This window comes from Microtus oregoni, unplaced genomic scaffold (assembly GCF_018167655.1).
Source record: "Microtus oregoni isolate MIOR12 unplaced genomic scaffold, Mior012 000008F_ref0000371, whole genome shotgun sequence".
Lineage (NCBI taxonomy): Eukaryota > Metazoa > Chordata > Mammalia > Rodentia > Cricetidae > Microtus > Microtus oregoni.
The window spans coordinates 26793368-26920674 of NW_024543067.1; the positions used below are offsets into that span (position 1 = coordinate 26793368).

General features: G+C 39.6%; 1 protein-coding gene across 1 annotated transcript; it reads left to right on the forward strand.

Annotated features, from left to right (window-relative positions):
- Positions 1 to 53504: 53504 nt before the first annotated feature.
- Positions 53505 to 115203, forward strand: Pgr (progesterone receptor). Its single transcript, XM_041657645.1, has 8 exons — positions 53505 to 55577; positions 57771 to 57922; positions 76098 to 76214; positions 90122 to 90427; positions 100808 to 100952; positions 103614 to 103744; positions 108091 to 108248; positions 111338 to 115203. The coding sequence occupies exons 1-8, from the start codon at positions 53953 to 53955 to the stop codon at positions 111491 to 111493; spliced, it is 2790 nt and encodes a 929-aa protein (XP_041513579.1). The 5' UTR covers positions 53505 to 53952; the 3' UTR covers positions 111494 to 115203.
- The last annotated feature ends 12104 nt before the right edge of the window (positions 115204 to 127307 follow it).

A 127307-nucleotide genomic window follows, 5' to 3' on the forward strand; every position in this document is an offset into this window, starting at 1 on the left:
ATGCAAGGAGAGGCAAGAACATCCGAGTTTCTCATGATTAAAGGAAATTTTTAAGAGAACAAATAAGGTAAAGGAAGCACATTCAGCTGTTCTGTTGTGAAGCATGAGACAGAAGCGTTCTCTGCAGAACTTTGAGAAACTCTTATTACACCTTTCTTGGTCAGTGGTCCATAGACGTTTGCTTTCTGAAGGAACACTGTGGAGTCCTGAGTAGCCCTTCTAGCAAGGCTATGGTGGAGCAGGGCTGGAGGTCGCTTCCTGGAGGACAGCCAGGTGGGCTACTGTACCACTAACAGGAAGAGCCCCATGCTGAACTCCATAAATATCAGCAATTGTGTTACTGTAGCCAGCCACCCTCCAAGTCCACAGGGAGCATGGCCGGAAGGAGTGGCTGTGAAACAATGTATGGTCGTTCAACTCCTCACCATAGCAACAAAATCTATTTAAAGCCACATGAATAAGTGAGGGTAGATAAATGAGGGTAGACCCAATGTGCTCTAGTTCATCATTAAATTTTACTTTCCTCTAGACATTCTGACAAGGTGTACCGTATTTTCCTTTAGAATTAACCTTATAAAATATTCTTCTCGGGGCTGGAGAGGTGGCTCAGAGGTTAAGAGCATTGCCAGCTCTTCCAGAGGTCCTGAGTTCAATTCCCAGCAACCACATGGTGGCTCACAACCATCTGTAATGGGGTCTGGTGCCCTCTTCTGGTCTGCAGGCATACACAGAGACAGAATATTGTATACATAATAAATAAATAAATATTAAAAAAAACAGATCTGAGAAAGACCTGTGACATTATTAAAAAAAAAAAACATTCTTCTCTCTCATTATAGTTACTCAGACCTCAACTGTGTGCATCTTCATCTTCCTTACACCTACCTTCAGTAGTTCACTCTTTTTTTTTTGCCATGGTCAGTATAAAATATGTTTTGAATACTTCAGTTCTTCAGAAGCCCAGCTGCCGCCAGCTACATGTCTCCCTTAATATACATAGGACCTCTTCTCAGATGCTGTCCTGACCCATCAGGACAGGGGGCAGGGTCCCTTTCAGTGAATTTTACTTCAGTGGTTTCTGCAGGCTGGAATGGCAAAGTCTAAGGAATTTCCCCCAGCCAAGGAAATGGAAGCCCAATAATCCTCAAGCCCCAAGAATCTCCCGAGCTGATTTATCTACTTGCTTTTTTAGGCTATTATATGAAGTTTTGGGAAGGTCTCAGGCAAATGACAAGGTTCAGATTTCAAAATCTACTTATGTCACATTTGGGACCGTGCAGTATAACAATGTGACTTTTTAGGTGACATAGATAGGGAGATGGGGGAAGGCAGAACTGACCCCAGCAGCCACACAGGATGTTTGATGTCCTGGCTGCAGTTAACTTACAGAAATCACTAAATTGATAGAAACTTGGTCAGCACAACTATTGCTAAAAAATATATCAATGAAAAGCTAAATAAATAACATCAAGAAACAGCAAAAAAGAAAAAAGAAAACCATGCAGTTGTATTAGCTGAAAAATAAAGAAGTAAATAAACAGGCAAAACTCAGAAAAGCCTAAACTTTTATGCATTTTACCTAAATATAAATTTTAATTATTATCTACCTCATGTCAGAATTTATGCTTACCAATATTCCTGATTTAAAAAAAGTATCTCAGGCTGAATGTAGTGGCTGGTTCAAAAGCATCTTACAAGAAGACAACTATTGAAACAATGCATCTTTCTATTGTGCCTACCACTCATAAGTGAAGCGAGACAGCTTTCGGCTTTCATGAACACTGCAATTTGAGGGACTGAACATATAGAATGTGATGAAGGCGCCTGAGCATCCTATAATGTGAAGGGTAGTCCTATACACAGAGTACTAACCTCTATAGATGCTGTAGGCCCTTACTGGGAGACTTGTCTGTGTTCAAACAACAATGGTGATAGAGGCTCCCAGGCCTGTGTGAAGAGACTTCCTGCATGTAGAACTGCTAGAATAAATCTGCTACCGAGTCATTTGGCATGTTTTCTACTCTATTACAGCTACTCACGTCATCATAGCTCACAGTACTGATTGACTCTCTAGAGCAACCAAATGCAGCAAGACACACATTACCAACAAACTCCTCCCACACCAGGCACTGCACACTGCTCTTAAAGCATCGGCTTTGTTTCTATTTTCTGCCATTAAAGCACTTAATACAGGGTAAAGGGAATAATCATTTTATGGTAAATCAGTAAAGATAGGGAAAATATTTTGGATTTCTTATTGAGTAAGAGTACTCATTGTAAATATATTTGACAATAATCCTTCTTAAAAGCTCTTTTTGAGTAAGACTACAAATTAATGATATTCATTTTGATATTTTCATCTGTATGTTATCACACTACTTTCTTTTTTATGCACCCTGACAAAAATTCTTGGATGATATCATAGGTGAAAGTCAAACAAGTCTGTCATAAATTATCAATGGCCCTCTAGATGTAAGAGGAATTCTCACACCACAGATCTGCTATTGGCTACATTTTCAAGGTATCTAAATTTCTCACAGGCATATAGAAACAGAAACTTTATGGTATTCAATAAACATGACCTCTGGAATACTATCAGATTTGATTGTGGTTTTGCTGGTACAGGATGAATCCATTGTTAGAAAAAATTTAATTGCTTATTAAACACGTGCCTTGATGATTAAAATAAAACTGGAAGGGAGTAAGGAGGGTCTATAGAAAGAAAACAAGAAGGAAAGAAAGCAATTGATGTATTTAATCCATGTAATTACAATGGCTTGGGCAACACAATGCCCAAGAAACAAAGAGTATTCTTCTTATTCTATGACCCATTACTGCTCTTACACTGAAACACAAACCAGACTTCATCCATCGTCCACATTTTCACTGATTCTTATCCTCTCCCTATTGTAGCTGAAGTTATTTTTTTAAAGCTGCTCTTGTGGTTTTATTTTTAACTTTATTTTCAAATGCAGGATAAGTTTGAGATTTACAAAAGATTGAATTCTTTCTTGATTTCCAGAAACTAAGAAAGCAGATATTTCTGATATATCCAGAAACATTTTTCAGATTATTTAGAACCTGCAGTTGTGCTAATTTTTCTCATAACTCAAAAAAAAAACCCATCTGACCAAAGTAGAGAGCTTGATAATAAATGCCCAACAGTTTCTCAGTGATCCACTGAGACCTGGGTACTAACCCAGGGAATTCAAAGCTGTAGAGATTGTATGGGAGTGGGAAATATACAAAAGAGCTACTTCACAATACATGGGAGGAGATGCACCGATAAGTATAAAGTGTTTTCAAGTCAACCATTTGGGATCTAGAAATGTTAGGTAATTAAAATAAGAAGAATGAATATTCTGAAATGAAGATCAATACATTTGCTATTTCCAAAGTTGGCGTTGTGGTTAGCTTTATCATAGTTTAAGATGTAAAAGTGATTGTCAGTCATTGTGAGCCTAGAGAACTAACGATCAGCCAGCCTGCTGGCGAGGACATACTCTGTCTCGCACTAGAGCAGTGACACACGTCTTCTACACTCTGCACCACTCTCTCTTTGCCTCACTTAGAGTTCATATGTTGCTGCGGCCAATTCAACTTGATTTATCAAAGATGAAGTCATTAGTCCTTCAAACCACTAAAATTATATTTTGTTAATACATTTTGATTAATAAATTTTACTATATATCATAGCATAAATAATAAGTCAAAGTCCCACTAAGAATACCTGTTAGGATGACTAATTTTAGAAAAAGAAGCATATAAAAATACCTTTTCCTTTTATTGGATCTAGATTAATTTTTTATACAGTATATACCGATCACGGCTTATGTCCCTCTACTCTTCTGTTCCTCCCTCCTCCCATTCCATCGGGATCCACTCCCTTTCTGTCCCTCATTAGAAGACAAGCAGGGAAAATAAGAGTTTTCTAAGGGAAAATAATAATTTTTTAAAGAGCCATGAAGGATATCTTAGGAATTCTTTTACAGTAGTAGGAGAAAATTAAGGTTTCTGGAGACTCTTTAATTAAAAATCATAAAAGTCCAAACATCATGTTGGAAGTGAACTTTTAACTGAAAGCATACTTTAAATGAAATTTGAAAAAGTGTAGACATGAACCGAATCCCAGATGCTGTACCAATTTCTGAACATTGAGGTAAACTTTTATAAATTGATTTGTCAGTTTATCAGAATGAGGACTGTCTCTACTTATTATAAGTGGTTTCTCAAACTATCAATCAGACTCCTTACCAGAAGTGCTGTGAAATTTCTGGTTTATGGGTCATTTGTTTGTTTGTTTTGTTTTCTAAGCTTTGAAGGTGTGTGCTGTCTCCATACACCAAGACTCTTACACAGGTCCCTCTCTTTCCTTGGCCACTTTAATCCCTTTTCTTCACTGGAAAACTTAAAAAAAAATCTAGTGAAATATGTCTCTGTAAAACCTGTCTAAAATTAAAACATAAAATAGTATAGGCCATGTAAGGGTTAATTTTAAACTGTAAATCTGAATATTTGGTTGCTGTGATTATAATTTGTAATATGTCCCAAGGCTTGGGAGTTTTAAGACTTGGTCTCAAGTAGGGGGCTCTGTCTGGGAAGATTACACAATCTTTTAACGCATAGTCTCAAGTAGGAGACACTGTTTGGGAAGATTACACAGCCTTCAGGAGGTGGGGTCTTGCTGAAGAAGAGCATCACTTGGGATGGGCTTTGAGGCTTTACATCTTTGCCTGACTTCCTATTCTTTCTCTGCTTCATTAGAGTAAATGCAGTGTGATCAGACAAGTTCCTGCCTCCCCTGACTGTTCTCCTCCCTTCCCTGACTGTCCTCCTCCCTTCCTTGATGGTTCTCCTTCCTTCCCTGACTGTCCTCCCTCCATCCCTGACTGTCCTCTTCCCTTCCCTGACTGTTCTCCTCCCTTCCTTGACTGTCCTCCTCCTTTCCCTGACTGTTCTCCTCCCTTCCCTGACTGTCCTCCCTTCCCTGACTTCCTCCCTTCCCTAACTGTCCTCCTCCCTTCTCTGACTGTCCTCCCGCCATTCCTGACTGTCCTCCTCCCTTCCCTGACCTCCTCCCTTCCCTGACTGTCCTCCTCCCTTCCCTAACTGTCCTCCTCCCTTCTCTGACTGTCCTCCCGCCATTCCTGACTGTCCTCCCACCATCCCTGACCGTCCTCCCGCCATCCCTGACCTCCTCCCTTCTCTGACTGTCCTTCTCCCTTCCCTGACTGTTCTCCTCCCTTCCTTGACTGTCCTCCTTCTTTCCCTGACTGTTCTCCTCCCTTCCCTAACTGTCCTCCCTTCCCTGACTGTCCTCCTCCCTTCCCTAACTGTCCTCCTCCCTTCTCTGACTGTCCTCCCGCCATCCCTGACCTCCTCCCTTCCCTGACTGTCCTTCTCCCTTCCCTGACTGTCCTCTTTCTTTCCTGGCTGTCCTCCTGTCTTTTCTGGCTGTTGTCCTGCCTTTCCTGGCTGTCCTCCTGTCTTTTCTGACTGTTGTCCTGCCTTTCCTGATGGTGTTCTGGCCTTCTCTGACTGTTGTCCTCCCTTCCTGCCATGAGGGACTCTCCTCTGAAATTGTAAGCCCAAATAGGCACTTCTGTCCATAACATCTTTAGTCCTGGTATATTATCACAGTAATGGAGAAATCTTGAAAACATTGATCTATGCTATACCACATAAAACATAGCAAAAATTGTCCCATGGAAGATGTTGTGTGCTGCCTGGAAGCACCCTGTGGTGCTATAAACATCTATAGTTTTCCAAAATGACAGGCAATTGCTCCAATTCCAATTTTCTGCTCCAAATACAATGTTAGTAACTTTCCCATCAAAAAAAGAAACCACTTAGGTAGAATATAGAATGATGATTGAGTGGGATGTAGATGTCTCTATTGTCAAGGAGAACTATGTGGAATATGCAGGAGAAGGCCATTTCTAGCTGACTAATGCCACACAGGAGGGTAGGGCAAACTGATCAAAGCGAACTGCCTACTACTAATAAAATACAGCCTGAACACACTCTGAGTTGATGCAGAAGCTAGAACGAGAGGGCTAGAAGCAAGTGAGTTTACAACAAACACGGCATGACCATCACAAAATATGCAGCTGAGAGTTTTAGTCTGGCTTTGCTTTCTTCAGTGGGAAAGACAGTGAGAAAGTTCTGGGAATAAGCAGCCCAGGGTAGAAAAGGGTCGGTGGAATTTGAACAAAAGAGTAAAATAAAAATATAGACAAAAGAATGCAACAAAATAAGAGGACTTGAGAACACAAAAAAGCTTAGTGGAGAGGAAGGGAATGAGGAAGGGGAACTGGAGGAGAAAATGACTAAAATTTATTGTATACATGTACGAAGTCAAAGAACTTAAAAATGGGGAAAATAAAACTATTGTATGTGCACGCCACTGCTGCAGAGAAGAGGCACTCCTATTGCTCATGAACTTGGGTAGACTCGTATTGTTCATGTGGGCTACTAGGTGTGCGTGGATGCTACTGAGAATTTGAATATGTTAGGATATAAATTGAGAAGTATCCTAAATATAGGATATCTGCCAGACAGATTGAAAACTATAGTTAGTAAAAGTTTACACACACACACACACACACACACACACACACACACCAGAGAGGGAGAGAGAGAGAGAGAGAGAGAGAGAGAGAGAGAGAGAGAGAGAGAAATCAAATCTTAAAAACAATAAGGTATATTATTTAGGCTTATTAATTTACTATATTCTTTTATTTTTTTCATGCATTTCATACATTTTACCCAAATTTCCAGGTTCTTTAGGTAAATAATCTTTAGCATTAGTCTGAAGCTTGAAACATAGGCTGTATATTGTGACTAAATACTGAAAAGTTCCTGCTAAAATCTGGGTCTGAAAAGAGGAAAGTAAACACTTTGGATCTCTGCTTTAGTACCCATACCAACTCAACAGAACAGCATGACCTGGGGCATAGAAGGACAGAAATATCTTAGGCAATTTATATTTTTAAAAAATCACCAGACAAGTTTGAAACCACTGATTCTCTACCACGACTTCACAGAAGTAAGTAACAGGGAAAATGAAGCTTGTAAAATCTATTAGGAAGGTTGGGAGAATGCTTATTTGGATATCATGAGCCAAAATCACAGGGATCTTAACTAATAGTTAAAAATGTTGCATTTACCACACATCCCAGGATGAACGACTCTTTCCTGATTTCTCTTCAATTTCAGTTCTCCGAGTCTTTGACCAGCTGAACTGCTTGTTCCAGGTCATCAAACCCCCTAGTGACTGAAACTCTTGATGTCAGACTGAGAAAGGACACGGCTGGGGCCAGGATGTGACAGCATTGGTGGAGTACTTACACTGGGTTTCATCCCCAGCACTAGAATAAATAACCCAGGCATGGTGCGAACACCTGTGCTCCCAGCACTTAGGAGGAGGAGGCAGGATGTCTGACATTCAAGACCATCTTTGTATTCACAGCACATTTTATGCCAGCCTGAGATGCATGAGACACTGTTTCAGAAAACTAAAATAAAAAACCGATACAGCTGGCTTCATATTTCTTTCAGTTTACATGGCAGGAAAAGAGAGTTATGTCCACACCCACACACCCACAATTTCTTAAAAAGCATGCAACAATCTTTTTGTCATGTTAGGGATAGATGCCACACACTGTGGACATGGGATGTGGAGGAATAGAGCTGGACAGAGCTGGAAGTCTCCAATCTGAGGACTAGATATTGTTTCCAAAGATGTGCTGCAGGCTTCTAAGGTAGAAAAGCACTCCACAGTCCTACTTGGCTGTGGCCTATGAACCAAGACCAACAGCTGACACTGATATCCTGGGGTGAGCAACAGAAATATAATTGAGCTTAAGGTTCCTGAAATAGGATGCGATTCATGCCTCATACTGTAAGCTTTTCATAGCTGCTGAGGTCACAGACCCTAATAGAAAATATACTACTGCCTCCTTCCCAAACCAATATAATTTATATCTATATTCTAAATGTTTTCCCTTGTAAGCAACACTCACACTCTCATAAAGAGTTTTTCTTTCAGCAGGCAGAGACAAAATAACCACAGCTGTTGAAACGCTGAGAAGCAGACTCTAGTTGGTAGTAAGGCAGTTCAATGCTTACATGTCAATAATAGTACATAGATTCGTATCTCATACAATACACCCTGACCACAGTTTCTCCACCCTCCACTCCTCCCAGCTCCCCCACACCTACTCTCTCCTTGAGATCCACTCACAGTCCGTTTTCTCTTCAGAAAAGAGCAGCTGTCCAAGAGATGACAGCCAAACAGGAAAAAACAAGATACAATAAGACAAGGCAGAAGCCCTCATATTAAAGCCGGACAAGAGAACCCAATAGGAGGAGGAGTCCCAAGAGCAGGCAAAAGAGTCAGAGATGCATCCTTTTCCACTGTTAGGAGTTCACAACAGTTTAACATACACACAGAGAACCTGGTGCAGAGCCATGCAGGCCCTGTGCTTGCTGCTTCAGTCTCTGTGAGACCATGTGAGACCTGCACAATTGATTTGATGAACTATGTTTTCCTGGTGTCCTTTCTCTTCGTTGACTCCTACAATCTTTCTGCTCCCTCTCCCGTGGGGTTCCCCAATCTGTAAGAAGAGAAACTAGATGGGGAGCTCTAATTTAGACTATCTCTCAACATAATGTCTGGCTGTGGGTCTCAGGACCCACTCTCATCTGCTGCCAAGGGAAGGTTCTCTGATGACTGACTGGACAAGGCACTAATATATGAGTATAGCAGGATATCATTAGGAATCATTTAAGTATTTTTTTTTTGCCAGTCATATTTGTTTCTACCCTAGGTCTCTGGACTATCCAGTCTCTGGTTCCTGGCCATTCAGGCAGCACAGGGTGTGGGTTTCCTCTCATGTCATGGCCTCTCCCACAAATTCTGCACCACTGTTGTCCCAGCCACAACTTGCAGGCAGGACATATTGTAGGTCTAGGGTTTCATGGCTGGGTTGGTGTCCAGGTTTCTCTTCCCGTATACTGTAGAATAGCTTCTTGTGCCAATGGGACTGGAACCTAGGGGTGAAGGTTCCACGCCCACACCATTTCCACCTCTCTGTGTTCAATGAGCTGTGTGGAAGTTGTTATAAACAATGGGTCAACTGTCAGTTTTTAGAAAGTGACTGCTTGTCCTGGCATCAACCTGGGTTGTTTAGGGATCTAAACCTAAACCTCCTCGGCCAACAACTCTACTGAATGTAACCCAGTTCCACCACTGGAAGCCTGGCCTGGCTATAAAACATAGCCAGATTAGATTCCATATCTTCCATTACTAGGAGTCTTCATGGGATCCCCCTCACAGATTCCAGGAAGTTTCCACTGCACTGAGTTTCCACACCCCCAAATACCCCCAATTCCAGCCGTCTCTCCCTGCACTCTCTCTCTCTCCATTCCCACATCTGACCCTCCCTGCTCCCATCCCCACCTGATACCAGTTTACCCACAAAATTTATTCTATTTCCTCTTTCCAGGGAGATCCATGCATAGCCCCTAGAGATCTTCTCTTTACCTAATATCTTTGTATCTGTGGATTATAACTTGATTACCACTTTCTTTTTTTTTTTTTTTTGATTTTTCGAGACAGGGTTTCTCCGTAGCTTTTGGTTCCTGTCCTGGAACTAGCTCTTGTAGACCAGGCTGGCCTCGAACTCACAGAGATCCGCCTGCCTCTGCCTCCCGAGTGCTGGGATTAAAGGCGTGCGCCACCACCGCCCAGCTGATTACCACTTTCTTAACAGATAATGTCCACTTATAAGTGTATATATGTAGTATTTGTCTTTCTATTTGTCTGAGTAACCTCACTCAGGATAATTAAATTTTTTGGGAGCTGCATTCATTTGCCTGAAAGTTTCACAATGTCCTTTTTTTAACAGCTGAGTGATACTCCATTGTGTAAATGTGCCACATTTTCTTTATTTATTCTTTGGTTGATGGGCATCTAGAATGTTTTCGGCTTCTGCTATTATGAATAAAGCCACTATGAACAAAGTTGAGTAGATGTCCTTGATGTAGGATGGAGTGTACTTTGGGTAGATGCCCAAGAGTGATATGCTGGGTCTTGAGGTAGATCTATTCCCACTTTTCTAAAAAACTACCATATCAATTTTTGTGGTGGCTGTATACGTTTGCACTCACTCCCTCCAGAAGTGAGTGCTCCCCTGCTCCAGATCCTTTCCATGCTGTCGCTTCTGACTGGGGTAAGACAGAATCTCAGAGCTATTTTGATTTGCATCTCCCTGATGGCTAAAGTGTTGAATGTTTCTTTAAGTGTCTTTCACTTGTTTGCAATTCCTCTGCTGAGAATTCTCTGTTTAGATCTGTACCCCATTTTTACATTGGATTATGTGGTTCTTAATGTGTAACTTCCTGAGTTCTTTATTTTGGATATTAGTCCTCTATTGGATGTCAAGTTGGTGGCAATCTTTTCCCACTCTATAAGCTGCTGTTTGATCTTGTTGATGGTGTCCTTTGCCATGTAGAAGCACAGTCCTATTTCACTTTCAAATTTCAAATTCTTTACAGCCTTCCTCATGTATGTCACATTTTTATGGCTCTCTGAGTTTCTGTGTGACACAATGCCCTACATTTCTATTGTGTGTAGAGCACCTTGGGGAAAGGACGACTGTTGTGAGGAGCGGCGAGCTACGTTCCTGGCACCCGGCCGCCCGCATGGCTAGCTTTATACCCAAAATAATTACACAGAAATTGTATTCTTTTAAACCCTGCTTGGCCCATTAGTTCCAGCCTCTTATTGGCTAGCTCTTACATAGTGATCTAACCCATTTCTAATATTCTGCGTAACACCACAAGCTGGCTTACCAGGAAAGATCTTAACCTGCATCTGTCTGGAGTGGGAGAATCATGGTGACTGCCTGACTCGGCTTCTTTCTCCCAACATTCTGTCTGTCTACTCCGCCTACCTAATTTTCTGTCCTATCAGGCCAAGCAGTTTTCTTTATTAATTAACCAATGAAAGCAACAGATAAGATATAAAACTCACCTCCATCCGATGCCCGATGGGTACTGTTAAAGGACGATGGGATGGACTCTGCCTATCCAGTGATGGACCACATCAAAAATATGGTTTTCATGCCAAGTCAGATTATTTCACATACTAATTATGGTCTAAAATGCTTAGAGTCACACTAAAGAGACTAGAGTGTATATCCCAGAGGCCAGAAAGTTGACTGGAGGTATTACCAGGGCAAGGAAGGAAGGGTCCAGCCACTGGGACAGTGATAGAATGTCTATCCCACAGTTCTGTCTTCAGGATGTTTCTGTTTTTAGCTTTGCTCTGTTAGCAGAATTTGCTCTCTGCTGGCCTGCTTTAGCTTTGATTCATATTGTCCAGTGATGCATTTTTTTTAGTTCTACTGAGACTTTGTGTAAATTAAAAGGCCTAAGTCAAACTGTGATTTAGAGTATAGTCTAGTCTAGTCTAGTCTAGTCTAGTATTACAGGCCTCACTAAATTGACCCTGAGTTTTATGTTTTATTCCAGACCTATTTGTGTTAAGGATTAAGTTATGTATCTTGAGTCCAGCATAAACCATGCCTGGTGCTAAGATCTAGGAATGCTCTTGTTTGGGGGCTGCTAATTGAGTGTGTCCATCAGTGTTAACTCCACTCTTGGAAGCACTCACTGATGCCCTGTGAGATAGAATGCCCCATTGGGCAGTCACTGGTGTGGAAGAGCAGTTACTATGTGGCATGCAGAAATCACACTCCTAAATGTAGATGACTCATTATGATCTTACAAAATGGCACTAATGATCCTGAGTCTATGACTCGGCCACAGAAACCAGTCCAGACCCTCTAGAATGTGTGGGAAATACCTGGAGAACACCTGCAATAGCCAAAGGTTTGCACATTCACTACCATGAGAAAGGCTAGGGCTCTGGATGCTTCCCATTTGATGATTCTTTGAATAAGAGAATCACAAGATCAGGGTGGAGACAGCTTTAGGGCACCAAAGTAATCCAGCAAACATTTGGAAAAAGTAAGATATGGAGGGAGGAGAAAAGGGAGGGGGGGGGAGAATAGAAAGAAAGAGAAAAAGGAAAGGAAAGAAAACATGTGATACAATAAAACTAGTCAACAACACAAACTCAAACAAGAGCCACAGGCCTAAAAACAGGTCTACATTTGGAAGCAGTTAAAAATCCGGTGTTTCTAAAATGATGGACTCCAAGAAAATGGCCAGATGCTTATCAGTTCTTGAGCCTCTTCAAAATAAGCCCCAAATGAACTTTAATACTCGATGAAATGCATAAACTGATAAAACCCCATGGTCTTTATCCACAACACAGTTTACATCGCCATCCTGTCTGGAGATCTCATTAAATGCAGACACAGTACACTGTCCTCTTAGGGAGTAATAAAACACAATATAGAGGATACTCCAACCTGAGTTGTTGGAATAGTTGCCGTACCAAAATTTCTCATAGGAAGTCCACTGCATTGTAAGTGTAGACCTTTTAATTCTAAACGAAGCAAATTAAAACTAAAATGTTAGCATCTACAGTGTGAATATTAAATAGGACCTATGGAACATCCTTCCTTAGTTATGAACTGAAAAGTTTAACTAGAATCTGTTAGAGCTAATTAAAAAAGGAGTGATGACCCTCACTACTTCTGGCTTGTTTATAAAGTTGGAAAAATTAACATTGCCTTATAGACTTTCAACAGTATATTAGCCATCTGTTAATGTACTTATGCCCAAAATGTTTGAGTTTTTGGCTTCATTCAGTTGGCAACTTAGAAGTGTTTTGGTATTCTATGTGTTTATCTGTTGCTGTGTGTGATGTATGTGTTTGAGCACATGCTCATGGACATGCATTTATGTGAATCTGTGTGCGTGTTCAGGTGACAGGACAACACCTGCTGTCAGTTCTGGACTTCCACCTTTTTTGAGACAGGATATCCTTTTTCCTGTTGTGATGGCCTGACTCGTGATCTTTCAAGGAGTCCCAAGGCTCCCTCTCCCTTCCCCTTAGAATAGCTCAGGGATTACAGATGCTCACACTAAAAGGTCCAACTTTTATCTAGTCAGATCTTCAAACTCAGGCAAACACTTCTCTCCACAGCCATCTTTCAAGCCTGTATTCTGATATTTAAACTTGGGTGATGTTTGAGTCTATTTCAACAATCTTTCATTAACATTATCTTCATCTTTAAGATAGCGTAACACATTTGTAAAGAGTCAGGGTTTGTAACCCAACATTCATACAATGAAATCCTGTTACCGGTACCCAGAATGCAACTAAATTTTCAGAGAAAGTCTTTAAAGAGGTAAATGAGATCAACTGAAGACTTATGCATGACATGACATAACTAGTATCTACCTGATGAAGATTTGGGGACACAGACAATACAGGGAGAGAGACTACATGAAGACCCATGAGAATGCAGCCCTCAGCACATGAAAGAGGAAAACTTTGGAATAAATGAAGCCTTCCAATTCCTCGTGTTGGCCTTTCACCTCGGAGTCACCCAGAGTGTGACCCACTACAAGGAATATGCTCTCTGCTTCAATACCTTAGAAGGGGGATTTATAACCACACGAAGAAACTCTCAGGCTAGTCTACCTGTAGCCATCATAAAACCCCAAGTAAGTTTCTGTTTTTGGTACTCTTAGGCCATCTGTAGAAGGTCTGAGAGCTCCTCTGCTTTTCTTGGGAAGTCTAATTCATTATTACAATATTTTTGTATCTCATGTGTTTCTCTCTCTCTCTCTCTCTCTCTCTCTCTCTCTCTCTCTGTGTGTGTGTGTGTGTGTGTGTGTGTGTGTGTGTGTGTGTGTGCGGGAGAGACAGAGACAGACAGATATACAGAGAAAGACAGAGAAAGAGAAAGAAGGAAATGAGAGAGACATAGAAGAAGGGGATAGAGACACTGTGACTGCCATCCATATTGACATATGAACTACATTTGATTGAGGTTTGTTCAGCTTTTTCAATCTTCATTTTATTCCTTGAAGATTTCAAAGAATTTATGGATACAAAGAAATATGACCATATTCACTCCCATTTCTCCCCCAACTTTTCCTAGATCCACCGTAATACATTCTTTCTCAACTTTATGGTTTTTTAAAATAAAATTATTTGCTAATTTAATTAGTGCTGTTCATATGTGCATGGGTGAGGGCCATTCACTGGAGCATCGACAACCTCCCATGGCCAAACCCCAAAGAATATGCAGCTATCCCAAGTTTTCAAAGTAAACATGCTACCCACTAAATGAGAATTCTCTCATTTAAAACTATCTCCAAGTAAATTTGCATTAGATACTACTTAAAAATACTTCAAATCAGCCTCCTCTCAGGTAACATGGATGTTTTGGTTTTACCCCTTACTCTATAAATCAGACAGTGCTCACTTTTTATTCCACAGTGGCAGTTTACTTGAACTCTTGCCATCATAGCCTGACATCCTTCAATTGCATAACCTTCTGTCTGTGATCATCTGTCTTTCCTTCATTGATCTTTTACTACCTGGCTTATAATGTCATCTTTGGGGATGATCCACCCAGCCTCCCACTGCTTGCAAAAGCTTCTCTGCTTTTATGTTGTTTCATGTCTAAATGGAAAGTGTAGAATTTTCTCTTCTCACTGATGCTTCTTGTAGGTAGACTTTTCCTGTCCCACAGCAACTCTCCAATAAACACACTAAGGCTTATATTAATTATAAATGCTTGGCAAATAACTCAGGCTTATTACTAACTCTTTCATTTTCAGCTAACCCATGTTATGCTCTTATAACATAAATGCTCCTTATTTATGCTCTGCCACAAGGTAGTACCTTTATTAACATGACACATTCACTTCTTACTCCCTCAGCATTTAACTAGCAACTCCAGACCCCACCCTTCTTCTCAGCATTCTCAGTTTGGCCTTCCCACCTAACTCTATTCAGTTCAACTATTGGCCAGTCAGCCTGTTTATTAAACCAATCATAGTGACACATTGTCACAGTGTACAAAGGGGTTATTCCACAGCCTGCTTGGTGTTTTCCTAGGTTCCCTTTGTGTGGATTCATATTTAATTATTTATCAGCTGTTACCTTTCTTCCACGACATTTCTGCTGATTTTCTAACACTTTCTTCAGCTCCTATTGGGTCTGTGTTGCACTTCATCTCAACAATAAAAGAAAAGTATGGAAAATTACAGACAAGTGCTTTATTTAATATCCAGTTGATTTGAACTAGATGGGACAGGCTTTAAGTCAGTTGTTTGGGGTAGAGGAAGAGCCTCTGAGCTCACACTCCAGAGGTTTCCTCAGCCTGTGTCTTATAATGGTCAGTTCTTCAACATATTGAGACAGAAGCACAAAGCTCGTGGTCATACAGCTTTCCAGATTCTAATCTTTGCATTCTCAGTAATTAACAAACTGTGAACAGACCTTTCAGGCAAAATGTGCCCATTGACACAGCAGTGGCATGACTGTTATCAGGGTAACAAACCAGTCTTTCATTGGAATGATATTGTTCTTATTTATGTGATAGAATATATTATCTCTTTTGTTCACTTTATATTGCTTTTTGTATTGCTTTTAGTGCATTTACTACCTTTTTTCAGAATGTCTCAGTGTACTAGTTAAATTACCAAAACAGATACTCTTTCAAAACCATTTGTCTTTTCATCCTGAGAAACAGAGCACAGTTTCAGCTCAGCCTAGTTTTAGTTGGAGCTATGGTGTGCACTTTAAGGAAGGTGAGGTCAGACTCACTGCTAAGTAATTGTTGTATTTCATTCAGCACTGTGTCTTTCTGGAATAAAATTTCTAATTATGTAACTATTGCACTAAATGTGATACTCATGACTGTATATCACTGTGGTTATTTACTAAGCTCCAAGTTAAAAGAGCAAACTGAGAAAATTCTCTCAGTAGCCATGATTGAAAGAGCCTACTCTGATGATACAGCTAATCACCTGGGGTGGCATGAACTGTAGAAGACTGGAAGCACATTTATTGACTGATGTGGGACTCCTCTATGTATGCTGTGATATGCTTTCTTATCATTGGTTAATAAAAAAGCTGCTTTGGCCTGTGGCAGGGCATAGGAGAGCTAGGTGAGAAAACTAAACTGAATGCTGGGATAGACTAGGTAGAGTCAGAGAGAGGCCATGTAACCGCAGGAGAAGACAGATGCTGATGCCAGATGGAACCTTAATGGTAAGCCACAACAATGTGGCGATACAAAGATTAATAGAAATTGGTTAATTTAATATATAAGAGCTAGTCAATATGAAGCATGAGCTAATAGGCCAAGCAGTGTTGTGTAATACAGTTTCTGTGTGATTATTTCAGGTCTGGGCAACCAGTAATCAAAGGACAAACCTCCGCCTACATTTGACATCTTCTAAAAAGAGTCACATTGTACCTGTGGTTTTCTTGGTTTGTCATGTTCTAGCAATGGAGATAAAAGGTTACAATGTGGAGTACTACTTGAAATAATCCAGAAATATTAAACAGGAAATGCCAAGGTGACCACTTCATGTTAGTAATCTTTCAAAACCCATCTCCCAAGAAGGACAAATACATTGCTATATTAGAAATAGAAAAATGAAGAAAACCAATTTATGTGATTAATAGAAGTAATGCCCTGGTCAGACAATTTCTACCCCACTCAAAAGCTCAAAAGCTGGAAGACAGAAACACCTGGAAATTTATATTCATTCAGTGCTAGTGGTTGAAGCCACAAAGACTCAAACTGCTGAGGGCTGGGACAACCTGAGACCCGTTAGTGGTGTCTGTGCAGTTGCAAATAAGAACATAGTGAATGATAAAATAGAATTTATTAGTAGGTTTTTGTTTGGTTTTTCAAGACAGGGTTTCTCTGTGTGTCTCTGACTTTCCTAGACCAGGCTGGCCTCAAAGTCACAGAGATCCACTTGCCTCTGTCTCCCTGAGTGCTGGGATTAAAGGTGTGCACCACCACCTGGTTTTATTAGTAGCTTTAATTGTCAACTTGGCACAATTTAGAATCACTTGGGTCTGGAGAGATGCCTCAGTAATTCAAAGTACATTCTGTTCTAGAAGGCATGAGTAGATCCTAGGCCCATGTAACCCAAGGTCTAAGAAAAAACACCCTCCTCTAGTCTCTGGGACACCTAAACATTGGTGGCTATACTCATACATAGAGACATATACATAAGCAAAACATTTTTTTTTTAAAAATCAACCTGGGAAGAGAGTCTCAGTGGGAGTGTCTAGATCGTGTTAACTGATGTAGGTTTGTCCTGACTGTGCTGATGCAGAGAAACCCAGGTCCTTTGAGTTTGGGGACACTGAGCTCTGCACTGCCACCCATGCAACCTGCTATTCTTTTCTAAGGAGGTAATGTGATTATATCACTATCTTCACAGTTCCTGCTGTCTTGGCTTCTCCACAGTGACGGGCTGTCTCCTGAAACTCTGAAAGAAAACCTCAGCTTCTCCACAGTGGCAGACTGTCTCCTGGAACTCTGAAAGAATGCCTCAGTTTCTCCACAGTGACAGATTGTCTCCTGGAAATCTGAATGAAAATAGAGCTACAGTTGCAAGGAGGAGGCCACTTGTTTTGCTCCCTGCCACCCAGACTCCCAAAAATAACCACATAGAAACTGAGTTAATTAAATCATTGCTTGACCCATTAGCTCTAGCTTCTTAGTGGCTAACTCTTACATCTTATTTTAATCCATTTTCATTAATCTGTGCATCACCATGAGGTCATGGCCTACTAGCAAATTTCAGTGTGTCTGTCTTTCACAGAGTCTCCATGGCTTCTTTCTGACTCCACCTCCTTCTCCAAGCATTCAGCTTAGTTTTCCCCACCTACCTTAATTCCCCTCGTAGGCCCAAGACAGTTTCTTTATTAACCAATGGTATTCACAGTATACAGAGGGGAATCCCACATCACCTCCACTTTTCTGTTTAAATAAAAAGGAAAGTTTTAACTTTAACATAGTAAATTACATATAACAAAATAGGTATCAAGCAAGAATTACAGTTACTCTATTTATATCTACTTTATCTTTTATCATAACTAAGGAAAACTATAATGATAACTATAAATTCTTTAACTCCATCAAAAACTCCAGAAGGATTTGATATTACCTAAGTAAACAGGAAGTACATTGTAAGCAACTTCCAAAACTCTAGAAATGACAAAGACATCTTGCTGCCTAGACAGTCACCCACAGTTCTTTTGCAATGTTGAGGCATCCATCTTCAGCTTATAGGGCCATAGTATCTGGCAGACTTTTCTATAAAGCAGGAAGTTTCAAAGACAGCTCCACCTATATTGGCAGTTTGTCAGTCACTTTCTTCTTTTTAGCAGACTCTTTTTATTCTTTCATGAAGCAGGAACCCCGAAGGATCATCTTATCTTTAGGCAAGTTCAACAGTCATTTCTCTATGGGTCCTGCATATCTGGTTAATCAAACAGTCCAGGCAGAGCATTTTCTTGCCCAAATTGCTAGCAAAATCCATAAGGAGCTTCTTTGATACCCATCTTCCTCTTGAAGTATATTAGTGCTGCCAGGAGCAGATGTGTCTCATTTTCATGAAAAGTTCTAAATTATTAAAACATTTAAATGCCATATTCTGAAGGTCTCAGAAAGATTTGAAGAATACCTATCCAACTTAAATACATCTCTGTACATAAAGAAAACCTAAGTAACATGACTACAAGCTTAACTATTATAGATGACTATCTATTAACCTTTATTTTTAAATTATACATTACACTTTTAAATGAGCTGTACAAACATAATACCTCAATCAAGAACAGAAATACATATACACAATATAGGAAAATTGACCTAAATTTGTGTCAATAAACCAATATACATACCAATGCAAAGTATCCATACCTATAGCATATCCTCCTTTAAGTATAAACAAACATTTATAAACAATATTTGAGAATATGGGCATAGTTCTCTTAACTACTTCCTATTGATTGGGGGTACTGTTAATCAGGTCTTTCATGGTGTATCCTGTGTGCTAGGTTTATCTCAGTCAGCAGTTGGGAAAAGTAACTTGGGGGTGTCACAGCATCCTTTCAGGGGATCTTACCATATTAGTAATCAAACCATATTAGTATGGAAGGAATCCACAAGTTCTCATCCTCTGTGGAAACAAAAGAATAACCTCTTTTCCAAAGTAACATATCCTTAGATTCAAATTCTGAAGTCAAGATACTTTTAAGGTATATATATGTTGGTTTCTTAACTCCTTCACAGTCAAAAATTCGAAGAAAACACAATAATATACATAATCTAGACTGTGAATTTTTCATCTTTATGAACTATTTGTTTTTATTGTATTTGAGGTTTTTTCTCATAAAGCTGTATTAATATGCATGTTACAGGGTGTGTATGAACTGCTTCTATAGCATATACATATGTGGGCACACATGTATATGCATATGCCTGTATATACATGGCTCTTTCTATTTTCTTGTTAGTCTATCTAAAGAAATAGATTGTCCTCTACTTCTTTTCCTTCTCTTACTCTCTCCACACACACATACAGGTCATTCTGCAAGATAAGCAATTAACTTGATAGTACTTTGAGAAACATCTATTTAAACACTTTTTTGAGGCCTGCAGAGTCAATGGTCAAGAACACTGGCTGCTCTTCCAGAGAAACCTGTTTCTTCTCTCAGCACCCATATGGGCAGTTCACAATCATTTGTAGCTCTAGTTCAAGGGTATCCTACTCCTCCTCTGACTTACAGGTGTACATGCAGGCCAAAAGCCCATATACACGAGTTAATAGAATTTTTAAAAATGAAGAAAACAATTCTTCTATAATGAATGGATACAAGGTACTTTGGATTCACATTCTGATGATAAGGAAACTGATACCTCTAGCTCTGCAGTGTTAGAGTGTCTCTTGAATTCCTTTTAAACTTGATTCTTAGAATGAATTTAAGTTTTCACTTGATAACACATTTTAAATGAGCAAATATATACACAACTCTATAAGCTCCTGCTGAGATACAAGTCTGGCATGCAGTATGTGTCAGCAGAGAGCCCTTCCCTGTGTTCTAAGAGTCCAGAAAACCCAAAAATTCATAATCCAATGTGTGCAATTGGGAACAAACTCAGTTCTATTGTAGAGCAGTACTATTGCTTGCTGTTCAATGCTCTACCTAATTCCAGCCATCAGGGTTCAAGTCAGAGAGCAGGTTTTTCTTCTTAGTGTTGTATTTTTAAGGGGAGTAAATTGAAGGGAGATTGCACAGTGATTTTGTTGTTGATGTTTCAATGTTGCCCAAATGTCCCTGTGCTTACAGATTTAAGTAGATGCTAACAGAAGTCTACTTCTCAATACTAACAAGAATGTTTAGAAGTGACAAAACTGACAGATCTATGTTTTCTTTGCTTGTTAAACATATATAATAAATATATAGTCCTTATAATTACATATGCTACATATTACATTTTTAAAAAAAAAAACTTTTCATTAATTATTTTGTGAATTTCTCAAAATGCACCCCAATCACATTCATCTCCCCATCCCTTCATATCTGTTCTCAGTCCTTGCAATCTCCCCGCAAAGGAAAGCAAACAGACTAAAACCAAACCAAAACAACAACTAAAAAGCTCTTGCAGTAGAAGCTGCAGTGTGTCATCACATAGCTTTACTTGTGGGTGTTCATTTCAATGAGTCACTGAACTGGTTTGAGGTCTCTGTCTTCTTCTGTGCTATCAGTACTGTACCCTCCCCAGCACTCCTCTCAGAGTCCTGTTGTCCTGTGTCCTAGAGACCCTGCAGCTTTGCTTCTGCAGGCCTGGTCCCTTCACATGCTCCAGCAGTTCTTGGATAGAGTAGATATTGGGGTCAACCAACTCAAAGCCCTCTATCTGAGCCTGGATGGTACCTGAATTAGTTAGGAACAACTGCTCTCCCACACTGCTCAGGTGAAGGGAAGGGCCATCTCTCCATCACCCACATCTCAGCAAGCAGGTAAGGGCTAGGGCCAGCTTTCCCACAGGCCAAGATCTATTGTGTTGGCTGCCCAGGTGATGTACTGTCTTTCTCTTCCAAGTGCTGAAGTCAGCAAGCAGCGGGGGCATTTCATCTCCTCTCACACATTCCTGAACAATGTTCCTATACAGTCCAGGTAAAAGGAAGTTCCAGCTCTTCTATCTGTGGCTGCCATCAAGGGGCAGGGCCAACTCTCTCTTGGGCATCCTCCTGGCCTCAGATGGTAGCCCAGACCACAGACATCCAAATGGCCCTCATTGGCAACATGGTTACAGTGAAGGTCCTCAGCACAGATCCCAGTCAGAGTAGGGTCACGAACTCAGACATAACCCTGGGTAGCAGCAGAGGATTGGGTGTCAGAGAATGGTACAGGCCACTCAGGTCAGCATGGACGCCAAACGCAACATGGTCCTCAAACATCAACATGGGTTCAGGTGGCAGCACAGACCACTCAGATGAATATGGCCCTGGGCAGCAGCATGCCCCCAGACGTCAGCATGTCTTCAGGTGGCAGCACACTCATCATACGGGCCTGTTTCTCACAGCATTGCATCTCCAGTTCCACTTCTCTCCACAGTGCAGGGACCACTCTGCTTCTCTTTCCCTTCTCTCCACAATGTACTTTATCTCTCCTATTTCTCAGGGTGGGTGCTTGGGCATCCTGTATTATTTTTTTGATAATTTATCCATAATGCTCCTTTCTGATACCTTAATAGAACATGAAAATCAAAATGTAGTTTGGAACCCATCCAGTAAAATGGATTGCTAGAAGTGGGATAAATATTCCAGCATGGTTATCTACAAAGCTACCAGCCCAGGCAATGACTTGAATCCCTAGCCAATGTACTTGCCTGCAGCTTCAGTTAGCAGGTTAGGGTCTTTGGATTGCAGCTGTTAGCTTCTATTAGTCATGTTGCACTTAAATGGGCTTTCAACTTCATAATGCCTAAGTCTGAAAAGAAAAAAGATCAAACTTTTGTTATTTAAAATGCACAGTATAAGGGAGACAAGTACTGAAGGAAAAAGGACGTAGTTTTGTGGATCTGGGGATGTGGGTCGGTCGGTGGGGAGCTTCTTTCAGATATGCAAACCTTGCTCTCACGCCCAGTCCCACGTAAACCAGGTATAGGGAAGCAGGGCTGTAATCCACATGTCTGAAGTGAGGTTTTGGTATTTTGTTGTTGTTATTGTTTTTTTAAGAATAACTCACTTTAGCTGGGCGGTGGTGGCACACGCCTTTAATCCCAGCACTCGGGAGGCAGAGGCAGGCGGATCTCTGTGAGTTCTAGGCCAGCCTGGTCTACAAGAGCTAGTGCCAGGACAGGCTCCCAAGCTACAGAGAAACCCTGTCTCGAAAAACTAAAAAAAAAAAAAAAAAAAGAATAACTCACTTTATGTCTAAGAGCCACTAATGAGTAAGTACATATGATATTTGTCTTTCTGGGTCTGGGTTACCTCACTCAATATGATGTTTTCTAGATCCATCCATTTGCCTGAAATTTTCACAAAGCAAATAAAACCACACTACAATTCACAATCCCAGAGAACCTAGACAACAATGAGGACCCTAAGAGAGACATACATGAATCTAATATACATGGGAAGTAGAAAAAGACAAGATCTTTTGAGTAAATTGGGGAACATGGAGACCATGAGAGAGGGTTGAAGGGGGGGAGGGGAGATTCAGGGAGGGGAGCCTAGAAAAATGTAGAGCTCAATAAAATCAATTTAAAAAAGAATAACTCACTTAAACGTTTCTATTAAAAAATCTAAAAATTAAGAACACCTATTTAAATGCAATAATTAAGCCCTGGTCTAGTTTCCTTTTTGATTTATCTTTTAGTTCCTTTCAAAGTGTATTCAACTGTGGTTGACATTTTTCCAGTTCAAACAAGTCAATATATAGTGTGATGATATATATGTGTGTCCAAATAACTAGGGCCTTTGTGGGTGGCACGTGATGTACGTCATCCCGCTTAATGTAAGGTCTGAAGCATAGGTTTTCTGAAATGAACCTTCCAACTGCCTACATCTCAGAAGGGACTGTTCTGAGGGCAGGGACAGTGGTGAACTCAGTCTGTCTTGGTGGCTGTTCGGACCTCCTGTATTCCTACCTGCCTCCCCACAAAGTCGTCCTGGTTTTCCAGTTCTCCCCTGACACTCAGAACTGACTCCAATAGGAGAAGGAGCTGAACTGTATCACAGTCTGGGAGAACTGCTAGTTTCCTCAGTCTTTTCAAGTTAATTCATTTATTTTATACTCACACCGGGATGGCTTTGGCTCTTTGAGAGACGTTTTCATTTTCATTTGTATGGTTCATGTTAAGTCCCACTAACATAATACATAGTTCTTGCTTGGAGTCCTTTTTTGAGTATCTGATCAGTGCTGTGTAGCTGGATCATAGCTGTGATTTGAGATTCTTCAGCCTCTCAAGTCTCGGTATCCGTGATGCAATTTCTAGCTTCCTCCTGGAAAACAGAACAATAAAACTCCTCAGGAACAGAGTGTAACAGAATGTGGTTAAATCTGCGCCATAAATTTTCTCCTAATTTCAGTGTAATTTGTTTATGTTATCTCTACTTAATCCACCCTTAAGGTCATTAAAATATAAAAGATGATTCAGATGTTTGTTTTGCTGCAATTCATTATTCATTTGTGTTTCTAAAGACTAAGACAGTTATGTTATCTCCAAACAAAATTAGCACGTTCAACAAAGAATGTAATAATCAAGATCTTAGGTTAGCCGTTATGGCAAGGCCAAATGTGCTGGCGTGTCTTAAAGCTATTGATTCATACTTATGACCCAAACGAGGCTCCTGCCTATGCACAGAGACAGTTAACTCAAGGTTAGACTAGGAGACACCTCAAGCTTCAGATGGACACCAAGATATTCTGAAAACTCTGTATCAAAGCAGATTTTTATTATATATACAAGCTTTGTTAAGTATTAACACACTAAGTCTTTGCTCCTACTACTGAGAATAACTTTCTGCAACATATGTGTTGATAATATGTTCAATAATATTTACCCATGACATACTGACTCATTTACTAAAATCAATATTTCTTCAACTCTACACTTAAGCCACATTTTCAAAAAAATTAAAAGTGGCATAGGAAAGCTTCCAAATTTTCCTTTTAAAAGTATTCAGCCTTCAATTCTCGTTACAAGTATATTCTTATTAGTGTTCTCATATCTTAAAATATTTAACTCACCACATAATGATTAATGTGGTTATTATTTGTACTAAGAAAGAAGTTATTATTAGTTAATAAGTAATCATATATTTTTATTTTGGGAAAAATAGGCTCTTCATTATGTATGTGAAGTTGTAATGAATTATAAAATAAGAAATATAGGGAATTTTGGAAATTATGCCATACTAAACTGGAACGTTTATGTTATCTGACATTTACTGTGTATTTGATAAGAGTTAAATTTCTTAAGTCTTGCCTATTATTTGTGAGACATAAATACCGTTTACACAAAGGGGTTTGATGTTTAGTAAATAAAAGTAGCTGTTCTTCTTGGATCTGTGTTTTGTGCTGCCACAAGATAAGGATACTGGATGAGCTAATCTAATTACACTCGCACTGACCTTGTTTGTAAAAGAGAACAAAACAACCATGAAGCACACAGCACTTGAGGAACAGTTCCCGTATTGTGTGGAAGCCCAGGCTTGTCTGATGTGTCTCAGATGTGCAGCGGCTGCTTATCTTGGCATCAGCTTTACGTGGAAAACTGTTACACACACTCTAACATTATCAGGATGATGCTCCGTGCTGACTCAAACTCCAGATTTTGGACTGCTAAGGAGAAGATTCTTCAAGTATTCTGTATCATTCAACACTCTGTACCCCCAGGAAACTCTCCCACCTCCATGCCAGTGATCTTCGAGTCCACATAACCTTGGTGAGCTCAAAACTGCTTGGATCATGTCCACTGCCAAAATTTACACTTAGTAGAAACATAAAAGACTACATTTGTAATATTCTCGTGATCCTCAATGTACTAATTTCAAGTAGGCTCAACATTATTCTTATAACCTTCTTTATTCAAAACTAGTACCATACTGTGTCCTCAAGGCTGAAGCCGGAAGAGTTGAGAGTAAGAACAAGCCTTTCAAAGCAAACAAATAAACCAAAATTATGCTGCCTGTGTTTCTAAACATCCACGTGGTGGTTTGGGCAATGCAAAGTTTCCTCTGACATATACTACTCCCCTGTCTTCACCCCACTTCTTCGGGTCCTTACAAACTCATGTGTAGTCATAAACGTTAGGTCCCATGAGCAATTCCAAGCATTGCTTTAAAATCCTGCATCCTACTCTGGTTTTAAGTCTTCATTTTTAAAAATTCATGTACATGGTAAATGTTCCTTGGAAATCATGGCTAATTTTAATAAAAGGTTATAAAAAACATGCAAATAAACCCAAATCACTGCTTCCAAAGGCATTAGTAGTTTATTTTCCCAACATTTTTTGTACTAAAATATTAAATAGTCAAACACCTTGGGGAGGGAGGTTTGAATTTAATTGGTTAATTGGTTGGTTAGTTAGTTATTGGTAGTTATACAAAGTGAACCTACAATCTCACACGCTAGTATTCTACCACTGTGTTATAAACCCAGCCGTGATATAAGCGTTTCCAATTCTTTTTAGAAAATACAGTGGAAGTGAGAGAAACCACAAAGGAATCTGGGGTAACCAGCTTCTGGAGATAGTAGCTACATCAAGCACATTATTAGAATACAGTCAATATCCAATGTTGCAAGTTTTGTTTTTGAAATTTACAACCCCCTGGGCCTACCCTTTATCCTGATGCATGGAACTTCAAGCACAGGACAACTCAGGTAACATGTTTAAACCTGGGAGAGTAGGGCATGAAATGAGGTGGACTAAAGGCTTATGCAAGAGCCAACTTTATTTAGGGCATCAGGCCATTTCTATTCTGAGGGCATTAGGAGAGCTAGGCAAGGACATGTGAGCAAAGTTCAAGTTCTATTCAGTCACAAGGATAAGGTCACATGAGTTTAAGATGTATGTGGCAACAGGTAACAAAGGCAACCATGCTTGGGAACACCATCTAAACACTAGTGGGTAAGATGATGGCTAATCTGAAGTAAACCCTCTCCTACTATTGCACCATGGAGAGGCACAAAAGCACATTCCAAGAACCACCCATGCTTTGAGAAACAGAGGCTATAAGACTTTTGTCTCATTTCTTCAGAGTTTTCTCACAAGTTCTCAAAAATTCTCCTTACACGGCTTCATTCAAGACCATACTTTGACAACGTGCCCAAACTATGGAAAGAGTACAGAATGACTAAATTTCCCTGGTACCTCCCAGAAACCATGACCTAACAAAGGAAATCTGTCAAATGTTTATGCACATATTTTACTATTTTATAGGAAACACGTGAGCTGATGAGATGGCACAGCAGGAAAAGTCACTTGCTGCCAACTCTGTGTTCTGATTTTGTTTATGTTGCTGTGATAAAGTATCCTGGTAAAAACAACTTCTTGGGGGAAAGGTTTATTTGCCTTACAATTTCTAGTTATAGTTCATCATTGTGGAAATACCAGATTAGGAGCTACCTGGTCACATGACATCCGCAGTCAAGAGCAGAGAGGAATAGGTGCCTTCATGCTTACCCCTTGCTTGTTTGACTCAGGTTGGTTTCTCTACTCATATAGTTCAGAAGTTCTTGCCCAGAGAATGGCGCTGCCCTCAATGGGTTGAGTCTTCCCAGATCAACTAACTTCATAAGATAATTTCCCTACAGAATTGATTCACAGGCCAAACAAATGTAGGCCACCTTTCATTGAGGTTTGCTTCCCAGATGACTGTAAGTTGCATTAAGTTGACAATCAAAGACAACCATCAAAACTGAGGATTTTAATTAATTTAAATATTGGTTAGCATCCATGTGCTTAGTGCTGTGCTCAGTAGTATGCAATGGTGAGTTTGCATTTTAACCTTAACCCCAAGGGATGCACAGTGTAGTAGAAAAGAGAAAGGTTGAGTTAGGTAAAAGTGATGCCTTTAAGGATGTCTGGGTCTCTGGTGTAGTTCACAGAACACATAGCAAAATTGTTAGCAGAGGTACAAAATGAATAAACCAACCAGAAGACAAGATAAGAATTTGAGATTTTTTCTTTCAAAATAATGCAAAACCTGAGCCAGATCAAAATAAATATGGTTCTTACTGATCTGGAGGTTGGAAACTCAAGATCTTGTGTCACATTGGTCCTGGGGATCAAACTCATCATCAGGCAAGGCATCAAATGCCCTTACCCACTGATTCATCCTACCACTGGCCCAAACAATGCCTCCTTTCATATTTAAACTGAAGCAGAATTTCTCAGTCTATATTTCAGAGCACATTACTGATAGGCTGCCACTCAAACCATCCTGTCCCACTAACTGCTCTGAATGAGTTCCACATCAATGGATCTGATGTCTTTGGGTCATACTCTCAGCATCTTCTCATTGTGCAGAAGAAGCAAGACACTCTCCATCACTTTCTTGAGAAGGTTCCTTCCCCCATCACTGGGGATTCTACACTCATTGTATAATCACATCTGACGCCCCACCACTTACTATTACAGAGGTTTCAATGCTTGAATTTCAGGGAACACTAATAGTCACATCACAGCTCCTGGTAACACCTAAACAATATGTAATAAAATGGCAACAATAAAATTAATTTCTTGAAGTGAATGTTTAAGATAAAGTGTCCTTTAAGGCTAATTTTTATTACAATGCAATTCTTATTCACAGGTGGAAATTCAGACAGAAGCTTCAAATTCATTGAGAAAAGCCCTTTAAAGATGTCAGTTTTTCAACAGCATCTCTGATTTTTCAGAGGGTAGTTTCTGTTGGGGACATTTCAAATTCTGAGTTCCCTGGAGTGAATTTAAAGTATAATCTTCCTTGTTAATTTTTGAGAGACACAAATATCTGTATAAATTTAGCTCTGCTCGAACAAGTGCTAAGTGCAGTTGTTGATGAGTAGCCTGGGGAATGATTAAAATAGAAAGTCCTGGAAGGACTAAGCTATGGAAAGAGAACAAAGTTCAAAATTGAAAGGACAAATGGACTGGTTGAGAACCAAGAAGTCAAGTAGATCCATAAGAAATGATGAAACAGGATGACTTGGGGCAGATTAAGTGCTCTAAGATATAGACTGGAAAATTTTATCCAATATGAAAGGAGATGTATCTTGGGCTGCAAGATGACTCAGTAGGTAAAGGCGCTTCTTACCAAGATTGACTACATGAGTTCAATCTCTGTGACTCCAAAGATGATTTATCTTCTTACTTTGATGTACAGGCCATCACACATCACACACACATGCACACACACACGCACACACACACACACACACACACACACACACGCACTCACCACACAGTGTAAAGATAGTATTTAAACAAGGCATTTCTATGCAGTTGATAAAGGAGTGGCCTAAATAACATGTGTGAAGATGCTGTCATGACATTTGTGCAGAGAAGGAAATCTGTAGGGATAAGATAGGCGAGGATGCTGATGCTAGGATACAGGCTCTGGGAATCATGATCAGGCAGTAAGCAGGGAGAAGGGGAGAGCCTGAGGTAGGACTGAAGTAAAGCATTCCACAAGGCAGTGTTCATTTATAGAGCTCCCATAGGACTAGGGGGAAGGTGCCACTCTTGAGAACTTCTTATCCACACAGACTGTACAGCAAAGGGTCAGGATGCTGAAATCGTTATGAACTCTCAGATCCGAGCTCTGTGAAGCAGCACACTGACAGAAGGAAAAGTGATAAAACTCAGTTCTTAACATTCTGTAAGCATATGAAAGGCTCTGTAAGGTCAGGGTAAATGTTACCATATTAGCTAAAGTGTAGTGGAGTCATCAGAATGCTATGACTGCATGATCAATACAGAACCATTTATTACATCAAGAAACTAGGTTTTCCAGATTACTAACAGAGGAAATGGGAATTTAAAAAACAAACACAAAACATGACCTAGAAATGATAACATTGTTTCATGGTCAAATGTCAAGTCTCTGACGCTTGTGAGATCATGTTAAGCCAAGGTTCTCATTTAATCACATTATGCTGGTTGAGGGGGATGTGGGGATCTGACAGATCACATTTTAGAAAAGTGTTTACTTTTAACTTAAATATAATTGTGGCGATTGGTGTTAGAACTTTCTAGTTATATAATGCCTTCCTTTATATAAATATCAACATCATAAGTAGTCATCCTTAACAAATACACACACAAGCATTACTAAAAAGAAGCAATACGGTGCATTTGAGTGTGTGTGTGTGTGTGTGTGTGTGTGTGTGTGTGTGTATGCGTGTGTGTAACACTAATTAAAGAGGCATGAACTTGACAGGGAGAGTTGCAGGGGGAGAGGGAAGGTGGAAATGATATACTCACATTTGAAATTCTCAAACAAAAGTTTACAAACTTAAAAAACTGTCACTTTCTTTAATAGCACAGAAACAATGTAAACAAAGTACAGTGAGTGCTTTTGGAACAAGAGCAAAACACAGAAAAGGCAGAAATGACACAGTTCTGTTAACCTCAACAAAGATGGTTTCTGTGCCAGCCAAGTTTATAGTGTGTATAACAGATGGGAAGAAAAATCATTTAAAAATAATATCTGAAATAGTTAATATGATCATATAAATTATGTGTCTTGTCAAAAAAATATTTGCCTGGTGTGGACAATTTTAGAGATCCCACTAAGTTTTCAGAGTACAATATGGATACTTTCTTCAGATGATCTATGTAACTAAAATTGAAGACGTGAGATGGACAAGTATTTTGCAGTGGCTACAGACAGCACATAGAATGACGATGTTGGGTTTCTGCGGTTACATCCGAAAATCATCATCAAGAAATTCCTGCATGAAAATATTAATCCCTTGTCAAGTGTCATAATTGGTACACATCTTTTCCCATTTTGTTAGTTGCCTCTTGACACTGTTTGGTTTCTTCTTAAATTATACAGCAACTTCATGGGCTGATATAGTACCATGTATTTTGTACATAGCATCTATACTTTATGAATCTTTTCTAAAAATTATTTTCCATTGATCTTAAAGCACATGATTCTTCCAGTAACTTTATTATTTCCTATCTTATATGTAGGCCTTTGCCCCATTTTAAGTGATTTCTGCGTATGGTGAGAGAGGAGAGAGAAAGGTTTATGTCATCTCTGCAGTCAATCTACACTTTTGATTAGGACATTCTGTTTACATTTAAGGTTATTTTTGATATCCTATAATCGGTTAATTTCTGTGTGTGCTATTTATGTGCTCTTCATTCTTCTCTTGCTTATCTCAGTGGTTTAGTGGCATTATGGGCTAATGTTTGCTTCCTTTTTTTCTTCTACATCTCCATTTCTGGGGCATTGTGTACATTAGTGCCAGGTAATGTCTTCTTGTTTCTGAATACAGGGCTCCCTCAAACATCATGAGTCTGGTCCAACAGGAATGAATTCCTCAATCTGCTCATCTTGAGAACACTGTACATCTGTTTCATTTCTGAAGGAGTGCTTTACCAAAATCAATTCCCTTGGTTGCCAAGATATTCCCCCTTCTTGCTTTTCAGGGCTCTGACCATCCCATCCTTTTCTCTTCAGAAAATTATGCTTTGGCTTCAGCGGAGATTTTTATAAGCGTTACAGCATTTTTCCTTTGCTTAGAACTCGTTCTGTCTTAAACTTTGGACAGTTTGAAGCACCTTTCGGCCTACACAGGCTCTATTTGTAATCTATGTCAAATCTCCTGAGCTCCTGAGCTTGGTAGATCTGGAGGTCCATATCTTCCTTATAAGATGGGAAATTTGGGTATATTTCATTAACTAAGATGTTTATGTCCTTCCCCCGTTCTGGACTACCCAGCATCAATATTTGCTTAATTCATCGCCTAGGATTGGAAGCTTTCTTCATTGTTACTTTTTTGTATGTGCTGCTGACTATTATAAGAGATTGCTTTCATGTTCAAGACTTCTCTCTTCTACTTCTGCTCTGCATTTAAGATCCAGGGTTTTGTTTTTGAATCTTATTATCAATTGAGGTCTTTCATTCCAGGACTTCTGTTTGGCTGTTTTCCATGCTCTCTATCTCACAGCCAAGTTTCTTATTTGTATTGTGAATTACCTCTATGATATATTTGAAATGGCCATCTTCTCAATACAGCTCATTGGGCTTCCTCAGAAACATTGTTTTGATTTTTATTGCATAGTCCCTCCACTTTCCTCCACTTTGGATCTGAGCAATGGTGCTCCTTGGAGTGATCAACTTTCCTTGTTTTTTTTTTTTGTTTTGTTTTCATACTTCTTGCAATCCTTTGGGAATATCTACACATCAAGATCAGTGTTTCCACCAACTTTGTAGCATGGCTTTTGTAGTAAAGACTACTACATGCCTTAGAAAGACAATTTGGTGGGAGCTGGAGACATAACATAGTGGTTAAGAGCACTGGTTCCTCTTCCATGGGACCTGGTTTCAACTGACTGTTAAAGCAGGTCACCACTGTCTGTAACTCAGGTCTCAGGGGATCTGACTCCCACACACAGACACACATGCAAACAAAAACACCAATGCACATAAAAAATAAAAATACAGTAATTTAGCTCTGTTGATATATTACTCTGAGCTGATAATAACAATCACTTCCTTGACCACTTAAATAGGTGATCATCATATAATTTTTGAAACATTAAACAACATTTCTTAAATATAGATGTATATTTATTTATGTTACAATCACATAATTGGCACATCATCAAAATTTTACCATTTTAAGTATGAAAAAACGAGGGGAGAATTGGGGCTAATGGGGACTAAGGTACTGATTAATTAGTGATTTTATGCAATAGTTGAATAAAATTTCCTGATAATTTAGCTGTGAAATGTCACCATACATTGAATTTTTGTAGCACAAAATAACATCTTGTCTACTTTTATGAAGTTTATACTCAGCTTATTTTTCTGCATGACATCTGATCAAATAAATCTAGATCAAATAGGTATAATAAAATCAAGCTATTAGATAACATCCTTTGCATTATTGGAAAAGTGGTTTTAGTATTAGAATGTTTTTGTTCATGTAGAAATCATCAATTCAAATATGTTTAAAAGATAGATGGTTATTTTCAAGTATCAATAATAAATTTATGGTATTCCTACACTCAAGCATTTTACAGTATTCAAAAGAAATCTATGTAACTTAGTGAGCATCATTTTGGCATTACTGTATGTATCAACATCATAATAAATATCAAATTATCATGTTAAAAAATAAAAAATAAAAATAAATAAACAAACAAATAATTTTTTTAAAAAAGAAGAAAAAATACACTTTGGTACAATGTGCTGATTTAGCTGCAGTTGGGCACAGTGATGCTGTCTCTATAAACCTTCCTCATGCCATAGTCAGTGGCTTTGGGTGTGGTGAGCGGGCAATAGCTCTCTGAGAAAGTGCAGCTCTTCACATCAGCATTTTATGTAAATGCATCATGGCCCATAGAGGCATGAGAGGGCACCAGACCTCCCCTCGACCCCAGTTCTGTGGGTTTGGAGGTTAATGAGGTTCATGGAAGCTTAGGGAACTGAAACTTTCTATGGTCATAATTCATGTCTTCACATCATATATGTCATATTCTTTCGTATCAATCTTTGACGTGCCTTCTTCCAAATGCAGGCCAAGGTGACGTTCTACTTCTGAATCCATGACCTCTGACAAGCCTCTTCTAGCAACCACAATCTCTTCATGCTAAAAAGCTGGGAGTCAACTGCTGAAAGTCATCTTAGTCTTCTATCATTTTGTCAGAGAACCAGCACGCTGCAGGAACTTGGCAAGAGTTGTTGCATTGTAATGCCCTTGTAATTCCTCTTTTCTTTTTACAGATGCTTGGTATGCAGAAAGGGCTTCTTTTTCCCTTCTACAATTTACAATCTAGTTGATCACTGCCACACACCTAGGAAAGTGTTTCACCACCCCCTTCAGTGATGGGGTGACTTCACGTTCAGATATCAAGTGATCTCACTCCAAACCCATCTTTCCAGAAATCTGCCTTCACAGACCACAGTTGTGGGTGGTGGGACTCTCTGAGAATTAGACTCTGAGGTGTTTTATAGAGAGTGCCATTTAAGGGTACTTTGTACCTTGGGAGGGTTGGGGAGAAGAAAGTTTGTCTATGGTGCACATTCAGCAGCAAAGGCCACAGGGAACACAGCAACATGACGTTAGATAGACTTCAGATAAGAAATACTCACCCATGCTTCACATTTGTCCACCATACTGGTGTGGACATAGCATGTAGTGTGTGCTCAATAAGTATCTGTTGATTTAACACACTGCTAAATTCAAAGAAACCATTTCTAAAAGAAGAAAAGGAAAGGAAAGTGTAGTGGGCATTGACAAGATGTCCACCAAACTTACAACCTAATATTCTCGGAGAGTTAACTAGACCACTTGTCCCAGCCTGCACTAAAATTTGGTATGGCCAAGAAGCTAAACCCTGAAAGATATAAGGTGAGAGTAAAGGATAAGCTTGATCTACATAAAAGTGCCAATTTTTCTCATCCAGAGGACTTGGGCTCTGGAGGATGGGGTGAGTCCCAAGGTATAAGGAGACCCTGTATAGAAAGCCCATGAGGAATACTGTCCATCATTAACAGAGTTCTAGTGAGAGTCAAGTTTAATTGAGAACCCCTAGAATTTGGTGACTTCTTTGTAGCAAAAGCATTTTCCTGATGGCATGGAGATCACATGTATAATTGAGGACAAATTAGGAAAAAGACAAGTAAAGCATCTCTCTAATGCAAGAATGAGTCATGTTTAAGTTAGTTTGAAATAGTCAGGTGAAGAGTTTTTAAGTAAAATGAATCCATTGAAACTGATTGAAGGTGAGTGAAGTTGCCTATTGAAATGCATTAAGCAGAGACAATAGTGAACAATTTGACAAAATCTATTTTTAGGGGGACATTTTTCCGAGATGAGGACCAAGAGTGACAATGAGGATGCTAGTACTGAAGTCCTGTGTAGACTGTACTGTCTACATTTCATCTAACTCTGGGTCACAACCACTTTCAAATGGGTGCCTAGTCAGGTATTACCAGGTTTTTCTGCACTGGGCAGAATTTTTTTTTGTAAAACCTGCCTCTACTATTTTTCCATGCACATAAATGTACATGTGCTTCCCATTACCTGAGTGAAGGCAAAAAAAATGTGCTCATATCAGTGGCAAATAAGGTATAGATGGATAACCACAGTGTTACAGTTTAGACTGACTGTGCATTCTTTCAACCTCAATGCAAAATCCATTATTTACAAAGATATTTTGAATTTATTATTTACTAGTTTTATTGTGAAAATTAGCTAACTTTTAAAAATGGAAATCTGTTTTGGAATCCATCATTATTGCCTCCCAATACCCATAATTATAAAAATCTGATTTAGCTAAAGCAGTGAGCCTTACAGATAGAAAGAATTACAATAAAGTAAGCCCTATTCACAGGCTTGATGCATGGAAACGTGCCCATTTTCCTATGCTCATGTTATCACATTTCTCATTACAAATGGCTCTCTACAGATGCTAACTTCTATTAGCAGAAGTAAGTCACAGAAGAAAAGGCTCAAACCCCGTGAAGGCACACTTGCTTCAGAATCCACAGACATCCATCCACTTCTCCTATCTTGCTTCTGCCTACTGCTTCTTGGAGGGGTCCGCATTTTCTGGCTGCAAGTCTTCTACTCTGTCAGTCATGCAATGGATAGTTTGCCTTCTAACTCTGAACATATTTCTCATTTTCATCTTAAAATCTTTAGATTCTTTGGTTGAAAAAGAAATTGGATTATTGGAGAAATGGAAGAAATAAAAGAAAAACCAGATCATCATGAACTGTGATTAATAAAGGAGATATGACATCAGTAAGGAAAAGATATCTTCTTTTTATATTAAAATCTTTAATTAGTTCTGAATTTAGTTCTCAACATAAACCAGACTTCCTCTCTTATATGTATTTTGCATAAAGTTAAAACTGTTGTAAAGATTTTGGTGTCTTTTTTTTTTTTAAATTTAAAGTGGAAATACATAAAGGCCTCTGGAGGCCAGATCAATTAATCCATTGGAAAATCAGCCATCAAGTTGGAATACAGTATTTGTTAGGGATCTGAATCAGTGCCTCCATACTTATGTAGTGTGCACAGGCTCTGAAGTCAGTCAGCAACAAGGAACACATACATGTATATATATGTACTTACTTACTTTATAAAAGTAAAAGAGGTGTGGTTTTAAAAGAGTCACATTGCAACTTGTCCCAAATCCTGATGTGCTATGAAAGTAAAAGCTGGGGGAAAGTTAAGCACAGCACTAGACACTTGCAGCATTCATCGCACAGTGGTGTGAATATGGTGTGTGAACTGTCCTGACCTTGCTGCTCTGGTCTCTGGTTGTGCAGCAGAACCTCCTTTCTCTCCTCACTGTTACAAAGATGGGTTTCATGGATGAGAAGAGATTTTTCCTCTCCTAAGTCTGCTTCTGTTGAGGCTTTGTTAATTTCAGAGGCTCTCAAAGATCATTCAAAGGGAACAGAAAACACTAACAATAGAATATCTTTGGTTACATTTTTATTTATTTATTTATTTATTTATTTATTTATTTATTTCTCTCTGCGTGTTCATGTGTGTGCTCTTGTGTGTTACCATGAAGCATGAGTGGAGGTCACAGGAAAGCTTAAGTGAATCATTTCTCTTTGTCCACTGAGTGGGTCCCAAGGACTGAACTTACACTGTAGGCATGGTAGCAGGCACCTTTACCTGATGAGTCATCCCCAGAATATCTTATGTATCATTTAAATGATTAGCTCACTTTTTTGGTACTAAAGTCATCAGCATTCACTGGATCACTGATATTTCCATCCAGATGAAAGTGCCTCTGCACAAATAGGAAGCAGTTCAGTTGAACACACAGGTTGCCTGAGAGATGAGATTAGCACCACATTATTCTTACTTTGCTCTGGCAATTATTTAGTTTTATTTTGAAATTTAAAGGAGAAGAAAAGAGATGCCTAGTGAGATTTCACTTGATACAGGAGAGAATAAGCTAATACATATTGCTAGGATGGTACCCATAGATGAACTCAACAGTAAACAATGAGTATTAAGGCATTTGACTATAAAGCTGAAGCTTGGGTAGGATAAGCAATTTTCAAAAGTGTGAGGAGACATCAAAATGCCAAATATTTTAATTGTGGTAGAATAGGACATCTGAGAAGAGATTACAGACAAGGGATTCCTAGAAATATATCTCCTCTGGGAATGGCAAGAATAGAAGATCTCAGTCTTCTGAATTATGTAGAAGATGTGGTGAAGGCTGACATTTTACCAATGAATGTAGATCACCAAAAGACAGACGGGGTCACCTGTTAACATTGGGAAAGTCCTTGGGAGGCTTCTGGCAGGCCCCCAGATCAAACATGGTCCAGTCATTCCCTGTCACTGTGGAAGACATGTTTCACCAGGAAAAATAAAATATTCAGTGTCTTCTGTAAAAAACCATGCTGTTTTGGATGATGAAATAAACATAGAGGATGAATCAAAAATTACAATAGAAAATATGAAACATATTTTGGCCGACTTCTATAAATGATCAAAGACCAAAGCTAAGAGTACTGATAAATAACTTTAAAATTGAAGGATTACTGGACATGGATGTGAATGTAACTATGATTACTCCAGAATCTTGGCATCTGAATTGAGCTCTTCAAGAGGCAAGTATTCAATTCCTAGGAATTGAAACCCTATCTCAAGTGAAACTAAGCACAAGATGGGTTGAATACATAGGGCTAGAAGGACAGAAAGGAAGGCTGAGACCAGATGTGACTAATATTGCAGTGAATTTATGGGGTTTTGACCTGTTGCAGCAATGGAATACACAGATTTATATTCTTGAAGTCCTGAAACTCATATTTCTGGGAAGGGTATTATAAGGTACTATTTAAAAAAAAGGTCACCAGCCATTCAGGTTACACAAGAACACAAAATAATTAGCAAACCTTCAGAGGTACTAATGGCCTTATCTGTAAAATGGTTAACTGAGGAAATAATATTGGTGAAACAATGGCCTTTAACAGAAGAGAAACTGCAGTCTTTAAAACAGCTGGTACAGGAGCAACTAGATGCTTAACATATTGAATAATCAACCAACCCTTGGAATTCTCCTGTATTTATTGTTAAAAAGAAATCTGGAAAATGGAGAATGGTAACAGATTTAAAAGTTGTCACTAGAACAATTCACCCTATGGGCCCTCTACCATTTGGAATTCATTTGCCTTCCCTATTATCAAAATGATGGCCTCTTATATTTATTGATTTAAAAGACTGTTTCTTCACTATATGTTTACAAAAAAGGACAGAGAAAAAAATTGCCTTCGTGGTGCCTACTTATAATAATTCTCAGCCTACTAGGAGATATCAATGGACCATCCTCCCACAGGGAATGCTCAATAGCCCCACCCTGTGCCAATATTTTGTAAGTCAGCCATTGGAATAATATGAAAACGATTTCTTAAATCTATAATGTACCATTACATGGATGACATTTTCCTATCTGATTCAAATGTAGATAATTTAGAAAGAATGTTTGAAGAAGTAAAGAAAGTTTTGCCAAATTGGAGGTACAAGTTGCTCCTGAAAAAATCAAAGAGGAGATTCTATCAATTACCTATGTTATCAAATAGGTTTAAAGAAATTAGAATACAAAAGGCACAAATTAGGAGAGACAGATTGCAAACTCTTAAGGACCTTGAAAGATTGCTAGGGGACATTTCCAATCTGTGACCCATTGTTGGTATAACACCTGATCTAACAATTCATTTAAACAAAACCATAAATGATGACAAAGGCTTAAGTAGTCCCAGGGAATTAGCGACTGAAACTGAGAAAGAATTTACTTTGATTGAAGAGATATTACAGAAGGCACATGTAGATCAGGTGAATCCACATCTTAACTGCATTCTAGTCATATTGTCCTCTAGAATTTCCCCTACAGGAATATCAATGCAGAAAAAAAGATATTATCTTAGAATGGATCTTTTTATCACATAAACTGAGTACAAAATTAAAAACTTATGTGGAAAAAGTCTCTGAATTATAAAAGAAAGTTGAGACTTAGTCAAATAGTAGGAACAGACCCAGCAGAGATTATAGTATCTTTTATGACTGATGAAATTAAAAATTATGGGAAGATAAAAGGCTGATTCAATAATCATGCTTTTATTAGAAGTGATGGCCATCATGGTTATACTTTCACAAATAAAAAAAGATAATGGTCCAGCATATGTCTCTAAAAGTGTGAAACAGTGAACCCTGGCAAACAAGTTGTGCTATTTTTGGAGGAGAAATTAATAGCAAGTATCCCAACAGTAAACGAATTAACCACATAAAGAAAACTACTTGGATCCTTCCCCACACTATATGTGACACAATAATAACTGGATCCTGTATATCCTATACTGATGCAAATAATTGAGGAAAGGTAGGTTACAAATTAGAAGATTTAAGTAAAGTGGAACAAAGCTCTTGTAATTCTGTCCAAAACGCAAAATTATATGCTACTTTTATGGTATTATGGAATTTTAAAGAACTTCTCAGTATAGGTACTGATTCACAATATGCAGAAAGAGTTGTTTTGCTTATTGAAACCACTGAATTTATCCAATTTATGATACTGAATTGATTTCATTATTCATACAGGTTAAAGAAATAATCAGGAATAGGCTTTTCCCCATATACATAACACACACCTGATCCCATAGGGGTCTGCCAAGTCCTCAAGCACCAGGTAATGCAGAAATTGATCAATTACTGGTTGGAAATATGCTGAAGGCCTCAGAATTTCATTAAAATGTCATGTCAATAACAAAGGTTTAACGGAAGAGTTTCCTATTAGATGGCAACAAGGTAAGGATATTATAAAGATGTCCTACTTGTTTTTTTTTTCTATAAACAAACACTAATACCTGCAGGGAGTAACCCAAAGGGTACTCAAATGAATGAAATCTGGCAGATGGATGTGTTCCACTTTGTAGAATTTGGAAAATTGAAATATGTACTACATACTATTGACACTTATTCAGATTTTCAATGGGTAACTGCATTGAGCTCAGAAAAGGCTGATTCATTAATCATGCTTTTATTAGAAGTTATGGCCATCATGGTTATACTTTCACAAATAAAAAAGATAATGGTCCAGCATATGTCTCTAAAAGAGTGAAACAGTTTTTTGTTTATTATAATATAAAGCATATTAAAGGCATACCAAACAATCCTACAGCTCAGGCAGTTATAGATAGATCAAATCAAAGTATAAAGGATATGTTAAACAAACAGAAAGAGATGGAAAATAACCCCAGAAATAGATTGCATAATGCTTTATTAGCCATGAATTTTCTTAATGCTAATGAGAAAGGAACAATGGCAGCAGAGAAACATGGGATAATAGAAAAAAAATTCTGAATTAAATCAGCCAATATATTCCAAGGATATGTTGACCTTAGAATGGAAACCAGGAGATGTGCTATATTGTGAAAGGGGTTTCACTCTTGTTTCCATGGGAGAAGAAAAGCTATGAATACCATCAAAATTAACAAAGATTCAGTTTGCAAAGGACTAAGCTCCTGAGAAAGATAAATGACAGCTCATTCACAAAGGTGACAATTATACAGGTCATAAGGAAACCTCATAAGGGTTTTGGCAGGGTTCTTTTCTTGTCTTTGCAGGAAAATACTCATCTTCAAAAAAAATGAGAGACTTTGGACATCTAGATGCCTAAAGTAGAAAAGATAACTATCCAGAAAGGATCACCAAGCAAAGAGAAATCTGACTTATGATGATATATCACCTTCAGGATAAAATTTCATTGCCTGAACATGTATACATCTCTACTTAAAAATTAAAGTTGGCTTTGGAGCTGGACAGTGGCCATCCTCTTCTAAATCAAATCGTGTTGTTAAAAGAAAAATTCAGAGTCCCTGTCCCATATGTTATATCAGGAGCCAGGATTTATGGGGTGCACAGGATTTCTGACCATAGCAATTAGCTACAAATGCTTAATAACCATACCTGTGATGAGCTGTTTCATTCCTGTAAGAAAACAGATATTTGTAAATCAATTCAATACAAGGATGTAAGAGTGTAGTTGAAGAGGAGGCTTAAATTTTCTATTCTGGAAACTCCCAATCAACTCAAAATGAAGCCCTCTACTTCTCTTTCAGGATGACATATACTTCTTGGATCATTGTCAATTTCATTATTATTAGCAGATAATAATCAAGAGTGAGCACTGTGTGGGTTATTTTGACAAAATACCTTTGACCAGATGATTTACTCACAAGTCTGATGTCTCTCACAGGTTTTAAAGGATAAATGGCCAGATTCATGGTGCTAGGCCAGGATTTTTAGGAGGTTTCACTTTCTGGATTGCATATAGCAACCTTTTTAGTGTGTACTTCTCAGTTCTCTTTCCCTCCCCCCTCTTTTCTGCTCCTCTCTCTATCCTTCGCTTCTCCTTCCCTCACTCCCTCTCTTCTTTGCTATCCATATCTGTGTGTGGTGTGTGTGTGTGTGTGTGTGTGTGTGTGTGTGTGTGAGAGAGAGAGAGAGAGAGAGAGAGAGAGAGAGAGAGAGATTGTGACGGGTACAATAAGGAAAAAAAGCTATACATGATGTTATAACTCCCATCAAGATATTGGTTTCATATTAGCTATGAAATATGCCACTAATTCAAAAGATTATTTGGGAGAAAATTAAGGATGAAATAACAATGAAAATTAATTTTCAAGATATGCAGGTGACAGAGAAACAACCTCCAAGATACAAAGTTTGCACAAATGTTGGAAGCAAAACTGGTAGCAAAGTCTTGCAGAAAACCTGGTATGTTAGGAGTTCATATCAAACAACGAGTCATGGAATGACCTCAAGTCACAAGACACATAAAAATTCCTACAAGAAGACCCAACTCTAAAAGATAGTGCTTGTCCTAGTCAGCTTCTCTGTTGCTGTCATGAAACACTGACCCAAAGCAACTCTGTGGAGTAAAGGGCTTGTTACTCCATCATTGAGGCTAACCAAGGCTGGAACTGAATCAGAAATCACAGATTACTGCTGCTTGTTGACTTGAGCTGGGCTTGTGCTCAGCTACATTTCTTACACAGGCCAGGCTCACCTGCCTAAGTATAGTACTTCCTAGAGTGGGCTGGGTCCTCCTACAACAATTAGAAATCAAAAAAAAAAATGCCCAATAGACACTATTACAAGAACTTAAAGATGAACATGTTTGGAGGAAGTATTTCCTGAATTCATGCACATCAAAGAACTATATTAGCAAGTGTTTTTAATAATACATTATTTGTCATTTGACAAGTTTACACATTTATACAATATACTTGATCATATCCATACACATCCCAGGTTTCCTTTCAACTTCCTTTTTCTCTCTGGCTACCTCCAACAAACTCCCCTCCAAAATTCATGTTTTCTTTTTTTGTCTTGTATACAGTGAGTCTATGCATGAATTACATGGAGAGCATAAACAGACCTCAGAAAAGATAAACAAATCTAACCATTTCATTTGTAAACATTTATACAAGAAAAATTAAAGCATATTTATACAAAGATATGTATACATATTTGATTGTAAATTTCTAGCAAAACTTATAAATCATACAACTGTTTATCAGTAGGTGTATATGCAAAGATACCATAGTATTCATTGGATTTCTACCCAGCAACAGAGAGGAAACTATTGATATATGCTATAATAGAGTTGAAATTCAACATATTATACAAAAATAATATAAGGAGAAATAAAATCTAATGTAGAGCACATTATAGAAAGTGGAATAGAAATCTTTGTTTAGCCTTTGTTTACGAGCTTCCCAAGCAGCACGGAGTTCCGATCTGGGCACCAGGAAAGGCATCATTGGGGTGAGTGACTGCGGCAGCAGCCGGGAACAGGGAACTCAGACATTCCTCAACACTCCTACACTTCCTGGTCATCCTGCAGGGGCTAAACTGCCCGATACCTCCTCTCTCTTCCTATCCCACCCAGCTTACATCCAGAACTCTCCCCTCCCTCTTTGGCCGCATAACATCTCCCAGCTCAGCCTGCTCGGGTGCTGGGACTGAATCCAAATTGGGAGGGCAAAAGGGAGGGCGGTAGTTTTTTTGTCTCAATAGCCTGCCTGCAGCAAGCAAGGGAGGCCCTTTGTTTACGAGCTTCCCAAGCAGCACGGAGTTCTGATCTGGGCAGCAGGAGAGCCATGACTGGGGAGTGACATCACTGGGAAGCTACATCAGTGGGCAAGAAGACCTGATCCTGTAAAAGAAGATCCATAGGGGAGCATTCGGGAAAGAGATGGGCAGGCGCCAATGCAAGAATTCACCCAATAATCTGAAAAACAACATGAAACCACCAGAACGCAGCAACCTCACAACAGGAGGACATGAACACCTTAATCAAGAAGAAGTAGAAAAAACTGACTTTATGAAAGTGATAGAGGCCCTTAAACAGCATGTAAAAAAATGCCCTTATAGAAATGGATGAGAAGTATAACAGAAAGTTTGAAGAACTGAGTAAATCAGTGAATGATACCCTAGGAAACCAAGGAAAAACAATCAAGCAGATAATGGAAACAGTTCAAGACTTGAAAACTGAAATGGAGGCAAAGAAGAAAACACAAACAGAGGGCCAGCTGGACATGGAAAATCTAGGTAAACGAATAGAGACTACAGAAACCAGCATAACCAGCAGAATACAAGAGATAGAAGAAAGAATCTCAGATTCTGAAGATAACACAGAGAAAATAAACGCACTGATCAAAGAAAACAGCAAGTCCAACAAACTCTCATCACAAAACATTCAGGAAATATGGGACACAATAAAAAGACCAAACATAAGTATAATAGAAATAGAAGAAGGAGAAGAAGTGCAGCTCAACGGTCCAGAAAATATACTTAATAAAATTATAGAAGAAAACTTTCCCAACCTAAAGAAAGATGTACCTATGAAGGTTCAAGAAGCATACAGAACACCGAATAGGCTGGATCAAAAAAAAAACAAAAACAAAAACAAAAAAACATCCCCTCGCCATGTAATAATCAAAACACAAAGCATACAGAATAAAGAAAGAATATTAAGAGCCGCAAAGGAAAAAGGCCAAGTTACTTATAAAGGTAAACCTATCAAACTTACACCTGACTTCTCTATGGAAACCATGAAAGCCAGAAGGTCCTGGATAGATGTACTGCAAAAACTAAGAGACCATGAATGCAAGCCCAGACTACTATACCCAGCCAAGGTTTCGTTCACTATAAATGGAGAAAACAAAATTTTCCAGGACAAAAACAAATTTAAACAATACGTAGCCACAAATCCAGCCTTACAGAAAATAATAGAAGGAAAATCACTAACCAAGGAGTCCAACAATGACCACAATAACTCAGACATCTAGAGACCCTTCACCAGCACAACTCAAAGAACGGAAACACACAAACTCTAAAACTAAAAAAGTGACCGGAGTTAACAACCACTGGTCATTAATATCACTTAATATCAATGGGCTCAACTCACCTATAAAAAGGCACAGGCTAAGAGATTGGATACGAAAACAGGATCCAACATTCTTCTGTTTACAAGAAACACACCTAAACCACAAAGACAGGCACCTACTCAGAGTAAAGGGCTGGGAAAAGGTTTATCAAGCAAATGGACCTAAGAAACAAGAAGGTGTAGCCATACTAATTTCTAACAAAGTTGACTTCAAACTTAAATCAATCAGAAGAGATGGAGAGGGGCATTTTATACTCATAACAGGAAGAATTCATCAGGATGAAGTCTCAATCCTGTATATCTATGCCTCTAATATAAAAGCACCCACGTACATAAAAGAAACATTACTAAAACTCAAGGCAGCCATCAAACCGCACACACTAATATTAGGAGACTTCAACACTCCTCTCTCACCAATGGACAGGTCAACCAGACAGAAACCTAACAGAGAAATAAGAGAATTAATGGAGGTAATGAATCAATTGGACTTAACAGACATCTATAGAATATTCCACCCAAAGAGGAAAGAATATACCTTCTTTTCTGCAGCTCATGGAACCTTCTCGAAAATTGACCACATACTTGGTAGCAAAGCTAAATTACACAGTTACAAAAAAATATTAGTAACCACCTGTGTCTTATCAGATCACCATGGATTAAAGTTAGAATTCAACAACAATGCTACCCCCAGAAAGCCTACAAACTCATGGAAACTGAACTGTCAACTACTGAACCATACCTGGATTAAGGAAGAGAGAAAGAAAGAAATTAAAGTCTTCCTTGAATTAAATGAAAATAAAGAAACAACATACTTGAAATTATGAAAGCAGTGCTAAGAGGAAAGTTCATCGCACTAAGTGTCCACTTAAAGAAAACAGAGAAAGCACATATTGGAGACTTAACAGCCCACCTGAAAGCTCTAGAAAAAAAAGAAGCAGACTCACCTAGGAGGAGTAGAAGACTGGAAATAATCAAACTGAGGGCTGAAATCAACAAAATAGAAACACAGAAAACAATCCAAAGAATCAATGAAAGAAAAAGCCGGTTCCTGGAGAAAATCAACAAGATTGATAAATCCCTATCCAAACTAATCAATCGGCAGAGAGAGAATATGCAAATTAATAAGATCAGAAATGAAAAGGGAGACATAACCACAGACACAGAAGAAATTCAGAGAATCATTAGATCTTACTACAAAAGCCTGTATGCCACAAAAGTAGAAAATGCAAAAGAAATGGACATTTTTTTAGATAAGTACCATATACCAAAGCTAAACCAGGACCAGGTGAACAATCTAAATAGACCTGTTAGTCACGAAGAATTAGAAGCTGTTATCAAAAACCTCCCTACCAAAAAAAGCCCAGGACCAGATGGTTTCAATGCAGAATTCTACCAGAACTTCCAAGAAGAGCTAATACCTATACTCCTTAATGTATTTCACAATATAGAAACAGAAGAGTCATTACCAAATTCCTTTTATGAAACTACAGTTACTCTGATACCAAAACCACACAAAGACTCAACCAGGAAAGAGAATTACAGGCCAATCTCACTCATGAACATAGACGCAAAAATCCTCAACAAAATACTGGCAAATCAAATCCAAGAACACATTAAAAAATTATCCATTATGATCAAGTAGGTTTCATCCCAGAGATGGAGGGCTGGTTCAATATATGAAAATCTATCAATGTAATCCATCATATAAATAAACTGAAAGAAAAAAAACATATAATCATTTCATTAGATGCTGAAAAAGCATTTGACAAAATTCAACATCCCTTTATGATAAAAGTAATGGAGAGATTAGGGATACAAGGGTCATACCTAAATATAATAAAAGCTATATACAGCAAGCTGACAGCTAACATCAAATAAGATGGAGAGAAACTCAAAGCCATCCTACTAAACTCAGGAACACGACAAGGCTGTCCACTCTCTCCATACCTCTTCAATATAGTGCTTGAAGTTCTAGCAATAGCAATAATACAACATAATGGGATCAAGGGGATTCGAATTGGAAAGGAAGAAGTTAAACTTTCGTTATTTGCAGATGATATGATAGTGTACATAAGCGACCCCCAAAACTCCAACAAAGAACTTTTACAGCTGATAAACACCTTTAGTAATGGGGCAGGATGCAAGATCAACTCCAAAAAAATCAGCCGCCCTCTTATACACAAAGGATATAGAGGCAGAGAGGAAAATCAGAGAAGCTTCACCTTTCACGATAGACACAAACAGCATAAAATATCTTGGGGTACCTCTAACCAAGGAAGTGAATGATCTATTTGACAAGAACTTTAAGGCATTGAAGAAAGAAATTGAAGAGGATACCAGAAAATGGAAGGACCTCCCTTGCTCTTGGATTGGGAGGATCAACATAGTAAAAATGGCAATTCAACCAAAGGCAATTTATAGATTCAATGCAATCCCCATCAAGATACCATCAAAATTCTTCACAGATCTTGAGAGGACAATAATCAACTCTATATGGGAAAACAAAAAACCCAGGATAGCCAAAAAAAAAAACCTATACAATAAAGGACCTTCTGGAGGCATTACCATCCCTGACTTCAAACTCTATTACAGAGCTACAGTAATAAAAACAGTGTGGTATTGGCATAAAAACAGAGAAGTCAACCAATGGAATCCTATAGAAAACCTGAATTTTAACCCACAAACCTATGATCACCTGATTTTTGATAAAGGAGCTAAAAGTATACAATGGAAGAAAGAAAGCATCTTCAACAAATGGTGCTGGCATAACTGGATGTCAACCTGTAGAAGAATGAAAATAGACCCATATCTATCACCATGCACAAAACTCAAATCCAAATGGATTAAAGACCTCAATATCAGCCTGAACACACTGAGCCTGATAGAAGAGAAAATGGGAAGTACCCTACAACAGATGGGCACAGGAGATCGCTTCCTATGTATAACCCTAGCAGCACAGACATTAAGGGCAACATTGAATAAATGGGACCTACTAAAACTGAGAAGCTTCTGTAAAGCAAAGGACACTGTCACTAAGACAAAAAGGCAACGTACTGACTAGGAGAAGATCTTCAGCAACCCCACAACAGACAAAGGTCTGATCTCCAAAATATATAGAGAACTCAAGAAACTCAACTTTAAAATACTAATTAACCCAATTAAAAAATGGGGCACTGAACTGAACAGAGAATTCTCAACAGAAGAAGTTCAAATGGCCAAAAGACACTTAAGGTCATGCTCAACCTCCTTAGCAATCAGGGAAATGCAAATCAAAACAACTTTGAGATATCATCTTACACCTGTCAGAATGGCTAATGTCAAAAACACCAATTATAGCCTTTGCTGGAGAGGTTGTGGAGGAAGGGGTACCCTCATCCATTGCTGGTGGGAATGCAATCTTGTGCAACCACTTTGGAAATCAGTGTTTCAGTTTCTCAGGAAATTCGGTATCAACCTACCCCTGGACCCTGCAGCACCACTCTTGGGTATATACCCAAGAGATGCCCTATCATATGACAAGAACATTTGTTCAACTATGTTCATAGCAGTATTATTTGTAATAGCCAGAACCTGGAAACAACCTAGATGCCCTTCAATGGAAGAATGGATGAAGAAAGTGTGGAATATATACACATTAGAGTACTATGCTGCGGTAAAAAATAATGACTTCTCGAATTTTGCATGCAAATGGATGGAAATAGAAAACACTATCCTGAGTGACGTAAGGCAGACCCAAAAAGGTGAACATGGGATGTACTCACTCATAATTGGTTTCTAGCCATAAATAAGGGTCACGGAGACTACAATTGGTGAACCTAACGAAGCAAAATAAGAAGATGAACCCAAGGAAAAACATAAAGTTATCCTCTTGGCTAAGGGAAGTAGACAAAATTGCCGGGGAGAAAATTGGGATCTTGAGGGTGGGGTGGGATATGGGTAAGGGATGATGGGGAGAGAAAAGTGAGAAGGGGAGGATGGGGGGATCTTGGGGAAACAGGAGGATTGGGATAAAGGAAGGTTGGATACAGGAGCACAGAAGCACAATTCTTAGTTAAGGGAGGCACCTTAGGGTTGGAAAGAGACTTGAACCTGGAATGGCTCCCAGGAGCCCAAGGTGAGGTCCCCAGTTAGTCCCTTGGGCAGCTGAGGATAGGAAACCTGAAATGACCCTATCCTATAGCAATACTGACGAATATCTTGCATATCATCATAGAACCTTCATCTGGTGATGGATGGAGATAGAGACAGAGACCCACACTGGAGCACTGGACTGAGCTCCCAAGGTCCCAATGAGGAGCAGAAGGAGGGAGAAGATGAGCAAGGAATCAGGACCACGAGGGGTGCAGCCACCCACTGAGACAGTGGGGCTGATCTATTGGGAGCTCACCAAGGCCAGCTGGACTGTGACTGAAAAAGCATGGGATAAAACCGGACTCTCTGAACATGGCGAACAATGAGGGCTGCTGAGAAGCCAAGGACAATGGCACGGGGTTTTGATCCTACTTCATGTTCTGGCTTTGTGGGAGCCTAGCCAGTTTGGATGTTCACCTTCCTAGACATGGACGGAGGGGGGCAGACCTTGAACTTTCCACAGGGCAGGGAACCCTGACTGCTCTTTAGACTGGAGAGGGAGGGGGAGAGGAGTGGGAGGAGGGGGAGAAGGGTTGGAGGAGGGGGAGAGAAATGGGAGGCTGGGAGGAGGCGGATATTTTTTTTCCTTTTCTCAATAAAAAAGAAAAGAAAAAAAAAAGAAATCTTTGTTTATAATACCTTTTTTTCAGATAATGGAGCTAACTTCCATTGAAATTATTTTAGGAGGGTACAGGTAGTATGCCAAACGTATCTGAAGAAGCTTGTAATACCAGAAAGCTGAAAAAGTGCTCAAAGTTCAGTTGTCCTTTGTATTAGTTGAAATATTTCACTCCACACCCACCCATCTTGACTACACAGCATAGTGAAATATGCCAACTGACACAAAGGACAACTGAAGGATCTCCCAAACTCAAAGCTGAAAAAACTCGAGGAACAAAATGTATCCATAGTGATACATAGAAAGATGGGATAAAATAGTAATAAGGTGTGCTCCCATGCAGAATTATAAACAAAGCTTCCAGTTAGTTACTCCATCTTAATGGAAAGAGAACACAACTTTCCACATCCATACATTTCCACAAATGGCTCATAGTGACCTCCTTCCAAAGTGTATGAGGAACTCTGAGACCCACTGCTTCACACAGTTACTCTAGGCCAACATCCTACCATAAGTCCTGTTCACAGTGAACTTTTAATCCAAAATAGTGAAAATAATGCTTGTCAATATTGACTTTCTTTCCCAAATCCATGAGCCTTGCCTACTTAGAGAATGCCATCCTACAAGAGTTCTCAGGACTACCAAACTGATGGAAAACAAGAGAAACCATTGTAGCCTAGAGGAGCCTGGCAAGCCATTACAATAATGAAACAAGGTGTCCTTGGTAAGTCCTTGTGAAAGAAAATGGAGATTAAAGGAAAACTGTATGTGCTCTAGACACTAGCTAAAAGCCACACACACAGCAAGCAGCCTGTGTTCTCTAATGGTGGGCTGCAGTCTGTATCATGTGCAGGAAGCAGACACTCACTTATTCTTTATTCTCCGCTAGATTTTGCTCTGAATCTACAAATATTTTGAAAAGCAAGGCCTATTAGTAAAATCTTAGAAACATTTATATCGAATGCATTGTTGGAGGAGGGCTGTTTGTTTGTTTCCCAACTGCTCAGCCCCAAAATAATCACACAGAAACCATGTTATTTAAATTACTTTCTGGATCATTAGCCTTAGCTTCTTATTGGCTGACTCTTACATATTAATTTAATCCATTTCCAGTAATCTGTGTATCACCATGAGACTGTGATTTACAGGGTAAAGTTCCCAGTGTCTGTCTCCATCAGGGATACATGGCTTCTCTCTAACTCCTCCTTCTTTCTCCCAGCATTCTGTTTAGTTTTCCCCACCTAGCTCTATTATGAAATATATCTGCTATAGGCCCAAAACAGTTCCTTTATTAATCAATTGTATTCACAGCACACAGAGAGGAATCCCACATCATCTCCCTTTTTCTGCTTAAATAAAAAGGTTTTTTACTTTAACAGTAAAATTACATATAACAAAAAGTATCAAGCAAGAATTCTAGATACTATATTTATACACTTAAAATATATCTCTGTACATCTAGAAAATCTAACTAACATGACTACAAGCTTGACTATTATAGATGATTATCTATTAACCTGCATTTTTAATTATATATTATATTTCTAAATGAGCTGCACAAACACGATACCTTAATCAAGATCAGAAATACATATACACAGTATAATGAAATTGACTTTAAATTTCTATCAATAAGCCAAGATCCATGCCAATGCAAATTTCTATAGCATATCCCCCTTTAAAGGTAAACAAACATTTATAAACAATATTTGGGAATTTGGGAGATGTTTTCTAGACTACTTCCTGCTGTTTGGAGGTGCTGTTAATCAGGTCTTTCATGGTGTATCCTGTGTGCTAGGTTCATCAGTCAGCAGTTGGGCAAAGTAATTTTTTGGAGGGTTGTTCACAGCGACTTTTTAGAGGATACTTGGGTGCATCAAACCCATATTAGTTTGGAAGGACTCCACAGGTTCTCATCCTCTGTGGAAACAAAAGAAGAGCCTTGCTTCTGAAGCAACATATGCTTAAACTCAAATTTTGAAGACAAAATACCTTTAAAGTATATATGTTGGTTACTTAGCTCCTTCATAGTCAAAAAATTCAGAGACAACACAATAATTACATAATCCAGATTCTCTTTGTATATTCCATCTTTATGTGTCTTATTGTTTTTATTCTATTACTTTTTAATATTTTATTATCTTTACTCCTTTAATCTATGACTGTCTGTACTCTGTCTCTTTAAAGACTTTGTTTTATTTTATTTTTCTGTAAACCACTTACTAAACTTTTTATATTCTTTTTCTTCTCTCTCCCAAGCCTACACACATTTATCCAACACTGTGACTCATTTAGAAGTCTTTTATGTCTGAATGTGTCCTATTGTCTATCTGTAATTCTTTACTGTCCAGGAGCACCTTTTAAAATGCTAAGCACTTCTTAAAACTTAAGCCACACCATTACTAGGGGAAATACAGCAGTGCCTGCTTGCCCTGCCCATTCTGACAAGGCAGAGCTGTTCACTGCCTCTGAGAGCCAGGCACAATGCCCCATCTCTAGCCACACAGCTGGTCCATGTTGCCACCAAGCAAGCCATAGCACATTGCTCACAAACTCCATTCAAATGCTTGGTTTCCTGAAAGAGCCAGAGGTCGCACTGGCAGCAGGGACCAGAGAGCCAGTATTTCAAAACAGCAGCTTTTATTTTCTACTATTACTATTGAATCACAAAACCTCTCTTAAAGGGGCCATGCCTCTGCTTGCTTCTAGCAAACAGAGGCCACCCAAGAAAATGCTGGTACCGAACCATGCTTAACTCTGTTCTTTTGTGTCTAGGATTCCTTTTTAAACTTTATCAGGTTTTATGTGGATTTAGTTAGCTAGGTGGGTGTCAATTTGTTGGAAGAGGGCTGCTTGTTTGTTCCCTGACTGCTCAGCCCCAAAATAATCACATAGAAACCACGTTATTTAAATCACTGTTTGGTTCATTAGCCCTAGCTTCTTAATGACTAACTCTTACATATTAATTTAACTCATTTCTAGTAATCTGTGTATCACCACATGGCTGTGGCTTACAAGGTAAGGTTCCCAGCATCTGTCTCCATTGCGGCTACATGGTTTCTCTCTAACTCTTCCTTCTTTCTCCCAGCATTCCACCTAGTTTTCCTTGCCTAGCTCTGTTCCCATATACATCTGCTATAGGCCCAAAGCAGTTCCTTTATACACCAATAGTTTTCACAGCATACAGAGGAGAATCCTACATCAATGCATAGCGAATAATTTAGTATAACACTTAGTGAACCAGGCAGGACTCTAGAGCCCTAATATACAATGACAGAGGCAGATCACTGGCGACTGGAGTGGGCAGTGAAATTGCAAGGAAGCAATGAGAAAGGATAGTAAAAAGGGATTTTAAAGAGCATGAGTGCACTTTTGAAGACAAAAAGTTGACATCTCACTTAGTCTGTGGTCAATGTTCTTCATATACATTATACATACACATATACATACATACATACATGCACACATACATATATACATACATGCATGCATAGGAAGATGTGTTTAGGAGGCCACTGCTAGCCTCAATTCTTTCCTTCCCACACTCACTCTCTGCTCTGTCCCTCCTTGCTGTTCCCACATTCCATTTTACCACTTGATGCCTTAAGGACATAAAATAACTGCTTCCTTTAATTCTCTTCTACCTCCCCAATTCTCTTACATCTAAATTAGTCAGCAATAACTCATTGCTTGGATAGTCAACGCCCAAACCCAGTGGTCCAATGCAACAGAAATTTACTTCTCATATGTAGAACCTCCCTGGTGACTCAGGCATTCAGGGTCCCTGCCTCTAGCAGCCCCACCTGCCCTGGAGTGTTGGAGCCTTGAATGTTTCTTCTAGACCTGGGTGAGAATAACTGCAAGGCATTCGCATAAATAGACCTGGACACACTCAAAAGAATTTTTCTAAATGGCTAGCTCAGTTTTGAATAAGGCATATTTAAGACAGTGTCATGATACCCACCGTTCTTGGGGGAAGCATGGAAACAATTATGTGTGTATATGATTTATCGCTGTGTATGAAATATTTCAATTACTCATGTCACTCCACAGTGTTCTCATTAATTTAATGGTGATTTATTGTTATAGGTCAATGAGAATTATTCTAAGAGTAGAGAAACATTGAGAGGAGAAATCACTGCTTAGCCTCCCCCCTGGAGCTCTTCAGATGGGACACAGGGTATTTACTTAGGACTGAAGGGAACCTTATGAATATATAGAGATACATTAGGACAAGCCAAATATGACACTCAGCATTCGAACTTCCCATACAGGTAGAGATGTTACCAGCTGCCTTCCACTCCTAAACTGCTAAGTCACATCGGTGGCCCTCAAAAAGAATGTGACCCCCTTGTAACAAGAATAGTTTGAATGTGCCTCCTCCATTTAGGAACGGGTTAGACAGGCAGCCAGTAATACACACACACACACACACACACACACACACACACACACACACTTGCTGTTCTTTCAGAGGGCTCCAGTCAGCCCTCACAACCAGCTGTAACTCCACCTCTAATGGCCCCCACCCTCTCTTCTGGCCTCTGAGCACAATGTGGCATGCTCTTACAGAGACATACACATGTAATAAAAATTAAAATATTTGAGACCATTTTCTATATATTTATTTTAAGAGATAATGTCATTAAATGCCATTCTTTATGTAGAATATTTACAAATTTAAAATCCATACAGTTTAGCTTTTGATAGGATATATTTTTCTCCCTTCTGTGCCAGGTATACTTAATTGATAGTATAAAATCTGATATGCGTAGGAGGTTTCTTCCCAGAGCACTTGATATTCCAAGTGGAACTCAGTCTAGTGGGTGGCAGGAATGCCAGCTCCAAAGTTTTGGATCTAGCCCGTGATTGGCTAAGGAGGGGCTTTGGGCGGGCCTTCCTAGAGTGTAAGGTTTGTTAGAAAGCTATGGAGTCAGTCTAGACTGTCACTATCAGTTATGCTTTGTAGTATTTGCGAGTGTGATGATTCTGCAAGCCCAAAGAGAACTTGCTTCCCTTGGGGTTTCCCTGAGGAACCTGAAACCAGAGACTGCTGAGACTGGAAAGAACCCAGGGAGCTTTAGAAGCTGTCGCCGCAGTAGGATGACTAAGAATGGATTGCCCCAGGATTTTAGCTTGGACTGTGGTGCAGACTTCCTAGATGTCCGGGTTTCTACCAAGGGAACAAGTCCGCAAATAGCAGAAGCCCTTTTCGCATCACCTATCACTTCAGCGCGGGACGCTTGAGCACCCAGACAGACACAGAAAAAGTCTTTTGAAGAACTCTTCCAGTTCAGAGATCAGCTTGCTCTATCTACCTCTTCCTGCCCTCACCCCACCGCTGGGACAGCGCGACTGCCACCCTTCCTCTGCCTCTGGGTGGAGGGTAAGGACAGGAGCTGACCAGCACCGCCCCTCCCTGCCAGGAGGTGGAGATCCCAAGGGCCCTGCGCTTCAACACCCACTTCCCCCTCCCTCTGCCCCTATATCACCGGCACCCCCTCCTCCTTCTCTTTTCCCTCCTCCCTGGAGACAGGGGAGGAGAAAAGGGGAGCTCGGGTCGTCATGACTGAGTTGCCGGCAAAAAATCCGCGGGCACCCCACGCGTCGACAGCCGCGCCCTCCCCCACCCACGTCGGGTCCCCCTCGCTTGGACGCTTGGACCCCTGCATCTTTCAGAGGAGCCAGCCGTCGGACACAGCGTCTGTAGTCTCGCCTATACCCATTTCCCTGGACGAGAGGCTGTACTTCCCTCGGTCCTGCCAGGGTCCGGAGTTCCCAGGCGGAAAAGCACAGAAAGAGCGGTCGTTGTCCGAAGTGAAAGGAGCGCTCTCTGGAGTCGGCGCCTCTTGTGGGGCAGGAGGGAGCAGTCCCAGAGCCCCGGAGAAGGACAGCAGACTCTTAGACAGTGTCTTAGACACGCTACTGGCGCCCTCGGGGACTGAGCAGAGCCACACCAGTCCTCCAGCCTGCGAGGACATCACATCTTGGTGTCTCTTTGGATCGGAGCTTCCAGAAGAACCCCGCAGTGTCCCCGCTACCAAGGAGTTGTCCCCGCTCATGAGCCAGGCAGAGAGCAAGGCTGGGGACAGCTCCGGGACAGGAGCGGGGCAGAAGGTGCTGCCCAAGGGGCTGTCACCACCCCGGCAGCTGCTGCTCCCGACCTCAGGGAGTGCTCATTGGCCCGGGGCAGGAGTGAAGCCTTCTGCGAAGCCATCTGCAGTGGAGGAGGAAGAGGAGGAGGAGGACTGTGGTCTAGAGACTGAGGGCTCCGCGGGTCCGCTTCTAAAGAGCAAACCTCTAGCACTGGAAGGCACGAACAGCGGAGGAGGAGTTGTAGCCAGCGCGCCCGCAGCGGCCCCAGGAGGCGTCACCCTGGTTCCCAAGGAAGATTCCCGATTTTCTGCTCCCAGGGTCTCCTTGGAGCAAGACGCTCCCCTGACGCCCGGGCGCTCCCCACTGGCCACCACACTGGTGGATTTCATCCACGTGCCCATTCTGCCTCTCAACCACGCGCTCCTGGCAGCCCGCACCCGGCAGCTGCTGGAGGGGGACAGCAACGACGGCGGGGCCTCAGCCCAGGGCTCCATTGCCCCTCTTCGAGGCTCGCCCTCCGCGCCATCACCGCCGGTGCCCTGCGGCGACTTCCCAGACTGCACCTTCCCGCAGGACGGTGACCCCAAAGAGGACGCGTTCCCTCTCTATGGCGATTTCCAGCCGCCAAGCCTGAAGATCAAGGAGGAGGAGGAGGGAGCCGAGGCATCTGCGCGCTCACCGCGCCCCTACCTGGTGGCTGGAGCCAGCGCTGCCACCTTTCCAGATTTCCCGCTGGCGCCGGCGCCGCCTCGAGCTCCCTCCTCCAGGCCCGGAGAGGCAGCGGTGGCCAGCGGCCCCGGCAGTTCTGCGGTGTCGCCCGCGTCCTCTTCGGGATCCGCGCTGGAGTGCATCCTGTACAAAGCTGAGGGCGCGCCGCCCACGCAGGGCTCGTTCCCGCCGCTGCCCTGCAAGCCCCCGACCACCGGCTCTTGCCTGCTCCCGAGGGACAGCTTGCCCGCCACTCCGGCTGCCTCGGCAGCCCCGGCCATCTACCCGCCGCTAGGTCTCAACGGGCTCCCGCAGCTGGGCTACCAGGCCGCCGTGCTCAAGGACAGCCTGCCCCAGGTCTACACGCCTTATCTCAACTACTTGAGGTGAGCAACTGCCCCGGGCCGCTCTGCCCCACCCTCCAGCAGCTCAAGGTAGCAGGGTCTCCACGGGAGGCCTAGGCCTTGGAGACCCGACACCCTCTTGCCTGTGCCTCCCTTCGTTTTACGTTTTCTGGGGGCTTAAAAGAGGTGCAGACAGTTTTGTTGCACCCTCCCCCAAACACTGAAAACTTTCAGAAGCGGAACTACCCTGTTTCAAAACCTGCAGAGATTGTCCTGAGAACCGGGGTCTTGGAATGCCTTCTAGTGGGTTGAGTGCTTCCTTAGATTCATTAAATACTTCCTGAGAAGGACAAGGACCCTCTGTGTGTGTGTGTCTGTGTGTGTGTGTGTGTGTGTGTGTGCGCGCGCGCGCGTGTGTGTGTGTGTGTGTGTGTGTGTGTGTGTGTTGGAGAGACTGAGGCACTAAGGCGCAGGTCCTCTGGGAGGGGTGGGGCCAAAATGTGGGTTCAGAACTGAAAGCAGAAACTCCTCAGGTCTCTGGCCTAGTTTTTCCTAGGAATCTCAAGAGTGAAGTAAACTGCAGAAGGGAAGAATTTGGAAGGTGGGTTTATACTCAAGTACAGTGCAGCCAGAAAAAAAAAAAAAAAAAAAAAAAAAAAAACGCTCGGATCTGTAGTCTTCTCTGTTGTGACCAGGCGAACTAAAGTCAGTGTGTTAACGATACCTTAAAATAACACCTACATTTATGTGTTAGAGCAATCAGTCATTACAGGGTGGTGTTTTCAAAACGGAACCACTGCTAAGTTCACTTAAACTCCCAAAAGTCAGCCGTGTTTGCTGTGATCTGGCAATCAGGAAGGATGTCACATTTCATCCTCCAAAGACAAAATCCCTTCTGTATAAAGGTCTCTTTTTATTTATTTAAATATTAAAAATATTTCTGCCTCTTCCCTGCCTCCCATTTCTTTCCCCCTTTCCCCACTCCTCCCCCCCCACTCCTCCCCCCTCCCCACTCCTTCCCCCCTCCCCCACTCCTTTCCCCTCCCTCTCTAGTCCAAAGAGCAGTCAGGGTTCACTGCCCTGTGGGAAGTCCAAGGTCCTTCCCCCTCCATCCAGGTCTAGGAAGGTGAGCATCCAAACAGACTAGGCTCCCACAAAGCCAGTTCATGCAGTAGGATCAAAGCCCAGTGCCATTGTCCTTGGCTTCTCCGCCATGTTCAGAGAGTCCGATTTTATCCCAGTCCAGCTGGCCTTGGTGAGCTCCCAATAGATCAGCCCCACCGTCTCAGTGGGTAGGTGCCCCCTTGCGGTCCTGACTTCCTGAGCTTGGGGGAATGGGATGGTTGGGATAAAGGATGGGTGGATATGGGACCAGGGAAATAGATATCCTAATTAAGGGAGCCATCTTAGGGTGGCAAGAGACTTGACTCTAGAGGGGCTCCCAGGTGTCCAGGGAGATGTCCCCAGTTAGTTCCTTGGGCAGCTGAGGAGAGGGAACCTGAAATGGCCCTATCCTATAGCCATACTGATGAATATCATGCATATCACCATAGAACCTTCATCAGGCGATGAATGGAGATGGAGACAGAGACCCACAATGGAGCACCGGGCTGAGCTCCCAAGGTCCAAATGAGGAGCAGAAGGAGGGAGAACATGAGTAAAGATCTGTTTTTAACCGGGAGATTCTAGCTTTGTGAACGTGAAAGGATGTTCTGGCCCACCTTTTATGATTTTTAAAGAATGGCTAATAAATAACAGGTTCAATGAATCCATTATAGGCAGTTTATGAAGTAGCAAGTTCAGTTCACCTGACTTTGAAATGTGTGTGTGTGTGTGTGTGTGTGTGTGTGTGTGTGTGTGTGTGGTCCTGGGAGCTGGGGATGTGACTCAGTTCCTAGAAAGGTTGCTGCTTGCCCATCATACACTAAGCCCAGATTTCTGTCCCCAGCACCTCATAAACTGGGTATGGGGGAAAATCCTCTATTCCTAGCACTTGGAGGCTGGAGACTGAAAGTTCATGAGTTCAAGGCCTGTGTCTGGTATGTAGGAAGTTTAAAGCCAACCTGGCTTTATGAGACCTTTAGTAAAAAACTAAATCACAAACCAAAAATATGACTAAATAATATGTTTCTGTGTAAAAAAAGGCTTTGGTGTCATCAATGCCAGTTTAAGAAAACTTTCTTTATCAGCCAGCAGTGAACCTAAAACTAAGTGGAGCCTATTTTGCGTTTCAAGGCCAGACTCGGAAACCAGCCAGAACCCACAGTATGGCTTTGATTCCTTACCTCAGAAGATCTGTTTAATCTGTGGGGACGAAGCATCTGGCTGTCACTATGGCGTGCTCACCTGTGGGAGCTGCAAGGTCTTCTTTAAACGGGCAATGGAAGGTAGGCAGACTCGTCGTCAGCCTTCATCTCCATTTCTGCGTCATGGAGATAAGCGAATACTTTTACATTTCAATTATCCCTTGTTTCTAAGAAATGGTGACAACTCTTTATACCTTAAACTGTGATGCTATTTTAACAGTGTGTGTGGCCTACAATGCCCGAGAGTCGCTGTGGTTGGCTATTATAACTTAGTGATGTGTGACACACTTTCAATAGTCCATTTTAGTTCTGACACTGGGGACTGTGCTGCTGTTCAGTGATTCTCCTCCTCTCAATATGCAGTTTTATTCTAGTGCCACACAGACATTTGTAGCTACTGCATAAATCAAACACTGGGTTTTATGGCAAAAGAAAAATTATGTAATTAAAGTTTTTTTTTACATGTTCAGAGTGTGGTTATAAATACATGGCATATTTATACACATTGGAGAACATCTGATAAAATTGCAAATTCTGTTTGTATTTTCTATAAATACATAGGGATATATATTATATATAATTCTAAACAAAAGTCTAGGTTTTTGTTTAACATAATCTTATGTGTACAAGAGGACAGGAGCAATTGCTTATAATAACTGGACAACCTGGATATCACAGTAACACAATTTCCCTAGGACTATCTTGCTTTAAGTAAAACATGAACTTTTTTTTCTCTTTGGTTTTTAGAGACAAGGTTTCTCTGTAGCTTTGGTGCCTGTCCTGGTGTAGTTCTCATAGACCAGGCTGGCCCTGAACTCGCAGAGATCTACCTGCCTCTGCCTCCCAAGTGCTGGGATTAAAAGCGTGCGCCACCACCGCCTGGCTAAAACATGCACATTTTAAAAGAACATTTTAGTTACCTTCCACAGAAACATTTTAAAATTTCTTCCATCTCAGTAAACTCCAAGTCAAGCATGTTTACCTTTGAAGATAAGAATACAGCTAAAGATCGTGTCACAATTTGATGCAGGAAATAGATGTATTTTCTAACAAGCTGACACAAAATGCTGAGGTCACACGTGGGCCAAGGCTGAGATGCCATGACCACACATGTCAGCTGTCTGGTCTCCTCTTTCCCAGGGGTCTGAGTTTTAACAGGCCCTGCCCACTTCTAAGTGGCTGTGGAGAAGCTGGCGCCTTAATACTTTAAGGGCTTCCAGTGGGGCTCTGCATAGAAATATGTGTCTTTTGTTCACGGTTAGAAGGTATTTCCTCAAAATGATTGAAGTGATATTGAATGCACTCCGCTTCAAGGGTCCCCAAGTTCAATAAGGCACCCTTCAGCAGCAAGTCTGGGGCAAGCAGGAACACCTTAACTCTTCAGACTTGTTACTGGAGTCTTGAGTACTCCTTCCATGTTAGGGTTCCCTATAATCTATAACATCCCTAGACTAGCATACATTTATAATTGAGCATCTTCTTTTAGATCCTCCCAAGGTCAATTATTCTAGCCTATTTCTGTTTTACAGATAAGCCAGTCTCAAAGACACAAATCTGGGTAATTTTTAGCTGATTCTCAGTGGATGTATATTAATGCTTTTAACTGTAATGCTTTGAGTTAAATGTGCTTTTGCTTTGCAGAAGTTACTCCACCAAACACATGCACAAAATGGGGATCATCTAACTCATTGCCATTGCAGTAGCATCTCGATTTACTCTCAAAGACATTGTAATGCACTGTTTTAAAACAGAGCAGAATTAAAGCACTTTTTTCAGCGATACTTACAAGAAACAACTAAAAATAGATATTTAGAAATACTTTTATAAATCCTTCGTGAAGTTAGAGCAAGGTTGTAATACTCCATGGGTATGTGTGTAGCAATTATTATGTGCTTCCTATATGTAGATTCATGCTAAACGTTCTCTTGTATGACTTCATTTCCCTCTGTCTTGAACACAAAATGAGGGTAATATAAATGAAGAGTTACCATATACAAAAATAAAACTTTTCAATAAAGATTCTCTTTAAGCACCCAGATAAATACTCATAAAGCTTAGGAGATTATATGGTTTCCTGTGGGAGCAGAGGGGAGGGCTTGAGGGCTTTCTTTTTCAAATGTGTGTGTGTGTGTGTGTGCATGCATGTGTCTGTGTGTGCGCGTGTGTGTGCATGTGTGCATGCGTGCATACGTGTGTGCGTGTGTGTGTGCATGTGTGCATGCGTGCATACGTGTGTGTGTGTGTGTGTGTGTGTGTGTGTCAGAGGACCACTTGTGGAATCAGTTCTCTGCTTCCACTTTTGCATAGATTCTCAAGAGCAATTCCCACTGTCAGGCTTGCACATCAAGCTCTTTAACTACTTACTGAGCTGTCTTTCTGGCCTGTGAGCTGGGATTTGTAGGTTCTAGAATAATAAGGGGAACTTCGGGGAACATATATGCCCATCAATTGGCTAAAGGGCAAAGAGGTTTCTAAGCATGGAGGAGAGCTGTGAAGTATACACACTCAGGGAAGACAGAGAGTTGGGGTTTGGGTGAATTGGGAATCAATGAGCAAATGCAAGTGAGGGGATAGAAGCTAGAAGTTTCTAGAAATTAGAGATAACAAGAAGAACTTCTGTGGTTTGGTGAAATTACAATAGAGCTGGACTGTGAGTTAATTAAAGGCAGAGGTTTGTGTACAAGCCAACAGGGCCAGAAGGAGAACAGCAAGACAGTTAACTGAGCTTATGTGAATGGCGGCTCTGGCATCACAAAGTACCTCCTCCTTCCCACTCGCTAAGTATTGTAGCTTCTGCTGGACTCACCTCATCCCCACACAGAGGCAAACTGTTCCTCCCTCCTGAATCAAGCTGCCTGTGCAACAGTTAGGAAGTGGTCAAGTCAGGTTCCAAATCCAGATGGTGTGCTCCAGGTCTCAACCCTCAACCACATACTTCCTTTCAGACATGTTTGTGAAGTGAGGAAACATCTAGAATGCTAAACAAGAATATTAAGATGATGTAAAGCTGGGGCACTTAGAAATGTGTGGTAGAAAGATGTGCACCATGCTCACATTTGGTGAGGAGTCCAGAAGAAAAGGCATCCCCAGTGTGGGGAGGGTGAAACGAGGAAATGGGCAGGAATCACACAAGGTCTAGCAAAGAGATGAAAAAGAAGAACACCTGCCAGTAACTGGTTTTATGGGAGAAGCAAGCATTTCTTACTGGCTTTCTCTGTGTACACAACGACAAGAAAAATACTAGGCATTCAGTAAACAAATATTTTCCGTATGAACTGGTCATCATAAGTAATTATTGCTGCATTCTCATTATTTGAATGTTTGACTATGTGACAAGATTGCTAGTATAGATATTCAGTGTGATATGATTGAGCAAATACCATAACATTATTAAAATGTATTCTTTATAAGACTGAAGTCTACATAGCATGGATGTATTTGCAATTGTTTTGTTATATTATAACATTTTATTTTAGGTATTAATTATTCATGAATTAATTACCCATTGTAAATTAGTTCCTTACTGAGTACCTGTCATGCCAAGGCCCTTTGATAGGTACTGGTGTGAGATTAATAAAGCAATGTACATATAACTGAGCACTGCTTGAGCAGTGATATTCAGAATACGACATTCCATCAATACCTGCTCATAACTAATTCCATATGTAGTGGTTTATTTATGTGGTGGTTGACTCCCTGAAACACTGGCACCTTATCAGAAACAAGGGCATTTAGAAATTGCTGAATTAGCGAAGAACTATCATGGGTAGGCCACAGTGAAAACAGGACATAGGTGTATTGTGTTTATTAAGAAAATGCTTCAACTGGTGAAAAGAATTGATGTTTTAAAATACGACTGACTTAGCATCAATTTCCTCCTCGGTACAGTTTAACCAAGAGGACTGGTAGAAGTGTGTCCACACCACCTGCACGAGCTGCATTTCCTCGGCCTTTAAGTTCGGTACACTTTATCTTCTGTACTCCACAAAACTATCCAACAATCTCCTCCACTGTAATACCATAAACCAGCTCTTGGGCTCTTGAGAAGATAATTCACCAGTTGTATTTGCTTTAATGTGCTCTCAGAAAGAGGTCACCCTTTGGCAGTTTTCCCATTACCCTAAAAATAAATGTGTAGTAATTCACTGGACTTCATTTCCAAACCCACTGCCAACTTCCCAAGTGGAGGTCATTCTGTCAGGCCTGATGATGAATAAACATGGTGAGAGCTATGACACAGTAAAGTAAGGAGGAGATGGAAATATAGCCTTGAGTGTTTTATCTTTGACCATTCTTAATGACCCTTTGGCACCTGTATCTCACTGACAGCAATGTACAGAGGGCATCCATACTAACCATGGCAGCTATGCTCCTGCTGGAACTTCTGAGTCCTGAATTTTCTTCTCACTGCCCAAGGAACATGACAGTGCATTGTACTTTAAAAAATTAAAACAATATTGAGAAAGTTTAAGTCTTCATGGTCAACACTGTTAATTTTCTCCCATCGCTATGATTCTTCTGTGTCTCTAACTCAGTGTATAATATTTTAAAGCGTTAAAACATAAATAGTACCACACTTTTTCATATAATGATGTGTGTATATGAATTTTCATGTGTATTTACATGTATGTTAGTGGATATATGTATATTATATATATGCAAGCTTCTGTATAAATGTGTGTGCATGTGTATGCCTGTATGGGAGCAGATATTCATGTGTATATACATATATGTGTATGCCCTTGTGTTTCTGCGTGTGAATGTGTGCATGTGTATCTTAGTCTTGTTCTATTGCTGTAAAGAGACACAATGAACATGGCAACTCTTATAGAGGAAAGCATTTAATTTGGTCTTGCTTGTAGTCTATCATCCTCATCATGGGGAGCATGGTGGTAAACAGGCAGACATGATAGCTGAGATTTCCATATTTGAATGCAAAGGCAGCAGGAAGAGGAGGCAATGGGTCTGGCTTGAGCATTTGTAACTCCAAAGCCCACTCCCAATGACACACTTATTCCAAGAAAGCCACACCTACTCCAACAAGCTCACACTCCTAATCCCTCTCAAGTAGTGGCACTCACTGATAGCTAAAGCATTCATACATATGAGCCTATTTGGAGCCATTCTTAGTCAAGCCCCTTTGCCTCCGTAAGTGCATGCATGTGTGCTTTTATTCATATATTCATGGGATTTGTGTACACATGGTTACATAAGTGGGTACTTGTGTGTTCATATATGTGAATGGATGATGCATGCTGGTGTGTGTTCCTGTGTGCATTCATACATGTGTATGGGTTGAAGTGTATGTATATGTGCATACACATGCATATGTGTTTATGCTTAGGTGTGCTGTATGTATGTGTGCATGAATGTAGGGGTGTAAGTGTGAGCATATGCATATAGTTCTAAATTTATCTTTTAAATTCTCTATAATGCTTTGAAGAATGAAATTCCTTCTCTCCAAGCGTTGCTGAAGTAAGCATTTCTTGTACTTTGTAAATTTCTCTTCCAAATTCTCCAGTATTTAAATTATTTTAGCGAAACCTCTAATACACTAAATCCCACTGCCAACACTATTTCGTTCACTCATTTATTCATTTCAAAGTTATCTTCTTTTGCTACATTTAAAGATGGATTGGGCTGGGACTACAGAGATGAATACATATGCAATCCTTGCCTTCAACCACCACAAATGTAAGAAGGGGAAACTCAAATGCAGCAACCAAATCTAGTTTCCCAAGTGTGCACACACATGCCATGCATGCATGAGTGAATGCACACAAGCATACATACACATGCATAAACACAAGCACATACCCATATATGCATGTGCACATGAACCTGCACTTCTGCACAGACACACCCATGTACACACATATTTACACAGAAGCATGCACATACGTCCACATATGCAGCATATGCACACACATTCGTGCACCCACATACATGTGCACACATTGCACACACGCGCATGTGCACAGGCATGCGTGTACACACACATTATTATATGGAAGGAATGTGAAAATGTTCTGGAATGTAATATCCTGGAGTTGTCGGAGACAGCACCACATTGCAGGAGTCCAGGGAATGCAGGATATCCCACTGCATCATTCGATGTTACACGAGGGTTCACTCTTCTAACAGACCCAGCCTGGGCACCAGTCGAACATATATAACTTCTTTATGAACCCAGTGAAGTTTGAAGTACTATTTTATATCTGTTTTTTTTTTCAAGAAATACACAAAGAATTGCCATTTTCCATTAAGTCTCATTCTAATGTCTGTCTCTGTCTTTACACTCCAGTTCTTTGCCTATTTTGCATTTGAACAAATACTAATTACATTTCAGAAGTAAACGTGCTCTTCCCCAGGAGACTGGGTTAGGAGCTGTGTTCCTTAACTCAGTGCTAATCCGTTTTCTGCTCAGAGCAGTTCTGCATTGTGCTGTTTATTTGATTTATGCTTCTATTCCAAACTTTATTTAAACAAATGATTCTAAGCCAACACACACACACACACACACACACACACACACACACACACACACTTCTGTAACAGGAAATCCTAAAGTCCTTAGTCAAGTGTTTAATGCTGCCAGAGCAAATCCTGGGCAGGTCCTTACTTTGTGAGGACATCTTTGACATTTGTGAACAGATAAGAGGACACTGTTTGGTCAAGATTTAGCATGAGAACTCTCCCATAGTCTAGTTGAACATGAACACACACACACAGACACCTGAAAACCATTTCTGAGACAGATACCTGTCTCTTGTTAGCAAAATAGTGTCTCCATTGATCTTAATTAAGACAGACTTTAAAATGGACACATGGGTCACTTCTCTTGATTTTTAAAACTTGTCATCATTTAAAGCATTTGAAAGTCACATAGGAAGGTGGTGGTGTATCTCTGCAATCCCAGCCTTAGGGAGACTAAAGCAGAAAATCTATGTGTTTAAAGTCATCCTAATCTACAAAACAAGACCATATTTTCTAAAAGAAGTAAGTCATATATTCCGTACTTGTTCAATATCTACCTAACAACTTACAGAAGGGAATAAATACAATATTTACTGTTGCTGCATGAGTTCACACAATTAAACATTGGATGCATGCTCCACTTAATTTCTCTTTGGGAAGTTTGTTTTTTTCAATGAACTATGCTATGTTATTTTATAATATGATGATTCTTATAAACCCCATCTTCTTTCTTTCTTTCTTTTTAATTTCTATATACTAAAGAAGAAAAATTTCATGCTCACAAACTTTATCTATTATTAGGTCAGTTTTAAATTCATTTCATCTTAATTGCTGCTACATCTGCTCTTTTCTTGACTTTTTTTTCCTTACTAACCATTTTTTGGAGGCACATTATACAATATAATCATATCGTCTTTAGGAACACATGCATAGACTTTCCATTTTTGTTATTGTTCCATGATCAAGGAACAACATACAAGATTATGTAGATAGCATAAACAAAATTATAGAATGGTTATAACTAATTTTTAAATGAAGGGACTCTCCTGAGCTCATTTGATTCACTAACGCATGGTTAGCCACTATAGTAGACTGTGAGGCAGACTCTCTTTTTCTCCATATATCTATAGCTTTAAGGAACAGCAGAGCTGATTCCCTCCAGAAGGCCTCACCCTCTGTGTCTGTGGATACTGTCTCTTCAGTAGAAGAAGACAGAGTTCTTGGTGCTGAAGAGATTCAAGTGCATAGGGGAGTGGTCAATTAACAAGTGGTCCTGCAGTTTGGTGGAATGGCTGTCAGTGAAGAGGCCAGAAAGCCCAGATGGCTAATGTTACTGTTTTTATATGGTAGAAACCATGCTAAATACTTTAAATTATGTCTTCTATCCCCCACAATAGTCTTTCAACAGAATTTACCATTCCCACTTCAGAGGGAAGTGGGCCAGGCCTCAGAACTCATGTCAACCAAGTCCCCCAAATAAGACAGAGCAATGGATGAGAGCACTCACTTCATCTCACAGAAGCAAAAGGCGGGCTTTACGGCTTCCTTCCCTGCACGTCCATGTGTCTCTTTATTGAAGCAGAACTTAAGAACCATTAAAGTCATTTTCCAATGCATCTTCTGCTATTGTTAACTCAGAGAAAATATCCTCAATGGGTTGAGCTAGCTCCTATCTCAAAAATGAAGAACAAAGTAAAATTGAGCAGAGAAAAACCAGGGAACCCTAGGTAAATCAATCTACCAATCTTCTCTGCTGAGCAGCAAACAGAGACCAAGTGTTTAGGAGTCAAGGAAAGTCTCCACTGATGTTTAGGCATGGTGTGTGCAGCTGGGACCAGGTGCATTTGGGCTCCTGCTCATTGGACCCACGTTTTCCAACTGTAAGTTGCCTGTTTCAATAAGGAAATCTATGGAAATAGTTGATGAATTAATAACGCTGATCTGCCCGAACAAGGTATAGTTTCAATAGTAATTGCTTCCTGCGCTGTAAGGAATATCTTAGGGAATGACTGCAAAATCAGAAGTGAGATGCTGGTGTGATCCAAAAGAGATTTCAAGTTGAGGTTATAGGTCACATGATATGGAAGTGCACTGACTTCCTCCTTCAGAGAAGTTAGCTGTTGTGGCGGGCAGCTCGGGGCCTTGCAGGAGCCACTGAGGTTGATTTTAAGCAAAAGATGCAGAGAAACAGTAGGATGTTGAGAAGTGTGAGCTACTGAAGACTCTCTCAGCACACAGTCATATCTCCTTTGCACAGTACCTAAAACTGGCTTTTCAGCCTAAAGACAGGACATCTACGATGCTGGCCTTTTCTATGTTGACAACTTTCTCCATAGAATGGCAGATACTGGACAGACCGCAGACACAATATGACTTGCAGACAAACATAATATTTTTTGTTAGGAAAAAGTAAGTATCTCCGCACTGGGAGGCATCTTTGTTGTATAGAGAAGGTTTGGAAAAGCAAAAGTACCTGGGCGTGAGTCCCCTAGACAGAGAAAGTGTAAAGACCAAGTGCCCATGGTTACATGCTTGAACACTTGTAAACAGACATTCTAGATTGTTAATCTGCCTAAGAGTCTCAACAGTTAGTTCACGAGCAAGTTTAACAATAGTGACATTTATTCAATACTTCCTTCATGCCAGGAAGTTTCCCAGGCAAACAGTGTGGAAGTGGCAGAGCTGAGACAGGAGCCAGAACCTTCTCTCCTGTTGTGTCACACGTCATCCATCTGAGAGTGTGAAGTGTTCATCAGCGTTTGTAATGAAAACTCATTGACATCAAGGAAGGTGCAGGTTGGATAACTGAATATTTAGAAGGAAAATCCCCTAAATAGGAGGAGATATTAGTATCTTAACTAAGGATCTTTCCCTGTAAGCAGTCCTTTCGTTCTTCATGTTGTCTGGGAGACTCCCTTCCTTTCCCTCCCCTCTGCTCCCCTCTCTTTTCACACAGAGAAGGCTAACTGATAAACAAAATGGAAAATGCTGGCATGTGTTACCAAGTAGATTTCTGTAAAAGACTTGGCTCCACCCTCCTCAGCAAGTGTCCAAAGCTTCATTTGTTCTAACCACCCAACTGACCACTTTGCTACAATCCCCCATGATTACACTTAGGGTTCATTGTGATGCGACAGCTTCAAATGGTCTCATCTCTATCCTTGCTTCCAGGTCCTGCTCGCATCTTAGATACCAAAGTGATGCTATTGAAACATCATTCCTCTCCACAGCCCCATCCCATGCCCCTGCGCTCTGCTTCTGCCGATAGACAGTGGTCTCCAAGTCCTCAGATAGTCTCATTTTCATTTCTGATGCTGTCCTCACAGGCTTTTTTGAACAATCTTGGGTGTGTCTCCGCTTCTCCACAGTGATCTCACTCTTCCTTCTCTAGTTTCTCTTCCTAGCATTTCCTTCTCACCCAGCACATTCTGGGTACCAGTTCAGATGCAAGAACTGAATGTGTCAAGTGTTGGTGACCTCCAATTTTATTCCGTGTTCCTTTCTGTGCCATACTAGCAGATTGTGTATTTTAACACTCTTTTCAGTCATCAGCACATTAGGTCTTAGAAGAGCATACTTTAAATGCATTAAGTGGAAGAAATAGAAGGAAAATGTGAAGAATAACCTTCAGATTGCTATAAATGAGAACAGCATCTGAGAAACAAGAATTAATGTCAGAAGAAAAGAACTGAATGAGGTTCAAAGATGAACTTAGATGAGAGAAATAAACCAAACAGTAAGGTCCAAACCTCAGTGATGAAATTAAAATCTCTACTGGGGGCCAGAAAGAGCAGAAGATGACCCTAATTTCACAGATCTCATAGTGAGGGTGTTATTTCAAACTGGTGAGAAAAGAGCAAGCCTCTGTAACTTATGCAATAATTTATTGCTAAATGCTACATGTCAGTCATTGTGAAAGTCTCCCTCTCATTTAGCTCCTTTCCTCAATACGGAGGCTATGTATAACATTCATCTTCATTGCTCCATTGCATATGGAAAACAGATCATTTTTATGGGGTGGATACTGATTGAACTGACTTTGGAAATTTATTTGACTGCAATGAATGTGATATTTTCACTTTGTAGTTTGATAACAAGCCTGGTGAACAGAAATTCAATATTTAACTCATTGAATAATAGGTCTCTGAAGAAGATAAAAACCAAATCCAGTAAAAGCATTCATTAGTTATAGAAAACAAACTTCTGGCATATTTTCAAATGGGATTATACAGGCAAATAGTAAATAGTAAATAAATATTTGCTTATTGAACCATCAGAATTACTAATGAACATCTGGACCATGTCTGTTGAGGTGTTGCAAAGTTTATTTGCATCATTGTACATTGAACTACTGTTTTCTAGATAAAAAAAAATGAAAGCATAGGAGATTAAATGAGTTATTCAAGGCCATGGGTATAATAGGTGGGAGAAATTGGAATTTAGATAGCAGAAGTAAGTTTAAGAACTACGTAAAAATCATATTTAAAAGAACAATGGGACTTGGTGTGTCCTAGGAACTTTAAAATTACTGAGACCCTAATATAATTAATAAAATAATAATATAATTATAATAATTATAATTATAATAATAATATAATTAAAATAATAATATAATTACTGAGACCTATATAAGCATTATGCCAAATATTGACCACATTAGAAACTAAAACTGATATTACAGGGGTTGGAGAGATAGCTCAGTGCGTAAAAGTACCTGCTATTCAATCATCGGACAGGAGTTTAGATCCTGGCACCCTCGTGCCTCTGGCAACTCACAAATGTGTGTGTGTGTGTGTGTGTGTGTGTGTGTGTGTGTGTGTGTGTGTGTGACTACTACAATGTAGGCCAGGAGTGTGCAGTGCCTGAGAGGGTCAGAAGAGGGCATTGACTCCCTGAAAGTGAACTTACAGTGTGAACCACTTAGTGTGAGTGCTGGAAAAACCACCCCTAATCCTCCCAAAGAGAAGAAGTCACTCCTAACCACTGAGCCATCCCTCCAGCCCTGTGATGATATATATTTTATAACTTTGATTTCTTCATTAAAAATAATCCTTCAGTTACTAATTTTCTGAGCCAAAAATTTCAGTGATGAGAATAGCAAATAAAATTGTCATCATAGGTGTCTCTGATTATTACTATATTTTTCACGTTTTATGAGTCTCTGACAGGATACATGCACAGCAAATCCCACTTGTTATTTTTAAATGAAATTGACATATACTCATAAACCAAAAGAAGAATGGCATTGTTTTATAAGTTTTTAAGTAGTTTTAAAATTGGCCTTTTGAGGACAGCTGGAGTCTTGTCTGCATCCACATTCAGTCTGCAGTTTGGCTCAAGCCTGTGAAGGGGTGACCACACAAGGACACACAGCTGGAAGATGGATGGTGTTTGGATGGTCTTTTAGGCATCACAAGTGGAAGCTATTTCCGTTGAGACTGAACCCGGATAGTTTTCTACTTTTATTATTTTTTCTGATTTTTATCTCCTACAAAACATCTCATATTTCTTTCTTCCAAAAGGAAATTTTCTATTTTTAAAATACAATTTATAATTGAAATATTGAGCTGGGCAATTTTTTAAATTTAGTTATCAACTTTCAAGGCCTCCAGAGTGTGTGTCCCAGAAACTCCTAGAGCTTTCCAGTGAGTTTTGTGTCTTTCTCTCACTTTTTCCTTTTTACATTATTATGATGTTTATACATCCAGTGTGTTTTAATCCCTTGAATTTGTGTCAGTGTCATAGTTCACTTTCAGTTGCTAACAACATAATACACAGGCGGGATGAGTTACAGAGGAAAGGGATCTATTTCTAGCCCATGGTTCTGGTCCAAGTTGAGGGGATGTTCCCAGTTCCTTCTTGGTTTCTGAGTTCTGAGGTGGTAAAGGGTACATGTTGAGAAAAGGTGCTAACTTGAGGCCCGGAAACTGGGTGTTACAGCAAACCCTCTCCTGAGATAACCCATAAATAAGTTATCTCATTCTCCTAAACCATCAATGACACTCACAGGTTAACTCACTCTTATGAATCACACACCCTGCCTGTTCCCACCTCATTGCTGTCTCTTAATGGTATTAAACATTAGCATGAGTATTTGAAGGCACAAACCACCTCTAGTGCATAGCACCAGTGTGACTTTGGTACACTTTTCTCGGCCTTCCATAAAGTCAAATTCTCTGCTACTAGAGGTCATCCCATTCCCTGTCCACTTTTCTCAAAGGGATACTGGTTATTTTGGATGAAAATATTAGTCTTGAATACTCTGGTTCCTGGTGTCTATTGCAACCAATACTTGGGCAGACTAGAAAATATGTTTTGAAAAAATGAGAGGGCCAAATATGTGTATCATGATTTCACAATGATATCCTCCAGATAGATATTTCAGGACCACATAGTTCTTCATTTTGAGGGATGTTCTGTCCATTGTAGGATGCTTGGTAGGGTGACTGGAGTCTCCTGCATAAGCACCTGTCTAAGTATACCAACTAAAGTTGTGTTCATTCATTGTGGAATGCTTGAAGAGGGTTGAGATAATTGCCTCTAGCTTCTCAGGTTTCTCTTAATATTGCATTACTTTTAAATTCTACAAAATATCCTTTAGCTAAAAAATATTGGTAAATATTTATGTTTTTAGTATCATTAAAATAAACACTGTATTGTTTCTGGTTTGCACATTTGTGAGCAAATAATTGTTGAATGACTTAGGGGGAAAATGGCTTGCGTTGGCTTACAACCTTGGAGGGCTCAACAGATGCAAATTTGGCCCAATTTGGGAACAGAATCATGGAAGCAGGAACACATAGAGGAGTAAGCCCTTCACCTCACAGAAACAAAAGGAAAGGGCTGGGGAAATTAAGCACAACCTTCAGAGATGCACTTTTTGCCTGCTCCCTACAGCTTCACCTCCCATTGTAACCAAGATTCTATATTGTCTTGGTTTCTGTCCTAGACAATTTACCTTCTCATTCAAAGTTTGGACATGTCTGTGAATTCATTGTCTTTGTCCTGGTGCATTTTCTAGACCTATTTTTTGGCTAAAGTAGCAAACCTCTTTTAAAAGAGTTCAGTTTTTGTTACTTCCCTCAAGCCTGCCCAGATCATTCAAGTCTTTTTTTTCCTTTAAAGAATTTACTCATACAATACATAGATAGAGATAGTCGTTGGCCAGATACTTCTACTTGCAAAAGTTCTAGGTCAGTCAGAAAATCCATCTTGAATAAAGAGTGGAAGTTTACAGCATACATGCAGAGGACCTGGTGCGGGCCATGCACACTGCTTCAGTCTCTGTTATTCAGGGGGCCTTGTTCCCCTGGGGTCCTTCTTTCCTTCTGACTTTTACACTCTTACTGCCTCCTCTTGCATGAGCTCTGAGAGTGAGTGGTAATTGATGGAGACATCCCATTTAGAGCTGAGTGTCCAAAGGTCTCTCCTCCGTGTAATGCCTGACTGTCGATGTCTACTTTTGTTTCATCTGCTGCAGGAAGAGGATTCCCTGTGATGGCTAAACAAGCACTCTTCTGTGAGGATAGCAGAATGTCATTAGGAACCATTTTATTACTACATTTAATTTTCCTTTTTCTAGATCAGTAGTATTTGGTTTTCCCCTAAGTTCCTGAGCTATCTACTTTCAGTTCTTGATCAGTGTTGGGTATGGACTACATCTGGTAGAGTAGGCCTTAAGTCAAATAAGTTATTGGTTGGTTACTCCTACAAGATTTGTGCCACCATTGCCTTAGTGTATACATCCTCATACAAAAAGGGTTTATGTTATTCTTTTGATAGAATGTAGAATACCTTCCTGTAACAAAGCAGCTGGGACATATGGGTGGAGCTCTATGTAGGCACCAGCTGGACATCAATACAGGTGTTGTCTTCAGCAATGGGGCCTTGCTGTCAGTTTGTGAAGAACAACCCTATGGTGTTGGCAACAGCTTGGATCGTTTGGAGATTCCCATGGGCCCCTTTTGCCAACAATTTAATTTAATGTAACTCAATCCCAGTATTGGAAGTTTCAGTGGGTGACAAGGATAGCCAATGGGGATTCTGTCTCCCCCATTATTTGTAAATTTTATTTAGATCACTTTTATATATGTATATACTTTAGGAAGTTTATTTTGTATTAGGTGTTTGTACTATCCTTCAAATTCCCTTGATTTTAGTGCCTCTCCCCTATTCCTTCCCACTTGCTACGTGTGCGAAGATTCTCTGTGTCTCTGATTCTAGTGCCTTCTCTTGTGATCTTCTCTTTCTATTGGTTTTAGTGTCTCTCCCCTATTCCCTCCCACTTGCTACGTGTGCGAAGATTCTCTGTGTCTCTGATTCTAGTGCCTTCTCTTGTAATCTTCTCCTTCTGTTGGTTTTAGTGTCTCTCCCCTATTCCCTCCCACTTGCTACGTGTGCGAAGATTCTCTGTGTCTCTGATTCTAGTACTTTATCTTGTGATCTTCTCTTTCTGTTGGTTCGTTCTGTCCAACTTTGGTGTGGTGGCTTTTGTTTTATGTTGTTATATTTTATTTTGTCATATTTTTGAATGAATCGTTACCACTAGGATAACTATTAACAACTGAACTGTCACTTATCCCTGCTGGGAGAGGAGCAATGAGTTTTCTCCAGTAGAATGACAGTATATCAACCACTCCAGGACAGGCTTATGTCTAGTAGTAGCTGACAAAAATATAATGGACACAGTTTTTGTGTATGTGCTTCTATTTTGTTACAGTCTGAATTTTTTTTGTCTTTAGGGTATGTCTTTGTTTCGTTTTCTTAGTTTGGGTGGTTTTGTTGTATCGGATTTATGTTTGTTTTTTGAGAAAGAACTTAAAGTTGGGTGAGTTTGGAGAGGGAGAGGATCTGGAAGGACTTACTTGGGAAAGAAGAAACTGTGATCAAAATATATTTAAATTTAAAAGTTGTTTTAAATAATAAAAAATTTATCATGATAAAAAATGTTTTAGATATCTACTATTCTCTATGTAGATAGAGTTTTTAAGATGTGGAAGAAATAAACACATAATCAATTGTGGGAAAAAGAGTGAAGAGGTACATGAAAACCCAAAGCTGTCTCTCACTTCAACACTCATGTTCCTATCCATCCACCCACTGATGAACACACACACACCACAAAGAGAAGCTTGCTGCCTTATAAATCTAATTCATGATGTAGTACTATAAAAGGCAATGGATTCCTTATAAAAATGTTATATAATAAAAATTCTTGAAGGGGATAAAAATGATTGCTTTTATTTTCTGTATTTATGTATTGCCTGACAATACATAAAACTTTTTAGGTCTTATTGCTGTGTATGACTATATTCAAATGGCTATAAGTGAAAAATAAGCATTAAGATAGACATATTTATCCAACCAATGTTTATCAAATTCTTATTATACAGAAATGTTAAAGTTTTAAAAGGCCAGCTTCTACTGGGAAAAAACAGGCATGCAGACTTTATGAAATGAGCATTTGGTCCACAGAAAAGTATGTAAGGTTTTCTGGAATCAGCCAGGTTAGACCAGTAGGGGAAGAATAAGTAGAGCCTTGAAGGATGAGTCAGAGAAGGGGAGGTGGTCACAGAAGCATAGAGAGTTACTGGTAAGACAGGGACACTTGGCATATGAGACGATGAGACTCTGAACATAAAAGGCCATAAATAATTTGAAAGAAAAGAGGGGACCGGGGATAATTTGGCTGAAAAGTGCTGCTGCATAAGCATGAAGCCTTGGCCATATGGGGTGTGTGCCTCTCATCTCAGTGAGGAGGGCAGAGCTGTGTGGATTCCAGGGGCTCTATGACCAGCCAACATAGCCTACTTGGTAAGCCCAGGTCCAAGTAAGAAATCATTTCTCAAAAATGAGGTGGACAGCTCTTATAGAATAACACTAGAGGTTGACTTCTAGCTTCCACACCTACACAGCTGCACACATATATGCAGACCTGCATAGTCACACCCTGTGCACATCTGTGGGAGCACACAAATGCACACACAAACATACAAAGACACGCACTCACATCCACCCATACACAAAAAAATGCATACAAAGAAAAGGTATTGTTGTAATATGAGCGGCGGCGGGGCTGCGTCCCCAGCACCCCGGCCGCCTGGCTAGCTTATACCCCGAAATAATTACACGGACACTGTATTCTTTTAAGCACTGCTTAGCCCATTTCTATCTAGCCTCGTCTAGGCTAATTCTCGCACTTGGACTAGCCCATTTCTAATAAGGTGTGTAGCATCCCAAGGTGGGCTTACCAGGAAGATTCTAGCCTACGTCCATCCTGGGTAGGAGCTTCATTGTGTGTGTCCCAGAGAGCAGAGCTATCGCATCTGCCCAGGAGAGGGGAGCATGGCGTCTCTGCTCCAGAGAGCAGAGCTGTCGAGTCTGAGCTCACTTCCTCTTCCTCCCAGCATTCTGTTCTGTTTACTCCTCCCACCTATGTTTTAACCTATCAGGGCCAAGCAGTTTCTTTATTGCTTAACCAATGAAATCAACAGATTGATATATGACACTCCCACATCAAGGTATATTATAATATATGTTTCTACTTCCTCCCATCTTATCTCATTCAGAAGTAGATGATAGATTTCCCCAGGAGAAAGAACTATCAGCATGTTGTGTTATTCACTTCTTCCCTAGGTTTCAATGGAGGCAGATACTCTGATCATTAATTGGGAGCTAAACAGTATCTTCTATTGTGACATGCATCCAGTTAATTCCTGTTGCATATATGCAGGCAGAATATTGTATACTAAATAAATAAATATTTAAAAAAAAGAAGAAAACTTGATGTCTGCAAACATGGACTTGCAGAATGACCATGTTATATTGGACTGATGGGAAACAATGCTATACACAGAAGCCATCAAAATAAAGAAGCAAATATGTCTGAGCATGATGCACTCTTAAAAATAAATTATAAGCTGGGAAAGATGTTGGTAGAAAAGTGGAGGCAATAGACATGGTACCGGGCTGCCACCTCAAAGTTCAAGACTGTATAGATTTCCACAATAAAGTTGGTACAAAGCCAGTTCTTTTATTCTTGATTTCTTTTTAAACCTAAACATGTACCTAAAGGAATGGCAGCTGTAATGAAGTCCCTTACATTCTTAATGGCTGGAAGTTCTGAGCAAGCATTGTGCTACAGAAGCAGTGTCCAGACTTCATGCATACATCACTCTAAGAGGACTCTTGAGACTGCATGGTTGCTATGTTTCTTTAGCCAAACAAACTGCATAGAGATTAACCTGTAGCTACCTTCAGTCATGCTGTGTCTGCTTCGTGATTTGGATGGCCCAGCATTTGGTTCCAAAGATTATCATAATTTTGAATGAGTTTCCAGATACTACAAAACCATTCAGACCATTTGTGCATCCATCCCAGTATTCTATGGGTGTCCACTGGAGTGACACAAGACAGGTGATGTGAGTTATGTCAACCCCTTAAAATTGTGACTTTATGCCAGTGTGCTCAACTATCAAAAATGCCCTGTCCCACTTGATTATAAATGCTGGATTACCCAGATCTTTGCCTCTCTTGATATAAATATTAATTTCAATTCGATAATCCCAGCTTCCTTCTTTAGGTGTAAAGAGTTGTTTAAATATTTTTAACACTTACCATCACCTCGTTTAGGACCTGAAGTCACAGGTGAAGTATGTCTCATTTCCAGGATGTAGGGGTGGCCAGCAAGAGGTGGGGGGCATTAACTTCATGTTCAATGTCTACCCTTTGACTTGAAGTCATTAGAACTTGTGAATAACCTGTACTTTTTCATTTTTAGGGCAGCATAACTATTTGTGCGCTGGAAGAAATGACTGCATTGTTGATAAAATCCGCAGAAAAAACTGCCCAGCTTGTCGCCTGAGAAAATGCTGTCAGGCTGGCATGGTCCTTGGAGGTAATGTTGATATTGTCATCAATAGTATAGTAGTTTATATTTCTATTATAACATTGAGTCAGAAGAATCCCAACTTTTCATTCATCTTTATTCTTGTTTTTTTCTCTTTTATTGATGGTGATCATTCATAGTCCAGTTTGATACAATCCTGCTAACTCTGTAGACTTCCAGCATGCTAAATTCTGTTGGGAAAGGAACCCCCATCTATCTATGTTGTATATTGGTAGACTTTATGGTAGTGTCTGGACCTTTCTTTAGGTAGTATGGGTTGGAGTCTAGGCTCTGCAAGTGATTTTAAATAATTCACCAACTTTTGGGGGGTATTAGTCTCCTAAACCGTAGAATAGAAGATCAGAGATCTCTTTAAATTTAGAACTTGATTCTGAAAGTTTATAAGATGCAGATTAAGAAATAACAAACTAAATCAGGTTGCCACCATTGACTAAGAATCCATTTCAAGGACATACAGTAGTCACTCCCTGTCTGTACTTTTGTCATTAGACTGCCTCTGGCTTGTAATAATATAGCAGTAAACACAGTAGAGTAGGACCTGTTAGATGGCAAGTAGCTAAGCCGAATGACTCAAGTTCAAATGCCCATGTGGTGGGAGGGGAAAACCAACTTCCCAAAGTTATAGTCTGTTCTCCATATGGGCAGTATGACATATGTGTGCCTGTGACACACACCACACACACACACACACACACACACAGAGAGAGAGAGAGAGAGAGAGAGAGAGAGAGAGAGAGAGAGAGTTAAAGTCATGAACTAGAGAGACAGTAAAACACTTGTGTTGTAAATTTAAGTACTTGAGTTTAATCTCTAGAACCCACCTTTTTTAAAGACCCAGATGTCACTGAGGCTGGGTGGCTAGCCAGTCCAGCCTACTTGGCAAGTTCCACAACTGTTAGCAGACAGTTTCTTACAAGAAAAGACAGAGGAATGACACCCATGGTTGTCATCTGGCCTCCACAACCACACGCACACGAATGCATGTACACTCTTTCACACACACTTGCTCCCACACACTTACACACAAACATTTTAGTGCCAGTCTTTACAATAATAATGAGCTTATTTTTTGAAAATTTCATGTGCTTTGATCATATCCATCCCTCTATGACACTTCCTAGACTTACCCTCAACTCCTACCCACACAACTTCTACCCCTTTCTCTCTCTAAGAATAAAATCCTGTGGGATCCAGTTTGTGTTGGCTGACTTCTCCTGAGCACAGGGCCTACCGTGGAATGTAGCTGATAAACCCAGTCATTCCACAGGGAGGGGGATAGTCATGCCTTTCACAAGAATGTCTACGAATCAGTTTTGTATATAGCTAAAACCTGTCAAGAGCACAATGAAGCATGTATTACACCTTGAGATTAAAAAGTTTTCTTCTTCCTGGAGCTGCCTAAAGCAAGATTGCTTGTGTTCCCTCAATGTTCCACAGTTCTTCCTTTGGGATATGTTATTTTTAGACCAATATTCTTCAAATTTAAAACCTCACCCAAGTGTTATTTCCTCCCTAAAAATTTTGCCAGTGTTCTTGGGCAAAATTAACACCCATTCAACATACTGGCCACTTTGCTGAGCTGCAATAATTCACTGAGTTGCCGCATTCCTAGTATTTTATGGTTTCGTGATTAGAGGCTATTTTCTCCAGGTCAACGCCCAAGTCTCAAGTGTATCCATACAATGCCTGGCTGGGGAAGTACTTAGAGACCATGACTACATCAGTACACCCACCTTCAGTACTTCTCAAGCCCTGAGCCTCACGTTCTTCCTCTTCCCTTTCCAACTTTTTCCTTACAAGTCTTTGAGACCTCCCACACTTTCTCACAAGTTACTCATCTTGCTACAAAAAGGGCTTGGAGATGCTTTGACCCCTTCCTGGCTCCAGCACTGCTTTTTCTATGGCATGGTTGTCTTAAAGAACAGTAGGATCTCTGATGTAATGATCTTCTTTCATCAGGATTATAACATTTTTATCAATCAATTCTTTGAGAAGTTCATAGTGGATTTTGTTCCTATTTAACTACTACTCCTCCCCCAACAATTCCTAGATCTACCCCTCACCTTACCCAACGTTGTGTTCTCTCTCTCTCCCTCCCTCCCTCTCTCTCTCTCTCTCTCTCTCTCTCTCTCTCTCTCTCTCCTTTAAAATAATTCACTGAGACCAGTTTGCACTGCCCACATACTAATGGGTATAGGGCCATCCACTAGACCCATCTTCAGGAACTTTAACCTGGAATTCTCTCTTAAATGCCTTTGAAATATTCTTGCGTTTGGATTAGAAATGGCATTCTGGGCAGAATCTTCAGAGTATGTGTGATGCTGTGGGGTCTAACCTAGGGAGTCTCATGCTATCTCAATGTTCCAGCCTCTGCCCTGCCAGCCAAGCTTGTATAATCTTTTCGTGTCCTCTCTATACAACCATCTTGTTAGTTTTCCATTATTCAAGCCATACCCTAACAGCTCCATAATAACCACTCTATTTTCACAATTTTATGTTATCACTGTTTTATCTTAGATCCTTCCATCTTCTGGCGTCTTTCTTCCTTCACTCCCCTTTCTCCCTCTTTTGTGATGCCAGGCAAGCCCCCTTGGCACTCTCTCTGGGGCTCGAACAGGCACTGTCTCACAAACTCCAGCCCTCTGGGGCTTGTACTCTGCAGTGGGGTAAGTGACACATACCAGAGGACAAAGATTCTGTGAACAATGTTGAACAGGTGGATAGGTGCATGCATATCAGGAAGACAGCTTGTCCCTGAGCCTCGCTCCAGTCCACATCTTTATCTGACTTAGCTCTTTCTGAAACAATGAGTTTGATGGTGGTAGCTTTCCTAAAGCAGAATGAATACGTTCCTAACAGCTTAAACATACATTCAAGGTACTGCCCTAAACAGCTTCTGTAGCAGAAGTGGTTTTCACTCCTCCGGAGAATCAGACCAATATGGTTTGTGGAGTGTGTTACACACCCTGCTTAGTGTTGTCCTTGCTGATCCTACTTTCAGAACTGTCTAATCTCTACCAAGAAAATGGAATGGAAAAAGTGCAGGTCTGAGTCTGGAGAGCATGGAGCAGAGTCCACCAGAGGAAGATGTAGAGAAGCCAGGAGTATACCACAGCCTTTGTGTGATCTGGTTTCAAGAGATCTTAAAGTGGGGAGTGAGGGGAAGTAAAATTTTCCTGGGCCTTCTGTGAACCACTTGCTAGAGTGCCTGGCATCTTTCAGCGCTCCTCTAGTCAGTGAGGCCAGGTAAATGTGGTCTTCCTCTACAAATGGGTTTCTTTTACATGCTAGGCTTCATGTAGCTTTCTCTACTCCCATTTGCCCTACCTCTACAGGAAGGCAGCATGCTCAACCCCTGTGCCACGCCGTGTTATGCTAAGAAGGATAAGGAGAGGGTGAAGTCTGAAAGATATGGCCCAAGTATTGAAGAAGAGCCCCAGAATGTGAACACTTTATAAGAGAAAAGGGGGGATGGTGTGTATAAAGGAAATAGTGTATATCTGAAAAAGGACAATGCTACACATCTTGGCAAGGATATTTCTAGAACATAAGTCAGTGGAATGGGAAGAAGTGAAGCTTAGGAGCCATCTTGGAGCATCAAGAATCTTTCCATTCAAAAGACAGTATAGAAGTGATCTTCACAAACAAATTATCCCTGGTCTTCCTATGAATAAACCCCCTTTTCACACTCAGTTGAGTCTTTCATCCCTGAAATTCTTTCTTTCTCCTCAGTTGTCTCCACCACCCCTGTGTTCTGGGTCACCTTGTGCTGTCTGCATGTGATTTGCTTCTGCCTGCCTTCTTTCTCTTCACTGCTCATGAACTCTGACTTATATTTTATCTTTAGTTCAGCACGGGGAAAGGAAGGATTCTGTGCCATGGTTGTATACGAAAGTAGCTCCAGACCATAGATAGCAGCAAGGTCAACTTGGAGAAAACCCGTTGCAGTTGCTTCAGATTTCTTTATATATCTTCTGTTTGTGGGTGAAACTTGTTCTACGGCTGCAACCTCAAGGGTTAGAGAAGCATCTTGAGCTAGGAGCTTGCTGGCCAAGCTTCCTTGTCAGTACTTCTGTATGCCTGTCACTGACTCCACACTGTGTCCCAGACCTTCTGAAATATTAGAGAAGTTAATCACTTTGAAGAGTGTACCTCCATCAGTAAACTACTTTTATGTGTAATGGTCTTTTGAGAATGAAGGGAAACTATTGATATTTAAAATGTGACAATAAATATAAATGAGAACTTTTACAGGCTAGCTGGCATGCAGGTTGGTTCTCCATTTTCTTAATATAAAGATGCAAAGTGGCCAAAACAAACATAAAGCCTTTTGGGGGATGTTGATGAAAGAGTAAGACCTTTGTTGTGTAGTATCTAATGCAGAAACTCAATAAGTTTATGTAGAATAAAGACAGGGATTAATCCTTTAAGGTGGTATTTAAAGTATGTTTGCCTTAGGAGTCTCCACTGCTTACTCTGTCTTTTCTCCAGAAAGAATTAAGTATATACTATCTTTCCTCTTTAAAAAAAAAAGATATTTTCAACAATATTCCAAACCACCGGTGATTGAAATTGTTTCAACTTAGTTTATCTTTCAAAACAATATATTGTCTTCAGAATAATTCAATCTCATAATGTGGACTAACCTAATACAGCATTTTTGGTTTGTTGTTTGTTTTTGAGTTTGTGTTTTAATTATAATGTTTCTCTTTTCCCTGTCCTTTCTTAAAGTCTCCTCCATACTTTTTTTCAAATTCATGGTCTCCTTTTTTCAGTAATTGTTATTGCATCCATATACGTATTTGTATATACATATATCTTACCAAGTATAATCTGTTGAGTCCAAATAGTGTTACTTGTCTGTATGTTTTAAGGGATGACCATTTGATACCAGACCAATCAGTGTGCTCTTCCCTGTGAAAGACCACCTCTCCCCACTCCCAGCTTCCTTCAGTTGTCTAAAGTTCTTTGCATATAGTTGAGGCCTTGTGAGATATTCCACATCCAGTTGTCAAGTTCGTTATTGTCATCTTTGTTCAACTCACATTCGTGCAGTCATGTTGATGGGACTTTATGGGTGTAGCATCTGACGTCACTAGAAGACACAGTCTCAAAGCAAACTCCCTGATCCTCCGACTCTCACAGTCTTTCTGTTCTTTCTTCTGCAATGCTCCTTGAGCCTTAGGTGTGGGAGTGTTTTGTAGATGTACCCACTGAGGCTGGGCTCCTCTGCACTTTGGTTGGCTGAGGTCTTCTGAAATGTTCTCTGTCCGTTGCAGAGAGAAGTTTCCTTGGTGATGGGCAAAGAGTACACCTAACTGTGGCCGTAAAGATAACTGTTTACAGACTGCTGTTAGGGATTACACTGGTATAATAAATTGGTGGTTGTAGATTCTCTTTCAATAACCAGGATTTTACTAGCACTGAGTAGTTAGCTAGGTTTCCAGTAGCAGGCATAAAACATTTTTAGAGAAGAAATTTTGGGATTAAAAAACTCAGTATATTTCAGGACTGTATATTTTAAAAAATCATTGAAATCTAGTGGTGGCCTAAGAACACTACTAAGAACAAAAATACAATAGCCTCCCTAATTATATCATAAGTGGATGTATACAGAATTATCAGAAAGAAGTGGTCAGTACACTTCAGGATCATGGGATTCAAATGTAAGTGAACCTTTCTGAGAGTAATTGACAGGAATCTGCAGGACAAATCGTCCAGCTCATGTCATCCAGGAAGAAGGTCATTCGTGCAAAGGACTAGATTCCTTGTCATCCATCACAGTTTAAATTCAACTCAAGTTTCCCAAGTAGAGGAGGCTGTACTTGTGAGTTGAAAATGATGTGCCCACTTCTGACTGACATCAGGGTAGTTCAGAGCTGGCTTCCTCCACATTAAGAGGAGAATACTATGGAAGTAATTACTTCTTACACACTGCTGAAGAAGGACCTGGCACCCTCCTCTTTCCTTCCAGCCTTCTTTTGTTTCTTCCTTCCTCTTCTCCCCCTTTCCCTCCCTCTCTTTCTTCAGTTACATTTGTCCCTTATTCCTAAGATTTCTCCTTTCATATACAAACCTTTGGAATAAAGGTGAAATATGAGAGGCAATTCTTGTTCAAGATTCAATAAAATCCTATGGGGAATGTCAGAAGAAATATGGTTTTGACATGTCAAGACAGAGATTCTGTTAATAGACTGTTTGTTCCTATCTACTTCAGTGACTGTTCTCATCCTAAGAATGATGTTAAAGTTCTTTGGTCTTTCCAGTGCCTGGGATTCTTGATGTTATGAATCACTTCCCTGGCTTTTCACAGGTCACAGTGAACTTTTACATTTAGTACATTGCTGTGCATCACTAAGTAGGAAGATAGTTCCACCCCTAAGGATGGTGATATAACTTCTCAGAAGGGTTTCGTATGTCTGACTTCTTGCCTTTAGAATGCATCTCTGTATAATGACTCATGACTCCCCCCCCCCTCTCTCTCTCTCTCTCTCTCTCTCTCACACACACACACACACACACACACACACACACACATACACTCAGAAAGGAATACAGTTCATTTACATTTATGGAAAAAAGCTCGTCAAAAATAAGAAAATCTTTACATGGAGGAATAATTAAGCAAATATGTTACTAATTAAATGAATAAGTAATGCTTGCTAGAAAGTTTTTTGTAGCTACACCTGTTGTTATTTTGCTTTTGTAGGGGGTCATACACTCAGTTTTCTTAAGTTGTGTGAGGAAACAGTTTCTGGCCCACTCCCTTCACCTCTCCTTCACACGCAGGTCAACCACACTTCTCTTCCCATAGAGAAACGATGCCCTGGCTGAGGACCATGCATTGTATTTTACTAGTTTTTACTAGTTTTATTATTTCTTTAGCATTTTCCCCAATGCTTCACTGCTACACTTTTCTTTGAGAATCCTACTAATCTGAATTTAGCTTAGAAGCAGAGAGGACTGTTCTGACATTCAATTATTATAACAAAAACTGAAGCCACACCCCCTCTTCATGCAAGATCATTGTGATAGTGGCTACCTCCTTTTTCTCTGACCTTCACCCAGTTTTCCCCTCATAGACAGCCCCTTTTCTAGGCTTTCAGCTCACATTTCAGGAGCCCAGAGCCCTGATCTTGCTCCCCATCCACTTCCCTGAATTCTTCAGCTTTGTGTTGTCTTCAGATCACTGTCTAGGTGTGCTTGCTACACCCTCCCACACGTGTGACCCAGAAACCACCCTTAGCGTTTCCTTTATGCTTAACACTCTTCATTTCAGATCTACTTTACCACTGCTGACAAGAACTGCTTCTAGTGTCTACCAGAACCCTATGAGATTTGTCTATTAAGCGTACCCTGTACCCCATTTTTTATTGGACTATTTGTTCTTTTGATGACCAATTTCTTGAGTTCTTTGTATATTTTGGAGCTCAGCTCTCTGTCTAATGTGAGGTTGGTGAAGATCCTCCCCATTTTGTAGGCTGTTGTTTTGTCCTGTTGACTGTATCCTTTGCTTTACAGAAGCTTCTCCATTTCAGAAGGTCCCATTTATCAATTGTTGCTCTCAGTGTCTGTGCTGCTGGGGTTATATTTAGAAAGTCTTCTGTTCCATAGCACTCAAGTGTACTTCCCACTTTGTCTTCTATGAGGTTCAGTGTAGTTGGTATTATGTTGAGGCCTTTGATCTATTTGGATTTGAGTTTTGTGCATGGTGATAGATATGGATCTATTGGCATTCTTCTACATGTCGATATCTAGTGTTATGCTAGCACCATTTACTGAATATCCTTTTTCCCCCCATTTTATATTTTTAGCTTCTTTGTCGAAAGCCAGGTATTCGTAGGTGTGTAGAGTGGTATGTGGGTCTTCAATTCAGTTCCATTGTTCCTCCTGTCTGTTTTTATGGAAATACCAGGCTGGTTTTAGTACTGTAGCTCTGTAGTAGAGTTTGAAGTCAGATATTGTGATGATTCTAGAAGTTTCTTTATTGTACAGGATTGTTTTGACTATCTGGGTTTTTTGCTTTTCCATATGAAGTTGAGTATTGTTCTTTCAAGGTCTGTGAAGAATTTTACTCGGATTTTGATGGGCATTGCATTGAATTTATAGATGGCTTTTTGTAAGATTGTCACTTTTACTATGTTAATTCCACCTACCTAAGAGCATGGAAGATCTTTCCATTTTCTGGTCTTTCTTCAAAGATTTAAAGTTCTTCCACTTGTTTGGTTAGAGTTAATCAAAGATATTTTATATTATTTGAGGCCATTGTAAACCATGATGTTTCTCAGATTTATTTCTCAGTCCATTTTTCCTCTGTGTACAGGTGAGCTACTGATTTTTTAAAGTTAATCTGTATCCTGCTACATTACTGAAGGTGCTTATGAGTTATCAAAGTCCCTTGGTAGATTTTTGGGGGATCACATGTGTAAACTATCATATCATCAGCAAATAGTGAGTTTGACTTCTTTTTTGATTTGTGTCCCTTTGATCTCTTTTTGTTGTCTTATTGCTCTAGCTAGAACCTCATGAACTATGTTGCATAGATATGGAGAGAGTGGACAACCTTGTCTTGTTCCTGATTTCAGTGGGATTGCTTTGAATTTCTCTCCATTTAGTTTGATGTATATAGCCTTTATTATGTTTAGGTATGCAATTTGTATCCCTGCTTGCTCCAAGACATTTATCATGAAGGGATGTTGCATTTTGTCGAAGGTTTTTTCAGCACATAATGAGATGATCATGTATTTTTGTTTGTTTGTTTATATGGCAGATTATACTGACAGATTTTCATATGTTAAACTATTCCTGCATCTCTGGGATGAAGACGACTTGATCATGATGGATGATTTTTCTGATGTGTTCTTCAGTCCAGTTTGCTAGTATTTTATTGAATATTTTTGCATCAATGTTTATTAGTGAGATTGGTCGTACTTTTTTCTTAGAATGTCTTATATGTTTTGGGTATCAGGGTAATTTTAGCCTCATAAAAAGAATTTGACAATTTTACTTCTGTTTCTATTGTGTGGAACAATTTGAAGAGTATTGGTATTAATTCTTCTTAAAAAATTTTGTAGAATTCTGCAATGAAACCTTCTGGTCCTGGTATTTTTTTGGTTGGGAGACTTTAGGTGACTGCTTCCATTTCTTTAGCAGTTATAGGTCTATTTAATTTGCTTATTTGGTCTTGATTTAATTGTGGTTACTGATATTTATCTAGAAAATTGTCCATTTGCTTTCAGGTTTCCAATTTTGTGAACTACAGGTTTGCGAAATATAACCTGATGATTCTCTGGATTTCGTTCATGTCTGTTGTTATGTCCCCCTTTTCATTTCTAATTTTGTTAATTTGGATATTCTCTCTGCCTTTGGGTTAGTTTGGATAAACATTTGTCTGTTTTGTTGATTTTCTCTAAGAACCAACTCTTTATCTCAGTGGTTCTTAGTATTGCTTTCTTTGTTTATATTTTGTTGATTTCAGCTTTCAATTTGATTATTTCCTACAGTCTAGTCTTCCTGGGTGAGTTTTCTTTTTTTTGTTCTAGAGTTTTCAGGCGTGCTGTTAACTCACAAGTGTGGGGTTTCCAGCTTCTTTATGTAGGCATTTAGTGCTATGAACTTTCCTCTTAACACTGCTTTCATTGTGTCCTATAAATTTGGGTATGTTGTATGATCATTTTCACTAAATTTAGGAAGTCTTCAATTTCTTCCTTGACTCATTGGTGATTCAGGTGAACATTGTTTAATTTCCATGTGTTTTGTGGGCTTTCTGAAATAAGTGCTGCCGTTCATTTCTAGTTTTAAGCCATGGTGATCCAACAAGATAAATGGAGTTATTCTGATTTTTTGTATCTGTTGAAGTTTTTTTGTTACCTGGTATGTGATCAGTTTTTGAGACGGTTCCATGAGGTGCTGAGTAGAAGGTATATTCTTTTATGTTTACATGTAATGTTCTATAGATGCCTATTAAGTCCTTTTGATTCGTAACATCTGTTAGTTCCCTTATTTCTCTGCTAATTTTCTGTCTGGCAAACCTGTCCAGTGGTGAGAGAGTGTGTGAGGTTTAATGTGTGAGTTAAGCTTTAGTAGTATTTCTTTTATATGAGGGTGCCCTTGTATTTGGGGAATAGATGTTCAGTATTGAGATTTACTCTTGATGGATTTTTCCTGTGAGTAATGTGAAATATCCTTCTTCATTTCTTTTGATTGATTTTTCATTTGAAGTCTGTTTTGATAAATGTTAGGATAGCTACATCAGCTTGTTTCTTAGGTCTATTTGATCAGAATTTTTCCCAACCCTTTACTCCGAGGCAATGTCTGTCTTTGCAATGGAGATGTGTTTCTTGTATGTAACAAAAAGATGGATTCTGTTTTCTTATCCAATCTGTTAGCCTGTTTCTTTTTATAGGTGAGTTGAGTCCATTTATATTAAGCGATATTAATGACCAGTGATTGCTATTTCCTATTATTTTCGTTTATGTTGTTGGTGATGTTATTGTGTATGTTTTTTCCTTCTTTGGGATTTGTTGGTGTGAGATCATCTATTGTCTGTGTTTTTGTGGATGTAGCCAACTACCTTGGGTTGGAGTTTTCCTTCTAATACTTTGTGTAGGTCTGGGATTGTGGTTATGTATTGGTTAAATATGGTTCTGTCATGGAATATCTTGTTTTATCTGTCTACAGAGATTGAAAGTTTTGCTGGGTATAGTAGTCTGGGCTGACATCCATGGTCTCTTAACGTCAGCATAACCCTTAATCAGGACCTTCTGGCTTTCGTTGTTTCCATTGAGAAGTCAGGTGCAGTTCTGATAGGTCTGTCTTTATATGTTACTTAGCCTTTTTCTTTTGCAGCTCTTAATATTCTTTCTTTATCCTGTATGTTTAGTGTTTTGATTGTCATGTGGCAAGGGGACTTTTGTTTTTGATCCAGTCTATTTGGTGTTCTGTAAGCTTCCTGTATCTTCATAGGCATATCTTTCTTTAGTTTGGGAGAGTTTTCTTTTATGATTCTGTTGAATATATTTTCTGTGCTTTTGAGTTGGGCATCTTCTCCTTCTTCTATCCCTATTATTCTTAGGTTTGGCCTTTTCATCGTGTCTCATATTTCATGGATATTTTATGTTAAGCTTTTGTTAGATTTAATGTTTTCTTTGACTGATGAGTATATTTCCTTCTTGTATCTGCGCACTTGAGATTCTCTCTTCTATTTCTTGACCTCTGACTTCCATGTGCCTATACACACACTAAAAACACATGCACAAAAACACACACAGTTGGGCCTGTACATTCACATGCATACACACACACAAACAACATATATACACACACACTTGGGCCCATACACATACCTGTATACATACATACATGCATACATACATACCTGCATGCATGCACACACAAGGGATTAACAGAAGAAGTAATTAAAGTGACTGTCATTGCTCATGAGCTGTCTAATATGCAAATTTTACCTTAACTTATGTCAAATGCATACACTAATTTTAAAATGAATATCTTAATATCAGATAGGTAATATGACTGACCCTGGTAATACAAGTTTGGTAAAATGGCAGGATTCATATACAGATATAGCCAACCCAAAGTTCACTTTTTACTATGATATAATACCATAACTGTGATGAGGGAAGGGTTATTATGTCTTTTCTAAGTACTTTTAGAACAGACTAACACTCATAGCGGGAGGTAGATTATAGAGCTAGGAAGAGTCTAACAATTTTGTTCTACAGGAAAATATCTCTTAATATACTATAAATTTCTTTAAATCTTAAAAGTAATTCTCCTGGTATTCAAAGTTATCCTTTAGATACATTGATTAATTTTTTCCTAAAGAGTCTGGTGAGTCTGAAGATTTCAGAATAAAGACAATTAGAAGGCCCTCAGCGCGGTCAAGTCATAATCTTCCCCTGACTGTAGTAGCTACAGTTGCCATATTCCCTCAACTCACTGTGTTACATTGATTTCATTTGTAGTATGTCCACTGTTTAGCATGAGTTTTCTGTTTATTTAAGGATCCTCTCTGTCTTTCACCTTCGAAATAAAAGACCCTTCAAAGTAGGTTGTATGTTATGCAGTGATAGGGTTCTATGTTACACTGTTATACTCTGGACCAGGACCTACACGTGCAACTGTTAAAAAATCATAATAAGTGAACATAGCTTTTGATTGAAACATTGTGTCTATATTTACCTCATAAACTTTGCAAATCACTAGATTTCCATGTACCTCATCTCTAAAATGCAAATACTAACATTTATTCAAAACTTGATCTATTAATTAGGACATCTGAGTGACCCAGTAAAACATTTGGTCACTCTTTGACTCATGAAAAGATTGAACCATGGGCATAACTGTGAGTCCTTTCTATATTGATTCCAATTATATATAATATAACTGGAATCAATATAGAAAGGGATTTTGAGGAATTTGAGGCTTTTATTAAGGGATATTTTTTAATCTAGTCAGTGTGTAAAATGCTTGCTGTGGTTCTCAAAATGATACCAATATTTCACAGTGTCATCACATACTGATGAAACCAGAAAGGGGATGTGTAAAAAAAAAAAAAAGAGGGTAAAGCGCACTACAGTAAAATGTAAAGTGTTGAGGATTGCAGTGGGAAACAGGGCGGCTGTCACAGTAAAGAGACTAAAGTTTAAGGGGTTTTCTGTGGTGTTTTGCACTACATTTTTCTTGTGTTATTGTATTTTAAAGCATAATTAAATGCTTTAAAAGAAAAACAAGAGGGTTGCATGATGAGAATTTTTAGAGAAGAAATGTGATCACAATCCCTGAGAATTTAGACAACAATGAGGACACTAAGAGAGACTTACATAGATCTAATCTACATGGGAAGTAGAAAAAGACAAGATCTCCTGAGTAAATTCGGAGCATGGGGACCTTGGGGGAGGGTTGAAGTGGGGAGGGGAAAGGCAGAAGTGGAGCAGAGAAAAATGCAGAGCTCAATAAAAATCAATAAAAAATGTGATCACAGGGTGACTCCCATATTATTCTGTTTTCTTGTCCATTTTATTTTTTCCTTCCTTCTTTTCTTCCTTTCCTCTTATCTCTCTCTCTTTTTCTTCTTCTTCTTCTTCTTCTTTCTTTCTTTCTTTTTCCTCTTTCTTTTCTTTCTTTCCTTTTTCCCATGCACATGCACACGTGTGTGTGTGTGTGTGTGTGTGTGTGTCCATCCATTTGTCTGTCTCCCTGCATATTTGGTAGCAGAAAGAAAATCTAGTTCTCCCACTGAGTTACATCCCAAATACCTTTAAAGTTTATATTCTGAGATGTTTTATTTGCTCACTAAGTTACCAAAGTTGCCCTTGAAATCACTCTGTACTCTAGAATGTCCACACCTTTATAGTTTTCCTTCATTGACTTCCCAAGTACTCAAGAAGCAATCAGGTACTACTATGCCCAGTTGCCTAATGCTTTCCTTCTTCTGCATTCTCTTCTTTTTTTCCTCCTCCTGGTCCTCCTCATCCTTGTCTTACTTCTTTTTGTTCTATTCCCCCTTGTCCTCCTCCTCTTTGTCCTCCTTCTCCTTGTCCCCTTCCTCCTAACCCAGACAGTCCAATAGTTATTTAACCCAAATCTGATGCCTAAGATTTCCCCCTCCCCCTCTTTCTTTGAGACAAGGTCTTACATAGTCTAGACTGGTTTTGAACTCCCTGTGTGGTTCCGAAACAATGATTTGAGGTCTTCCTGCTTCCCCCTCTCAAGAGCTGGGATCACAGTTATGTGTCACCATGGCTGCCCGGCTTTCTTCCACTTTCAGATTGGTCATAAAATCTACAGTGCAATGGATAAAAGGCTTAAAGAAGGTGAAACGCTGTTAGTATAATGAATTCCTATGTGTTCTTTCCCTTTTGTCTTCTCCCTAGGTCGGAAGTTTAAGAAGTTCAATAAAGTCCGAGTTATGAGAGCCCTCGATGGTGTTGCTCTCCCTCAGTCAGTGGGCCTTCCTAGTGAGAGCCAGACCCTAGGCCAGAGAATCAACTTTTCTCCAAATCAAGAAATACAGCTGGTCCCTCCACTGATCAACCTGCTCATGAGCATCGAGCCTGACGTGATCTACGCCGGACATGACAACACAAAAGCTGACACCTCCAGCTCTTTGCTGACCAGTCTCAATCAACTAGGCGAGAGGCAACTGCTTTCAGTAGTCAAATGGTCTAAGTCGTTGCCAGGTAATTTGTATGCAGTAACATGCGTTAAAAGGTGTTATGTTTGTGACACTAACTGAGTGTTGAAATAGTCTGTACAGTAGGCCATTCGTCATGTAAACAGTCCCATATGTTTAGCCATTCAGACTTCTTGTCTAAGTCTCACATGTGTGTTTGGTTCGGTTGGTAGAGCACCAGGTTAGCATGCATACACCCTGGGATCAATTCCCAACATACCTGCTCACACATAAGATTCACACAGACTATGAAATACAAAAGAAGTAGAGAACATGCTGAGAATGGCTGGTAGTTATCTCCATGAAACAGTTAAGAAACAGCATAAGTGTATCGTTAAAGAACAAATACAATAATTCAGATAAAAACATGTTAGCCATCTCCTTACAATGTTGAGTTCATTCTAAAACCTAACTGGTTTCTTTTTGCTTTATGTCTTATGAGTGAGTACATATTATACTTGTCTTTCTGGGTCTGGGTTATCTCTCTCAATATGATGTTTTATAGCTCTATCCATTTGCCCACAAATTTCAAGATGTCATTATTTTTTTCCACTGTGTAGTACTCCATTGTGTAAATGTACCACATTTTCCTGATCCATTCTTCGGTGGAGGGGAATTTAAGTAGTTTCCAAATTCTGGCTGTGATAAATAATGCTGCTGTGAACATAGTTGAGCCCATGTCCTTGTGATATGATTGAGCAAAAGTGGTATTCCTGGGTCTTGAGGGAGGTTGTTTCCTAATTTTCTGAGAAATTGCCACACTTACATCCAAAGGGGCTGTACGAGCTTGCACTCCCACCAGCAATGTAGATGTCTTTCCTTTAACCCACAACTTCTCCAGCATAAGTTGTCATCGGTGTTTTTTGTCTTGGTCATTCTTACAAGTGTAAGATGGAATCTCAGAGTTGTTTTGATTTGCATTTCTCTGATGACTAAGGATGTTGAGCATTTCCTTAAGTGTCTTTCAGCCACTTTAGATTCCTCTGTTGAGAGTTCTCTGTTTAGGTCTGTACCCCATTTTTTATTGGATTATTTGTTCTTTTAATGACCAGTTTCTTGAGTTTTTTGTATATTTCAGAGATCAGCCCTCTGTCTGATGTGGGGTTGGTGAACATCTTTTTCCATTCTTTAGGCTGCTGTTTTGTCCTATTGACCATGCCCTTTGCTTTACAGAAGCTTCTCAGTTTCAGGAGGTCCCATTTATTAATTTTTTCTCTCATAAAACAAAAAAAACAGCCTACAATTCACAGTCTCAGAGAGCCTAGACAACAAAGAGGACCCAGAGAGAGACATACATGGATCTAATCTACATGGGAAGTAGAAAAAGACAAAATCTCCTGAGTAAATTAAGAGCATGGGGATCAAGGGAGAGGGTAGAAGAGGGCAGGAGAGGAAGGGAGGGGAGAGGAGAAAAATATATAGTTCAATAAAAAAAATAAATAAAACCTAACTGAAATTATCAATCTGTTCAAGATAAAAATCAAATGTGCATACTCATGTAACAAATCAAAACAGTACTCAGAGCAACTGTAGTTTCTAGAACCAGTGAAGAAAACAAAATTCCCGGAGTCAGCAAGGTACCTGGAGAGAAATGAACTTCAGTCACTGTTAGCTCCCATCACACTCACAGGAGGAGCATGGCTCCGCTGTAGTGAGACCTTGTGTGTTTTCATGGAAGGATTTCCCTTTCTTTATTGGCAAGGTTTGTCCCTCAGCACAGCTCTTGACCAGCTAAGTGGCTGGTAGAAATATAAGGATAAATTTCTCACTTGGTCGAATCTTAGATAGCAGATTCAAGCAAAAAATAGAACTATTAGTGAGGCCTTAACTTCATGATTAGAAGCAGAATAATTCTTTCAAAAATCACATGCTCCTCACACCAGTAATATCCTTGAACTGTTCATTTTTTGACATATGGTCAAGAATTAAACACATTATGTCCTTTTTGTCCTAGAAGAAATTCAATTATTTTTCTTTCTTTTTAAAGAATTCCTTCCCAATTTGCCTGACTACATTTCTTGGCTATTATTCTACCTGAAAGGTTTGAAATATAATAGATGAATTGTTATTGAACATCCAAGGTTTTGTGAAACTGAAAACAGATTCTTGTTTGTTAGACTTTCAGAAAGAGCCGTATTGAGAAAAGTTAATAAAACTTGGTATTCTAATGAAGATGAAGTAATTCTGTAGATGGGTCAGAATGCCCAGATTTTCATCTGCTTTATTGCAGCTGACAGACCTTGGACGGCAACTTTTTCCATTAAAGAAAGTTTTGAATATTTAAGACTTACCGCAAAGTGATAGATCTTTTCTAAGCAAATGTTGTACTGACATTGACAAAAATAACTGTTTTTAGGTGGGTGTTCATTTGTGGTTTTAATTTTCTATTTTTTCGTTAATAGAAGATGGTGACCCCTTCGCTGCTATTGCTGTGGGTCACTGTTTCTTTTGTCTGCATTTTTGGAGACTCTTCATTGTTTAAGAAGATTTACTGTCAATGGAAAGAAAGCAATTAAAAAGAACATTTATTCATTTTAGATAAAAGCTGTTTTTATGTTAAAATGTTTATATATCAAGATATTTTTACCTCCACACTTACCTGAAAAATAATGAGAAGAAATTTCTGTACTGAATTTGGTGGCAACTTTTCAAATGCTGCAGAATATAATTCATATGTGGCAAATCCAAACAATTGTCACACCCTTATGAGTCCCTCTGATTCTATTAATGACACACAAGGGCAACACTGAGGTGAGCCAAGTTTGTGTGGACTGCACTCTTTAAGCCTCACTTGTGAACAGTGCATTTAAAGGGACACTGCAGAATGGCTGCAGAGATGCTCGAGGAACTGGTAGCCAGTTTTCCTCTGAGAAGAACTGAAAGGGACATGAATTCAATGTTGTTATTGTTGCCTTTCTCATTGCTGTAAATTGCTAACTAGTAGCTTAAGGTAGTGGAGGTTTATTTTGTCTCATAAGAGGACACAGTCTATCAGAGGGAAGGTATGGTGCTCAGAGAGGAAGGCAGCTGGTCCTCTTATGCCCACAGTCAGCAGGGAGAAAGATGAATGCTGATGTTCAGTGTTGCTTCACCTTTGTATCCAGTGTGAATCCCAGGCACGAATGGTGGATCATCTCTCTCTTCACAGACAGACCAGGGTTTGGGCTCCTAGCTGGTTCTAAACCCAGGCAAGTTAGCAGTCAAGAGTAACGATCACCATGGCCCGCTGTTATTAGAGACTCTGAACCGATGTTAGCTCACTCCACACACAATTAGTTACACCAGGTTCTTGCTCAGTGACTCAATCAGTGCCTACCCACATGCATGCTGAGTGCAGATCCTAACAATAAATAGTGCTGCTGGGAAGAAAAGCCAGACGGCAGGATCACAGCATGAATGAACTAGACAAAGCACACCTTCCATGTGGGCACCGGTTAGTACAGAAGAGAAGTTTATTTTATTCAGTTACTCATTTGCAATGATATCATCAGTTGTGGAAAATGGGCCTTTGTTAAAGAAGCCTTAACTATAAGCCAGGTTGTGGATTTACATATTCACAATGAAAATATAGCTGCATTTGTTCATGCACATCCACTGTTGGAAAACCTGTGACAGAAAAGCTCAGAGAAGAAGATGTCAAAATCAAATTAAAAGTTTAGAGTGATTCAGTGGCAGCTTTGGGTGTGACTGAGCAGGTGCCGTGGGTCCCTTGTTACCCAGACAGGGTTTCCTCTTCTCCTCTTTGTATTATCTCTCACTGTTGTTGATATGCCACCGTAATTGCCGTATTCATAAATTTATAAACCACCTCATAGAACACACTCCATTTGTTGTTTAATATCTGCTTGTGGATGACTTTATGTGGGAATGTATCTGATCATTGTATTCCTAGTTAAAGCATAAAGTGATGTCATCTACAAAATTTTAAAACTTAACAATACACATTTCCTCTATTAAACAGCTTTCAACACAGGGAGAGATGTGGGAATCTAACAATAAAATAAGACACAGAAATAAACGGAATAGGGACAGATGAATACCTTCAACACTGGTTCTAAAGGAATGAAAAAGGAGACAAATTAATTGTGGAAAGAGAAAACTCTTTGGTTAGAAAAACCTGTGTGCCTGGGGGTTACAGGAAAGAAAAATTGTGAATAATATTTGATAGTAATGAAAAAACAGGGGACAGTGATCCTCCATCATTCAAATGCGGGGACTCTTAACATCAAAAGTTGATTTTTTTCAGTTACCCCACAGGAGAGCAATGAAACACTTTAGTAGTTAGTGAGAAAATGCATCCGTGTAAATGAACTCTTGGATACTGCTGCTGTAAGTACTGGCCTTCTGATGATTTTACCACCAAATTATTCAAAAACCAATGGCAATAAATTAATTTGGGTACTAGTGGTGAAGAATAATTGCTCACATAAATCACTGGCAGATTGAGTAGGGTCTTGAAAGGTATAGAGACAAAAATTAACTTAGTAAGTACTTATTCAAAACACAAGTTCAGCTTCTCCATCAGTAAATTGTAGAAGACTTAAAACAGTCAAGGAGTACAGAGAAAACATTGTCTTGTCTCTTCTCTGTACTTGGTGAGATATCTACCCAAGGCTGGGCTTTGGTACTCTAACAGCTGCCTGTTTGAGCACGTCCCTTCTTGGTTTCAATGGACGGCTTGACATAAGGACCTGAAGACAGGAACAATATTTTCATTTTATTCTACCTTTCAAACATGAATCGGTGGCAGTGTGACAAAGATTTTTCTTTCTTCCCATGAATGGACGAATATTTCAAAGTATTGTATTCAAAAAGTGATGAGAGAGGTATAAAAGTAGCCTTCCAGAAGTTAAGTTTGACCTGACCAAGGCTTTTATGAAGATTTTCAAAATTTATTCCTTAACTTTATTTCATTGAAATTGCCATCACCAATGTTGACTTTTGAAAATTGTTCAAAGTTGAATGACTGTTCTCAGCCCATGACAGACTTCGATGCCTGGGGGCTATTGGTAGAGGAACCACTTCCTGGTGAATCTCATCCTTTGTTGTTCATGGTTTTCCTTCCAGATACTTGGTTTCTCCCATAAACTTTTAGCCATTGCATATTTGTTCTTCCACCCACACCATCTATTTTCCCTGTCTGGAGTTCTGTCCTCTATTCTACTGGCTTCTCAGGCTGCACATTTTGAATGAACACATTCATAACTTGAATAATGGCACCAACCTAACCCCTTCAGCCATGTATTCCAAAAGCTCATAGCACATCTCCTCCCAGATGACCTCCCAACTCAACATGTCTTTACAGTGCATATGTCGAAACCACTTTTCTGTATCCTGAAATGACACCCCAGCCAGGCCTTCAGAACCATCTTTGTCTCTCTCCTCCGCCATCCCCTACCCGGTTGGTTGTCAGCTTTATCAACACCTCTTATTCAATACATTACTCTTTATACTGCTACTTCCATGGCTTGTGATGCAGCGTAGTTTGGTCATCAACTTTTATGTATTTACCTACATTTCAGCTCTCAAACAATACTCTAACCCAAGAATCATCTTTCTAAAATAATTGTAACCAATCATGTTTTCCCTTTTCCATTTCAGAATAAAGTCTAAATTCTGTATTTAAACTCCATGGCCCTCCTGTAGCTCAGTTCTGGAAGTGACAGCACTCCTCTGAAACTTCCCTTTATCCCACGAAATCTAAGGTACATTTGCTGGGAGTCTTTGCTGAGTTCCTCTCGTGCTCATCCAGGGTTTTCTCTACCCGGAGGCCCATTCCTTCACTCACATATTCTGCTGGCTTCTTACCCCCCTTAAGCATTCACCCTCTAATTTTTCCTGTATCTTCCTAGACTGAATCCCAACACTTGGGAAGAGGTAGAGGCAGGGAAGCGTCTTAGGTTCAAGATTGGCCTCTGAGACAAGTAGTATCTTGTGAAGTTCTTTATCACAGCAGGTCATTGAATGTGTTGGTGATGTACTGCCTATTCTTTTCTGTGGTCTGAAAACGCACAAACATGGCGACAGTTGCAGGTTGTGCCCCGAGGTCCTGAGATGTGTCATGCTGTGCCTTGGTTGAAGTTCACTGTTTCAACTCTGTGACAGTTTTTTTCTTAAAATTTATTTATTTATTAAAGATTTCTGTCTCTTCCCCGCCACCGCCTCCCATTTCCCTCCCCCTCCCCCAATTAAGTCAACTTGTACATTTTTAATAGAACTTTGGAAGTCACAGCAAGTCTCAAATGCCATCTGTTGTCTTTTGCTTAGCCTTTTTTCATCCTAAAGTATTGAGAATTGGACAATTCACCGTCATTTTTTTTCGAGGATTATTAGGTCAAGACACTTAAAGAAAAGGACCTTTTTCACACTACTTGTTAAGCACAATGAGCCATCATCCACCACTTCCCTACAAGTACCCTTTTCGAGTTTGATTATCATCTCAAATGCACTAAATCTCTCTAATCATTACCGCCACAGGAATTTGATCTCTATGTTCCTGGCTTTGTTTCAGTATAAAATGTTGGAATGGTATCGCAGTTAATGGGGGGAAACTTTGGGCTTCTGAGTCAGCCATGTTCAAGTCAATTTAACGTTGGACCTTTTCCACAGACACACTTCCAAAAGGGGGAGGGAGTAGGTTATTTTCTGAGTTCTTTTCTGTCAGTGGAAACGTATTTTCTGCTGTGAATGTTAGTAACTGAGTCGGTTTTGAAATATTTCAATAAAAGTTGTCTTTTGTACTACAAGAAAGTAAAGTGCTCCTTTATTTCAAGACATTGATGAGCATAGAACGCAAGAGGGAAACAAAAAGGCCGTAAGAAAGAGAATAAAGTACTAGAAACACAAGCAGAATGGTATTTCCAGAAAAGAGAAAGAATCATATATATTTAACTTTGTAAAAGTTTTAAAACCAGTAAGAAATTAGTATAAAACAAAGGCTTAAGGTGAAATCTCTAGCATTGTTGCATCAAATACCTAGAAATTTTATAATACATTAGAAGTGTTTGAAATGAGCGTGAATATTATAGAATATAATGAGTGAATCAGTAGAGGTCGTAATAAGCATTCTATTACTATTTTTATATACCTAATTCATTGAGCCTCACTTTCTAGTAGCCTGTAATATTATATATAATAAAATTCATATATGCATATGATACAATCTGATAGATAAATAATATATACAGAATCAGTATTCTGAAAATATTTCAAATACACATTTCATCAAGAATGCTTAATTGTGTATATATATATATATGTAATTTGTATGTACCTATTCATGCAGATATGCGCATGGGTAGAGTGTGCATGTGTGGAGGCCAGAGGTTGACACTGAGTGTCATCTCCTCTTTACCATATTTTTTAAGACAGGTTCTCTTACTGAACCTGGGGCTCACTCTTTTGTCTGGAATGGCTGGCAGCAAGCTCTAAGGACTCAGTTGTTTCTGCTTCCCCATAGCTCTGGGATTATGAGATAGAGGAAGCCTGGCTTTTTTTATAGGAATGCTGGGAATGAAAACTTAGGTTCTTGTGCTTGTGTGATGAGTGCTTTGCTGACTGAGCTATCTTCCCAGGCCAGTGATGCCTAATTTGTCTTCTGAGTTTATTGCATTCACAGCCTTTATATTTTAATTATATTTATGTTTTTTGTAACATACAGAAAATGCTTTCTGGCTTATAATTTTGTTTGGGGCATTTTTCTTTTTTTCTTTCCTTTTATTTTTAATACACATTGTTATTTTGACACAGGTTCTCACACAGCCAGAGCTGGCCTAGAACTTACTCTGTAGCCAAGGATAAATTTGAGCACTTGATCCTCCTGCCTACAGCTTCTCAGTGCTGAGGTCACAAGAGCACAGGACCATGCACGGTTCATTTATTTTAAATTGGGGATTGCTTCTCAATTTGATTAGTTTCTTTTCTATAGTCATTAATCAAATGAGAAGTCTGTTGCAGTATCCATCGATGGGTTAAAAATTATTTGCATATTCCTCAACAAAAATGAACAGTTATCCTGAATCTTTAGCCAATGATTGAATTGGTATCTTTATCCTATGGCCTAACTTGTTCAATGTAGTGTAAAGGCAATGCTAGAGTCAGCAGTGCAGTTCAGGCCTTCCTGCAGAGCCTTTGAATCACACCAATACACAGCTCTAAATGTGCCTCCTGTGGGGAATCTACACCTTAAAAATTTTTAAAAAGTAAAAAAAAATCTTATCTCTTATGAATTGATTCTGGATCTTATCAAAGAATGCTGAATAATTAATGATAAGCAATACTTGTGCTTTATGTGTTAAATTTATACAGTACTTATATTTTAGTAAAGTATACTATAATACACTTTAACATTTACACTGTGTGTTAAAATACACACTTTTCTGAAATGACATACCACAGATATATATACACTTGAAGAAGTAGTTAAGTCTTATGAAAATAAGGAATTCTAAAATTACTATGCTACAGTTGTTTTTGACTTGAGGGAGTCAAAGTAAGTTAGATTTGTGGACGCCAACACCATCAAAATAAAGGAAAACAAACTATTCTAATCATAAAAAAAAGAAAAGAAAAAAGAAGGAAGGGAGAGAGGGAGGAAGGGAGGGAGGAAAAACCCTTGAATCTCGCATCAGGAAAGAAGGAAAACACCTCTGGAGGGCGCCAGGAATCCATTCAACTGAGGTGAAGGACAGGTTTGGAATACAGCACAAAGTGAGACATCCGACGGGACAATGAGCTGGTACTCACAGATGCATACATCCCTTGGGCCCATCAGTACCCTCTACCACACTCAGTAAATAACCACCCCTTGTCGTTGCTGGTTCAGATTAAAAATCCTAGCAGTGTGTGCTTCACAAATCACACCAAGCAACATGCAGAGGGCAGCAGGGCGTTTATCTGCTTTCCCTGTTAGCAGCATTGACTGTTACCAAACTCGAAACGGAGGTATTCAGTAGTCAAGCAGAGACAGACAGGAGTAATGAGAAGGAGAATGTTTAAACCTTGAAGGATGTACCTCAAAAAAGCAGAAGGTTGCTGGGATACCATTGGTAGGGGGCACACTCGAGTTTTCATCTCCAGGGATGGCTAAGGAATACTAAGACAAGTACCATTCCTCAACTGTACCCATGGTGACGGGGCCATTGGGAGCATGCGCAGAGAACCTGAGTGTCTACCTCACCTATCCCCATGGTAACGGGGCCATAGGGAGCATGTGCAGAGAACCTGAGTGTCAAGCAACAGAAGTGCCTTCTCTCTCAATAGCTAGTGGACAAAGTGTTGCTCTGGTTTTATTTCTGAGTTAGGTCATTTGTGAATGGAAAATAAGTGGTTTTCAAAGAGCTTCATGGAAAGAGTTTGATGCTCACATAAAACATTTATTTTTATTTAATCTTAAAATATTAAATCCAATTTTATTATTCAGCTGTTGTAAGTTACAGTGACATTCACATTCATATTCTTTCCCTGATGTATTCCCAGGCTTCAAGCTCATATACTCAACTGCAATCAATATTCCCAAGGCCTCCCAAATATGTCCAAAGTTTGTCACTTTTATCCTATATTGTCTCTTTGCCCTTATTTCAGATTTGGGGAAAGCTACTGAAAGAAGTGTTTAAATCCTTCTTGCTTCCATATGAAAACAAGTGTCTTGCATTTTCTTCTTCAAGTGTTTCCCTGACACAAACTCACCCCCACTTCTCTCCCTAATTCCTCCACTCCCTCCCCAACATCCTGTCCTCTTTTACTTTCTTTTTCTTTTCTTTTCCATTAATCACTGACGGGGTCAAATTTGTGCTGCCCATATACTCACCGTATGGGGCCATTCGTGCGGGTCTGGTTGACCTACCAGGGACCACATCCTTAAAGGAAACTGACTTTCCCTCCTTGAGAAGCCATCAATTGTCTATACGTCCTCTGGAAGGGGTGGGGCTTCTGAGTTTCCCTTCTCCATGCCGAATGCCTACAGGTTTGAACTTGTACAGGTCCTATACAGGGATTATGCAGGCAACATAGCTACTATGGGTTTATGAGGTCAGGATATCATGTCAAGAAGGCACTGAAAAACAAATGCCACATGTTCTCATCCATGTGTGGATACTAGCATTGATTTCCATCATTTTAACATTGTATATAGCATGAAAATTGGTCTCAGTATAGGTGTGGTATGAATCCAGATGATTAATTCAGTTAACCATCCCCACTAGCACTAAGTCAATGACTGATGTTCATGACATATGAAGTAGCTCCCCCCTTGTCTCTTTTTAGGCTGTGTTATTTATGAGTTTTTCATGACTTTTAGGGAAACATCAGTATCTTGTTTCAGTTTCCTACGGATTTTTAACATTGTTCACATGATTTCTGTGATTGCCTTCTCTCACAATGTTTGCAGGTTTCCGGAACTTGCATATTGATGACCAGATAACCCTGATTCAGTACTCCTGGATGAGTCTGATGGTGTTCGGCCTGGGCTGGAGATCCTACAAGCATGTCAGTGGGCAGATGTTATATTTTGCACCTGATCTAATCCTAAATGAGTAAGTTGTGATTTTTGGTGCTTTTGTTATTATATCATAATATGATTTGTAAAGCTACATTGCAATAGAAGGTCCTGTGTTTAGTGTCCTAAACAAAAGTTTCCTGAAATAGTTTCTGAGAATTGCTTTGTTTGATAAAGTCACCTTTCTTTATTCATGTGTATATGTATATACACTTTATGTATTATTTGTTTATTTATTTTGTGTATTGTGAGTGTGTGGGTGATCACACATACAGCACAGTATGGAGATCAGAGGACAACCTGTGGAAATCCTAGGGATTTAATTCAGGTCGTTATCCTTGGCAGCAGAGGCTGTCATTAACTGAGCCACCTCACCAGGGTTTATCCATCTATATCCACTGTACATAGTGCAGGGATTCATAAAGACATTTTCAATAAGTATATGCATTTTTACACTGTCCTCCATTTCTACCTGCCGCTGCCAGTCCTCTTCACTTCTCTGGACAGTTTTCTTCTGTTTTTGTGTCATTGTGTCGTATATACATACATTACATAATATATACATGTGTGTGTATGTGTGTATATGTGTAATCTAGAATCCACACATGAGAGAAAATGTATTTGTTTTACAAAGTCCAATTTAATTTACTTTACATGATGCCTAGTTATATCCATTTATCTAAAAACAACATATCCATTTATGTAAAAACATAGTTTTCTCCTTTTTAACTGAATAAAATTCCATTATAGATATGAAGTATATACAAAACACACATTTATACACATACCCATGCAGACACGCAGAGTTTCTTTATCCATCTATAGCCTGGTTACTGTGAATCATGCAGCAATAACTATTGATGAATTGATGTGAGGGTCTCTATGATGTGTTGATTTGGAGGCCTTCAGCAGTGTATAGGTTGGGTAGATCTATTTCTACTTTCTAAGGAGCCTCTATACTGTTCTCCTTAGTGCAGGACTGGTTGACACTCCCAGCAGCAGTGTAGAGGGTTTCCTTCTGTCCACACTGAGTCAGAGCAGGTTGTTATTCTAACTGCCGTTCTGACTGTGGTAAAATGGGAAGATGAAATCTCAATATAGCTTTAATTAACTTTTTCTTGATGACTCATAAGGATGAACATTTTTTATATGTTAATTGGCCATTTGTACTCTGACTTTTGGGAACTGTCTGCTCATTTCATTAGCTTGTTATTGATTAGGTTATTTGATTTTTTGATTTTTAGGTTATGATCTTTGCGTATTCTAGATATTAATCTGATGTCAAATGTGTAGTTTACAAAGATTTTCTCCTATTCTTTTGACTTTCTCTTTACTCAGTTTTCCCCTTGCTGTACAGATGTAAGTTAATTTTATGAAATCGAACTTGCCAATGCATGGCATTATTTCCTAAGAGTTTGGAGTCCTTTTCAGAAAGGCTTTAATCTATGTTTATCTATTTGAAAGTTTAAGTTAAATTCTTTGTGCCATTAACTTGTTATCTGGAGTCCTTTCTTCCTGTCTGGAAATGTATTTTTATCTCAAATTAATATTTTTATTTTTTCAAAAACTTACTGAGATGTACATTTCAATATAAAATTAAATATTTGTCATATCAAATTAAGCTTTCAGACTTTTATACTTGTGGAAACAATGACATTTATCAGAAATATTTTTGCCTGACAGTGCTTGTTTACATTTTAAAATTAATCATAAAATCTTCTACAAATATTTCAATTTGATTTATTATATCTAAAGAGTTTTCTACATGTGGTCTTCAGGTGGTAAGAATTTGTCCATGACGTTGTCTACACTGTTCTGATAGTGAAAGTCAAGTTGCAAGCATCTCTGTTGCTAACTGACACTTGGCTGATGTCTTCACAGTTGACAATCTTCATGCTTCATTCATTCCTCTTCAACTTGTAGTCCCTTGATATAGGCAAGAACTCAGCATCCTTCCTTAAGAATTCAGAAACTGGGGTTCGGGAGAACTGGATAACCTGCCACAGACCTGGGGGGCCAGGATTAGCCTTAATCCTTCTGTGTGGGTATCCTGTCTTCATCCCACTGTTCCTCTAGCCACACTGACCAGTGTTGACATCACAGAATAGCACATGCCCAAGAGAATGCCTCAGATAAGACGCCTCCATCTTCAGAGCTTATCTTAACCGTTCCGATTATTTAATGTTTAACACCATTCTTCTGTTTGTTTTTATGTGACACCACATATATCCCCTAAAATGTCAGTGCTGTAAATTTTCATGAACTGAAGCAATCCATTAACAAGTGCAGAAAATTATATTTACACATAAAAATACACGTTATTCAGTAAATGAAGCATTTTCTGGCTCCAAATGCTCAATTCCTGCAACATTGCCCGTAGTTGATTTAGGTGTTTAAAGCATGATAATAAAACCAAGAAACAATATTAACTTTGATCTATGTGTATTTAATGTCATTTTATGTCTAAAGGTTTTGCCTTAAAAATTTAGTAAATGTTTAGAACCATTTAAAATATCAAATATTAAGTTTTCTCATTAAATATATCAGTAAATTCAACAATAGGAAAGATAATTGCCAAAATCTTGTCTACTGACAAGTTATATAACAGCCTGGCTGATAGGCTCTGGTTTGCTTTTTGTTGCTTTTTTTTTTTTTAATTTTGTGTTGGTTTTCTTTTCCGTGCCATGTGTGATGCAAGGCAGAGGATGAAAGAGTCATCGTTCTACTCGCTGTGCCTTACCATGTGGCAGATCCCACAGGAATTTGTCAAGCTCCAAGTGACCCATGAGGAGTTCCTCTGCATGAAAGTCTTGCTCCTTCTTAACACAAGTGAGTACACAAGCGTGAAGACACTTATTACCTTACTTTTTAACTCACAGGGTAACTGTCAAAAATATAATCATACATACCAGGTATAAAATGTAGATCATAACTCTGAAGGAGTAATCTCTAATATATTGTCATTGACCTTAAGAAAGCATTTTGGCCTTTTTTTTTCATTTTTCTTGGTCAGTCATACAAGACTAAAATAGCCTAGCTGATTTCTTTGTTTTACATGAAATATAATTACAAACTTATTTACTTAATTCAGTTTTACAAGCTAACTAATATGACATGAACACAAGATATGCTTCCCATTATTAAACCTATCATGCACACACAGAAATATTCACTGTGCAACACATAGACACTTGTTTGGAACTATTCTCAGGGTGTGGGGATGGTTTGACTGGGACAGCAAATGGCCACAAGGATCATTGACTTGGTGCATCTGCAGTGTGTGTGTGTGTGTGTGTGTGTGTGTGTGTGTGTGTTACTCAGACAGTCCCAGGGCACGGGAGGGTGGTATACAAGAAAAACTCAGGTTTCTCCCACTTAGTGGCCATATTGTATCATATAACTGGAGTCCTCAGTTGCATTCGACTACAAATGAACACATAAGGAGTGGGTGGAAGTTTGGGTGCAAGACTTGAAAGTTGGAGAGAGCCATGGCAGAAGGGAACAAATGAGGACAGAATCTGTTAGCACGTGGTATACACTGAGCCTTTCTGTACCTTTCCCACACACCGCAGGGTCAGCCTGCAGAAAGATAAATGATGCTTTGATTTGCAAGAGTCACAGGGAGTTAAGACCTCAGGATGGGCTGACCTGCGTGAGTATCTTTCTCAGCATCACAGGGACTTCTGCTGTCGCCACAAATCTCAGACAACTGAGGAAGGGGGGATGGGATGAGAAGGAAGAGGCAGTTCCTTAGACTAGAGAGTACTCTCATGGAATCCCCACGAAAGTACTAACATGTCCTATGCATCTTAATGAAAATTTGAATAACATTTTGGCCAGTGGGGAGAACTGCACAAAGAGTTTGGAAAAACATCTTAGATCTAATGGGATAAATAAGTAAGCATTACAAAGATATGAGGGGAATGAATGTCATGTGCTTCTTATAGTCCAAGAGATGGATGGATGCATTCAAATGTCACACAGCTATTTAAACACTATAGTCAACATATCATAAGTTAATAAATAGCAACAATGTTAAGAGAAACGGCTTCATATTTAGAAAAAACATCAGTTTATTTTGCTCAAAAATATAGATATGTATATCTATATATCCAGATAATTCAGTTAAATGTAAATGTTAAAATTGCTTAAAAACAAATGAAGAAATACAAACTTTTCAAACCTCAAATAGGAAATACCTTTGTAAAACAAAAATTCCAAGTCTAGACATATGGCCTGGCAATCAGGAGGGCTAGTGCTCTTGCAAAGGACCATAGTTTCATTCCCAGCATTGCTGTAGGTGGCTCACAGCCGCCTGTATCTCTAGGTACAGGGAATCCAACGCCCTCTTCTGGCATATACAATCACTCACACACAGTATGTATATGCTTTCAGATACACACAGGTACCTTCACACACACATGCAGGTAAATAAAAACAAATTCAAATAAACAAAATGGGAAAGTTGCAAGGGAAAGTTTGATAATCTAATTATTATCAACTTAATTTCCTATGTGCCATAAAAAGTAAAGCAAAACACTCCAGGAACAGGTAGCAGATTTCACACCAGCTCTAAAAAATTTTCTAGTAAAGGGCTTTACCTGAAAAAATAGTTTCATATTCACATGTCAGTGGGAATTAGCTATAGGGACTTTTTTGGAAGCTTAAAGAGAGGTACATGATTTTGAAATAATTACATTATGGAGTAACTGAAAAGAAGAGATTGTAGTGATCGTAGGCATACATGTCATATATCTGTATGGTTGTAACACAAGAATCAAATGTTCATTGAATATTGCAAAAATTGCTCATGAGAAATCCCTATGTATTCAGGATCTGAACAGCTGAAAATTGAATACCAAAGAGTTATTGCTTTGTTCTCTCTTTGGTTTGTATCTTTATCCAAAAGAAGGAAGCAGTCAACACTCCTCAGTGGGAGAAATGGTGGTAGCTGTGTGCAGTTTTCTTTAATCTGAATGCACTTTACAGAAAATAATGCAGAGTAAAAATCACAAATGTTGCCGGGCAGTGGTGGTGCACGCCTTTAATCCCAGCACTCGGGAGGCAGACGCAGGAGGATCTCTGTGAGTTCGAGGCCAGTGTGGTCTAAAAGAGCTAGTTCCAGGGCCGGCAATAAGTGACACAGAGAAACACTGTCTCGAAAAACAAAAATGTCACCAATATGTAGTGTCATTAATTGAGGAGGTTTTGAATTTTCCTCTTGGCAATCCATACATGGCTCCATATACAGGTCGCCTGAGGCTGAAGGTTCATGTGCAGAAGTGCAATGAAAGAAGCAGTGAAGGCAGAAAACGGTGAGCTCTGGAAGCAGTGAAGATAGAGGGGGAAAGTGGAGTGAATATATGAGAACTAGCAATTGTCGTTAAGATCCATGGAGAATTTGTAGGGAAAGGAGCTAAGACTGTGTGTGTAGCTCAGTAGTAACAGACGATGCTCAGTTTGGTCTGAGCACACAAATACACAAAGGCAACCCTGAGGAAAATGCCAAAATTTTTTGTTTGTTGTTTGTTTTGTTTTTAAAGACAGGGTGTCTCTGTAGCTTTGGAGCCTGTCCTGGAACTAGCTCTTGTAGACGAGGCTGACCTCGAACTCACAGAGTTTCGCCTGCCTCTGTCTCCCAAGTGCTGGGATTAAAGGTGTGTACCACCACTGCCCAACGAAAATGCCTAAAATCTTAGCAAACATAGATGATGCTCGCTCAGTGTCAGCACACAAATACTGACCCGAGGAAAATACCTAAATTATTAGCAAACATATGGCAAGAAGTTAATTATCTTTAAAGAAATAATAAAACATGAATGCCTACGTTCACTATTATGTTTTACTATTGTTCAGAAAGTGTTGAACACTGCAATTAAGTGATGATAAACGGCTCGTGTTATAAACCTTGCACTTGAAAAGTCAAGGAAGGAGTATCAAGAATTCAAGGTTATTTGAAGCTGCATAATGAGTTTGCATCCAGTCTGAGCTACATAAGATCCAGTCAGGAAGGAAGGAAAAGGAAGCCAGCTAACAGCTATGGATAGAGGAAAGAGGAGACTGGAAAAACTATTGGAAATATACCGAGAAAACAAAGTAACTGAATCAATGAATAGAAAATGAATTGTAGTGATGTTTCACTTGTATTCAGCTTGCCTGAAGATCAGAGAGTAAAAAGCAGCCACCCTGGTCAGCCTCACAGACCAGGCAGTGGTGACTAACCACACTAATGTGCCATAGAACCCAGATGGTAGTGATGCACACCCTTAATCCCAGCCCTAGAGAGGAATATAAGATAGGACACAGCTCACAGACAGTCTCATTCTGAGATTCCTCAAGGCAGGATCGCCATTTCAGACTGAGGTAGAGGTAAGAGCCAGTGGCTGGCTGTTTTGCTTTTCTAACCTTCAGATTTAACCCCAGTATCTGTCTCTGGGTCTTTACTAATCATGCTACAATGAATAGTTAAGTCAATGAAAATAAAGTAAATATTGAAATATGACCAGCTTTCCTCACATCAGCAGGAAAGCAATCGAAAATGTCATGAAGCAATGTTAAAGTTACAAAAAAGATAGTTTTCAAGATCAATCTTAATAAGAAATACTTGAGATTTACATGAAGAAGACAAAACTATATAAAGAAATCCAAATAGTTGTTTAAGAGAAAAAGTAAAATGAGAAGACCCAGAATGGGACCATAAGTCAAGTAAAACAGACATCTGAAGTAAGACTCTAAAATAATGCCAAGGGCTTTTTTGAACAGATGCTACATTAAGTGCATAGTTCATAGATACAAGTCTGAAACATAAGTTGTTCATATATTATTCCACTATTAAAAGATTTTTACATCCTGATTTTACTAATTGCACTATTGTTTACCTATTTAAATTTTTCTGTTTAAAATTGCTTGTATATGTATGTATATAACTTAGAAGCTATATAAATTATATGCTAGTTATCTAGCTCAGAAATTCATACATTGCTAGTATCTTTTTTTTTTTTTGAGACAGGGTTTCACTGTGTAGCCCTGGCTCTTATGGAATTTGCTGACCTTGAACTTGGAGGTCAGAACGTCTCTGCTCCCCACTACTGAGATTAAAGGTGTGCCTCTCCACAACCTTGTTTCTTAGTGTCATCCTTTTAACATAACTGCCACTTTTTGTTATTTCTATGCAGTTCCTCTGGAGGGATTGAGGAGCCAAAGCCAGTTTGAAGAGATGAGGTCAAGCTATATCCGGGAACTGATCAAGGCAATAGGCTTAAGGCAGAAAGGGGTGGTCCCCAGTTCACAGCGCTTCTATCAACTTACAAAACTTCTTGACAGCTTGCATGATGTAAGTATTTTGTTTTTCAGATGAGTTGGTGAGAATTTTGAGAATTTCTTTAATCTCTTAAATAATTAAATGATAAATTCTGGGTCTTGGGTAGCATTTTTCTTTTTGACAGTCTAGGACCCCAGCCTAGGGTATTGTGCTGTCAATACAACCTCTCGAAGCATTCATGGAAACTAATATAATCTAGATAGTCCCTCTTAGTTGTGCCCAAAAACTTGTCTTCTGGATGATTCCAGATCTTGTCAAGTTGATGGCCAATATTAGCTGTCACAGTGTGGTTTCTCCAAATTCTTCATAGTTGGACTTTAAAAGACTATAAATATAATGCCATTGTATTCAATGTTGACCTCACAAATATCCTTTTTACTAGTGTGTATATCATTTGGGGATAATTTACTGGACAGTACAAATTATCATATTTTTTCAGAATAAATTATAAAGTGTGTTTTTGCTTCAAAACATTAGTATAGAAGGTAACACTCTTGTCATTCTGAGTTTATTTGTAAATAGTTTTGCTGATGGCACTCAGGGAAGAGCTTCGTGCTTTCCACGAGTCTACTCAAGGCATAAAGAAATCATAAATTCAATTATTTACATTCCTTCTGGGTTACTGTTCCTATTCTCTACTATGATTAGCAGCCCAGAAATGTCCAACACTGGAACTAGATTAATAAAACTTGACATACATATCATATTAGAAACCAGTTTTTATTGCTATTGTATAAGAAACCACATAAAATTGGCAGTCAAAAACATAGAAAAACTGCCTACTCACCAGGTCATCTTGTGTGCTTGAATTATGAATACTTTATGAAGTTGATGAGCTACTTGAATTAAACTTTTACAGTACAAATCAGAGAATAAAAAGCTTAAAAAAAGAAACTTAAAGGATAAAGCATCAGTACAGAATACAGGAGAAAAATTCACAGAGCCTCAAAGAAATACTATGGTGCTTTGCAAAAGAAAAAAAATGAAAGCCTTCAAAAAGGAACATTTATCAAAAAATCAATTAATTAATTAAAAAATGAATAAACAAAACTTTGGGGCAATTAAGTGCAAAATCAAAGACATGAAAATTCAACAAGTCATGAAACACAAAGGATATTCTCAGTAGAAAATAATTTAAAACCTAAAACATGATAAATCAGATTTCATTCCCAAATTCAAATTAATAGGAATTTATAAAACAAAGAATATAGGAAAATAAAGGCAGGAGAATTATCATAAGAGTTTCTCAAACAGAAGGCTATGAGTTCTCTATTTCTCACTTTTCTTTCTCAGTTTTGAGGCAGGGATTTGCTATGTAGCCCATACTGACCTTCAGCGGGTAGCAGTCCTCCAGCCTTGTGTCCCTTCTCTTTGCTAAAGATGTGAATTTTCTAAAGGTAAGGGACAAGAATATGGGCGCTGCACAGTTCATCCAAGGTACACTATAATAGCTCAAACCAAGAGTGAGAAGACTATCCTAAGCATACCAATCAGAAAAGAAATAACTCACATGCACACTGCCAGCATTCTGAATGACATTGTATCTATGGCAGTGCCTGAGCAGTGTCTTCAGAGTCATGGTGAAAGGAAAACCACCAGTCAAACAACCAAACAATTGCAACACCACCATCAAAGCCTGCCATGCACAGAGTCTTCAGAGGACATCTTAGATATAACCTTTCCTGAGAACTATATTAGGATCCCTTCCTTTTGAACAAAAGCTGTAGGCAAAGGAGATTCAAGCCAGGAGGTATATATGGTGATGCCCCAGCATACTAACTGAGAGGAACAATAGGAAGCCTCTGCTTATTGCTCCATTCTTACTGTGACCACAAAGACAGCACTAGACCCGAGAAGACCAGCTCCAGGGTGAAAATGGGGCTAGGGATTGCTACTATGCACAACCATGTTCATAATCCTGACAGAGAAGTGGATTGTGACTTTGTGTCAAATGGAGAGAGAAATAAAAGAGATAAGATATAAGACAATCAGATCCTGCAAAATAAAAATGAGCAATGAAAGAAATAAAATTCAATGCATCAGGAAATTATTCTAATCTCCCTAGTAAAAATGTAGGATACTGCTTTAGCCAAAATTGGAATGTAACAGTAGAAAGATGTCTATTGAGGAACTCCTGGATTTTGCTTCTGTTCTTTTGTTTGTGGTCAATCTTGCAGTAGTATGAGACTTTTAAAATTGTGTACATAACATAGTTCATTAAAATAGAAGTTGAGCCTGTTGGTATAAGCCTGCATGTACTCAGTGATGCTTAGCAGGCCAGTGCAGGAAGCTCACAAATTCACAGAATTCACTGAGCTACAGGGAGACTTTTCAGTAGTCTGGACCACTTAGCAAGAGCCTGTCAGAAAATAAGAAGGCAATATTAAAGAGAAACTGGCTGAATTACTCAGTGGTACAGTCCTTAGGTCACACACCTAAGACCCTGAGTTTTATGATTTATGTTAGGTTGCTGAAATAGAATCCATAAATTGTTGTGTGCAAAAGCCTGATTAACAAATAGGATTTATAAAATTATTGCATTTTGAAAATGTATGCCTTTACGTATTTGCAATACTATGTGTATGTCTACAAACGTGAATAAAAAGAAAAAATGTTGAAAATTAGATCAAAGTGTTCACTTTAGAATATTGGAATGTAGCTAATTTTCATTACTTTAAAATATTATACATTGGGGCTGGAGAAATGAGTTAGCAGTTAAGAGCCCTTGCTCTTTGTGGAAAACCCGGGTTCAGTTCTCATCATTCACACGGCAGCTCACAACCTCCTGTAACTCCAGTACCAGTGGCCCTGATGCCATCTGCTGGCTACCACCGCACTGCATGAAAGTAATGCACACACATAAATACAATTACTCACACATATAAGACAAAAATAAATCTCTAAATTAGGATCAGCACACTCCATCGGGAATATAAACCATTTCCCATGTCATCCTAGAGAGTAGAGAGTTTTCTGCATGTTGGGAAGAATGAACAACTGGACAGGTTTCTCCAGTGTTAAAACAAAATAAGTTATGGGTTTTCAACAGTGTCTGCGTTTATTGCTTTCTCACAATATCTACCCATTTACTAAACCAACAGCTCGTGAAGCAGCTCCACCTGTACTGCCTGAATACATTTATCCAGTCTCGGGCACTGGCTGTGGAATTTCCGGAAATGATGTCTGAGGTTATTGCTGCACAGCTGCCCAAGATCCTGGCGGGCATGGTGAAGCCTCTCCTCTTTCATAAAAAGTGATGTCTTTGCCTTGTTTGCTTTACAAAAATTGAATCTTGTGGTATGTCTGTTTTGTCTTGGTAGGATGGTCATGTCTTGTGTCTTTATAATGTCCTTCCAGCCATCCATGTATACATATAATCCTGTGTCGATTTATGAGAAACCCTGGGAAATTCTGATTTTCCTCTGTAATGCCTAAGTAGAGTTTTGAAAGTGTTTCATGTACCCCTATTTTAGTTGAAAGTTTATTTAGGTAAAAAAGGACTAAAATTTATTGTATATGTAACTATATCTCATCTGTATTATTTCATACTTTTCAGGTGAGAATTTGTAACTTTTACACCTAACAGTTAACCAATCTCCCAAAGAGAGGAAAGTACCCCAACCCTTAACAATAAATCATACGTGCCACTACTGGGTAGTTGGTGGTCTCCCCAAACCGAACCTTTAAAATGGTAGTTGAGGATGGAACCTTTCTGTGAGAAAATTCATAACCTGAATTTTCTCAAATTTTCAAAGAAGTTTTAGTGCAGAAAAAGGAAAAAGAAAAAGAAAAAAGAAAATAAATGAAACAGGAAAACAGAAAGGGAGCTGGAGCTGGTTCACGTTTGTGAAACTAGGCAAACTGTGGTTGGAAGCAGACCTATGACAGAGGTATTGCTTAGCCAGCAGCTGTGCACTGCTGAGGGAGAAGATGCCTTCTAATACGGCCCTATGAATGTCAGGAATCAGGAGCTCTCTTCTCTCATGGGAATCCGCAGTGTTGGCTGACCTTGCAGACTCAGTCGCCCTTGGTAGGTCCGTGTCCTTGCCAACATGAGGGCGTCTTTCCTCCAATCCTTCCTTTGCCCATCTCTTCTTATTAACATTTTATCAAACAGGCCTTGAAGGCAAGAAGAGAAAACGTGAGGAAGTAGGTCTGAGGGAAGGGGTACACACCTTTACTTTCTTGGGAATAATGTTCTTTTTTAGGGAAATGTAGGAAGTGAATCTCAGGTGGGAATGCTTTTAGTGCCTCTCTCTGAATCTGAAAGAGATGATTTAGAAATAGACCAATCTCAGGTGGAAAAGTTTTGAGTGCCTATGCCCCAATTCCGAGTGAGTTGCTTCAGGAAATCCTAGATACTTGCTTGAAATAATGCAACCAGGTTCAGTGATAATAAAACACACAATTCACTTTGTCATTTGTACTTAAAATTTTCATTTGAAAGAGACAATAGTTCTTTACTGAAATTAATTACTGGGCATCTGCTAGTTTAAAAAAAGCTCTCACGTGTATACATGCCAAGTTCACACAAGTGGTAAGTTCACTAAACGTCAGTTACTGTTTGCTTTGATTAAATCATTAATATCAGTTGAGTCATATTATATATATTTAATATATACATATATGTATATATACAATAATTTCTCTAAATTAACAATAAATTCTCTAAATTACGAAAAAAGAACTGGCTATGGCGTATCCATAAACAATAAGTTTCTTAGTACATTTAGAAGAGAGATTAAAATAAAGATCAATCAGGACTCTTGACTTTGTTCATTTCGTGCATGAGGAAATCATACTGGCTTAGCGGCTGCACAGCACCTTGGTCAGAGCAGCCAGCCAAAGCTTCACCCAGGTACTGCAGCCATCAGCTTTAGTAAAGAGACTGCTCTTCCTCACTGGTCTGCATGGCTTCTTCTGCAATGTGTCTTAGGTACACTAACCTTGACTGGTTCTTCATAACCCCACAGATGTATGCCCAGTCTCTCTTCACCTTTCAGGCCAAGGATCTGATTCTGCTATTTCCTCACTGAAGCCTGTTCAGGGACTTCCGCTCAGCCATTGTCTACACATCAGAATTTCCAAATGGACTTTGAAAGCGCAGGCGCGCGCACACACACACTTTTATTTTTTTATTCTTTTGAATCTTGGTCTACATTCTTAAAAGTTGCCCTTTAATTTGTCAACTTACTATATGCTGCTATTACGTTCCTTTGTTGGCCAGAATTTCTCCACTCTCACTCTTGAGCCAGGTGCGTGTCAACCTTCAAGACCTGTATTGCTTCTGTAGAGTCTTCCTCAGTCGGCCGCACAGTGATTCGAGTGCTATTATTGAGTGCCCTGTGTTTGTCTGAATTACAGTAATACCTAGCTGCACCGCTCAGATGGTTCATAGGTCTATGGGCTGTGATGAGGAAAGACCGTATGTTTCTTGGCAGAGAGTGGACTTTACATTTGTTCCCTTGCTGTGACTTCCCCAATCACATTAAGAAACTTCCCATGACTTTCTCACACACTTTACCTGCAGCTTTGTTTCTCTTTATTTCTAATCTGTGTTTTCCCTATCCTGTGATAGCTTGCCTTTTCTTAACAACAACATGGTAACATATTTTATATGTATTTAGAACAATAATCTGTTTTCTGTTCTAAACTTTACAACAGAATGAATGGAATAATATTTCCTTCCCTATAAAAGATTCTACAAATAGTTAAGTACTCTTCCATTGTTTTTTATATTGCAAATACCAATGTAAAATTATCCCATTATTTCTGATTTTATTGAACAAATATTTTTGAGTCCCTACTATTAGTGTAGGAAAATATGTTAACAAGATTAAATAGAACCTGGAGCTAGAGGAAAATTATGTGTAACTCAGAAAAGGGACATCCCAGGAGTAGTGTAAATCTAGTGATGCTAAATAGAAGGCCATCAGATACTTACGAGATATATGAGTTTCATTCTTCACATTTGATATGGGCAAGGCATTATTTATGTACAATTTGAATGGGATAAATTCCAGAAAAGGATAGTATTTTTTAATTAATAATTATATAATCTAGGCTACTGTCAGCAATTTATTTGCTTTAAATTGGCATATGCATTGCTTTATTGGAAAAGTCTTCAACACCATTTTCCACAAATATAATCACAATAAAAATATTTTTAAGATCTGCCATATAGAATACTTAGGTAAAATTTTCTTTTGAGGCCAGTGTATGAACTGTGAGAGATTGGTGAATGAATGTAGCCAAGGTCAATGTCATGAGTTCTTTTCCTCAAGTAACAGCCCTCGGAACTCTGGATGCAGTCCTTATCAAGTCCTTTTTCCACTGAATTGAAGCACTGACTGGCTAATAGTTCCCATTGTCTACAGCACAGCCTCAATTCAAGCTATTGAGAATTTCATAATTTATTTCAGCTAAGCCCTGTTGTCTTCAGGACTGGGTTTTATTATGGCCCTTGTTTTGCAACTGCCTAAAAATATTTGATATTCTTGATCTTGATCGCCATCATAGTTTAGATGTCTAAACACCAGGATTTACTATTTAAGGCTAAGCTTAGAAAGAAAAACATTCCCAGAAGAACACGACATGACCAAGTGGAAGTTACCTCATCGCAGAGTCTTTTCTCTACCATTTCAGCTATGACGACTCCATTCCTATCTAGTCATCGTAACCTTTATCTCCATCCTGCGGGTCATGTTCTGTGGGCTGCTCTAGAGGAAATTACAGCAGAAGAACACAGGCTCTATATCATGAAATACTTGAATGTTACTGAAGCAGATTTTGTACTTAATGACAGATTTCCTTTACAAAGGTTAGAAAAATTATTTGTGTCTCAAAAGATGATTGTGGACAGTATCAATTATTTTGTGCAACTATTTTGTTTCCAGTGTTTAAAAACATGGCACCTTAGTTAGGCCATACTTTTTCATTGTACTTTTTGACACTGAACCTTAACTTTTACTCCTGTACAGGTATGAAATAAAATATTTTTTACGTAGCCATGGTGCATCAGCTTGTAGCTTCTAACTTATTTCCAACTAAGTGATGAACTTAATGATGTATATAAAGGGCTAACCTAGTACTATGCCCTCTTCTTGGTCATTTGCTGGCTACATGAGTGTAAGCTAGTGCTACATCATTAAACCTTACCCAACTCCTTTGCAATTAATAGGCACAGGGTATATATCTGCATACATACACACACACGTTCAGAAATGTCAATTTCTATAATTCCATCTTCAGCATGCCATAGTTTTGGTGATAATTTTATCAAACCAAATGCTTTCTATAGCAAAATCAGGGGTCTGGAAAATCTAATTGTTTTCCTTCTCCCACTGTTTACTATGAAATATTTCACTTAATTTGAAATGTATTTTTTTTTCTGAAAAAATATAGTCTTTTGAATTTAGGTCCTATTTCATAAGAATTTTTACATTTCTCAATAACTCTTTAAAATCCAGACAGCTTAATTTGAACACAGCTCTATATATGCTCTATACTCTTGTCATGGGTTGAATTCCATCTATAACATTTGACAATGGGCTCTAAAACTCATGATAAAATCAATTCCCCGAACAGCATTGTTATTTGATAATGCTAAGGATCTCCCTACCTGCTTGATCTGATGGCTTTAATTCCTTTGATAACTACTACACCTTCAGATTTTGCTATGAATACATAGACATTAGCATAATTTCTATTTGCCCTTATCAATCAGATAGCAGGATGAAATATGAATCCTTTAAATGTCTTCAAAACTCCATAGCCTAATATATAAGAAGCACTCAAGACTTGAAAATATGTTTTCACAATTAAAGATACTGTGGGTTCTTTTTTTTTTTTACCCCGTCATTCAGCAACCCCTCCCCAGAGGCTAGAGAGAGCTGGACAGGGGGTAGACTCCAGGGAAGGCATAGCTTTCTCTGTCCTATGATCCACCTCTTAAATTTAGGAAACATCTTCACCTTTTATATTCCTAAAGTAATTCAAAGACAAATACTCTAGAAAAATGTGTAAACTCTCATGTTGCTTGCATGCACTAGACTAGATCACGGCATAATTTTCATTAGCCGAAGATCGCCAGGGCTCTGTGATGTTGCCACTGTCTTTATTTGAGGTTGGGCACCAAGCACAATGTCTGCCTCTACCTTCAGCCTGCCACTTCTTTAGCATAACAATATTTTACACACCCTGGCCTTTAAAGTCAAAACAAGTAGAGGGCCATAGAGCAGCTAATTGTCCACCCACAGAATGAAATACACAGTCCAATATAAATTACACTCCACATCGTGATGTGAACCAAGGTGAGCAAGACCTAAACCATCAGATTCAGGTTAGACTAAGGGGGAAAGTCCTGCAGACTACCAGGCTCCTGGACCACCCGTCTCCAATGTTAGGTCTTCAAAACTAATGGTAAATGCTATGTGTGTTGATCCCTTCCTGGAACCCCAGGACTGTGTAGGCTGAGGCAGGATTGCGCAATCTGGACCGGCCTGGCCACACAGACTTTGTCTCAATTTTTAAAATATAAAGCAAAGAGTAGTTTCCTTTCATTATTTATCCTTCCCTTCCCTGGGAGAATTTACGCATTTATGGGGCACTGATGATGAGTTAAACAGCAGTAACAGCCCGACTGCTGCAAAGGGAGGAAAATAGGACCGCTCCTCCTTAGTGTGGGCAGCATTCCAAAGCCTAGCCAGGGCTGGAGGCTGCACCCAGGCTCATCCAAGCTCCACGCAGCTGGGGAGTCTGGAAAACCTTAGCAGGATTGCTGGATGGGTCCCAGAATGTCAGCCTCATGTTCGATTTACTGGCTCTGGTTGCCTTGTGTCACGCTGACCTTATTGTTAAACACAGGTTTGTTTGCCTTCTTACGACTCTTGGCAAAATGGGGAGTGCATTATTTTTAAGCTGGGTGAAAGCTTTCAACTGACAGGGCACTTTCGGAGAAATGTGGAGAGGGCAGCCATGGAGGGCCACTCTGCAGCCCTTCCGGGAAGCTGAGCCAGGCTATCAACTCTCTGGTGCGACACTGGCAGCATGGCCTATATTTACAGATATAAGTAAAATATATAAGCAGCATTTTAAATAGTTTTCAGGAATACATTGTAGCTTACTTTTTAACTGCCTTTTGAAATTACTCATCAACCCCAACTGTAGCCAACTTTTCAAACACTATTTTAAATAAGACCCATTTAAATATGATTTTTCTCTTGCTGGGTCCATATGAAGCTTAGCACATCTTTGTCTATGATGGCTATTTTTCTTTGAATTTTTATTATTAGTTATTTTAACCAGCAGAAGCTTAAAGTATTTTGTCATTGAAGGTAACTTTTGCTATCCTCCTTGCCCTAATTTGGTTTTGAAGTGTTTGTTCAACAAACTGTGTTTCTATTACTAAACAACTGTTCTGTTTGTTTTCTTAAAGTCTTACTCAAATACATCCCAATTAGAGCTGCTGAGCCATGCAAAAACACACTCAGTGTGTGTATGGACTTAATTTGATAAACACAAATTTAAACTTTTTAAAGTAGGAAAACAACCAGTGACCTTCTGTCATAGCATTCCTGATCTGGGCTGGCAGTTAGAGATTTGAGGTCAGTGAACATCAGAGAGCGTTAGCTTTTCTTCCTCCTAGACCTCTGTGACTTATAAGAGAGACAGAGAGGAAAATGTATGTGAATTAACACCAGCATACCCCATAGCTGTCAAAGGTGCACTCCGCTCCTCCTCGGTGGGGCAGAAAGTCCTCCAGAATTTCACATGGTAAACAGCAGAAAAGTTCCATGGGTTGCCTCCTGTACTCATCATTTTCATCACTATTGTATTGTCTTCTGACACAAATGTTATGTTTATTATAACTCTTCTGGGGTGCTCGTATTCCCAGGAAAAATCAGAGTTGTCAGGCCTCTATTTTTAAAGTACTTCTAAAGAATAGAAATTTTCATTTTTATTTTTCTAAATCGATGCTTTGAAACAGACAGAGGGAACAGGCGAGGGCTGAGAAGGAGGAGTATTGCTTCCCAGGTCAGTTCGGAAGTTCCCTGACTTGAAAGTAAATATTGTCCCCTTGGTTATTGAACAACATTCATGGAAGGATGATGCAAACCCCGAAAGGTGATGTTCTGCGCTGTGTAAGAGCTGTTCGAAGAACTGCCAGCCATTATCCTAACACAAAGCTAAATATGCTCAGAGCTTGCTTAAGAAGTCTCTCACTGTTCTAACTTGAGGCTATATAGTTTAGGAGGAAAGTCACCAGTCCATCTATGTATGAACTAACTGAGTTTTCTAAGATCTTAACTTCCTACTTAAAAGAGAGAAGAAAATGGCTAGAAGCAAATTATCTACTTCAACTCCCAAAGTTAATCAAAGCACCACTTTTCTCTGAAACTGCCAGCTTTCTAACGACTTTATATCAGTGCATCATTGCCAGTTCTGCTATCTGTGTCAGTATAGGAAAAACCAAAATGGTGTTGGTGGTGATTGTGACGATGACGGTGACGTTGAAAAGTGTTACGTCGGGCATCATCTTGTTCTCAACTGCAAGCAGCGAGGAACTGCTGGATTCTGGCAGTGACCTCTTCCATGAGGTACAGATGGATAGAAAGGACAGACAGATGATTTGACAGCTGGGTATCTCTGTGAATGAGAGGGTGGAAAACACACAGGAAACTCTTAGACTAGCTGAGTCCAAGTGGGCCGAGATATCCCGTAAAACATTGTGTGTGAAGTGGTTGAGCTTAGCATGCAGACAAGAAGAAAGGAAGACTACTCCAACTTGTTAACAGTAGGAGGCACAAGGGAAAGAGAAAAGCGCACACATATGGTGCTGACAGAGAGCATGGAACCAAAGCTGAGGATGAGACTCGGGATGAAATCTAAGTCCCAAACATCTGTGGCCTTTGTCTACCATATTATCATAAGAAGACATGATTCCATGTGAGCAAGAACACAGCATCCTCTGTGTGAGTGTACAAGAGAATTCCCTTCTGCAATAAAGATGGCGGGAGGGGCTCTTCCTGTAGGCAGGGAGCATGTTTTGAAGGGAGTTGAAATATTCTCTGAAATGATGGGTCATAAACATGAAGAGCTACGGGTGATTATGACCTCTTTAATTTTCCAGAAGGGTTTACAAGACATAACAGAGAGGATCTGACACAATGACGAAAGAGATGAACACACCAGATAAAGTTCTGGACGGGAGACCAGATGCCTCATTGTTTGCCTTCTGGGTTGAAACTGAAATTCCTCATCAAGAAAGAAGATAAAAACTAAGAAACTTAAGTTTTACTAACTGCTAGAAACCAAATGAGTACCCCAACAAACTGTACCCTTCTCCAACATCCCCACCCACCATTTTGAATACCTGCGACCTCAAAGTACCAGTCTAGGAACTTAAAGAGAGCCAAGATAGCTGCAAACTCAGCTAATGAGAAGTAGGGACACTGGGCTGCAGACAAATACAAAACAAACATGTCCAGTGAGTAGCTACCTCTTCAGGTGCCCCATCCAGTACCGTGGCAGTATAGAACAGGAATAAAAAGATTAAATACAGAAGAAACATGTCCAGTGAGTAGCTAACTCTTCAGGTGCCCCATCCAGTACCGTGGCAGTATAGAACAGGAATAGAGAGATTAAATACCTGTTCAGGGTTTTGTCTCATGAACCGTCTAAGGAGAATGGCATAGGTGATGAGGAAGAAGCAGATGGAAATAGTCTGGGAAGTAAACTTGATAGTTAAGGTCTAGTTGTCTCTTTTAGTTCAATAGGGCACTGGTTACCTCACTCGGTTCTTATCAAGGCCTCACCATCCACCTATTCACATGAATGAGAGAGCAACAAGGAGGGTGAGCAGTTTCTTACGTGCATGGTGGCAGTGGGTATTGGAGCCTCCCGGCCATTCTTCTGGCACTTCTTCATGTCGTCGCAATTGCAAAGGTGTCATCTCCCGCAGACATCTATGGATGCCTTGTAAACTCATTGGTTCTCTGCTCCAGCACAGCAGAGCATTTTGACTACTGACATGCTACTTTCTAATCTTTGCTAGCTGAACAGATTTCTCCTACATGAACTGGTTTCCCTACCTGGCCTCTTCCATAGGGTCACTTTGTTCTTTGAAGAGAACTGTGGCTTTTGCTACCTGCCGTGACCTCCCCCTGCTGGCGCTAGTCAGAGCATAGGCTTCTCTGAGACATTGCAGTCTATACAACTTGAGTGAACCCTAGTCACTATGTTCATAAACTACTGCCTTGTCTAGATTATCTGTGGACCACATTGTCTTCTTCAAGAGACATCTGACATTCTTGCCACACCTACGGCCGCTTCTTCTCTTTCGCTTCCTGTCAGTTGCAGGTTTCTGGATCTGAGGTGAATTCTTGTCTTATTCTTTAAGAGCTACCTGTGATCAAGCTTAGCTTTGTTTGTTTGATTTTGAGACAGGGTCTTACTATGTAGCCCTGGCTGTCCTAGAACTCACCATGCACACCAGGCTGGCCTCGAACTCAGAGATCCATCTGTCTCTTCCTCCTGAGTGTGGATTTAAAGTTGTAAGTTACCATGCCCAGCATGCAACTCAAGGTCTATATGTGTGACACTTAGGGGACTATTTTTCTTTTAGAAAGTCTTGCTCTGGTCTACTCAAAGACCAACCCAGGAAGTCAGAAGATGAACACTGACATTCTTTAAGCATTTCTCCGCTAGTGTGTTGAGTAGGACCAATATCAAAAGGCCCAACACTCATCAATGCCCTTCAATAAGCGTATGCTGGGCAGTTCTTTGGGAATTTCTACTGAAGATGTCTATCAAGAACATGAAACGCCCCCTTCATCTGCAGTGTCCATCAGCTTTCCTCCCATGGGTGCTGGGATGCATGGAGCTGTGAAAGGCAGTGGCTGTGGGCAGAACCTACCACACCCCCTTTTAATCTAATGTTCTCTGCTTCCCTTGGGATAATTTCACTGCTTTGAATGCCGACTTTCACAGTTCAAGCTGAAGTTGCTGAAAGGCTCTGAGAACTAGACTCTTCCATGATGGTAAAGCTAGTGTTCACGGCTGCCCAGGCAGAGAAAGTCATCATGCGCTGTCGTGCCCAGGCTCTTCTCTGATCTTTTTGCTACTGCCCTGTTTTAAGTAAACAGTAGGCCCCTTATAATACTATTCAGTACACTTAGATATTTAGTCTCACGTCCTTAAGAAAAGTTATACAAATGTGGCTTCTAATTTCTGAGTGGGAAAGAAAATATTTTGAAATTTATTGGCAGTTGAGGGGGTTTACTAGGAAGGGAAAGCTATGCCCCCATCTGTGAACCCTGGCACTGTTTCCCTGAAAATGGCCAGTAAATGAAAGTAAAAACTGTGCAATCAGCACCAGCATCATCAGGCACTTCTTTCCGCCTATTAGGAAGAATCACACCGCAGCTCTGCCAGGAGTGTGGACTTCAGAGGAAACCTTTGTGATCTCTCAGGAAAGTTAAGTCAGTCTATCCGCCTTGAGTGGAGTCTGGGGCTCAACAAGCTCGGCTTTGAAATGAATCTTTAGATGAATTGTTTTTAAAAACAGCATTGGAAATTTAAATGATTCCTAGTGTAATAGCATGCAATGACAAGGAATAAACTCTGTGTAAGTGAATTGAAACAGCCAAGCCTCACTGTAATTACATATCAAGTACACATGCATAGTCAAGGCATGGTTCTCATGTTTAATTCTAGCCAGAATTTCAGCTTGCATAGGACCATATATGGCATAAGGGAGGATGTTAATATGGTTTGGTGATGTGTATTCTTGATAATCTATGCATTTTAATAAGGCAAGGATTGGTTCTCAAGACAGTCAAACTGAAGCCAACTAGTTGTTTTAATCATAAAGATTAAAACAAACACAAAACAGCTCATTCTAGTATCTAGTGAGATACAATGATATATATATATACATATATATAGAGAGAGAGAGAGATTACCGTGTTCAAAATGTGATAGTAGTTCTTCACATATTAATTTTCATAAGACATTGTGACATTAAACATTAAAGGGATAGGTGTAATCTAATTGTTAAGACTATTATTCTGCATTGGTTTCATTAAAATAATCCAATTTAGTAAAGTACTATAAATAAATGGTAGTCAATAAATAAAATAATTGCCAACAGCGTGTGTGAGCCATGCTGGGAATTCGAAGACAAAAAGATGAAGGGGTAGATTCCTTGCTGGATGTCTATTTAATTAGATGTCAGATATTATAGATTATAATAAACATATTTGTTTAATTTCCATCAAGTAAAAAAAAAGGTTGGAGAAAGTAGAATGTTCCATCTGGTTATTTGATCACAAAAATGTTCTTACAGCATAAAACATTTATTCCTTTTATTCCTGCTGAGCACTATGCTTTCATATTAAATGTGTCCCAGTTAATAATGTTTTAATAACGTCAAGAATCTTCTGATTCACCTATGAAGTCGTATCTGTGTATTTTGTAAATACTTGATTACAATTGTAGATAGGGTAATTCTTATCGAACTGCTGAATATATAAAAGGAAAGTCTGTTGCCCGTGTGCCACTGAGGCATGCTTGTGATTCCCAGACTCAGTAAGCAGAGGCAGGATTGCTGCGGGTCTGAGGCGAGCTTAGACTACAGCATAAATTCTAGGCTTTCCAGGCCTTCGTAATGATTCTCTGCCTCAGACTTTAAAAAGAAACTGCAGTAAGTCCCAGGGAGCATGTAGCCCAGACTTTAGTCTCTGCTGCCAGAACAGGCCTCTCTCTGGAGCTGCTTGCTCTCTCTTTCTCTCTCTGCTGCCGATGTACAAAACAATTTGTCTAGTATTTTAAACAGTGTTTTATCTACACAACATAATGTTGTTTTGTCTGATGAGAAGTGGTCAAATCCCATCGTGTAATTGATCTAATCCAAGCAGAGTTATTTTGTAAAGTGTTGAAGTCCGCTGCGTGTGAGCAGTTTGGAATCCACAATGCTTCAACAGCACGAACACCCTCAGAAAGCACAGCCTTCCATGCTGGCGTGTGTCACTTGCACAGGAATGGGTTGTGACAGAGGAGAAGTCCGCAGCACAAAGCTGGCAAGCCAGCGGTGCCAGGATACTTGAAGTGATTCATTCTGTGTGTCATTGCTCCTATGTCACCCAGCCTACTTCATCCCTTCTCACTGTTAGCTAAACCCGACAGAATCCATACTTTTTCATTCCTGTGTTTGAAATAATACCAAATGGAGCATGTTGAAGGACTACCAGATAGATCTCATATTTACACAGCTGCAACACATTAAATAAGTATTTTTTTAAATTTTTTTTATTGAGAAAAGAAGAAAAAAGAACATAAAAAAAAACCAAGTTTCCACCTCCTCCCAGCCTCCCATTTCCCTCCCCCTCCTCCCACCCTTCTCCCCCTCCTCCCACCCTTCTCCCCCTCCTCCCACTTCTCTCCCCCTCCCTCTCCAGTCCACAGAGCAGTCCGGGTTCCCTGCCCTGTGGTAAGTCCTAGGTCCTCCACCCTCTGTCCATATCTAGGAAGGTGAACATCCAAACTGGCTAGGGTCCCATAAAGCCAGCACATTAAGTAGGATCAAAACCCCGTGCCATTGTCCTTGGTGTCTCCTCAGCCCTCATTGTTCACCATGTTCAGAGAGTCCGGTTTTATCCCATGTTTTTTCGGTCACAGTCCAGCTGGCCTTAAATAAGTATTTTTAAAGGAAATATAAACACAGGGAAGGAATTTGAGTTTATTAAATATGTTTAATAAAAAATAATAGAAAATCTGCTTGCTAAATAGCCAAGATTAAATTATAAATCCAGAGCTTTATTTTGTTGTTATTAAGGATTTTGCATGTCATTTGTATGTCAAAATTTACTTGTGAGCATCACAAGCTCAGGCCTTTACTGTGAAAAGTATTCTTTTGTATACTTCTTCTGTAGCATGATAAACACTTTGAACATTACATTTTCTAGTAAAATATGACTCATATATGAATGCAATACATTTAAAGGAGAAAAATAAATCCAGTACTAACTGCTAACCAATTAAAAATAATCATTTTAGTTGATTGATTAATGATGACTATTCTTAATCAAAGGTATATTGTGATATGGGTAGGAGGTAGGAGAGTTCTTTTTTTTGCTTTTTTTTATTCTGATTTCTTCCCATCAAAAACCAATGTTACTTTCGTTATTGTTTTTAGGTCTTATGGGCCCTAAAGCCAAGTTGCCATTAGTCAAAACAAAATCTTGTGTGCTTGTGCAAAAAACCTTTCATGTAAGGCAGGTTTTGCAATGCCTGCAATCCCAGCACTACGAATGTAGAGGCAGGTAGATAAATCTGTGCTACTTTGAGGCCAGCCTGGTCTACATAATAAATTCTAGGCTAATCGGGGATTCATAATGAGATCCTATCTGGTTACAACCTGGCAAAATCAGGAAGCAGTGCTAACTTTGAAGTACTTTATAGCCAGCGAAGAGCAGGGCAAATGCTCATCGTTTTAATTGTAGTAATAGGGGCGGAGGGGCTGCGTCCCCAGCACCCCGGCTGTCTGCCCAGCTAGCTTATGCCTGAAATAACAACACACATTTGTATTCATTTAATCACTGCTTGGCCCTTTAGCCCTAGCCCTTACTGGCTAATTCTGTTATCCCGATCAACCCATCTCTAATAATCTGTGAGCACCGGTCTTACCGGGAAAGGTTCAGCATGTCTAACCTGGCGGCTTGCTTCATGGCGTGTGTCTGCCCGGGAGCAGGGCATGGTGTCTCTCTCAGGCGTGTGCTCCTGAGAGGAGAGCTGTCGCGTCTCTGAGCTCACTTCCTCTTCCTCCCAGTATCCTGTTCTGTTTTCTCCTCCCACCTATCTTCTAACCAATAAAATGGGCCAGGGCAGTTCCTTTATTAGCCAATGACCTTCCTCCATCATTTAATCTTTCTGCTCACTTGCCACTCTGTAATAACAGTTTCTGTATAAGACAGATCAGTGATAACATTGAACCTGGGCATGTTGCCAAACTTTGAAACAGCGTTTGTTGTATTGATTTAGAGAAGAATAGTTATCATTAAGAATTTTCTTAAAAACTACAAAACCTTTAAATGACCTGAATATGGAATAGAAATAAAAACAGAGGACATTAGTGTACCCGTGCACCTCAGGAAATCAAAAGCGGCACTCTGCCCAGAGTTCTAGAAGACATGTGTGTCTCTGCTTGAATGGTAACTCATTATGATTCCAGTAATCTGACCTAAATTCCGAATCTCACTATCGTGTAACACATGGCGAGGATACTTCAGCAGAGAGCTCTGTGTTTACATGGGTAAGCACCTACAAAACCCCTTCACACACCAGAACACCACACATGAACATACCATTTCCCCCCTAATAATTTCCAAATGAACCGGACAGAAATCTCAAGGTCCAAATCAGGAGCAGAAGGAGAGAGAGCACGAGCAAGGAACTCAGGACCTCAAGAGGTGCACCCACACACTGAGACAATTGGGATGTTCTATCAAGAACTCATCAAGGCCAGCAGGCCTGGGTCTGAAAAAGCATGGGATAAAACCGGACTCGCTGAACATAGGGGACAATGAGGACTAGTGAGAACTCAAGAACAATGGCAATGGGTTTTTGATCCTACTGCACGTACTGGCTTTGTGGGAGCCTAGGCAGTTTGGATGCTCACCTTACTAGACCTGGATGGAGGTGGGAGGTCCTTGGACTTCCCACAGGGCAGGGAACCCTGATTGCTCTTTGGGCTAACGAGGGAGGGGGACTTGACTGGGGGAGGGGGAGGAAAATGGGAGGCGGTGGCGGGGAAGAGACAGAGATCATAAATAAATAAATAAATAAATAAATAAATAAATAAATAAATGAATCAAGTTGCCATGCAAGGCTTCCTCCTCTGGCATTACTCCCCAGTGAAGCTCAGTGGGGTCCTGCGGGGGATGCTGATGGCAGCAGAGGAGCCAAACCTGAGAGGCCCGGTAGGTGGCAGCAGGGGGGGCTGGAGCAGCAAGGGGGCGGGCAGTAGCAGGGGGGTGGGCAGCAGATGGAAAGAGCCCACGGTGAAGGTGATGCAGGCCAATGCTCTGCTTCGGGGTAAAGAATGACAGTGATAGGTCATGGTGGGTCAAAAATCAGAGAAATCCAAAACACAACAAACACTAGAATACAGGTAATAAAAGGAAATCCTGAGGCAGAAATCAAAATTTTTGGCAATAAAGCCATGCAAATAAAAGCAAAAACAATGAATGATAATGTTAAAAAAAACAACAAAATTACATTCCAGTACACAGAGTTGATATTATTGCATTCCAACCTTCTGCTGGAACAGTTACCAGCACAAGTAACAGTGTAACAGAAGATCAGCCATTGATAGACTGGAATCAAATTCCAGAAGATACTTTGAAATGGAAAAAGAAAAAGTGGGCAGGAGGGAAAATTTTAATATAGCATGTGATGACTTGAAGGATGGAGAGAATCCCCAACCCTAAATGTAAATTTGAAGTTGTTTTTCAAAATTACCCAGAAGTTATGGAAAACATTAAAAGAGCAGGCTTTCAAAAACCTATACCAATTCAGTCACAGGCAAGGCCAATCTTTCTACAAGAAATAGATCTTATTGGAATAGCACAAACAGGAGCAGGGATGGCACTGTCCTATTTAATGTCTGGATTTCTCCATCTAGACTCTCAACCACTAGCTAGAGAGCAAAGAAATGGACCAGGCATGTTAGTCCTTACACCTACCCAGGAATTCGCTCTTTGAGTAGAAGCTGAATGTTCTAAATATTCATATAGTGATCTTAAAAGTGTTTGTGTACATGGTGTTAGGGATAGAGATAGACAAATACAAGATGTTTCAAAAGGTGTAGACATCATTATTGTAACTCCTGGAAGATTGAATGACCTACAAATGAATAACTTTGTCAACCTGAAAAGTGTAACCTATTTGGTAATCATGGAGTTTTAGATGATGCTGGACACTGCGTCTCCAGGGCATCTCCCCGACTCCGCCTTCTTTCTCCCAGCATTCAGTTTAGTTTTCCCACGTAGGTCTATCCTGCCCTGCCACAGG

What these genes read in the sequence shown, in the direction of transcription:
- Pgr (XM_041657645.1), top strand. Translation starts at nt 53,953, where the DNA reads ATGACTGAGTTGCCGGCAAAAAATCCGCGGGCACCCCACGCGTCGACA. An exon ending in GGCTGGCATGGTCCTTGGAG is followed by an intron (nt 76,215 to 90,121) that starts GTAATGTTGATA and finishes TCTTCTCCCTAG; the next exon opens with GTCGGAAGTTTAAGAAGTTC. An exon ending in ATGGTCTAAGTCGTTGCCAG is followed by an intron (nt 90,428 to 100,807) that starts GTAATTTGTATG and finishes CAATGTTTGCAG; the next exon opens with GTTTCCGGAACTTGCATATT.